Source organism: Colius striatus, chromosome 2 (genome assembly GCF_028858725.1).
Source record: "Colius striatus isolate bColStr4 chromosome 2, bColStr4.1.hap1, whole genome shotgun sequence".
NCBI lineage: Eukaryota > Metazoa > Chordata > Aves > Coliiformes > Coliidae > Colius > Colius striatus.
In genome coordinates, this window is record NC_084760.1 from 72,255,583 (window position 1) to 72,399,761 (window position 144,179).

At 38.0% G+C, this 144,179-nt stretch overlaps 4 protein-coding genes across 4 annotated transcripts; 2 read left to right on the top strand and 2 right to left on the bottom strand.

The window, feature by feature from the left end:
* The first annotated feature begins 829 nt into the window (after positions 1 to 829).
* Positions 830 to 73,690, top strand: WDR64 (WD repeat domain 64). The gene is made up of 28 exons (XM_061989624.1): positions 830 to 980; positions 1,688 to 1,818; positions 9,899 to 10,001; positions 10,494 to 10,597; positions 13,286 to 13,315; positions 20,982 to 21,089; positions 22,653 to 22,867; positions 23,193 to 23,327; positions 26,018 to 26,097; positions 32,042 to 32,181; positions 48,234 to 48,360; positions 49,448 to 49,596; positions 51,320 to 51,443; positions 52,074 to 52,240; positions 52,768 to 52,944; positions 54,082 to 54,212; positions 55,829 to 55,921; positions 60,646 to 60,739; positions 62,153 to 62,195; positions 63,455 to 63,588; positions 64,926 to 65,031; positions 66,703 to 66,764; positions 67,163 to 67,272; positions 68,063 to 68,248; positions 69,850 to 69,949; positions 72,762 to 72,842; positions 73,023 to 73,056; positions 73,647 to 73,690. The coding sequence occupies exons 1-28, from the start codon at positions 830 to 832 to the stop codon at positions 73,688 to 73,690; spliced, it is 3,159 nt and encodes a 1,052-aa protein (XP_061845608.1).
* Positions 73,691 to 76,598: 2,908 nt separating this feature from the next.
* LOC133624889 (uncharacterized) lies at positions 76,599 to 80,272 on the bottom strand. The gene is made up of 2 exons (XM_061989924.1): positions 80,053 to 80,272; positions 76,599 to 77,853 (listed from the first exon to the last, which is right to left on the bottom strand). The coding sequence occupies exon 2, from the start codon at positions 77,811 to 77,813 to the stop codon at positions 76,854 to 76,856; it is 960 nt and encodes a 319-aa protein (XP_061845908.1). The 5' UTR covers positions 77,814 to 77,853; positions 80,053 to 80,272; the 3' UTR covers positions 76,599 to 76,853.
* Positions 80,273 to 91,141: 10,869 nt separating this feature from the next.
* On the top strand, positions 91,142 to 107,545 carry EXO1 (exonuclease 1). Its single transcript, XM_061990255.1, has 13 exons — positions 91,142 to 91,302; positions 93,423 to 93,542; positions 94,389 to 94,512; positions 95,230 to 95,367; positions 95,588 to 95,800; positions 97,021 to 97,208; positions 98,057 to 98,153; positions 98,732 to 98,948; positions 99,945 to 100,200; positions 101,433 to 101,889; positions 102,393 to 102,473; positions 105,446 to 105,639; positions 107,404 to 107,545. Exons 1-13 carry the CDS (start codon positions 91,142 to 91,144, stop codon positions 107,543 to 107,545), a joined length of 2,388 nt encoding a protein of 795 aa, XP_061846239.1.
* Positions 107,546 to 141,801: 34,256 nt separating this feature from the next.
* On the bottom strand, positions 141,802 to 143,445 carry MAP1LC3C (microtubule associated protein 1 light chain 3 gamma). The gene is made up of 4 exons (XM_061989625.1): positions 143,387 to 143,445; positions 143,248 to 143,303; positions 143,003 to 143,109; positions 141,802 to 142,012 (listed from the first exon to the last, which is right to left on the bottom strand). The coding sequence occupies exons 1-4, from the start codon at positions 143,442 to 143,444 to the stop codon at positions 141,802 to 141,804; spliced, it is 432 nt and encodes a 143-aa protein (XP_061845609.1). The 5' UTR covers position 143,445.
* Positions 143,446 to 144,179: the final 734 nt, after the last annotated feature.

Genomic DNA, 144,179 nt, shown 5'->3' on the forward strand with positions numbered 1-144,179 from the left:
ACTCCTACCATTCTATGATTCTGTGATCTCTGGTAAAATACTCTTATTCCTACCGTAAAACCAGGCATCCCAATCTAGATTCCTGGCCAAGCCTTTCAGCAGTTAGAGGTGCTAGAATATCATTAGTCCAGTCTAAGTTCTTCTGTCATAGAGCAAATGCAAACAGCAAATGGACTCTGTCATTCTTCACCAAGTGATGTGTGGATCCAAGGAAATCCACAACTACAGCTGTTCCTAACCGTGTTAGCCGGTTTACAGCCTTTGGCAGAAAACTTGAAAATTATTCAAAGCATAAGAAAGTAATATTAAATTTAGAGATAACTGCTATGATCTTCTCACTCAGTGCAAAAGCCTGAAAGATATGATAAACTTGTAAAAGCTAGTCTCAAAAGTGTATTCTTACTGGGGAATGTGATGTCACATTGCTGAAGTAGTGCCAGCTGTGGCAGAATTGAACCCTGATCGAATCCTTGCCTGGCTCTGGAAGTGAGAAACTTTATGTCTGTTTAGCCTCCAACTGCACCAGATACCATGAAATAATCCCACATGCCAGGTAATTAGTGATCCTAATTTGTCACCAGGATCAGCGAGTAAGATTCTGTGATGTAATGGAGGGTTATGACATCAACAGTTTACTACTATGTTTGCCAGCTTGAGATGCTAAGTTGGAGTCACTTCTTTTTTTGTTATGTAGTGCTTGTTATACCTTTCTTACAGCTGCATCTCATATGAATTCATGTGGGAATTTAAGATTTAAGGACCAAAACAAGGCTTGGACCAGGCTGTAACAAGAGCTCTCCCTCTGAACTTATCCTCTGTTAAAAAAAGGATGTCTGAAAAGAGAGATTGTGATATGGAGAGTTGCTCTGGACTTGAATTGCTGAATTTCAAGAATGCTTTGAAGCAGTTCCAGAAACTAACTGAAAAAACTGTAATCCAGAAGAGAAAGGAAAGATTAAGCTTGTCTATTAAAGATGATGGTAAGAGATACTCTTTCTGATGGAAAAGTATAATTTTTGTATGAAGAGATGTCATCTAAACAAGACTACAAAAAAGACCTCAAATTATTATTCAAACTGTGATATCTTGATTTTCACAGGAAATAGGCAGATTGCACAATGAGGGTGCTTTTCTTTTGTTAGGACTTCTGGTCAAGTTATAATGTCATGATGATTGCTTAGAAAGCATGATTGATGGAGTTGCCACATATACAAGTTAGCACAATGCAATGTTTCTAGTGATCTGTAAAAGGATAAATCAAATTAATTCTGGAAATCCAGTTGCTTAATTGTAAATAATGAGGGCAAAGTTTTACTTTTCTCAATGCAAGTGGCTATTGTTACATGAATGGATAATCTTAATCCCAGACACCATTCAGGTTCAAATCAACAAGCTAGAATCATGGTATGAAAGTAATGGGAGAAAAGGTGAGAATTCTTCACCTATTATTTTATCTGTCTGTTTCCTTTCATGCATTGTAAATCAGGTAGTTTTGAAAAGATTGAACTTTAAACCTGAACTTTTTCCTTTTTTTTTTTTCCCAAAATATGTTTGTGAATATAGTGTGAGGAGCTATAACTTGCATGCAATTGATACTGAAGGAGAAACAAAACAGGAGATAAGGGGGATAAGGAAGGAAGCTGTAGCTTGCTGGTTTAACTCTCTGGTTACTGTTCCTCCCATGCAGATGAGATAGACTATGACAAGTTCTATGCAACCACAAAGACACTTTTTGGTCCAGAAGTTAAGGATCATAATGTTAAGGCCTTTTTCAGAAAGATTAGCAACAACCTTGATGCAAGAACAGAATGGTGTGAGGTAAGGATTTCTAAAACTTTATAAAATATATGCAACTAATTAGAGTATTTAGCTGTTGGTTGTGTGTTGTTCATGAGTCCGTTGTTCATGGAGCTCCATGGTATAACAAGGCATTCTCATTTATCTTTGCTGCCATTCATTTTCTAAAAAAATAAAAATAAAAATAAAAATTTGGAAAACAGATATGCCTTTGAAGCTAGAAAATGAAATATATTGTTTTGGTTGACCTGGACAAAAACAAAATTGAAGAACTGGTTTAGAGTAACTTACAAGAAATGACATTTAATTTTAACAAGCTGAGAAAGAAAGAAAATCCATGTTTATTTTGATAGTGAGCAATTTAGAAACTTGCATGTTTCCATTTTTTCATTAAATTCAAGTTTCCAGGGAAGACGTTTGAAGATGGGAGGATAAAGTCTGTCTTTGGAATTTGTCTTGGGAAATTTGAGTGATGATATGTATTCTGGTAGGTGCCTTGAGAGCTGAAGAAGTGTGTAACATTGTAAAAATTTAACTCTTTCTAGCTTGTGTTACTCTGTGCCCTATGCTACTATGATTTTTGTTTAAGTAAGAAAAATCCTATGATCCTAGTACCAAAATCTGGAATGTGAAGCTTGAGCATCAGAAGATGAATATTCAGTGTAGGTGGAAATTGTGAATATGAACATAATCCCTAGAGACATCCCTAGCCTATCTTACTAGGGTAAGGACGGATTCTTTCAGGCCATCTTTTCAGGCCAAGTATGGAAGACCTTTTCTGAGTCCTGCTTCTCCCTCTTTTTCATGTGAGTAAACGGGTGAGTGTTTTGCAAATGACAGTGTTGTCTCTACAAGCTTTTTTCTGAGAGTTGTTGAGCTGGATTTTCTGCTGACTATCTCTGGATAATTTCAGGCATATAAATATAACACACAAAACAGTTTAACACATGTTGCTAATTCTATTTGATTCTTAAGAGCAAGGTTTTTTCATATCGTCCTCCTTACAAAATCAGTCCAGTGGTTTCAGCAAGCATGACTTTTTTATTATTCTAAATATGTATGATTTTTCTTATTCCATTCTTTTCAACTTTGTACTTATATAGACATGCTATTGGACATCTGATAAGAAAGGTTACTTAGAATGAATTAAATAGAGCCTGAGTAGGATGCATTTTTAATTTTAAGGCAACTTCTTTTTTTCTACCCCTATCCAATTGGTATATCAACTGAACTTGCAAATCAAAATTCATATTAAAACCTTAATTATGCTCTGCTAGTTTACATGAGTTAGAGAAATTGGCTTCTCTCCTCTCTCTGCCAAGCTCCTTGAGGCTATTATGAGGATATCCATGAGTATATGTTGAAGCATGACCTAACTAAATAAAAACATTTTCTCTACTTGTTTTGTGAAAGACCACTGAGTTGTCTACCAGAACTCCTTATCCTCAAACAAAATTTCATATGCTAGATTCCTGACAAGGTAGCAGGATCTGGAGCATGGAGTCTGAGTATGTCCAGGTCTTCTCATGAACTACTTCACTGATACACACTGGCCTCAGGCTTCTCTATAAAATGCAAATCTCATATGACTACAGTATGCAGTTTGTGCTCTGAGGATAAGTCTATCTTTAGTTAAACCATCAGAAATGCTTCCTCTCTTCCTTCTCTTTCCTTTCTTTTCTCTCTTTACCTCCTCTTCTTCCTCTTTCCCTTTTCACAGGGGTAATTCTGGCCTTTACTTTAAACATGAAACATTAGAAGTATGGTAGCATTTTAGTAGAGAATTTTTTAACCAGAGATTTCTGTATGTATTATTTGAGTCTGTAGATGGATGATATTCCTGTAATCTATTTTTATATCTCAAATACTGGTAAACAGCAAATCTTTGTAAAATCCATATAAGAATGAGGTAACTGAAACAGTAGATCTTGTTTACCCCTCTTAGCTTCTGTCTACACATAGCTTAAGGATTTCCTGTGCCAGAGTTGTAACTGTTCTTTATGTTTAGTATCCCTTGATGGGATACTAAAATTGTAAATTTCTTCTGGACCCACATAAAAAGGATACTTGCATAGCATCCATAGTTTTACATATTTTGTGGAAAAGAACCTTATGTGGTTTCTTTTTTTTTTTGGTAGGTCTTTTTTTGGCATATATTATAATTATGAATACTTTTTCTTGAAAAGTATCATTTAATAAGGTGTTTCCTATGGACAGTGTTTAAAGTAACTTTTCTATTAAAAGTACTGATTTTGCATTGTTAAAGCCAATCTGTATCAAGAGCATCCAACATCATATGTTACTACAAGATTTTGTGTTTGTTTTTCACCTGAAGACAGAGTTATACAGATGGGACATAACTCCCAGCACATGGTAAATTTCCACAGGTCTTTTTTAAGTCTTTTCTGGACTTAAAACTGTAAGGCAAAGTATTAACAAGTGGCATGAACTATAAATTCATTCACATATTTTCATTTTTTATTACACTGGAACTTCACATTATTATTTGAACCTTAAAGATAAACAGCATCTTGTTCTTTACATGTTATCAATTGCTATCAAGTAGTTCCTTAATACCATGCTCCAAATAGTGTGTTCAGTCCTTTCAATTTAATGAGGTTCCCTATAGGAACATTTCTGCTTAATACCTCTCTTAACATTGTTTTTACTTACAAGGTCACATTACTCAGAAATTTTGCTTATGTCACACATTAAAGATTTTCTTCAAGAAGGGCCTGGGGGAAATCTGTGAAATAGTTGTTGTATAGGACATCAAATGTCATGGACATGTTCGTATGCAACCTGATCTAGGTGAACCTGCTTCTGCAGGGCGGTTGGACTAGATGATCTCTAAAGGGCCCTTCCAACTCCTACCATTCTATGATTCTATGTAAATGCCTTCTAGTGAATTTGCTTGTTAAAGCCTACTTTAACAGATAGAGCTTTAGGCTGTATTTAATTCCTCTGTTATTAAATTCACCTTGTGAGAAGTAAATTTAAAATCTCTTATCTTTGCACATCTCTTACTTGCATATCTTCCTTCCTTCCTTCCTTCCTTCCTTCCTTCCTTCCTTCCTTCCTTCCTTCCTTCCTTCCTTCCTTCCTTCCTTCCTATCTCTTTCAACTTGAGGATACTTAAATATCCTGACTTTGTTGAGCGTTTATTTGAAACTCTCTAAAAATAGGGGAAAGTAAGACGTTTCTGGATTTGCTGGTACATGGTATAGAAGCTAAGATCTTGAAATGGCTAGCTGCCATCAGACATGAAGTACTGCATGATTACTGTACTAGTCAAATTCTTGTACTACCTAAAATTCTCTACCTCATTTCAAACTTGTTACTGCTTTTTGTATGGGACTGGGGAGAAGTGACATAATATCTTCTGTAGATGTGGCATGCAAGACACATATTCTATATAGAGTAAGATATGCCCTATGGGTATGAAGCAGTAACCAGGAAAGTACTTCTGAATTCATGGTGACTGTCAGACTGACAGCCTTTTGTTTCAGGAAGCAAAACTGCAGCAAATCATGTTCAGGCTTGTTAGTTCATAAGAGAAATTTACCGGAGTGAGTATTTTTTACTCCAAAACATTTCTTGAGTTTCCAGTGCAATCAGACTAATTACCTTGGTTACATAATCACACAAGCAAGCACAGTATGGGGTATAATAAAAGACATTAAGCCCATTTAGTTCCTTTATGAAATGTGTGTGGGATTTGCCTGGGATAAAATTCCCCAAAATCTTTTCTATGAGCATTCCTCAAATTTTACCAAGTGTGAGCTGACTGATGACAGTCTTTTAAAATGGCCTTTGTATTAACCTTTCTTGAAAACAGAAGAGTGTGATATTCAATGAATCTACAGCATCTCATAGCATGCATTTCACGTAGGAGATGGATATCAGTGTGACTATATTGAGTGCTGTAGGGAGTGAAATATAAATATTTGTTATTTCTTTGTTTCAAAATGGTTCAAGTAGTCCAGGAGAGTTACTAATGTCAGGGATGCAGCCAGTGTTTTTAATTCTTCTAAAAATGCCACAAAATTATAAATGTAGCTGTACTACATCTCTAAAGGCTCCTGCTGACTTTTTTACCTCATCACATTCAAAGATGTACACATTTTCATACAGGTTAGGATCATAAATGCTTTTGTTCCTCCACTTGTATCCTTAACTCCTTCTTTTCTTTTTTCTTTTTTTTTAATACTCTATTTTACTCTTGATCAGCCTGAATTTCACCTTTTTTTCTCATCTCCCTTAGTGTTTTCATTCCTTTTAAGTGAAACTTTTCAAAAAACGAAAAACAAACACATAAAAAAACCCACCAAGCCCTGAGTCAATTCTACTCCTTTACATGCTTGAAAATTGTACCGAAATGGTAATTTACCTTTTAAGACTGGAAAGTATTCTTTGTATGCTGGTTGAGACCAGATGTTGTGTGAGAGATGGTGAGACAGATGTGTCTCTTACCTGATACATTCCTTCTTATAATTAATGTTCATTAACCTACTAGTTGTATTTAATGAATCACATTTATAAACTGCAACTTGGACATATCATTAATAACCCTCTGTGAACAATGTAAGTAGCCGTGATCTTGCTACAGCTTCCTATTTGACAGTTATTTTTTAAAGTGTGTCATTGATAACAGTTACTTTCTGCAACACCTGAAATAGTCATCATGATTTCTGCTGTCTGTGCTCCAGTTTTCTAATAATTTTTTTCAAAAAAAGACTGGATTTCATCCCTATTCTTCCAAGTTCCTCTGCTGCATTTGGAACTGCTGAACATGCCCTCAGTCTTTACTGTTCCTTTCATATTTCTCTTTTATCGTCTCTTTCTCTCTCTCCTCCTGCCCTCGTTTTCCAGAACTCTGTTGCCGACCCTTTCTTTGTTCTTCTCTTCTTACTCTCAACAGATCCAGTTTTTTCAAGTTTACCTCTCCATATCTGGCCTCTCTTTAGCTTGACAAAATCTTCCAAATGTATTTCTGTGACCTAAAAGATATTGGCCTTGTCTGTGTGTTCCTATTATTTTATCTTCCTTATGTTTCTCTTTTTCAGCTTCCTCCATGTTCCAAGGTTTCCCAGGTTTCCAACAATCTCCACAACAGTATACCCAAATTTAAAGGACATTTTTAATTAAAAAAACACATTAAATTACTGTAAAATCTGATCTTTATTTAAATTAGGATCTGCCTTTAGTCTTTTACTGAATTCAAAATTTAAAAGATCTATCCAGAACAGTCTAACAGCTACCATTTATAAACGACTTAGGAAGTTGACCTCTACATCTCTTTGTAGATGCCACTTTGAAAGCTCTATTTTTTTAGTGGCAAACAAGTGAAATATGTGTAAGTTGCGTTTTGCTCCCTCTTCTATGCTCTGTTAGACTGTGTCGTGGGGCTTGCTTGTCTCCATGTTGAAGTCAGCAGAAGCTATTAATAGAGCTGTAAGGGATTTTTAAGATGCACTTTCTTTGGGCAGTGTTCTGCCTGCTGGGCAGAAGCAAAAGATCAGATGTGGTACCACCTCATGTCTACATGACAGGACACATCCAAGTGTCTCATTGAGAATTACACCTCTGTTGGCTTTAGGGCAGCCACTGTGTCTGGTATCCTGTTGGGATACCTGATATTAAGTCAGTCTACCATCAAAGAAAAGGTCCTCCCACCAAACCTTTAGTCCTCAGAAAGGTGAAATGCCTGTTCTCAACTGCCTGGAAAATAAGAGAGCAAAATGTCACAACTGTCCTCAATGAGAGTGAGAGGACTTATGGAAGTACAGGACAACTAGTCTTGCCTTAATTCTTGTTGAAGATGGTGAAGCAACTGATTATGGAAACCATTTTCAAAGTATATGTAGGACAAGAAGGTGATCAAGAGTAGTCAGCGTGGATTTACAAAGGGACAATGAAAAAAACTATAGAATCGTTACAGTTGGAAAACACCTTCAAGTTCATTCAGTCCAACCAGTCACCTCACACTGCCTAGCCCATCACTAAACCCTATCCCTCAGTACTTCATCTATGCATCTCTTGAATATCTTTAGGGATGGTAACTCCACCACCTCCCTGGACAGCCAATGCATAATAATCCTCTCAGTGAATAGGTTCCTCCTGATGTCCAATCTAAACCTCCTCTGGCATAACTTAAATCCATTTCCTTGTGTTTTAGTATTTGTTACTGGAGAGAAGAGACTGACACCCACCTTCATGTAGTTGTAGAGAGTGATCATGTCTCCTCTCAGCCTCCTCTTCTCTAGACTAAACATTCCTAGCTCCCTTCACCAGCTTTGTTGCTCATCTCTGGACATCCTCCAGCAGCTCCATGTCATTCTTGTAGTGAGGGACCCAGAACCAAACACAGTATTTGAGGTGTGGCTTCACCAGCACCAAGTACAAAGGGTCAATCACCTCCTTGGTCCTCCTGTTCCTGATACAAGCCAGGATGCCATTGGCCCTCTTGGCCAGATGGGCACACTGCTGGCTCATGTTCAGCTCCCGTTCAACTGGCTGTCAATTAACACTCGTGGGTTAATTAACACTCTTTTTCCACACTGAGCCATGGGGAACACCACTGGTGACCTCTTTGAACAGGGAAATTGAACTAAATAATCCCAAGAACTCCTTTTCAAACTTATGACTTTGTGGTTCTGTAACATTGCCTTTATATGTGTTATAGGTGGAAACCAGCTACAAGAATGTTAATTGATGATAGTAGAAAAAACATATGCTTGATTTTTGGGGGAAACACTCCATTATAATCTTCTAGCCACACTAATTCTTTCAGAACACTTCCGTTTACTACTAACCAATTGTGGGATTCAGATGGTACTTAAAACAGTGAGAATCAACTATGAAAATGCTATAACATGGAAAACAGTCTGTATGTATGAATTGCTAGTATTACTTCCTTTTGATTGAGGCAGGGTATTGTGAAGATTATGGTATTATGACTTTGCAGAAGAAACATACATCTGGAATTTAGGATCCTAAATCCCGTATCTTGTTTGGATGCAGGGTGGCGAGACAAGGTGATATTACAAGAAACTAGAAAAAAGAATGTGAAAGGCTATAATACAGAGATGATATATTGACTGATGATGTGTGATAGATAATAATTGCGTGCATGGTAAGGAGGGGGCTGTGAAGTGAAAGATGAAGAGTAATGTTTTGTAAGATTGAGGTTTTTTGCAAGATGTACATCTGAATCTCTCAAGAAAAATATGAGTTCTGTTGTATAACATGAAAAATATTGAACTAGTAAAATCCAAGTTTTGACTTGCATCCAAAGGGCCATTGCTTTTAGAACTTGCGAGAGAAAGTGAGTATATATATTATGTCCATAATATGAGAAAGGAGATTAAAAAATCTGTACAGATGAGTGGGTCTGAACACATTTCCTGAGAAAAAACTAACTTACTCTTGGGTACAGAGCTTGAGGTTTGAAGAACATTTCAAATGAAGTATTGTCACACCCTGGAACAGAAATGAGCTACTTACCTGAATATCTGGCATGGGGATCTCCATCATGATAAATACAAGCAGAACATTACCAGGGTTAGGGGGATGGCTGAAAAAGATTTTTTAAAAATGTACTCTATATTCAAATATTTTCATGCAAAAATATTTTTGGGAAGCTACATATTTTTATGGAAGAGCTCTTCTCTGTAGACTAAATCATTATGCTACTTTGAATATCTTTGAAAAGATTTTTGTCTGCCTTTTACTGTTTTTTCTTCTAGCTGAGCTAACACAAGTAGGTAAAAGGGGAAAAAGAAAATTGAAGATGGTTATTTGCAAACAATTATTGCAAGGTAATGCTGTACTAATAGCTTTATCAATTAGATATTTTTTAGTCTATGCCTATGCTAGTTTCTTTCAAAGCACTGAAGAAAGATGTTACCTGAGTAGCAGATCTCAGCAATCTAAAGTCATACTGACAGCTAATGATTACGGCAAAGAACACTGGGAAACTTATTCAAGAGATTAAATTATTAAAATGTGAGATAATTATTTGACTTTGTACTTATAAACTTGTATTCTAGAAGTAGATTTGTTATATATTGCTTGGTTGGTTCTATTTTGTTTTGTTTAGATTTTTGGCTGTTTCATAGGAGAAAATGATGCCATGTCTTCCCAGCTGAAAGAAGAAAACATGATTTTCCTTGTATCTGAGAAAGAGCAGATCACTCATGCAGGTGACTCTCCAAAGCTAATTTTTTTTAATGTCATCTGTTGCACACTTTATTGAAACTACAGTGATGTGATCGTAGGTCTTTGCTCATTGTGTACTGCTTCTTCATATATGTTCCAGAATATACAATTTTTAAATAAACTCTTTGCATCTGAAAAGTCCTCTGCTGCCTTGCCCAATTCTCCAGTTTCCTAATATTTTTTTAAGTTATGAGTTTATCTTCTTGGGCTATTTATTTTTGAAGATATTATTTGCCTTTCTGTGTTTTTTAAGTAATGTAGAATGAACCAGTATGCCCATAATGCATTAATGATATTAAAAAATGCAACAATATTATTTAAATCAAGCATAGAATTATCTATTATATAATATATTACTGCCCTGGAGTTGGTGCCAATATGCATTTCAGGAAGAGGAAATATTCTTGATATTATGGTCCTGTTTATTTAGATTTTCTGTGTCTGTAAGATGAAGAGTAATATTTTCTCATTGACAGTTGCCAAGAAACAAGATGTGATTACGGGTATAGTAAAGGTGCCCGATTTGGATTTCACAGTAACATCTTCTCAGAAAGGAGTGCTAACAATTTTTAACAAACAGGTAATTCCGACTCAAACTTTTTTATTATTCCATTAAGCAGTATATGTGGGAACTGAGTGAACTGTGATCTAGCATGCAAACTTACCCATCAAAAGAAGCCAGATATTTTTTTTAATTAAAGTTAACTTTTTTCTTCATTTTTTAAAATGCAGTAGGATTGTTATTTTCAATTAGAAACCCACTGAACAGTCCATGGAAGTTGATAGAAAGTAGAGATGATTCATAAAAGACATTATTAAAAGGAGTTAGTTTAATAGAAAATAACCTGCATTTCTTTCTAGAAAAAGCTTTCCTTAGAACAAAATATGCTATTGGACTTAACTTTTGCACATACAGTGGAAACCAGAGAATTTCATAGAAATAACTATTATCTACATCTACTAAGAATATCTAGAATGGACAGAAACATTTATCAGTTTTTTCCAAAGAAGAGTTATTCAGTACAGCAACATCTAGGAACTTGAGAGTCATGAGTTTTCTGACTGCATGACACCGCTTCACAGTTACTCCCCTTACCAGCAAACTTAAGGAGATCCATGCCACTTTAAGTACAAGTTCAGGCTGAAAAATTAGAATTTGCGAATGAGTCACCCAGAGTATTGTACTACAATTTAGAGGTGTGCACTTCCAGATGCTATGAGATACATCAGACAGCTATGCTTGTTGGCAGTTCACGTTTGCATGATTTTAAATCAACCAGTTTAATAATTTTTTTTCAAACAATATGTTAAAGCTTTCCAGGGATTTTAGGTAATTAATGCATAATGGTTATGACAGGAGTATGTAAAGCAAGAAAGGACTCCTGTGGATGATTAGACAGTGATAAAGCAGTGCTGCAGTTTTGGTAAATACTGAAATAATTTATTTGAAAACTGTTTCTCTCTCCTCCATAGCATTATACCTCTTATGTACCTATGAAAAATAATTCCACAAAGTGTACTGTTAAAAATAGTGTTTTTCCCCCCCCTCACCTCCCCATGAGATTTTCAGCTTGAATTGCTGCCTTCTCATAGGCTGGACTGATGTCACTCTGACATCAGTGACTGCTGTGTAGATGATTTTACACCCAGCTACATAACACAGTGAATTAGAGACCTCAAATCCCACTTACAAAACCGTGTCTTCTGAAAATAGCTAAGGCATTATGACGGTAGACATTTACTCATATGATTTCTGATCTCAATTGATCTGAACAAATGACTTTTGACTTCCTAAGAATTGCTCTGATATATCTTGATGCAAGCAAGAGAAATCTCTAGTTCATTAGCACTGCATTTATTTGAGTCCTGTTGCTAGAAGATGACTTCACATCGCAAAGGCAAATACAGAGTTGTCAAATTTGCATTATTCTTCTTCTCTCAAAGACTTAAAGAGATCTGGCCTTAAAATCTCAGCTAGTGAGTTGTTTTGTGTAGTTTGGCTTTGCAGTGTATTGGTGAGGCAATATGAAGACGCTTGTTCATGAACAGCATCACTCTTCATGAGCAGTGCATTGACAATTAGACAGAAAAGCTAGTTTTCGTACAATTGTTCCATTTTAAATTTATTAAACAGATGATGTTCACACAGCAGTCAGTGTGTTCCATGTACATGAATGAATAATATTTGGTCAGATACAGTTATTAAATCTAATATACAGATTTTAACTGTGCCGCTTCTGAGGCATTTGACTAGTGAGAAAAATACATGTAGAGGAAGAGACAGGGCCATATTCTATTCATTCAACCCCGTGTAAATTGATGTTCCATGAAACCAAGCTTTCCACAAGGTCGGCTTAGTATTATTCTCTTAGCTCTTTGGAAAGCAAATCTAACTTTAATCACAGAATCATATAATCATAGAATTGTAGGGGTTGGAAGGGACCACTAGAGAGAGTCCAACCCCCCTGCAGAAGCAGGGCCACCTAGATCAGGTTGCATAGGAACGTGTCCAGGCGGGTCTTGAAGACCTCCAAGGAAGGAGACTCCACAACCCCCCTGGGCAGCCTGTTCCACTGCTCTGCCACTCTCACGGTGAAATAGTTTTTTCTTATGTTTAAGTGGAACTTTTTGTGTTCCAGCTTCATCCCATTACCACTTGTCCTGTTACTATCTACTATAGAAAAGAGGGATGTCCCAACCTCCTGACACTCACCCTTTAGATATGTATAAATGTTAATATGATCATGTTAATAAGATCAATTTAATGGTTGTGTTATCTCCTTGGAGTCAGGTTAAATTTAGATGAGGAGTTTTTATTAGATATTGTTCTGGCACTAGTTGACATATCATTGAGGCCAACATTAGCTTGGTATGGCACATCCTACCTGCTGCAGGAGTTGAAGCTGTTCTAGGAACATTAGAAGGAACATTAGAAGCATGATTCCATCAGAAGAACATCTGATCTGTCCTCCACTGTAAAAAAATGGGTATTTTTTTTACTGATTTTTCTCCCTCCAACATCTCAATTCAGAAAAACAAGCCAATAAACAAAATATGAAACAACTATGAAAGAAATATATGTATCATCATATATAGGAGAACAAACAGTAAATAGCTTAAAGTTTGTTCTCAGAAGACCTTAACCACAAACTCTTTCTGTTGATTATTATTGTTCTGTTCTTCCTCTGTACAGGACACCTGATTGTGTTCAGACTTTTAATTTATTTGCTAACTTGTTAATATGACAACATATTTTTGTTTTTTGCAGATGAGGGTTCTGGCGACAACCAGTGTTGAAGTAAGTTCATTTTTCTCCTTTTGTTAAACAATTTTAATTAAAAATCAGCAGGTACTAAAGTGAAATAATTAGAAACTGAACATATATTCCTTTCAGTTAAAGAAACAATTTAATAACTTAATTTCTTTCCCCTGATAAAAAGAAACCTCACATAAATGCTGCTTTTTCTACCAAAGTGTCCTTTACCCATTACCTTTCCAGATTTTTTTTCTTCTAAGATCCAACACTTCAATTATTCGTGTAAAATTTAAATAAGAAAAATTACAGGTTTGTTAGTGAAAACCAGTTCTGTTTCTTGCTAGGTAGACTGGTTGACTACACAGTATATACTTTAAAAGCACATTTTTACCCTGGAGTATCATTGTAGATTTTAAGTAGTGAACTTCCTTTAGATGACCTGCAGATAAGAGAACTGCCATCAGTCTTAACAAAGAGACATGACCCCTTGCCTTCAAAGTCCATATAGGTATTTTGTGCCAGGGAGCAATACGTTTTGTTGATTATCTTTCACATATGGTAGATGTTCTAAAATGCAATAGAACTACTCCAGAGCACAGGCCCTACTACTCAAACACTGAAAACATTTCTAGGCCTGGGTTGCCTTTAATTTACTGCAACCTAATCTGATAAACTGCAAGAAACATTATTGGGACATATCAACTTTTGGACACTTTGACTAGAATCAGCTTAGAACTTCTCCTACAGCTGGTTACAGAAGTGGATTTTAGTAGTTTGTTCCTACTTTGCTTGTAGGAATAACTTCCCTAGTCCAAATATGCAAAGGTAAGATCAGAACAATGTTTGGTGCTTGCCTCTGGAGATGTCAAGGAGAAGCAGCTTGAAGAACCCAGAGCACCAGCTTGATGCTACATTGGCCAGCATGTGATTGCAGGGTCCTTTTCCCCTCTGAGCACCAAATAATACTGTTAGAATAATTCCTCAGTGGATGTGGAAGTCTTTCTGCTGTTGTCCGTAAGGCAATACTTGGCAGCCATGGCAGACTGTTGAAGGACACCTCTGAGATAAGAAGTACAAAACAAGGATATATTTAATGTAATGCTAACTGTCAATATTATGGTATAACACCATCATTGGTAGGATTGTGAGTCCAGACAAATCAAATATCAAACCTGTTAATTTTAGTATCTATCTATAACTCTGTTGAGTATCTGTGAGCACGCACTTCTGTTGAGCTCTGGACTGTGTGGCCTAGCCTGATCTGTTGTTACATGCCAGTCTCCCATCCTTTCCCAGCTGCGAGGTTTCCACTTTTTCAGCCTTCTGTAGGGAAAGGAAGGTTAGAAATGGTTTTAATTCCTCTTTGAGATGAGGGATAACTGGAGATACTGCTGCTGGGTTGGAATCCCTACTGCTAAGTATGGCAGTTTGTAGCATAGAGTGTTTTCTTTCAGGAGGGAAATCTTTGGCTTTCCAGGGATATTGAATTGACTAGGAAGCTGAAGGTTAGTGCAGAGAAAAAGAAACCCATGACCACAACCCTATGGAATGCCTCTGGGTTATGTCTGACAGATTTAATGGTATTTGGTGATGTCTTTTTACTTTTATTGTTGTTATATTAACTTTTTTGTTATCAGAGTTATGACATTTTCAGGTGGTCTAGTTAAAAATGGCCCTCTTCTTCATGTTCTGCCTTGTCTTAGAGAGTAGGTGATCTATCTAAAATTATTATTCTATATAATTCTATATCTTTACCCTAAATTGCAGTGAAATAAAATTCTGGTTTGTTTTTTTTTAAATAATAAATTCTGCTTTCCCAACAATTGAAATGTCTGATGCTATTAAATTTATTTACTTAGGGATTCTTTGAGAGATATGTCTCTAGAATTGAGTCAGAGTTTTTTCTATATTAAAGCATGCTTATTAAAACTGAATCTTTGTGTTTTAAAAGCTTTTATCTAAACACTTATTAAAAATCAAAGGTCAATTTTGAAAGATGTGTAAAACATCACTCACCATTTGCTTATTAGAGATCAAATGAACTGTACTAGTTGAAGACTGCAGCACTAAATGATTATACTGTACAACTATGAATAATACCTTATGATTAAAAAACACTACATTGCATGGATTAACAATTGTTAAGCTGACATGTCCCAAATATAGTAGTCAGCATAGAATCATCTTTGAATGATGATGGGAATACTGGTAGTGAACAACTCACTTCTCTTGGAGAATGGAAATGAAATGTTTGTTAAATATTGCATAGGAAAGTATACAAACCCAGTAGATAAGCCAGACTAGATGAAAAAGAAACTGTATTGTAGTGAAGATAGAGCCCTTGAGTGACAGGATGGAAAAAAAAAATGAAAAGATTGATATGATGCAGATGCCTGATTTGTCAAGTATGACTGTGCTAAGAAGACAAATTCTTACAGCTTTTGCTCTAGAGCTGGATCTGGGCAACATGTTTTGCTTATAGTCCCCAGCAGAATGTTCTCTTCTAATCAGTTGCTTTTCAGTGTATCAAATGAATTACTAATTTGTTCAGTGCTGTCTTCAACACTTTCATACAATTAGTTTCTAAGTAGTCTTAAGCCACACTAGTAGCCTATTTTAGTCAAGAACTTTCATTTTGGCTCTTAAGGGTAGAGAAGCATACTCTGCTGCATACATAGCCTGTTTATTCCAGATGCTTAGGTTCTTGAACACGAATTGGCATTGAATGCATGCTAACTAACTTCAACAATCTCTGTTAGGTTCTGAACTTCTCAGTGGATGTTTTCTAGAGCGCACTATGCAGAAAGTGAAACTTGGTTATTATAGTGGTCTTTCCAGGCCTTAATATCCACTGGTCTTTGGTGTAGTTTATGTAGTTTTGCTGTAATTATTAAAGACAAAAGTAGTACCTTCTGTCTTAGGGTGAGAGTGATTCATTTATATAAATGAAAACAATTCTATTGCTGCCTGTGCCAGGAAACTTTGGTTTCTCTGTGCTGAATCTTTCCCTGACTGACAACTCCTACAAAACTGGTGCAATAAACACACTTTTTTCTACTTTGCTGTTATACTATCAAATATGACTGTAACTATAAATAACAAAAAAGGAAAGAAGAAGGTAAATCTGGCATACATTTTACTATTTCTTGTTTTCATCTGGCATATACAATTTGCATGTCGTGTGTCGAAACTTGATTTTTTCAGACATATTTTTAGACTGCCAATCACTAATTAGAAATATTTATGTTTTATAGAGAGGACAACCTTACAAGAGAAATTCTGTATTGGGCAACATTTTCCTGGGGAGTGTTCATCGCTTCTCTACCTATGTGTTTACTGCTTTTACTCAAAGTTCATTGTAGTTCAGATGCTTTAAGGAAAATTTGAATGTGTATAACAAATAGTTTTATTTGGATGTGTATTAGACGTAATGTATGTAGCCTTTGTACAGATATTGTAAACAATTTTTCACATGAACACTTACTCTTTTTCATTCTTCAAAACACAAATGGGTTTAATACTTCTTAAGCTGCAATTTCTGACAGTTTTTCTTTCCTGTTTAGTGAAATAGTATCTACAATACAATAGCTTGGATGCTTCACTGTGAAAGAAAGATCAAGCTGAATTATACTTGACTGGTTTTTAAATGTTTAGTTAACTGCAAGCAGACCTTTCTCTCAATGAATTAGAGGATAGAGCTGTTCCTATTTGGAGAAAAAAACAAAGGAGAAGGCAGCTATTATTCCAATATTTGTTTCCCTTGTACTGCTATTTCTTTAGGTGATTAATCCTGTGAAAGAATGATGTTCCCTAAAAACATGGTAAGCATTAAGCTGCTTTTACATAGCAATGCATGGGGATGTGTTTGTTGTTCCATTTGCCTAGGGACTAACTGTTGCAAAGTTCTCCTTTGACAGTCTGATTTCTAGTCACAGAAACTGAGAGAGAGAGAAGCTGAAGCTCGTGCTTATGTACTGTTTGGTGGCTCAGCATCCTTAGCTACATGGGCAGAATAGCGACTGAGAAACTGATACCTAGAATTGCCCAATAAAATTAGAACCAAAGTTATTTTGTAAATTTCTGGGAAGCAGAGACTATTCATGCTCTGTAAAGTGTAAGTATATGGACTAACTTAGACTCCAGTTGTCATGGTTTGACATGACAGCCTTTTCTGGTAAGGGGGAAGGACTGTAAAGATGGCTTCTGTAAGAAGTTGCTCACAACTCTCCCCAGCTCTGAGCTAGACCCACTTCTGGGGCTGAGCCAATTAGACACCTCCACAATCACTTTTTAAGAAGCCAGAAAGGAGGTTTCTTCCTCCATCTTCCCCCATCTTTTTTCCTTCTTCTGCCCCTTTTTTTTCTTCTGGCTGGTGGTGGTGCAAGGAGTAGGAACAGTGAGAGAAACAACCATGCAGACTCCAAGGTCAGTGATGAAAGAGAGGAGGAGGTGTGCTGGAGCAGAGACTCCCCTGCATTCTACAGAGAGAACTGGTGAAGCCAAGATTTATTTTCATTTCTTTAAAGACCCTGCATTGGCGGTAGAGACTCATTTTGATAATGACCCCATATTAGGGACAGCGATTCACTTCATTAAAGGCCCCGAGCCAGGGACAGTGACTATGGCTGGAGGAGGCTGTGTCCTGTGGGGGGAACCCAACCACTTCACTGCAGACCCCGGGCCAGGGGCAGTGATTTTCTTCTTTAAAACTATGGCCAGAAGAGGCCGTGTCCGGAAGGAGGGACCCTGTATCACTATGGCCAGAGCAGGCCATGTCCCAAGGAAGGGAACCGATATCCACAGCTGTAACTGTGGGGAGGAACCCACGACAAAGCAGCTCATTAAACTTATGCCCAGAAGAGGCCTTGTCCCGAGAGAGGGACCCTGTAACTGCAGAAACTGCAACCGCGGTGAAGAATCCATGCCAGAGATATTCACCAGGGACTGCATCCCGTGTGAGGGACCCTGTATCGGCAGAAGCCACAGCTGTTGGGAACAACCCACTCCAGAGAAGTTCATTAAGGACTGTGTCCTGGGGGAGGAACCTCGTGTTGGAGCAGGGGAAGAATGCCGGGAGTTGTCTTCATCTGAGAAGACAGAAGCGGCAGAGCCCATCTGTGAGAGACTGACCACATCCCCCACTCCCTGCCCCCCTGAGCCGTTGAGGGGGGAGGAGGTAGAGATATCGGGAGCAGTGAGCTGGGCCCGGGAAGAAAGGAGGGATGGGGGAGGGAGATCTTAAAGTGCTGACTGTAATTTTCTCATCATCCTAAACCCTTTTTGCTTTCTATTCCATTTTTGCTTTTCTATTCCATTCTGTTTCTTGTAGAATAAACTTTCCTACTTTCCTCTCTGAGTACTCGAGTCTGTTTTGCCCAGAACCATAATTGGCAGTGAGTCCTCCCTGCCCTTATCTCAATCCACAACAACCTTGCTTATCTTTTTACTCCCATTTCGCTGGGGCTTCTGCCATCCTAATGAGGGTGGGGGTGAATGGGGGCACTGAGCGAGAGACTGTCATGGTGCTGCTGTGCTACCTCAGCCAAACCACAACACCAATGTAATTAAGAAGCTAACTAAACTTTTTAAAGTTTAGTTACTTAGTTGTGGAAAGTTAAATGTTTCTCATTTTTCCTGGGTGTGAATGGTTGAATGTCATTTCTCTGTGCACATGAAAATCTAAAATAAATTCATTGTGACTATATCAGATTTTCAAAAGAGCAAAGTATCCCTGGCACCTGTTTCTGTCATCAGTGAGAGAGAGTCTAGCTTTCTCTTTTCAGTTATTCTGACCTATGGAAAGGGCTCTGATCTCAGCTGGAAGAAAAACTTAAAAGTCTCAGTGCCAGATACCAGTACCTAGTAAATATTCAGTGATTTTTTAACTGCAGGTAGACATGGGGTAAGAAGAAAAAGACAACACTTCACAGAATGTCATAGGTGACCTGTAACTCCTTTAGAAGAAAGCTGCTGGATAGACTTTGATAGCAGGCCTTGAGGCAGAGGTTAAATGAAAATAGAATATCCCCTGCCAGGCTAAATGACAACAGATGTTTTCACTGTCATACGTTCTTGTAGTCAAATTTGACCTTCAGTATGGGAAAAAATAGTAGCCTTGAGCTAACATGCCTAAAAGCCATTTAAGTATGATGATTGAGTTGACAAGCTAACATCTAGACTTTCCCTTGAGTTGCCAAGATAACATCTAGACTTTCCCACTCATTCTTCCTTAACTGCTATCAGACATCTGAGTTTCTTCTGTCTTCCAAGGTTATCCACACAGGTTAACTGAGTTATTTCTCTCAAATAGGTGAGAAATACTTTGTGTTCAACTGGGATAAAGCTGCTCTCAAACCACATACTGACTGTTACCAGGATGGCATATATAGGGGCATTGGATCTGTAAATAAGGACTAGTCATGCCTTCTCAGATCACTGTCCTGTAATGTGATTTGTTTGATTGTTTCAAAGTAATAACAGAGATTCTTGGTTGTATTTCTAAGCAAGTAAATGAAATATAGTTTTTGGTATCAATATTTGAGGTCCTTTTGTTAGAGCTTGCTTTACTGCCTACAACACCAAAAAAAACGAAAGTGAAGGGACATCTGACCCTTAGACTTTCTCTGTAAGCAGTCTAGTGCAAAGATTTTCTTCACTGCTTGTTTTTTATCTTCTTTTTGCCTCTGTACCGTTGCACTGTGTGTGATAGCCTGCAAAAGCTTTCCAAGTTGTAGTTCTGTTACTTTGACTACATTATCACAGGCCAGCACTACAAAATAATAGCTTAGTTACAAATCTAGAATCAGCTTTTCCGCATCACTTAGTCACTGTAAATCTGCAATAGAGATATTAACATCACTCTATTAGGATTTTGGACCCTTTACAGCAAAATCAATATTGTGTACAGCAGTGGAAGTAAAAGCAGGAGTATCAGGAGCTGATTTCAGTTCACAGTAGGTTAAGTATTATGCTTTTTGCTTCCTAACACACTTTGTGGATCTAAACTGTTACCTTTAGCCACATAGTTCCCTGTTTTAGTTATCAAGTCTTCCAATGGAATTAGTGTTTTGGAGGATGCAGGTAGCTATAGCTTGCTTAAAGGACTGCAATAACAGTGTTGTTTAAATCTGTGTCAAACATTTCTTTTATCACTTTAGAAGAGAAAGTAAGATGATTCTGTCAATGTTATTTTATAGATATTCTGAGTTATTTTAAAGTAATGGATAATTGTGCCATTGCAGATGTAGCAAAAGGAGCATATTCCTTTTTAATCTCACTTTCATTTAGGAGGGTCTATTGCAAATCTGCTGGGGAAGAAAAGCTTTTCTACACAAAAGTTAGATAAGCAGAGATGTCCTTTATTTGATGCACCAGGGACATAGGATCATTACCAAAGAATGTCCAACAAAGCATCAAAATTAACAGATAATTATACTCATATATGTACTGTGTCCTCTTATGTGCAACATATGTATATCTGAGGTGAGTAGCTGGTAAAAAAGGTTGCGCCTGATGCCTCTGTAACTTCATTTATTACCTATTCCTGCTTAGAACTCAGTTCTGTTTACTGGGGCTAGATGTAGCATCTGCCAGAACAGAGTATATAGAATTTATGTGGAGATGGTTTAAAATATTTACTTAAATGTCAGAGAAGTTTACAAATTTACAGAGAAAATGCTTATTTAGCTGCCCTTTTTATTTTCACCAGGATACTACTTGGATCACTGGATGTGATTTCCTGCCTTACCTGAAATGTGTCGTGGCTGTAACTGAAAGGACAGTCATCATATGGGACTATAAATCAAAAGGGAGTCAGGTATTGTGTTGGATCAGGCAGATGTTGAAGAAGCCTGAAAAAGATTAGTCTTTGTTTTCAATATATATTCTCATTATTTTTTTTTCTTGTGAGATGAAGGTATTACATTTTGTATTTGTAGTAACACAGTGAAACAGCGGAATTTATACTAAAGACAGAATACTCTTTCCACATCAAATGGGATTATTAGTATGTCTTAAAAACTTAGAAGAAAGTGGAAAAAAATTGCACTATATTACAATTTTCTTTGTCTGTCTATTGCATATCTGTGAAGATGTATATATATAATGTATATGCACGTGCATTTGTATATCTCAGAATCTATTAAGAATCAGGGGACAAGTTTTCCATGGAATTTAATGTAGAATCCTGTGATGTAACTTCCTGATTTAGAGAAAGTGTTTCTTCATATCCTACATTTTTTTCAGGACATCTATCCTGATCTTGACAGAGTATGCCGAAACTGTTAAAAGTTTTCTAGAATGCCTTATGACAAAATACAACTTTTGCAAGGATTTCTGACCCATACCTTAGCTTTTTCCTCCTGTTCCTGGGACTTCTCATTAATTCTGAGTTGTCTGAGAAGATGAGAACAACATAAAAAAAAAATAGTAAATATTTTTAAGGAATGATAAAGTCTTCAGATTATGGTGTTTTTTTTGTTGTTCTCAATATTAGAAGACTGCTCCTCAGACTCAATATGCTCAATGGAAATCTTTCTGTCAATCCATTTGGACTCCTGGGAAGGAAGGCTCAAAAATTTATTCTCCACTCATGATCCTCCATATTTCCTCCAGTTATTAGAACAGAGAGAATTTTAAGTGCCCTGTGGCTGCATAGGAACCATTCTCTTTTGAGACCATAGAAAGAATATATAGGCAATTCTGTATCTCTGTTATGTCTCTTTAGTGTTTCTGTGCTACATGGGTAACATTGTAGCAGTTAATTCCTATGGCAATAGATGCCAGTTTACATTGGCAAGGATGTTTTAATCAAATAACAGATGGGGGGAGGGGTCAAGGAGCAGAATCAATAAAGAGTGTAATGCAGATGACCCAAAATCCTATTCCCAGGCATTCTTAGTCTATCAAAGTGCCACAGTGGCTTACAGCTGTATCTGTTCTCACTATCTCAATTCCTGAAAATTGAAACACCTGCCCATGTAAGTACACTTGGTACTCACAGACCGTATTAATAATTAGGACTCTGATATAATTTCTGCCTGTGTGTTACTGCTACATTTTTTTCATTTGAATAATTCTTTAATTTGGCAATTTCCCTTTTTCTTCTGGACAGCATTTAATTTTTGAACAGGAAAATATACCACCCAACTTAACATGGTTAGAGTATCCCTAAAATTTGTAATTAATATTTCTTCACTGAAAGGAAAAAGACTACCTATGAAATAAAGCCTCACTGAAATCCTTAAAGTTGACATTTAACTTTACTTGCTGATCATCTTCTATGAGTTTCTAATGCCTGATAAGTAGATAAGCATGATATGTTCAGTCAACTTAAGGGCTCGTGTGAGTTATCTAATAAACTATCTGCCCTATTTCACAGAATAATTACTTTGTCGTCAAACCAATGGAAAATTGTTTGCTCTGTGTTTGCACGGTGACTATGTCAGATCACCTGGCTATGGATAATATCCTAATGGGAGATGACAAGGGTTATGTTCACCTACTTAATGTGACCAGTGACCACTTTAGATTGAAACAACATAAAGGCAAAAAAAAATCAAAACTTCAGGTCTTGGACTCCAAAACTTTTAACATGTAAGTTGTTTATGATAGCATCTATCAGTCTGGCTTTTTAATTTATTTATTTGGCTTTTCTCTGTCAGGATTAAGATTTTTACATAGATAACCCCACCTGACAAAGAAAATAGGCAGAGTTTTGTTGTGCCTGGTTAGAAAGAAGCATAGTGAAGTGCATGATTCAACCCTAACTCTAGCTCAGTTTGCTTTTGAGCTGGAAAAGTGGTTCTGCATCTGCCCTGAATATTAAATGTTGTGTATAATCACACTGACAAAATCCACCTACTGGCATGTCATGGTAGATGCTAGCATATCCTAACAACGTCTCAATTTATATCCCTAGTGTTAAACGCAAGCTACATGATGACTGGGTTGTGAAAGTTAAGTATATTTCTGACCTAAATTGTTTTGGATCCTGCTCCTCAGACAGCATTCACTCATTTGTTTTGGATAACATAAAGCGACTAGAGGACAACTTGTAAGTATATGACAACTTGTGAAGAAATAGACCTTTAAGTGCTTTAGAACTCTGCATGAAATCAGTGCCTTACAAGATGCTATCCTGCTGTATTGAAGCTATCTTTTCTATAAGCATTTTTAATGCAAACAAAAATACAACTACTTATATACTTAAACATTTTTGTTTGTTAGCTTTTGATGTAGAACTGTCCATTTACGTTCACTGCTTATAACTCTTAAAAATAAATTATGTTGGCAGTGTTATCTGCTCCAATGTCTTCTAAAATGGCAAATTTTAGTTAGAAAATTGTTTTGTTACATAGATACCATGTATCCATTTGTTTAACATTTATATCCAAACAAAAATCTGTTTAATTAAGTTTCATTTACAGTTTCCATTTCACAAGTTTTGATTACATGGGCTTAAAACAAGAAAGTAATCTATTCTGAGGCCTATGAAATGGATTTACTATGCTGCAGGAAAGATGCTGTGGGCTTCTTGTTTGTGCCATATCCTTACTCATATGGTCTGTTGGTACTATAGCTGATTCCAAGGCTTATTAGTCTGTGATTTTAGAAGAATTTATAATCTAATTAAATAACACAAACACAGTTTAATGTAAAAAAGGAACTACAAATAACATACAGACAAAATTTTTCATTAAACTATCTCAAAGCATTATAAACTAGATCAGATCACAGTTCCTCTATGAGGTATACAGAGAGATTGATTTTTAAGGCAACAATTATGAGAATCTGTTTTATCTCTTGTATAACATAGGCCATAAATGTTCACCTAGTAATTCTAGGAAAACCGAGTAAAACTTTAGGTTTTATGAGTATTGCATGACTGTTGTGGATGGGGAAAGTGAAATATGAAGTAATTATAGCTTGTGAAAAGTCACATACTGAATGAGAATGAAAGATAGCAGTCCTGTTCAATTTTGTTGAGAGTTTTGAAAAAATGGAATTAATTGGAGGAGAAAGAAAATAAAGACAACAGAGCCAAAAGTATAGTCGAAAGAGTACATGTTACCACCATGTACTGTTCATAATACAGAAGATTAACTGCAAATACCTTAGTTATTCTTTTACATTTAACACTGACTATAATTGTGTCTCAAATTACATTAAATACATTTCTCTAGGGAGTTTCATGCAGCAGATGAGTGAAATTGTATTTAGATAACTAAAAAATTACACAGCTGTTAAAATTAGTAGTGCTAAAAATAGCTATGGATCAAATCTTTTCAAAATGCCCATTCCATGAATAATTATGATTGAAATATATGATTTACTAATGCTAAAAAAAAAATAATTTTCCCCAATCAGCTTTGCAGCAAGCAGTTTTCATTGTGCTTGAAGAGGAATGCATTGTATCATGTCTCCTATGTAACTGTTTAGTTTCGTCGGGGATAATGGCTGATGAACACTTGTAATTTTTTCTTGTGTCTAAAAAAGTGTCTAAAGAAAGGGGAAATGTGTCTGGGATTACAAGGTGCTTCTTTTGCAAGGCCATGACTTGGGTAGGACCTCACACTGCCAGAGCCCCTTATTCACACTAACATTGAGAGAGTATCAGGACTGTTCATTAAAGAGTCAATAGTTCTATAGAAGTATTAAGTTTAAGAATGAAAGGAAAAAGATGACAAATCCTGAGGAAGTCTGTTAATCACACATTTGAATCAATGAATCACTGTTTTGTACCTTAAGAGAATTAAGACTCCTCTGTTAGAGCTCTGGAAAGAAAGTTTTGCTCCCTCTGATAATGAGTGATCAGCTTTTTATTTATACTTGCCTAGAAAGAGCAAGCTCTTTCATTAGTCCTCTAAGTTTCCAGAATCTTTTGCCAAATTTACTGTCATCATCAGTTATGGTTTCTAGATAAATGAACCACCTAGTTTTCTGGATTTCAAAGAAAAAGTTTAAATGTATACTCATTTAATTCTGTACAGCTTATTTACACTGAGAGTCAATTTCCTAGGACAGGCAGGTGTTAGCCATGTTTTTACTGAATCCCAAAACCAACAAAATATTCACTTATTAGTAGCAATGTAGGAAACATAGAGAAACAAGCAGAAGTTGCTCAAAGGATGAATTTGGAAAGGACACTGAGTCAGTCTCAGTCTGAGTTGGCTGTTTGAATTCCTTTGCTTTAGCAGTAAATACATCAGAATAATTCAATTGAGCATTAGAAACTTGTGGTCTCTTCAAGTTTTCATCCAACACAAAATAGATAAAACAGAGATTATGCATTATGTGATAAATCTATCACATGTAAGCAGCATAAGAATAACTGCACTTATTTTATGCAAAATAGAGGCCACAATAGACCTCCATGTCCAAGACAGGCAAAGGCAGTTGATTTTATACTTTTTGTCAATGATGCAGATATGTATGAAGGCTTACTTTGGCAACGGTCACTCTTTTAGGTTTTTATTTGGAGTATAAATGATAAAGGATTCAGATGGTTAAATCAGATGTATTACTTTAATGGAAAGTGCACCCTGTTTCTGTTTTATTGATGCTGGTAGCATTGTAAGTCTATATGACTGTACACCATTGTTATAAATCAATTTGCTTTTAACAAAAAGACTGTACTTATGCAAACAGTTATTCTATATACTACAGAAAGGGAAAGTGGAATGACTGTAGACTGTATTTTCCTAATGTTTCTTACCAGTTTAACTGTTTTATTAATGATTACAGACCTGTAAAGGAATTTTCTATTCCTAGAGGAGTCAATGCCTTCACATATTGTGGAAAAGCAAAAGTAATTGTCACTGGAGGTAAGTATTGGTGTTTTTTTCAAGAGATTGTTATGTTGTGATATTTGTTTTCCTCCCACAATTAAATATGATCAAACAAAGCTGAGGTAGTCTCTTAAGAATTTAAAGAATTGCTTCGGTCTCAAATAATATGAAACAGAGGTCTTGCTTTTAATTGCTGGGAGCTTCACTCTGAAAAGTTATACTTCCTAAGAGGAATCTATCAAGATCTTAGTCTGGAATCAAGTATCATGCTATTTATATAATAAAATAAGAGAAGCAGTATGTTGAACAAGACAATTTTCCAAGTCAGTGGTGATTGTCTTGGCCAAGTTGTACACACTGCTCCTTGCAGTATCACTGGGGCTCCCATCCCTTCCCATTAATCTTTAGCTACCCTTTCCTGTCTTATGCAATCACATTGGTTCATGCTTTCCATTGCTCTTCCCTCTGATCACATTTTGCCAAAGCTTTACTGTTTGTCCATTCTCCCAAAGCAGACTACAGAAATAGCACTCTTACATCCATTTCTTCTGTGTTACACAGTAATTTTATGAGCTTTTATTGCAGTGGTTGTATTTTGTGCTGCAGAAATGTGGCTGGAGTATGGCAGCAGCTTTGTTTCTGTATTCTCTCTGACAGGGTGGTGCCCTGGAATAACATTGATGCTGCCTATATCCAAGTCTTCAGTATGAGAGTCTTGCTTAAAACTTTGATAAAAATTGCAATAGCAAACACAGCAATTCTTATGTCAATAATTAACAAGAAGAAAAAAATGGCCAGGGCCCTGCTTTCCAGCCTTGTTTATATGCCATGCAGTAAAATAAATTTGGAAAAAGAAAAAAGACCTAGACATGGGAAATAATTGAAATTGAATCCTAGCAGTTTACCAAAGAGAAAACTGTGACAGATACCAAAATAACTATCAGACAGTTGTGTTGATTTTCTAGAAAAAAGATGTAAAGGGAAAGCAATAAGACTATAGAAGAGTTATTAGTGAAAATTCTGAAGTTCAGCCTTGGAAGAGATCTTATTTACATTGATTACCCTGTCACAAAATGTAGTCTGGACAGATTTACTGATGACATAAAGTAGGGAGGCCCTATAAAACAAAATGTGGTTAGTATTTCCTACAGATAGAACTGGAGAATTTTACTGTAGTAATAAAACCAGAGTGAAATGTTTGAATAGGACACAAGGTCAGTTATAGAGGAGCTAGCAAAAGTTTCTGTTACACACTGAGAATTCTTGTTACAGAAATAGCAGGAGAAGAGAAAAATCTAGATAAACTTCCTAAGAAAATAAGAATAGCTATGGTAAGCCTGACCAAACAGCTGCCTAACCCACTACTGCCTCATTGACAGTGACCAACAATAAAAACTTAGAGCAGAGCATAGGAATAAGGGCAATCATGAAGTAATGTGCAATCATGCAGTAGGTACTTGTGTTAGTTGAGCTCTCTGTTCTGCAAGCAACAAAGCATTAACTTCTCTGAATTTGACACCCTGAATTTGACACTAGTAAAACCTCTTTTAATAGAATACACTATATGGTTGATATGAGCTGTATTTATGAAAGATTAGTTGAATATGAAAAAAGAGTGTGGGAAACCTTTCACATAGACATTATACCTGTTACACAGTGACTAAAGTGTATTTTCTATAACGTAGAAAAATTACAATTAACAAGGAACGGCATTGCTATCTAGAAAAATATCAGAATAACAAATACTAGAGAAAAAAATAGAGCAGTGGTGTTCTAGAAAAGTGTTCTCAATAGTGGCAGTTGCAGAAAGAAATATCATCCTTATTTTAAAATGAAGCTTGAAATTTTTGAAAAGGATAGATTTACATATGTATCTGTGATTGCTGGAGTCTAGGCTTGGAATGCAGAACGATTTTCTAAAATACACCTAATCAGTATATTTTAGAAAGGGAAGAGCTTTTTTAGCACTGCATTTTAGTTTGTCTTGACTTTCACTGCATAAAGTTCCAGATGGACAACATGTCAAAGTTTAATAATACTATATCCAAGGACTCTGTAATGATGATTTTATAAAAGCAAGAATTGTACTTGGTCCTAACAATCTTCTAATCTACTCCCTTGAGTTGGAATCCTGTCTTGCTTCTTAATTCACTAGCCTTCCTCTTGATATTGCCTCTCACCCTCATTTCCAGTGCTTGGTCCTGCTGCTTTCCATGAAAACAAAAGGAAATTATTCCTAGAACTGGATTACTAAGAGTCACAGAATACACTGTGAATGCACGGCCAAAGGCAAGGACAGGGCAGGGTCATCTCTTTCAATTTAATGATGTTTAAAATGAAAATAGGCTAATTTTGTTGATTAGGAAGCCTGCAATTCCACATGTAATATACCCTAAAATCAAAGAACACAGTAGGTAAATAACTTAGGAATCATAAAATATAAATTTCTTGGTGACGTGCAAATGTTTGTAAAAGCTGTTTATATGTCCCATTCAGCAATTAAAGAAACGAAAAATCCAACCTTTGATTGCAAGATAGCTTCTAAAGTATTCAGCAGGGGTAAATCTACTAACCACTTTACTAAACCCCAACAGCACAAACAGTAGACAAAATACTACAATATATTCTTACACTGGAAGTGACTTTAATAAGTCATGTTTTAACACCTTTGCTCTTCCGCTATTTAGTTAGCTATACTGAAACATGCTCATGAGTCATGTCAGTAACTGTGACACGATCTGATTTTGTTTTCCGGATGTTTGATGTTTATGATGATAAGAAAGATAGAAGCACACCTGGTACAGAGTTCAATTTCCACGTTAAGAACATACAAAGGCAGATAAGGCAGCATAAAAATGATAATAATGATAAACATTTGGACTTGTGTTAGTTTTCTATATGTCTAACTGTTCTGAAGAACTTTCGCAGATATTGTAACCTAAGGTTATTTTAAAGTGAGCTTGAAGGAATAACAAGGTATTTTAAAGAATAAAGGGTCCTTCTGTGTGAGAAGAGCAACATAGAAAGAAACCAGGATTTCTATTTTTCATATCTAGTTTATCAGAAGATCCCAAGCTAAGCATAGGAGTTTTCCATTCAAATAAGGGATTTTCCATCTCAAGGGCTTTCCTCACCACGGAAATGCAGAAATCTCAGCAGAAATCTCACACAAATTGCAAATCTCCGTAAGCAAGGGAGAAAATTTGACAAAGCATCATGTGTTCAAAGAAGGTATTGGAATACATAACATCTAGCTAGAATAGAAGCTGATGTTAAAAAAAAATCCTAACCATATGCTTTCATAGTTATTTCTGTTGGATGAGAGAACACTGAGCTGAGTCCATTATGATCCAAATCTTGATTTCACAGAATCTTAGAAATTTGCTGTCAGATATGTAGACAAATAATTTATCTTCTTCAAGCTTTTCTTGAAAGTGCTTGGTACCCATTGCCTTCTGTGTCAGAATTCTGAATCCCAGGGGCATATTTGGAGCATACAGAGAATAAATGTTCCAGCAAATGTTCCAGTGAAGCAGTGAATCAGTGAATATTAGGGCCAATATGGCATTAGTTCAAAAAGAAGGAAGAGAACATGTCTACTGCAACTAAATCCACCGTTATCTCTGCATCAGTAAAAGGAAGTAAAACGAATACACTATTTCACATGAGAAGCAAACAGGATTTTTAATGTAGGGAAAGAGGGGTTTTTTCCTACAGATACTTCCTAATGAAACATGTACTTATAGTTCCATTCTCAATAGAAACTTTCTGTGACACAAATAAAGGCAGCTATTCTCCCTTTCATTCATCTGCTATCACCTCAGGAATATAAAGAACAGACCAATTAGGAAGACTAAGAAAGATCCTGTTCCTCAAAAGTGTGGCAAGTACATAGCTGAGCTAGTCAAATACTGTCATCAGCTTTTACCTACTTCACCATCATTTTAAGGCCCCACAGTTTCCATAAAGGACATCTTATTGAGCATTATCTATTCCCTCTAACATTATAACGGATCTTGCTAGTCTCACTGGAGGCTTCTGTCTACCATTTTTTGTTGACTTCATGGAAGATCTGCAAGCTGAGTTTTACTTCCATAGTCTTGTTTCTCAGTAATGTGTACTGGCCTGGTCACAAGGATTCTGCTAACTTGCAGGACATGTCTATGATGGCCTAAAACAACATCTGGGGAAGTGAGCAGAGGTACACCATTTTCTGCAGTTTCCTCATCCAAAAGGGTTTCAGAAACCCACTACTAACACCAAGCTACATCCTTCATTCCTTACAGCATAGACAGCTAATCTAGAATAGTTTTGCTTGAAACTACCCCCAAAAAGATACTGGTTCCCACTGAAGTTACTGCCAGACAGCTACTTATCTATGGTTCCCCTTTCCTATGCAGAAATTATACCTCCTTTGTGCCAGTACAGCTGTTTGTATGGTTACACTCTCAGTCACACTTATGAAGTGAGCTGGCGTTAACCAAAAATTACTTTCTGTTGTAGCTGTTTTAAGAGTAGCCTTTCTCATTTAGAGAGAAGCTACGTAAACAGTGGAATCAATTTAACTAAGAGGACAATAATGCTTAATGGAGGAAAAGGGAGATGTGGTACTCCTAGATGAATCACGTATTGCTGTATTAAGAAGGAAAGGAATACATGTCTGGGGAGAGAGAGAGAGAGAGAGACAGAGGGAAGGAATAACCAATAGCAGTAGGTTGAATAAGCTTAAGAAAGATTCCTGGAGAGCAGAGTACAAGAGCTCTTTGTTAAGAAAACTGAGCTGTGCATTGTAGTCTTGAGGTTGAGTGAATGTTCTGTTGAGGCATGTACTTCCTAGACTGGAAGTCCTAGACTGGAAGCCTAGTCCTATGCTGGAGTGGATACTCTCTAAAGGTCCTTTCCAACCAGTACCATACTATGATTCTGTGATTCTATTTTTGTAATAGTTACCATAAATATTTCAAGACACAAAGATGTTAAAAATGCATTAGTAAACTCCTGTTTTTTCATACTGCTGTAAACAAAACTGTACCTAGTGCACTGAGATATTTCATATTTTTCACAAGGTTTTTAAGAGAACATGAGCCCAGTTTAAATCTCACATTATTTAATTTGTACTTTAACTTTGTATTCCTGGCAAATGTTGCAATTGCATGAATTGTATGCAATTACTTGAACATTTGATTTTGACACTTCAGTTTGAGTTTTAGTTTTTCTTGTCTTCAAGTGAAGTTCAAAAAGCAAAAAAAATAGTCTAGTATGTATATGCTCCAAGAGAACATTTACCCAACCTCAAGACTACAATGCACAGCTCAGTTTTGTTAACAAAGAGCTCTTGAACTCTGCTCTCCAGAAATCTTTGTTAAGCTTGTTCAACCTACTGCCATTGGTCATTCCTTCCCTCTTTCTCTCTCCCCAGACATGTATTCCTTTCCTTCTTAATACAGCAATACGTGATTCATTTAGGTGCACCCCATCTCCCTTTTCCTCCATTAAGCATTATTGTCCTTTCAGTTAAATTGATTCCACGGTTTATGTAGCTTCTGTCTAAATGAGAAAGGCTACTCTTAAAATAGTATTTAAATAATACCTAATACTTAACAGTACTTTAAAAAGTACTTAAAATAGTACTAAAAAATTAATCTATAATGTTTTTTCCCAAAATTCTAGGTAAATTCAGTGTTTGAACACATGAATAAATATGAAATATGAAAGACGTAATTCTCATTTGCTTCAAGATACAAAATCACTTGTCAGCAGTTATTGTTTCTTATCTGCCTCCAACTATCATAAACAATGAAAACACAACCTGGAATCCAGCCTTTAGAATGAATATTTCACATCCTTATGTGGGAGTTCTTTGCATAATGATAACAGAGATTTACCAACACTAACCTCTCCATTACAAAGTTTGTTTGTAATACCAGTGACTATTCATTCAGTCTTCCCGAGTGTTTTATTTGTTTGTTTTTTCTTTCAGGTCATGACAAACTCCTTCGTTTGTGGCATCCTGCTATTAATAGTAGGCCTACAGGAAAGCTATCAGGACACCAACATAGTGTTGTGGAAATTGTGACAAATGAAAAAGATCAGCATATCATCAGCCTTTCCTCTGCAAAGGTAAACTACTATTTTTAACTTCATGGAAATCAGTCCTATAAATGCAAGTAGGAATCTGGTTTTGAGTACATACTTCTGAGAATATCTAGTCCTAATCTCATTGCTTATCCATTAATTTATTTTCATAAAAAAGATGGAGTTTCAGCTTAAAATTTCCAAATTATTTTATATTGAGGAGCAAGACTAGAATGGAACTAATTGACATATTTTCTTTGAGTAGGATAAAATAATACTTAATGAGAGTAGATATTAGCACTCTGGTAATTTCCATATTACTTTGGCAACTGCCAGAGTTATAATCTGTACCTGAATGCTTCATTAGTAGTGATCACCTGCAAAAACTTACTGTAGCTTTGCTTACCCTTTTCTCTGACTGTCAGCCTAATGAATCCATAGGTGAAGTTTTTCTTATACTGATGACTCTATGTCGTGTTCAGCTATTGACCTCTTTCTGATCAATGTGTTACACAAAGCTTACTGATCCAAAGCGTTGTCCATGAACAGGAATACTAATAAAATCAATAATGAAACTTCTTCAACCAAATATTGCATGTTTCTGTGAGAAATGGATGAGTTTCCTTTAGGTCATTCATGGAATCATGGCATCAGTGGTTTATCTCATTTGTCAGACTGTTCAGGAAGTGAACAGGAAGTGTCTCCTGAAGTGTCAGGAGAGAATAAAAACTTCTTAAAATATGTGCAAAAATAAATGAGAAGCCCCTGAAGGAGTAGTTAGGGATGGCTATGGGGCTTTTTCAAGAGTGGTTCTATGCAATATTTTCAGTATTAAGCAGTATTTCATTTTTTCATTAACATCTACAATGATGGAATAGTGAGCATATATGCTAAATTAACCACTTGCCCCAAACTTGTTAAGACTGCAAGCCTTGAGCAGAAGTATTAGAGCTTAGAATAGTCAATGAAATGGAAGGTATGATCTGTGAAAAAAACCTCCTAGAAAGCAATAGAGACCTAATATAGTTAGTCTGCTGAGATATCCAGCTATCTCAAAGGTTTCCAGCTTTTTGGTGGGTTATGTAGGAAACATTACTGAGCCTGTGCCACTGCTCTGCCATAATTGCTTACCACCGCTTATTGAGATGCCAGTAAATACCACCTTTTCATGCATTTAATCCTATTCTTAAAATAACCCACAGCCTTCTAAAAGTAGTACTAGCTGAAAATAGGTCATCAGAAATCTCCCATCTTCACATAACCCTGGAACCATAGTCATTCTCCTTTCCTCCCTCCTGTAAATCTTTACCTGTCTCTTCTATAGGTAACTGTACATTTGCTACACACATACATTACTGCAGAATTAGGGAGTTTTGGCAGATAGTCTGCAAGCTATACATGTAGGGGAAAATGTAATAAGACATAAAATATGACTTAAAGGGAATGTATGTACTTGAGGATATTTATAGAAAAGCAACTAAAAATGAAGCCCCTGTGGCAGCAAATAAGGAGAAGCTCTCTTGAGATCCCTTCTGGGCCTTTCTGTGATTCAATATGATGACTCAGAGGGAAGCAAAATCTATTTTACAAGTCTTCAAGTACATAGACATCTGATCGTAAATGTACCCGAGTTGTGACAATAATATCAGTAAGATCACTTGTATATGAAAACAAATGTGAAAGTATATTCTCATTAAAAGCTATGTATCTTTAAACAGCACTGTGAGTTATAAGGCAGAAATTACAGTTCTTGAAGAATAAAATAGAGAGAAACTCCTAGACTTTGAAAAGTCAGGCAAATCTTGCAGTCATAGTTGAATATTATATAAAAAAGTAGAGATCCCTCACAAAGGAATCTAAAGTACTTTACAAATAGAAAGATAATCACTCTCTGTCTCAAAGAATTTTCAATCTGTAGATGATATATGGTATATACAATAGTGAAGGAAGTCCAGCTGTAGTAGGATTGCCTCCTACTCAGTTAAAGCACAGATATTATACAAAAATGTGCAGGGAACTTTTTTAACGTTACATTAAACACACAATTTGTTTCCCCCTAAAAAGACAAAGACCAAATGCTTTGCACAAGTCCAGGTAGATGACATCAGTAATGTCCTCTTATCCACCAATGCTATAACCCCATCTTAGACAGACACCAAATTTGTCAGGCATGATTTGCCCTTAGCAAAGCTGTGTTGACTGTCACCATTCACATCCTTATTTTCCATATGTAAATTAAAAAGCTTCAAAACACCATAATAAATGTAAACCTACATCTAAAACACTAGAGAAATATTTTTCTCTGATGGCAGAACCTGAAAGAAAATTGTAGTATTTCTCTCATCATTGTCAGATAAACACTATGTTCTTTAGCCATGTGTGTTCACAGACTGGGCTATTCTTTATATTATCAAGGCCTCTATCAGAACTGCAGTAAATTTCTATATATTCTGTATATTGTTTGTTTCCATTTCCTTCAGGAAGTGACATGTGAATGACAACACCATTGTCTTCACAGTCACGTTTAGTTTCTTAATTCTCACCATGCATAGTTTTATTTTCTAACATAAATGGCTGTAGTGAGAAAGTCTAGTTTCACAGGTGGACAATCATAGCTTCTGTCAGAGAACATGGGGAAGTTAAATTCAGATGGGAATTTTTTATTCATTGTACAATAAGATAGCAAAAAAATTATGTGCTACAGTAGATAAACTTCTCACTGCTTTGAGCTGTTATTTAAAGGACTTGATAAACATACAAATTATTTATTAAACTTTCACCACATTTGCATTTTATACTCATGAGACCTTGCCTTGGCATGAGCCACTACTATGTTTTTTGGAACAATATGCATGTTACAATTAAGAAACTATTTTTTATCTATCCCACTCTACGTCCATCACTTCTCTTGTAAGCAGACACGTGTTGGTGATGGTCAGTACTGTGGGCTCAGTGGATCCTGTGAGCATTCCATAGCTTTGGTGCTGCAAGCAGAGTCCTTAATTCCTAAAGAGATAGATTATATCTGTTAAAATAAATCCTTAAAATGCTTGGAGATTAGGTTAATATGTTAAATGTCCTTGCCTTTGCTATTGATCCATGGGTCAGACAATAAGAAGAGCTGGACAGCAGGAATGGGAGATCTTTGTGTGAAATATATTTAGGAAGATCTTAGAGAAAAAATGTCCCAAATCATTCTTGTTTAAGTTAGAATGCATAATTGCACTTAACTTCTGACTGTCTCTCCCTAGAATTTTAACACATAATTTCCCAAGATCTATTACAAATTACTTCATGGAGAACAAGAGTTAATGTTGGATAGATGGCTTTTAAGATATTGTGTGAGCTTCATTTCTGAAGCTTCATGAATATTCACGGAATTAGAAAGCTAGAAAGCATATTCTTCAAGACTGTATTTAAGGAAATAAATGTAGACAGTCCTTTGGTAGTTTTATTTGGTATGTTTGTACATTGTTAATATACAAAGTTGATACTAAATGTAAAAATGTTTTAATATAAGGACTCAAACAAGGAGTTTTACTACCTTGCTCTGCCTTCATTTGACCTCAAAGGACTTTTAAGACTGAAAAGCCATACAGAAAGGTACTCATAAGAATAAATCCATAATTCATATGTAATTGATTTATCCTACAGGGTTCTAAATTAAAGGATCACATTGGCTTTTTGTTTCAGACTTCTGCTGCAGCAAAGGTTTGCAGTCTGAAAAACTAATGTCTGAGTTATAGGTGTTAAAACACTCCAGTGAATGGTTTTAAAGATATCACAAATGTTACAAATCTTTTACAAGAATACTAGGAACTAGTACTAGTTCCAAACTGTATTCATATATGCCACAGTTTATACAGAAATTTAAAATTGAACCAATCCTACAGCATGGTTTCACAGTTACAGTGAAAAAGAAAATCCCCAAAAAACACCAAAGAGAAGTTATTTATAACTTCTTATATTGCAATGGAAGAACTAGTTTACAAGAGTATTAACTCTAAAAGTCTTGATATCCCAGAGCATGGAAAAGAAAGAGTCCAGGAGAAGAGCAGGGAGGCATCATTGCGTTAAGGAAGTATCAAAAAAACCCATCTCATGCAACACAATAGTCAAGATGCAAAACAAATGTCTCTGTGAAGAGAATAGTATGATTGTGCAGACCTGAATTAAAAGATTAAAACTCCACGAAGTTAATGAGTTGTCTTTGTTTCTGAAGTGCAGGTGCTTCAGAACCAGTAAGTTACTTGTACCTGCATGGAGAAGCAATATTGAAATTATCCAAGACGTTTAGCAGACATAAATAAACTATTTTATATTGTGATCACTTTTAAAACCTTTTTAACCATGTATCAAAAAATGTAAATAGAAATAAGTGAAGGATTTTTAAGACATCAGCCAGTATTATGCACTGAGGAGATTGTCCCAGCACCATAATTCATATGAGGAAGTACATTGTTACCTTTTTGGTTTAAAGCCCTTTAGCATATGTTTTATTGGCACTGTGTGCAAGCAATTGGTTTGATCACTGCAAGTATTTCAGGCATTTTCTGCAGCTGCAGTTTTTCCTTCTGAAGTCTGCTTTTAATTTCAGTTTCATGAGTCTTTTTATTATAATATATGACTACACAATAGTTTAATATTTTTGACCTGTGATGACTTGCAATATTTAAAACAAAAAAAAAATCCTCAAAAATCAAAAACAATCAAATTTTCCTTACGGCCAGTTGTTGAGTACACCAAGGATCAATTAGACCTACATATTTGTTTTATTTAAGTTAATTTTAAGTTGCAATTCCTTGTTTTAGAGGACTGTTCTGCTTGGTTTTCATCTGTTGCCAGATGACCTGACTGGATTTCAGCTGACCTCTTCTGACACTACCCAAGTCTATCCACATGACTTAATTTTGTGAGTTAGACAGATGATTCCAAAGGTACAGATTTCCCACCTGTTTGCTTCTAGCTACAGAGAAGTCCCGTGTGTACATGGTAGTGGAATGAGTGAGAGAGGAAAACTTAGAAAGGATTAGTTGTTATAGGTTTAGGCTACCCCTAGTAAATGCAGATCCCTTGTACAAAGAAGCTTACTGTCATGAACAGTCTACTTAAAACCCCCACTTTTCTAAGTAGAAGACTAATCTCTATTTTCAGTGAACCTGTGCTCAATCCCACTAAATGATACACAAACTGAAAGTCTATAATTCTGTAAATTAGTAGTCACATAAACAAAGATTAAAAATACTGCAGAAACTGCATGAATTATTTTATCTCATCAGAGTACAATTTAGCCTTTATTTATTATGATAAATGTGCAATCCACCTCTTGAACGAACTGGAGAATTTGACTGGCATTTTAATATAGGCCTTGCTACACTATTTGTTGACATGATGTTGCTGAGAAGTAAAATGGGAGTAAAAAGCAGATTATTTTCTTTAAATCAGATTCTTAAGCACCACAGTCTTCATTATGATAGCTAATAATTTAAGGCTGTATCTAAACCATGAATTTCAATAATTTGATTCAGTTGTCTCATCCTGGTTCAAAACTTGGCTCCATGCACACTCAGTGTTTAAACTTACGCTTCGACTGATGTACACACCATTCTCTTGCATCCTACATCCCAGCACAGTTGTCTCCACTGAAATGAGCCTAGGCATGAACAAAACAGAGATTTGTGGAGGTTCTCATCCAGATTATCAGGGAGCAAGAACTCTGGGATGAGCTGCAGCACATTATTGTTTCAGTGTACTGTGAAGTGCGGATATAAGGGTAAGATCCACAGGTTGTGGCATTTGACCTGAGTACTCTGGTTGAGGTTAACTGCAGATGTACTCTCAGCACTGCTCGTGATAAAATTAAAAAACCCAAAACTCTTGAGGTTCACACATTTTAAATTAATTTGTCTTGTTTCTGTCAATCCCCCTGTGTATAAGGTAACTTTTAAGAACTAGCGCTGTGAAATAAGAATCAGAAGTACAGCTCTATTGTAATAAAATTAATCTGGATGATCTTGATAGATATTCTTCAAGAAACATTCTTAAACAGTCAAAGGAGTGCTATACAATCTAATATGTAGGCAGCTAGAGTTAAGTCTTGATCTTGTAAAAAGAGAACCTGTGCCAAAATCTGAAGTGTATATGCATGGCTTCTTGCTTTGCAAGGAGGAAAATAGGCATTGACAGTACTCAATTAGTCACTGTCTCTCACATCTTTCTGGATTCATGAGATGTGTAAAATGGCCATTAGTCAAATGCATCCAGTGAAAGAAAAGTAATATCAGAGGTTTTCCTTATTCTTCTCTAGATCAGTCCTGCTTGTCAGCATGGAAAACATCTACTGTCTGAGCAGTGCTGTCTCCTTGCAGCACTATGGGTGGTTTTTTGTGGTAGACATTTTACAAAATGGCTGCAACAGCCTATTTTCTTGATTTATACCAGTAATTTTATTCATACATATCATGTGGGAATTAAAGAAGAGTAACAAGTGATGTATTTCTCATTTTTACAACATTACACCCTACAACATTTTTACACTCTTTCCTCTTAGGTCTGAGGGAGTACAAAGTACGATAATATGGTTTATTCAAGCACTGAAGCAATATGGTTTTTTTATTGAAGTAAAATGCTGGTAGAATATGTAAGTCCTTTAAAAAGTACTGTCTTTGGACTTGGAATTACAGCTAAGCAGCACCTTCAGATGCTTCAGGATACATTAGACAAACAATGCACCATGACATGAGTTGGATGTTTCAAGCCAGGCAAGACAAGACTGTCCTGTATAAAGGTACTTGGTGTGCCTGGTTACTACATTGACACTACAATATATATATACCAATACTGTAATTTAATAGAACTTGCTAGTCTATGTGTAAAGTGGGCCCAATCAGATGAAGAATTAGTTCTATGGAGTGTCTGATAAGAGCAATCTGTGGGGTAGAGAAACAATGGAAAAATGACCTGACACTGCAGTCTAGATAGAAGAATGCTGCACAGGATATCTCTGCTGTGTTTATTTTTTTTCCTCTTCTTTATGCTACTGAGCACTTTAGTGCTCTTTCCTCACTATAGTTAGTTTTCCCATTCTTATAATCCTGCAGCCTGTAGAATTTATACTTAATTTTTTCATATTACATAACTCCTTGAATGCATTCAGGAAGCACCGAGGGAAAAAAAAAAACAACAAAAAACACTTATAAGGACAGAGACTATTAAACTTGGAGATGTGGCATGAAGCAGATCGTTATCTGAAATGTTATCTTACACTCGTAACACTCCGTGGAAACAAGATAAAGGCCAATGGCAGAGACCAGACCAGACTGCATAGCCGTTGTACTGAAAGGCTATGAAGAAGTAGCAATTATTCTCTCACTTAATGTGGAGTGGAAGTTCACAACTAGAGCAGTGAAGGCTATAACTTCATCTCACCTACTTGAGTTGGAAGTCAGTATGCCAAAATTTGCTACACCAGTTGTTCCATTGGTTTTACTAGAACACCTCCAGTGGAGGATTGGTGGAATTAGAGCACTTAAGTGAGTCAGGTGGGTAAGATTTGAGCTAACAGGCTTCAGTGCATAAAAATAACATCAGTTTTGCTTGATGATTAGTAAGGCTGGAGTAAGGAGTATTCCCAATCTTTATACCACTGTGAAGTATCATTTGTACACAACACGAAACTTTTAAACTAGTGAAGAAAATGATCTTTGGTCTTTTTAAAAGTAATTTCATTTTTGGCAGCTAATAACAAGAGAGCAATGCACACATTTACACATGACAGGAGAGTAGTGCAATAAACAGGGTGCCTCCTTACATTTCCATTCTGGAGCATGGTAGAGTTTTGTTCCATGGGTAGCTTTTTCAAAATTTGATGCAGCCAACTTGACAGAGGCAGACAAACACTTCCTTGCTCAAATCTGCTCACACTAAACTAACTCTGTTGAATGTACAGTACCCAAAGGCAGATTTTTAGTGTTTCAGGAAGGATAAAGGCAGTTATGTTATTAATTTTTGTATTTCTGACTTTTGCAAATTTACTCAAACCTTAATGTTATCAGCCTCCTGTCCTCTCTCTCCAGATCTGCTTAGTAGCAAACTGGCTATACGATACCCAAGTAGGAAGTCATAAATGTCTTTTACCTATCTGGAACTGAACAGGTGATTATATTAATGACTGTGTAGGTTAGTGTGGTTATTTATCTAACCTGTTTTGAAAGTACATGGTATTGTTTTAAGGACATGTTTATAATACAGTCATTTGTCTTCCTGAAAAACAAGAGCAGCTGAGCTGGAAGCACAATGTTTCATTTATGTCAAACCATTGCTAATCATGGCTGTTACTGGAAAGTATTGCATATCAACAACATTAAATTTAATCTAGATAATTTCAAAGAGAGGCATTTGGGAAATCTACTTCAGTCATCCTTCAAAGAAATGATGTGGCCACTTCTGTATCAGATACATTGTTTTGTATACTACTTTGAAAGTCAAAGTTAATCCTTCCCTTGTTGCTGTGCTTTTGTTCTCTTTGTTTTATTTGCTCATCTCAGATATTAAGAATTTTATTCTCCTCTTACATAGTATAATCTTTGAAGAACATTGAATATTTTTTTTAGGACTCATCATGTAATTTACTGAATCTTATGCTATTTCCTATCTCATTTTCCATTAAACAAATTACTTTGCATCTTGGGTAATCTGCAAAAAAAATCCTGCAAAATTAGCCTACAGAAGAGAAGTCTCAAGACAGATATCATCACTGTATATAAATTTTGGAAGGGAGAGTGTAATAAGATGGTGACAGACTCTTTTCAGTGATGCCCAGTGGCAGGACCAGATGCAATGAAAACTGAAACACAGGACTTCTGTCTGAACATCTTCCTTTTACTGTGAGGGAGACAGCACTGGCACAAGTTGCTCAGAATGGTTGTGGAGTTTTCATCCTTGGAGACATTCCAAATCTATCTGGACACAGTCCAGAGCAGTCAATACTAGGCAGCCCAACTTGAACAAGGGATTTAGACAACATGACCTCCGAGGTCCCTTCCAACCTCAACCCTTCTGTGAAAAAGTAAAAGTGATTAGAACTAATTTTAAATTTACTTTTTTAGCTCATGCCTACATTTTCCACTCTACTTCTTAGGCTTGTATAATATACATGTATGCTTAGAATCAGCATGCAGCTGGACTGTTTGATGAAATTATCTATTGTGTGGAGTCTTCTTCTCTGGAGGTCTTCAAGACCCAGCTGGACATGTTCCTGTGCGACCTGATGTAGGTGGACCTCCTTCAGCAGGGGGTTTGGACTAGATTATCTCTAGAAGTCCCTTCCAACCCCTACCACTCTGTGATTCTATGGTTGTATCATTGTAAAAATGATGTTTTGTTTCTCAGTATATCTAAGAATGCACAAATTTCTTTCATGAATGTCTTGTCCTCATATATTCTCAGCGTACCAGAAAGGAAATGAGACATTGGATGTTCTGTTTCTGGGTAAGTATTCCATGGTTAAAGAACTAAATAATCTGTATTTACTGCAAATGGAAACAGGGTGGAATCTGTATTCAGTCTGTGCTGATTTCTATAGTTCTTCTACCAGAAAACTGAGATCTAGGGTTTAGGCTGCAGAAATAATAAATTTCTAGACATTTAGTTTTCTGGTTGCTTTTTTTTTTCTGTGGGGGAATGAAGAAAAAGATCTTCAAAATGTAAGTGAAGTGTTATATACCTGAAAATTGCTTCAAAAACTATGTCTGAAGTAAGAGCATCATTCTAAGGTTGGCTGAAGATTTACATAAGGAACCTGACTGGTTTTTGAGTGCTTCTGATCCAGATATTCATGAGCTGTCGTCTCTGTCCTCTACCTCTAGCTACCTGTTTTTGACCCATATACCATCTAAATGTCTACTGAAACCATTCTTCAGAAGTGTTGAGGATTATTTTATCTTTTCATTAATAGTCAGGTAGATCTATTGTCAGCACACCTAGCAGACAGTAAAGACAAAAATACAGTCATTGTATGGCACCCAGCAAATATCCTACAGGCTCATTACTATATAGTTAGACTCACTATTGCATATAACCCAGTTTGATTTATTTCCGGCACCTTTCCTCCATGTTTGGGAAAAGTAACTTTATATATAACCAGGTTAAACATGCTGTCTTGAGGAAGTGAGTTGAAATGTTAATGATTTTGAACTTTGACAAATTACAGACTTAATAAGGCACTAGTTATTGTACCATCTGCTGCACCACATTGCATTAATATGCTTAGGGGTAAATCCTACTTGCCTTAGCCTCTCAAGTAATCCCATTGACATCAATTTGTTCCTAAGTCTTCTAATAACTACAGGGAGTTGTAGTACTTTGCAGGATCACCTTCAGGGATCACAAGACACACAATGGCACACTCTGCAGATAATTTACTGTATTAAATAGCACAGCAAGCAGAACTGCAGTTCGACTTCTGCTACATGCCTGGTGACTTTTGATTTTGAGGACTCAGGTGTTCTGTACGAATTTGTAATTTTTTTCACTTAGACCATGGTGCTTTCAATGACCTCCTGAAACAATTGAAAAGTGGAGCAAATAGGGGCAGATAAACTGAACACTTCAACAGAAAATCAGCTTTAATGGTTGCTTACTCTTCCTGTCTGTGCCTATGGTGAATGCTGTGGTTAGTGTAACTTCTTTCTGCCCCAAGAGTGGTTGGATTTTCCTGCACAAGTGGTTTTTTTCCAAAGCTGTTTTAAAGACTTGCAGTATCACCATTCTGTAAAACTGAGGAAAGTTGTTTGTCTTTAAACAAAAAAAATCAATAAATTGTTGACTTATAAAAAGTATCAGGAGGATGTGAGAACTGGGAAGAACTGAAGTTGCTGTTTACTCTTGTCGAGATCACATTCTTAATTAGCAATAACTTGATGGGATTATCTTTTGGTATGGGGGAGGGTGTGTCTTCTTTAGTCCTTTTCTATCTCAGTTAATTACAGATAGAAAGTGGCAGAAGAAGATTCAGTTCTTCCAAAGTCAAAGCATATTTCCACAGTGGCCTCCTCATAATAACCCGGCAGGAGATAAGTGTGGCCAAGCCTAAACTTTGTTGTCCTGAGAGCATGTAAAATATTGATTTACCAATTTTGTCTTGCCCTGTTTCCCATCTTTGTTATGTCTCTTCCTGTTGTTCTCATTTTAGTTGGTGAAGTGAATCTTTTGCTCTTTGTCAGTCTCTCTGTGTATTCAGAAAAATAGAAGAGTGGAGTATTGTTTTTACATGCTCATAAAACAGAGTTTAGATGGAAACCATAGATCAGACTTATTTCCATGTTCCGAGTTTTAGGGCTTGAAGGAATGTGGTGCTTGAGAGAAAAATGTTTATGTATGGAAATATAAACATCTAGATTTGTTGAGGTATCTTGGGAGGCATCGGAAAGAATCCCCACTGAATTCTGCAAGGATTCTGTTCTAGTGTCTGTGGAAATTCCATCTGTAACTATGTGGTTTTGCCATTGGATTGAAAAATGAGAAACACAAAATGAGTACCTAAGAACAGAGGGAATTGATCCAGACTGTGGCCCTGGAGAGGATAACCAAGTAGTTTGCTGAAGCTGTTGCAGCTGAGATAGGAGCTGCAGTGTGTTCCCCTCTGTGCCTGTTGAAGGAGGTTGTCCACAATGTGGGAGCACAGGCAAGGATCCTCTTGCTAACTCTATCTGTGGGTCAAGGCCATTTCTGCAAGCACCCAAATTGAACCAGGTTTTTCATTCATGTAAGCCAGTGTTGTACCTATCATGTGGCTAGAAGTATAGCTCAGCTTTTCCTGTAATGTGGAAACAGTGGGAAGAGGGAAATAAGTTGTTTCCAAAAGCACTTGAAACTCCTTCTCTTCACACTCCTTCTCCTCCCTAACGTATTTCATTTGCTTGCAAATAGTCTATATTCTGTGATTTCCGAAGACACAATCTAGAAGCCATTTTCTATAAAGAATATGTTTTCAGAGGGCTTCAGGGATTCCAGCATGTGTCAGGTTGCTGAGTTCTTCAGTAAATCAGTAGAACAGTAAAGTTACTATTAACAAAATATTCCTGAGGCAACTCCCCCTAGTCACCTCCTAATTTCTGAATAAATATGCCTTTTACTGCCAATCTTTGTGCATGAATTCATGCACAGTCTTCTGTGCTGATGTAGATGAACAGCAGTGACATTGTATCTCACAGCCACATTGGTCATGCCTTTTGTGGGAGTTACTCATGTGGTTTATGTAATCTACCCATCCCTGCCCACAGGCTAGGAAAGGAAGAAGGCCAGGAGGAAGGGGAGAGATTTATGAATGCTGTGATGTGTCTAGGTTTTTACTGTTACTTTAGATGACTGAATTTTCTTAATGTGGTACTGGCATTAATAGCTGAACAAACTGCAAGAAACAGTGCAACAGGCTCTTATTTACATTCATTTGTGCTGTAAAGTAATCTTCTTTTCTTATTGCTTTGATAAAATGTCAAATTTGTTTCAGTTGTTGACCGATTTAACTTTTATAGTCCATGAGATTATTAGAAATATGTCATCAGTTTTGTTGTATAATTTCACTAACTTTTGTAATAGATCCAGGTGATGTTTATGGAAAGATCATTATACCTGTTTAGTGACTTATTCTTTTTGTCTGACTAGAGTATCTCCATAGATACCTGTTTCAAATTATCTTCAGCCCTTATAGCTGTTTTTACATGCTCTGATTTGACTGTGCCAGAACTGACCTTGGAGATCTGTCTGCAACATTCACCTAACTTTCCCAACTTTCATAATTCTTTCTATCTAGCTGGTCTGCTACCAGATGGATTAATAGTTTCATCATTTTTTCTGCTCAACTTTACTTCTTTTTCAAGCCTTCTCGCTGCTTATTTCTCTGTTGGTATGCTTTAGAAATTGCATGTATGAGTAAACTCCTGAAATATAATAAGTCTATCAGAGGAATATGATGGACATCATTCCCTTGACTCAGTACTATCTCAGAGAAAAATTAATCTCAATTAGAAGTTCTTTAGGGACTTTTCCTTTTGAGTTTTCCTGATAACAAACAGCATATTCAGGAAAAATTTTATTGCACTTAAAATTCAGAAACACTCATGTATAAACTACTCTCTGGTGCCAAAGGTGGTCTGTTTAATCACTGATTTATCTATCAATTTTTTTTCTTCTTTTTCAAAATTTTACTGGATCCACTGTAACTTCCTTTAAAGTCAGGTTACTGATGAAAATTCCAGTAGTCTCAAAAGTCTGTGTATACCCCTGAATTCATTACCGTGTCCATTATTTTTAATCTGTGTACAGTGAACAGCTTTCTATTTGCTTTTTTTGGTTTTTTTCAAAATGGTATTCTCTCTATGCTGAGATCCTCTTTCAAGTGGAAAAAAAAAGATAGATCCTTTCACATTTTATAACATCTAGAGTAACAAACATTCATTCTCAATTGTATACTGTGCATCTTGGAAGAAATCATTCCTGGCAATTGCAATCAACTTTTCATAATATGAACATATGCACAAGTGAAGTCTTCCTCATTATCAAAGCATTTTTAAGGACACAACATACTGCCTGTGAATTATAATGGCATATGCTCTGTTGAACAGAAAAATAAAGAGATTTCAAAATGGAAAAGGGAATAGGCTATGGTGATGAAAGATGAAATAGTCAAAACTTTTGGGTTGGGTTTCATACTAAGATTTGCTGTGTGTCCTTTAGGAAACTTACCTTCTCTCTTTATCAACACAAAATGAATTTTTTTCCTGAAGTAATTATATTTAAAAAGAAAAAAAAGTTAAGGTTTTATGTGATCAAATGGATAGATAGAAATTGTAGTCTGCAGATGTCAAATTATCTCATCCTGAATTTGCAGAGGAAGTATTTGTCAGGATTGTTTTAGTTTTTCAAAGATCTTCACGTGAAAAGATGTGTAACATTATGGAACTGAATTTTCTGAGTTTTCAGCAGTGAATTTGGTTGCAGCTGTTATCTTTATGAGGTTGACAGATTTTTTCCTCAGAGTTCTTCTGCTCAGATTTCTGGCTTGGTGTTAGGCAAGATGAGCTAAAAGCAATTACTTTGCAAATTGAATTATTTTAATGACAATTTAATCTATCTTTTTTCTTCTGGTCACCAGCATTACTAGGTCAATAGCACCCTGACTGTGCTGAATTTGAGTTACATGTCACATACTAGTTTCTAACACTTCTGATGTAAGACTGTGTGTAAGTCATTTCCTGGGGCATAACACGTTAATGGCTTTAGCAAGTAGCTTATGTCATGAAAACTTCTATAAATTGATATGACAGTGCCAAACAGAGCTCTACATTCTTTATTCTGGCTAATCTCTTTTATGTTTTTCTAAGATGCCAGTCATAATGCTAATATATCAGTCAGACAGAAAACAACAGTGATTTCAAAATGAACTTCCAGCCCCCCTGTCCAAACTCTACTTGCTTCTTTTCCTTTTACAATGCCCACCTGTTACGGATACACACTCTGTCAGGTTTCAAGAGGCTGAACTGAATGTTCTTTCCACAATGGAAAAGTCAACATACTAACACAGCTGCTTTTACCTGTGAGTGAATTAAGTAGGTTTTCAGGAATATGATGCAAGAATCTGCACCCAAGCTGTCTGGTACAGACAACTTTGGACTTGGACCTAGCTTTACCATAATGTTTCTCACTGTACAGGAGATCCTGGGATGAATCACAGAAATAGCAATGTATTTCCCTAGGATTTTTCTTAGGTTTTTGTATTTTTTTTTTCCTCATCAGATCTCAAAAAATTAATGTTAATTGAGAAACAAAGGGCAGGCTGGCTGCTTCCTGCTTCCTGGCCAAGACTATGAAATTAGAATTTGAGAGTAACTGCCTCAAGATCACCTAGGAAAAGCCACTGAGATCTCACCTAAGAGATAAAGTTAAGAATAAGGAACAGGTTAGAGAGGAAGAGCTCAAGGGACTGTACAGGAAGCAGAATTATTCATGTGAAATTTCTGTCCGAGATGCAGCACGGCTGTCAAATTCAGTTGAATATTTCTTCGTTTATCCTGATATGTTTTATGGACTTCTATTGTACAGAGCATTTAATCCAAAGATTCAATGACTTTTTAATGTCTACAACACTCCCTGTATTGATGGAAGCATTGTACCACGTGTCTTTGTATTAAAATCACAATTAAAAATGCAGCTCCACCTTTTAATAAGACAATGGAATGAATACAAACAACTTGCACAAATGCTTATATAAAACTCATTGTGATTTTGGCAGCTGAATGAGAATTGCAGGCAGATTATCTTGCAGGGAAGTGCACCGCACTAAAAGCCATTGGATTTGAGAAATTAAATATGATTTCTTGCAGGTTTGAGAGCAGTTTGCATGGGATAGCAGGAAGTTCAACACAATTTTTGATCAGGCAGGATGAATAAGTGCTGCTAACATACAATTATTTATGAGTAAATAGAGTTGAAAGCAAGTGTTTTGGTTTACAATGAAACTGAAAGTAAGAACAAATATAATATATGTAGTGCTTATTACTGGGTAGTAATCTGACTGTGATTAGGAGCATTTGATATCAAGAGCACAATAACTACATGTGCATAAAAATGATCCTTTTGCAGTGTGTCCTGATCCTGAATTGCTCCAACATCTGCACTCAGTCAAAGATTTCAGGAACTCTTTTATCCACAAATGTGTGAAATTCGTCTTTGTACTGCTGCACACCTTTTGATAGTCCAGCTCAAATATAAGCTTTTAAACTATTGGCATTTATCTGCACATGACTGAAAAGTGTGACACAAGGGAGTCATCTTGTCACTAAGGACTAGAACCAGTTCTCAGGATATCTGGTTCCACTGTGATTTTCTCAGGTCAAGATTACAAAACTCAATTTTTCTCTGCCTTTTATCCTTCATAAAATGGGGATAAAGATACCTTTGGCATTTTTCTTACTTATTTTGGGATATACCGTGCTTAACATTGTGATTTTCATTGGAAGCTATAATATTTCTGTCTTGGAAACAAAATATTTGAAAATCCAATCATAATACATAATTTTCTCCCCTCTCTCTCCCTCTAGATTTTTAGAGTGTGGGATATACAGAACCTTTCACTACTGCAGGTCTTCCATGATAATCAAGGGAGTCCTGGAGATATGGTGACCTTTAACATGGTGTTTGACAACAGTCATGGCACACTTATGACTGGTATGTTACTGTAGTAGCTGTATGAGATCATGTATGAGATCATATCCCTTCTCCTGGAATGCCATTTCCTTTATGATTACATACAACTGAAGTTCAGTACAGGAATAAGGTATATGAGATGCAGAGACGACTGGGAAGTAAGGATATTATTGTTATCTGTGGTGTTAATTTCAATGTAGAAATATACATGAAAATGTGCAGCATTTGAATTAACATCAGAGAGCTCCACAATCTCTAGTGTCAACAGGTGCACTGTCTAATTGATCAGGAATAAAATATTGTAGGAACTCATCCTGAGGTTTCTGGGCTCTGTTTCTTGACTCTCTATCTGGGAGGCTGGAACCTCCAAGAGACTTAACAGGTGTCACTAAGGATGGTAGACTTCTGTATCTAAGACAGAGATTTTGGAAACCAGCAGGGTTTTCTGCCCCAGAGACATAATCACTGAAAAAAACAATCTTTGAACCTGTTCTGAGACATACCAGGCAAATAAGGTCATTGTCTTTGGAGATAGCTTTTTCTGTCTGTGGATTAGGAACAAGGCACAAAGCATGCAAAACTTGTTGTATTTCAGAAGATGGATGTGAAACATTTTATTTTCAGTGACCTGGTAGTTTCTGGTGAAACTTTGTGCCAATAAACTCATTTTAGAAGCCTAAACGTATACATTGTCTAGAGTCCAAAAATTGTTATTCACATTTAGGCATTTGGTAAACACTACAAAGCTTAAGAAATGTCAACTTCTAGGTCTTATTTTAAAAATGCCCAGAATATTAATTACTCAAGTTTTTAAACACTTTTAATCACTAATATGATCTTCAATTCAAATTTAAGTTAGTGAGATTTTCAAAGCTTAGTAATGAAGGGATTTTACATGGAAAAGTCCTTGACAAAGTGAGGTAATTTTGTCCTTATAAACAATTATTGAAACAATGTTTAAATATCTGTAAAAATCTGGTCCTGGGCTCTGTTACTGATTCCATTGAAAGACTAAGTAAATGTCTCCTTGCTCCTGTATATATCCAGAGAGAGTAACTGGTACTATATACAAAATTTATATAATTCTCACTCGTCTCACCCTGTGCAGGTTCAACTGTCATTGATATTTATCCCCTAAGTCAGATGATACAAGATACGAGACAGTTGCCACAGACACATGACAAAAGCATCAATGTTCTGATTTACAACAGGGCTTTTCACCAGGTTCTCACCATCTGCTCTGAGTCAATACTGAAGGTGTGTGGAAGCTGTCACCATTTAAACTGAAAAAGTCTCATCTATGTTTTTTATTACAGATAAGTTATTGGGCAATTACATAAATGATTACTGTTTATTATTCAAAGTGTTGGGTTTATGGCTGTTCCTGTGCTGAAATTCTCCAGGGAAGTGATAGCCATGATGAATAAACTATTTGGGTTCAACAACATTACTTTTCTCAGACAACTACTTCCCTGACCTGCACTGAAATAATTGTAGTGCAAGCACCAGGCAGATTGAGCAGAGCTTCAGAGCTTTAGTCATAACTTTTCTTCCTTTGGCTGAACAGGTACACTTTTTACCTGTTCCTGCAATAGATTTTTGCAAGTATAGCAATAGTAGGGAAGGTCCAAATCATTCTATAATTCTGTGATTCCTTCACTAATATTGTAAAATTTAATCGGCACATACAGTGTGCCTAAACTATAAAACCTGACTTTTTATCCTCCTGTTTTGCTTCTTTTTCTTTTGTCTGATCTACTTCTATTTGACTAGCAGTTCTGAAGCTGATTTACTGACCTGTAGATCTTTTTCTCAATACAGTATTTTCCTAGAACATGTTATTCTGAGCCTTAAGAATTTCAAATCACACACCTATGGAGAAATCTTGAGTAGAATAGCCAATTAACAAGACAAAGTGATGGAGATCACTTTTGTCACATTTTATTGCAGCTGTTTATGTTGAAACATTAATGGAAGTATTAAACCTGCCTATGAACTTTACTATTTGCATTTGAACCACTAAAATACTGTTGCCATGCAAGTTTATTAAATCCCACAGATGAATAAAATGAATCATTACTGGTGCAGCTAACAGTGTGACAATTATCATCCAAGGTGCTGAGGACCCGCAGTTTGGATCAACTATTGATGGGGTTAGATTTGTAGGGAGAAGTAGCATCTTTTTATTTGGCCAGCTGGGGAGGCATGTCATTCCTGTGGAGAAAGGCTTGTTTGTGTAAAAATTTGTTTGTTTTACACACTCAGTAAAGTTGTTATTATTTCTTACTAGAAACCTGCCTTCCTTAGACCTCAATGGCTACAACACCATTACAATTACAAGATAGTTAGGAGCACTTGGTGCCTCAGAAAATCAGATCAAGAAAGTTCATATAACATATGTGGCTACCTCATAAATCAAGTTGAATCTGAGCTATCTGGCTACAACAACCAAAGCTAGTACTTCATTATAAGGCATTGCTTAAATTCCCAAAGGGACTAGATAATGATCAGGTTCCTACATTTTTGGACCAAGTGTTTATGAAAAACATTATTTTTCTATTAATTTCTAAAATTAATTTCTAAAATTAATTAATTAATTAATTTTCTATTAATTTCTAAAATTAATTTTCTATTAATTTCTAAAAATTATAGCTCAAATTCTTTCCACATAGATTTCTTTGCCTATACACTGTAAAAACTCATTTAACAGTCCATCTGACTTAACAAAAGTCTTTCTCATAGTGTACTAAATAGAGCCTTTCCTTGCCAGAATGGCTTCTCTGAGGAGGCAGACATTTTCAGGGAAAATACATGAGTGTTTCAGTAAAAGAACATAGTAGTGTGCTTTTGTAATAGAGAACTTATCTCACAGGATGTGAAAATTTGCTCTTAAAAAATTTGCTCCAATTGCACTAGAACATGGCCTGTGATGACAGATTTAGAGGATGTAGTACAAATATTTACCGTCTTATTTTTTCAGGTCTGGGACCTAGAAACAGGATATCAAATATATCAGATTGAAGATGCACATGGGCTGAATACTGAAGTGACTTGTGCAGCTATTGAAATAAATGGAGTTTATCTTGCTACTGGGGCATGTAATGGTAAAGCAATTAAACAATTATCACATTTTTATTACATTTGTTTAAAATGATATATTATGTGAGCAGAAAGAACTTCTTGCCTTGACTGTCTAAGTGACAGAAGATGGAATTTTGGTTTTCTTCCAAAGTGGAAATGTGCACAGAAAGGTGGAGGAGTAGGTCTTGATTTTGTTTCATTTGATAGATGATTCATAGAAAGGTGATTTTTGGATGCTTTGGCTCAGGTATTTTGCTAGCCTATTGCTCTCTGGAAGACTATCTTCAAAGCTCTTGGTCTGAAAAGATGTTTTCTGATAGGACTTAGAGCCTAGATCTGTAACTAAATGCAGACACTAAGCACTAGAATATATATATCTACATGTTTCCTGAATTTCTCATGTGCGCTATTTAGGGTACATCAGTTTCAGGTAAGGTGAGAAGACCTCTCCAATACACAAGTGCTACACTGAATTCTGCAGAAAAGTTTTATAATTTTGTAATCTTTTAACATGACTGAATAATTCTTCTCATATTCAAATGGTCAAGAGTACACACATGAAGTATTAAAATATGTTAAATATGTGACAGTCTACACTTTGCTATTGCTGAAAGTTCGTTCTTTTTTTGTATGTCTTTCTCATCTATGTGTAGGAACAGTGAAAATTTGGGAGTTTGAATATGGGCGGGAAGTGAAAGCCTTGCCTGTGGCCCAGCACAGTAAAGATGAGTGTCATCTGCTGAAGATAGTTTATCTGGAGGCTGAGAGTCAACACACACTTCTTGTTTTGGATCAATGTGGGAAAATGAAAATCATTCAGGTTTTTCAATTATGCTATTTTCTTTCTTTCACTTGATAGCTCCTAATTCTTCAGGAAAAATAGGACATTTTCATTAACTAGTGGATAAAATTTTAGAAACTGTCATGGAAAAATCCACTTTTTGTGTGACATCAAATTAGCTTTATGATTTTCTGCATAAGTGTTAATATGTTCATTATTCCATTGCTGGTTTTCAGCATTCTGATACTTTCTTTCCTTGCATTTGGTCTATTTGTGGTTTAGGTTCCAGTAGTTATGGTTTTGTAGTTCACCAGCAGCTGAGGCTGGTTAGACTGTTCCTGCAAACCCTGTTTATGTATTTAGCTCCACTGCACTGGTCAGAAAGCTGCTTTTTAACAGCACCTCAGGCCCAGCATCATGTTCTCGTGAGGCAGCTGTACCTTTTCCTCCACCACTGCTGACTTTCATCCACAGGCAAAAAACTTTTGACACACACTTGCTGATAACTTTCATAGGGACAGAGAAATCCTTTCCTTCCTCCTTCATTAAGTTGATTATTTTAACAGGGTAACCCAGTTGAAAGATATCTGCATGTCACGTGGGTGCTTCCTCAGGCAGTATCATTTCCACGAAGGAATCCAGTTGTGTCTCTGTCACTGAAGCCTGACATGTTACAAACACATGATATTTTTCCAGATATTCTGGTGCTGTCTGACACCAGTTCTATGAGGAATGATGCAGAGGTGAGAAACACTTCAAAGTTGCGCTTAAGGAAATGGTCTAGTGGTTGACAAGGCTTAAAGGTCTCTTTCAGCTGAAATAATTCTATGATTCAATGATAATTTACAGAATATTAAAAAGTAAAATGTTTACTGTGCCCTCAAGGATTTTGTGTGTTAGCAACCAGATATGTATTCCAAACTTTTCAGCACACTGAAGGTCCAATATAAGTCATTTTTAAAAGTGATTGTTTCTAAGGGCTATATCTGCTTAGTAATCCATTGCATAGTTAATTAATATAATCCATAATTAAGCAGCAACTCTTAACATACATTTCATATTCTTGTTTTGAATAGTAAGTTGAGGATCTTGTAAAAATTTTCCTGCAATCTAGTACAGTTAGACTGACCTTCAGTAATAGTGGCACATAAGAGTCAAGCGAGCTGTTAAAGTGATTTCTCATTATTATGGCAAAATAAGATGTCAAACTTATGTTTCAATTGTTGACCAGTTTAACTTGAATAGTCTGTGAGATTTAAGTTTTGCATGAGGGTGATGGAGCCTTGGCACAGGCTGCCCACTGAGGTTGTGGAGTCCTTCCTTGGAGGCCTTCAAGACCCACCTGGACACATTCCTATGCAACCTGATCTAGATTGACCTGCTTCTACAGGGGGGTTGGACTAGGTGATCTCTAAAGGTCCCTTCCAACCCCTACCATTCTATGGTTCTACGATTTTGTGTAGTTTCACCAACTCTGTAACAGATCTCAATAGTATTTATGGAAAGGCCATTTTATCTCTGTTCATTGACTTATTCATTTAACCTAGAGTATCTACATAGATACCTGATTCTGATTAATCTTCAGTTTTGACGGCTGTTTTTACATGCTCTAATTGCAGCTGTGCCATAGATAGCAAGCCAAGTTGACATATGGAGTCTCCTGTTCTCTGCAGCTGGGAGTCTCCCAATACTATCACTCCCTCCTTCCTCTAGTGCTTCTGTGTAGCTCAAATACAATAGTATTAAAATAGCATTCAATATGCAGTTGTTGTAGACACTGTCAATTTGGGCATCTTGTTAAATTAACAGTTAAACATTTCACTCTCTAGTGTTCACAATTTTCTACTAAATATTTTGGATTTTTTTAATGTTCCTTGTAGAATTTTGTCCCTTCTGTGGAAATGAAGTGTTTTGATGTTTTAAAAGTGGAAGGATTCAGTTTGATAGCTACAGGAAGTGCAAACGGTGCAATAATTTTGTGGGATTTTGAATCTGCCTTGGTGAGATGCCTGTAAGTATTGCTTTCATGGAGACTTTTCAATCTCCAGTGTTTTCTGTGAAAAGTGATGGATAAGTAGCAATTTACATGGGCCGTCCTCCCTTCCACTTCAAATATACTAGCTAGTTCTGCCATCACAGGTAGAAGAAGTGATCAAGAGAGAGAGTCATTTGGGGAAGGGATGATATAATTAGGAATAGTGTTTTAACATAACTCAGCACTGCATCTGAAGGAAACTCTCACTATGTAAGTCACTCTGTCACTGAATGGAGGCTGCTACTGAGCTGTAGAAATATCCTTACTTTGGAAGTTTCATGTTTGGGAGTACATTTGGAAATAATATTAATCCAGATGATAATGGCAGATGTTGTACATTATCAATATCATTGTTTATACCTAGAAGACTAGAAGATTCATTCAACAAGGAGAAAACAAAAGTTATTTTTGAGTTTTGCGAGTAAAAATATTTCACATAAATTGATAAAAAGCAAGCATTAGGATGGTTCTAGATATTCTCATGGGGATTAAGCTGCTACATCAGGAAAATGAATAATGACAACATCTCTGATTAGACTGAGTGGAGCAGTACAACAGTATTTCTGTGTTGGTGATGGAATGCATGCCTTTTAAGACCCTACAAAGTCAATATTTAGCTATCCTACCCAATAGTTTCACGGCATCCTTAATATGTAAAATTGACATATTTGTGGGAAAGAGCTGAGGCCCTGAGGTACCAAGGGAAATAATCAAAACCTAACTGCAGTTCTGACTCTGCCTCTGCTTTTGCCTCCTCATATATGAGGCAGGCAATTCAAGTTAATGCATGGAAGACAGGAAGGTCAATGCTTTGTAAGTTGAGATGGGGCTATTTAGTCTAGAAAAGAGGAGACTGAGGGGAGATCTTATTAACATTTACAAATATCTACATTGTGGGTGTCAGGAGGTTGGGACATCCCTTTTTTCTGTAGTATCTAGCAACAGGACAAGAGGTAATGGGATGAAGCTGGAACACAAAAAGTTCCACTTAAACATAAAAAAAATCTATTTTACTGTGAGGGTGATGGAGCCCTGGCACAGGCTGCCCAGAGGAGTTGTGGAGTCTCCTTCCTTGGAGACTTCCAAGACCCACCTGGACATGTTCCTATGTGACCTGATCTAGGTGAACCTGCTTCTGCAGGGGGGCTGGACTAGATGATTTCTAAAGTTCCTTTCCAACCCCTACCATTCTATGATTCTATGATTTTACCCTGGGTTCACATGACTGGTTTGAATGCAAGGAACAAGGTACTTTTCTAACCAGCTTAGCTAGCTAGCTGACTTCAACATAAGCTACTTTACGTTTCTCTGAAATACTAATTCACACGAAAATACTTGGCTGAAGGAAATGTTCATCATTCCATCAGATTCCCATTTTTCCTGGCATGGGCACATTCTGTACCTACTCGTTGCTGACATTAGTCCGTAGTGACCAATTAACTGGATTCTGAAAAATTTGTCTAAAACTTTTAGGTGACATGCATTCTAGGAAATTAAATGCTTTTTTTTTTTAGATTACAAATAAATTCCACAACTTCTTCTGGGAACAATAAGCTATCTGACATATCCTGTACAAACATCTTCATTTTCAGGTGTAAAATTAATGAAGATAGCCAGGCTTCAGGTCATCAAGCATCTGGAGTCAATGCCATGTTATTCCTTATACATAGTGCTTTCACTTCCAGGTAACTGCATGCTTTCTATCTTCCCCCAGGACAGATGCAGTCATTTGAAATTGTGTTGCAGTAAACTGATGGAACTTTTGTCCAAGATAGCTGTAAATAAATACAAGATTTTATTTACATTTAACCAATTTAAGTTCAAACAATTAGTTTTCTTAAACATTTGTAATGCTTATCAAGACTTATTACATGGTTTTTTACATTTTTTTACTACTCCACTAAGCTATCCTTCTGTCTTCTAAAAAACTTCATAAGTCTCAATTTTGTTGAAGAATTCAATAGAAATCAGCTTTTTTCAGGTGTCAGTTTTCCTGTGTACTGTACCTTCTTTGATTCTAACCTCTGTGAGATAACTCTGTGAGGCAGCAGGCCTTTTTTATATTTAAATCTGATGCAGTTCTCATGCTATTAGATTCTGTCAGCAGAGACAAACTCAGTGAGGTGTGCAGACTCAAGTTTCATCTTGAAAAAAACTAGAAGCTGGTATAAGTTGGTAGTGTTGGATGGAGACTAGAAATTTAGCTAAATATCATCAATTTGAGAAAAAAGCATTTCACTTGTATATAACTTCAGAAGTGCTTGTCTTCCAATGGATATACAAAGGCAATGGTAGCCAAAAGGGGTCATTATGGTTCAAACACTTATGCAGCTTTAAGGTCTTAAGCAGTTAGGCAGCTTTTTTTCCCTCCTGAATCATAAGGTTGGTTTATCATTTTATGCTGCTTTGAAAATATCAAGTGGCTTATGCATTTACATCCCTAAATGTACCAGTGCCACTTAACATATATTTGCTTTTTGACATTACAGCTTAATGATTAGTTTAAGAAATCCTAGCTAAATTAAATATGTGATGACTACAATTCACAAATAGAATTTTTTATAAATCAAGAAAACTTCTGCTTATGCTTAAGCAGGAGGATCCAACAATGTCTTTGAATCATATAGGCTTAGGATGTTTTGTATGTACTGGAAAGGTACTTGGACGAATTTGACTGTAATCAAATACACATATGCAAAGTTCAAGAGTACTAACAAGTTTGTAAAATCAAACACTGAAAAATTTCAGAGTCATGCCCATCTGTTCAAATTTAAGTGGGTTACCTCAGCTGCATACTTTCTTCGTGAGTTTTACATTATTCCATTGTTTCAGATGTTCTTGTCAAAACCAGAGCAGCTGTGACATTGCTGTAAGTTATGTGGCAAGAACCTCTCATTAGTGCAGTAAGAACGTTTCTTGACTGAGAAACACAAACATTGAAGACCATATCCAATTTTTTTCATTAGTTTCTTCCACTGAATCCTGTTTCTGCAGGGCTTTAGGGTGTTTAGGTACATCTCCTGCCAAGATAAATATGTATGATAGGTGCCATCAAGTCCAAGAGGTGAATTTCAGATTCTGAAATGTTAAACTGAAGGATGGGGAGGGCAGGGTGCAAACTGGCCATCCCATCCAAGAGGGAAATGGGTCAGAGCAGGAAATGAAATGATGAGTGCTGCTCAACCCCACACCAAGATGAGGAACAGAATGCTGACCACCCAGAAGGAGTGTCAAATGAGGGAGGATCCTCTTGTACCCATCCAGGGAAACCTGTGTGTTCGAGTAAGCCCCTGCATTGCCTCTTCACCAACACACACAGTCTGGGGAATAAGCAGGAGGAATTAGAGATGTGGGTGAGGATGCAGGACCTCATTGCAATTACAGAGACATGGTGGGACAGCTCACATGACTGTGGAGCACAGCCATGAATGGCCATGTGCTATTTAGGAAAGACAGGCAAACGAGGCAAGGAGGTGGAGTTGCTCTCTATGTGAAAGAGCAATTAGAGTGCATTGAGCTCTGCCTCTGTGGGGATGAGAGGTGGGTTGAATGTTTATGGGTGGGAATTAAGGGGCAGGGTAGTGTGGTTGATACTACCATGGGAGTTTACTACAGGCAGAGGTTTACTATCCTGGAAACTATCAGGAGGAGGAAGTGGATGAGGCCTTCTACGAACAGCTGAGAGCTGTCTCACAGTCACAATCCGTGGTCCTCATGGGGGACTTCAGCCTCCCTGATGTTTGCTGGGAAAGCCACACAGACAATCAAACAAAGTCCAGGTGGTTCCTACAGAATGTTGATGACAACTTCCTGTCACAAGTGGTCAAGGAGCCAAGAAGGAGAGTTGTGCTGCTGGACCTTGTGCTGGCAAATAAAGAAGGTCTGGTTGGGGATGTGAGGGTTGGAGGCAACCTTGTCTGCAGTGGCCATGAGATTGTGTCATTCAAGATCCTCTGTGGAAGAAACAAGACACCAAGTTGGTTTGCAACTCTGGACTTCAGGCAGCTAACTTTGGCCTCTTCAATGATCTGCTAGGAAGAATCTCACAGGATAGGATTCTAGCTGGCAGAAGAGCCTAAGAAAGCTGGTCTTCAAGTGCCACGTCCTCCAAGCCCAAGACTGGTATGTCCCCACAAGTAAAAAACCAGGAAAAGGATGCAAGAGGCCTACTTTGGTGAAAAAAATAACTACTGGAACTACTCAAGGAGAAGAAAGAAATCGATGTAAGGTGGAAAAAGGGTCTGATTGCTTGGGAAGAGTACAGGAGCATCTCCAGAGTATGCAGGGATGAAGCAAGGAAGGCCAAAGCCATTTTGAAATTAAACTTGGCAAAGAAAGTAAAGAAAACAAGATGAGATTTTTCAAATGCATCAGCAGCAAAAGGAAAAGTACAGAGAATGTGAATCCATGCTGAACAAAGAGGGTGCCCTGTTGACAGAGGACGCAGAGAAGGCAGAACTACTGAATGCCTTCTTTGCCTCAGTCTTCTCTGCCAAGGCTGGCACTCAGGAAGCCCAGTCCCTGGAGGATACTAGGATAGTCTGGAGAATTAAACACTTTCCCTTGGTGGATGAGGATGAAGTTAGAGACCTATGGAGCAAGCTTAATACCCATAAATCTATGGGACTTGATGGGATGGATCCACGAGTGCTAAGGGAACTGTTGTTTCCCTTTTTGAAAAGGGAAAGAAAGAGGACTTGGGAAGCTATAGGCTGGTCAGCCCCAGCACTGTCCCTGGAAAGACGACAACTCATCCTGGATGCCAACTCTAAACACATGAAGGAAAAGATGGTTAGCAGGGGGACTGAACGCAGATTAACTAAGGGGAAATCCTGTTTAACCAACTTCTATGAGTGCATAACCAGCTGGCTAGATGAAGGGAGAGCAGCGGATGTCATCTACCTTGACTTCAGCAAGGCTTTTGACACTGTCTCCCATGACATCCTCATCAGAAAGCTCAAGCAGTGTGGCTTGGATGAGTGGATGGTGAGGTGGATTAAGAGCTGGCTGAATGAGGGGAACCCAGAGGGCACAGAATCGAGTTGGAAGTCTGTGGCCAGTGGTGTTCCACAGGGATGGGTTCTGGGGCCAGTCTTGTTCAATATCTTCATCAACAACCTGGATGAGTGTACCCTCAGCAAGTTCACTGATGACACCAAACTTGGAGGACTGTCTCATTCACCAGAAGGCTGTGCTGCCATTCAGTGAGATTTCAGCTAACTTGAGAGTTGGGCAGAGAGGAACCTCCTGAGTCCTGCACCTTGAGAGGAACAACCCCACACACGACTACAGTCTGGGAGTGACTTTCTAGACAGCAACTTTGGAGAGAGGAACCTGGGACTCTTGGCTGATAATAAACTAAACATGAGCCAGTAATGTGCCCTCGTGGCCAAGAAGGCCAATGGCATCCTGGGATGCATCAAGAAGAGTGTGGCCAGCATGTCGAGGGAGGTTCTCCTCCCCTTCTGCTCTTCCCTGATGAGGCCCCATCTGGAGTACTGTGTCCAGTTCTGGGCTCCCCAGTTCAAGAGGCACAGGGAACTTCTGAAGAGAGGCCAGTGCAGGGCCACCAAGATGATCAGAGGACTGGAACATCTTTCTTATGAGGAAAGGCTGTGGGGATATGGGACTGTTCAGCCTGGAGGAGACTGAGGGGAGACCTCATTAATACTTATAAGTATTTGAAAGGTGTATGTCAAGGGGATGGGGCAACACTTATTCCTGTTGTGTCCAGTGATGGCCCAAGAGGTAATGAACAAAAGCTGAAACACAAAAAGTTCCACTTTAGCTTAAGGAAAAAATTCATTTCTGTGAGAGTGACAGAGTACCTGCACAGGCTGCCCATGAAGGGTGTGGAGTTTTCTTCTCCAGAGGTTTTCAAACCTGCCTGAATGTGTTCCCGAGTGACCTGATCCAGGTGGACCTGCTTTACCAGGAGACTTGGACTAGATGATCTCTAGAGGTCCCTTCTATCCTCTACTATTCTGTGAAGCTGTGATTTCTGAGAATTTTCTTTATTTGTTTTGTTAGTATATTTTTGTAACATGTTAAATAAATGTCAATAATTCATTGAAAGCTATTTGCAGAGCAAAGCCCTGTGTAAAATGAAAGGGAACAAGCCATTGGCAGGCATGAACTTTTCCCCTTCACTTCTTGAGGATAAATACCAGTGTTAATTTTGGTTTACATGAATTTAAATTGCTCTAAACTCCTGACAGGAGAAGTTGGCTATTTAATATGCAAGCATTGCCTAGTTACCTGGAAAAACTTCTAAACTACTAGCAACCCTTAATGTAATCAATTCAGGTACTATTTTATTACGTGATATTACACTAGATGATGTTGATTGTCTGATTGTAAACAGTGTCTTCAAGAATGTCAGTGATGTCTAATGATTTCTTTCACATAGGAAAATTAATTCCCCACCCTCTACTTCTGTTACTGTGAGGCGTGGCATCAGTGCCATTACAGAGCACAAGAGCAGTTCTTTAAACCTACAAAAGGTATGTATAGTGGCTTCGTGGCTTCAGTAGCATTCAAAACTTTGGTTTTTGTTTTAACATTCCGTAGCTTACTAGAATACCTCCATACTGCCAGGCACAAAACTGAATATCAAGTATTACAGAGTAATGGACTTTCTTCCCCTAAACTGAATAAGAATACATTCTGTTAGGCAGCTGGCTCTGCGATACAGGGAACAGCTGACTATTCCGAATGTTTGTCAGATACTTATCATTATAAATTCTGGCTCAATGGGGAAAGTAAAATAGACAAATCATGAAGTACTTCAATAAAACTGCAACAACATCTACATTGTAGCCACTCTTACTTGGATATATTCTTTTAAATTACTGTGATTTTTCTTAAATTTACCATCAAGATGCCAGTGTCTCAATCTGTGGGTTTTTGCTAAGCATAGCATTATTATTTTTTTGACACTTTTTGTTGTTTAATGCCAGAAGAATGTGCCATATCTGCAGAGCAACAAATGGCAAGTAGTTAAAGAGGAAAATGCTACTACCCCTCATTCTTCCCAGCACATTGTTTAAGCAGATCACAGCACTTTCATAGATTCCAACGTACACAAAGGGTATAATTGTCACTCGCAAACTGAAATATACAGTATCTTGTGCTATGAAGTCATTAGAATAACAAAATGGACATCCATTTGGAGTTCTTAAAAAGATTTCCAAAAGCCAAACACATCAAGCCTTATAGATCACAGAAACATAGAATTGTTTAGGTTGGAAAAGACCTTTAAGATCAGATTGAGTCCAACCATTAACTGTACTTCCATGTCCAATAGGTGGGGCAAGATTGTAGTGGCTTATCCTTTTCTAAGATACCTCAAACACTTGTGGCTGCATAGTTTTTCCTGCATTACTTGACTTGACAATTTTTGACGCCAATGTGCAGATTACTGTCAGCTTGGGGATCCTCAGAAGTCTATATAGTAAGGCATAAATGAAGGATTGTCACAATTCTCATACTGAAGATGCAGATATGAGTAAATATTATTGGTATTTATACACTCTGTTCATCTTTGCTCAAGGCAGTAACAGGACTATATGCATCTTCTGAACTCTCTAAGAACTATAGGTTACATTCATATAAGTGATTGACTTGCTTGTCCAAAGAAACTGATACCATTTAGCCAAATTTACCTTTAGCATGCTCCTAAATTCCAATTAATTTAATTTGTGATTTTTCCATCTGTGATTTTGATTCTCTTCAGATTAAATGTTTCTTGTTTTCACTTAGTGCTGTCCTAGACTGAATGGAAATGGATGAATGTTTTAATCCTTAAATTAAAAAAAAAACCAAACAACATTTGAAAAAAAATTTCAACTAGAGAACTGTTCTGTAGTTACATCCAAGTTCTGTTTTCTAATTCTGTTATGTTTTCTTGCTTTTAGGAAAATATGAAAAGTGATGAAATTAATAGTCAAATAATAACAGGTATGGAAAGATGTTTTTCATTCTCTTTGTTGTTGATCCATGAGTTCTGCCCAGATTACCATAGAAACTGAGTTTGTCTGGCAAAGCATACTTAGAATAATTGAAATATCTTTGTTAGAGGGATGACACATGTCAATATGTTCTGCTCCCTCATGATTTGCAATTATTTTCCAAAAGCCAGGCCAGGATACAGGATATGCAAGGGTTTAATTGCTGGGTTTTTTTCTAAATAGACATGATGCTGAAAACCTTGCAGAATTTGTAAATGTCAGCTACATATACTTCTCTTCCACATATTCAAGCAAAGAGTTATTAAAATGGTATAGCAAGAACCAACTTGAGTCAACTGTGAGTGAATGGCATCACAGACAAAATTTTCAATAGCAGATGAAATTTTAGAAGGAAAAATCTTCCATATAATATAAAACCTTTAAACAAAAAGAGACAGCAAAGTGCTTAACTGTTAAGGCTGTGCAAATGGAGTCAGTGATTTTGAAACTGTCTAGGTTCTTCTGAATCCTTTAGACATCCTCTGCTGGAAAGCAGACTTTCCCAATAACAAGAAATTTGGATTTAAGATTTATTTTGTAAAGAAAATATACCCTGAAATCTGAATATCCCTAAGCCCTGAAGCTGCCTAACAAAACAGACCCTCATGTTAGGTCCTGCATCCACAGAATATCTGTTTCACTGAGGACCTTCATAGGACCATCCATCAGCACATCCAGGTCTGGGAAAGTCATAGCAAGAACTCAAAAATGTTCCCTGTGACTAGCATCATGCATTTAGCAAAAGTTTTGAACTGGAGAAATAAGTGTAGAAATCTATGATTCCATAATTGTTATGGGTAATTTAGTTACTAAACTTCTCTTCATTGATGATTTTATAGTAATCTCTAGAAACCTCATCCATAGTCTGCCGAATGGCCTCTCACCTCTCCTGATGATGACTGTCTTGCACTCCTTCATTCTCAGTGGTACATGCAGATCCTGTAATATCTGTTGCTGTGCTCTAAATTAGTTTCCCCAGCATTGTAGAATAATAGTTCTGGCTGATTTAGGTAAGACCATGATGATTGGTTTAATTTCTTTTCAGCTGTCTTTTATCCATATCTGTAATCAATTCAGAGTAATGCCATCTTGATGATGGTATCTATTTTCAAATGGACCTCTTTTTTTGCTAGCATTTTGTAATTTCTGTGTATTCAAAAGCAGTACTAAAAATTATTGAGACAATACATGGTCATTTGTGTTACAAAGGAGAAAGCACAACTAGGTACAGGAACATCCAAAACTTGAAGATGAATGTGCAGTTACCCAAAGCTGTAGCAGGATACTCACCAGTGCTGGCATCTGCTCATGAAAATGGCTGTATCTACCTGTGGAGCATTCAGGTAGCTGTCTGAATGTCTTTGGGATGGGACTGCACCTTTGAGAAGATAACTTTACCAATCTTTAGAAGCATGTTTATTAACTAGCAATTGCAGTAGCAGATATTTTATTGCATTTTTTTGGTTGATAGTTTCTTCCATGAACACAAATTAATTCTGCTTTAAGTAACTGTAGCAGGGTTTCATGACATTCAGAAAATGAAGAAACATGATTCAAAATAATTATGACAAAAACTGACTGTAAATTTATGTGAAAGTCTAGAAGTTGATTTTTCCACCTGATCGGCAAGGCAGAGTTTCTCCTTAGAAGAGGAGAAATGTGTCTGGAACATTGCACAAGCCAGCTAGCATTGTTAGGGTTACAATTCGAGAGAATCAGGGCTAAAAATCAGGAGAGACATAGTGGCTACAGCTGTAATTAGCTTGTAAAGCCAGTCATGCAAGAGAATGCCAACAGCTTAGTTGTCACACCACCTCAGATCTGTAAGACTGTATTCGTGAAAACATATTAGTCTAAACAAGAGATACAAAGTAAATACAGTAAGAAAGGGGAGTACCATGATGTGATCAGGTAATATTGGTTGTTACACACATAATGTTGACAATACACCAGCTATATAAAGCTTTAATGAGGATCGCAGCAAAGGCAAGTCATAGGGAGAAATTTTCAGAAAGATAATGAGGTAGCTTTGCAGACATTTTATGCAAAAACAGATGATGTCTGTCCTCAAGTAAAGTAGGTGAGGGATTTGTTGGGCTTTATTGTTTTCATAGTTGATATAGATTCCTAGAAGAATCTCCAAGTTCAGATGACAATGATATCACCACTGATGTGATTGTCATTACCTGGATAACAGAGTCATGAATCTCCTTATCAGCAAGACATTCTGCTTCACCTCTTCCTAAACCTGAAAAGGCAGTAAGGGTTAGCAAGTCTACTGGTGCTCACTTGAAAAACAGAACAAGTTGGTGAGGGAGCTATCATGGATCCTTTTGCAGTAACAAACAAGATTTCAGTAGCAAATGAAGTACATACTCATGATATTCCATAACAAATGATAAGTGGGGAAGCAGTGGTAGGTACAGCTAGACTGAATTGCCTGAGTGAAATAGCTTGTCCTTTTGATGTAGAAGAGACAACAATCCAGAAGACTACACCCCAGCTATCTTGGTTATTGAGTAGATTAGGAAACTAATTTTTTTTGCAGCTTTCTGAATACATATGAGCTGAGTAATGCTGAATAGATCAAATCAATGGCACTCAACTTCTGATGCATTGATTGTTTTTTAAAGTAGATATTATAAAGAGAAATATGTGGGGTTTTGTTTATTTATTTTAGGGAAATTTAATGAAAGAAATTTTGCCATTTTCAAAACATCCTTCAGTTGCTCTGACAGCACTACGTACAGACATCTCTGCTAAAACACTTTTGGCAGGCAGTAAGGGTGAGTAAACGTGTTAGTCATTCTGTTTAAAACAGTATGTAGGACCACAAAATATTATGCTCTAAATGTGTGAGAAATGTGGAAATTAAAGCCCACATGTTACCAGACTTTCTCCATCAAAGCTATAATTAAATAACAGAAAAAAAGTGGTTTCTAGTATGAAAGGGTGGTATATTAAAGCTCAGCATTAGCAGCATTATTAGTAGAATTGTCTCTGTAAAAGACATTATCATTTTCTTCATTCAGAAGTCTTTCATATGCTTTCCGTCTGAATTACTGTATTAATACCAAGGGCAAAGTTTAGTGCTAAGAATAACAAAAAAAAAAACCAAAAAACCCACATCAATGGTAATTAAACTACATTAAAAACTGCAGCTGTGGCTACACCAAGAACCATAAGACAGATGCTGATACGGCGTGCACAGGAATAGTTACCACAGTGCACTGCTATGTAAGGAAAGAAAATACTTGTGAGCTACTAGCTCATTGTTAGGCTTTTAATTTCACACCAAATCTGCCTTTCATTTGGCAGAAAATCTGCTGTCTGATTCTCCTCCAGACCTTTAGAATAACCTTGGCAATTTTCCTCTCTGCATCTGTCATATGAGGTTTTTGTCCTTTAATGTGTCACTTTTATTCAGAAATACCCATTGAACTGTTTCCCTGCCAGCTTCCTGCTCTTATGCTGTCAGAAGTTAAATGGAGTAAGTTGTTTTTTTCCCCATGTGTTTCAAAATTGAGCAGTAGCTTGATGTTGATGCAGAAAAGAGGGAGAGTTTCCTCCCCCCATTGATAAAAAAATGAGATCAGGAAGCCAGCATGCACTGAATAGGATTTTAGTTAGTTGTGGAAAAGTATCCACCCTATTACCTGTTATTCTGCTACTCTCTCTTTGTGCTTTTGTATTTGTGCCACTGTATATGCTTTTCATGCTTTCTGCCTCCTTCTTTTTTATCTGAAGGGCTTCTGCCAATTTCTTATTCCCATTACATATTTTTTCCTTGGTAGGAAAAGGTCAACTTCTCTGTCAGCCTCCTTGCTTGCTTGCAAATGTACAGTCCTAGAAACCAGATGTGATCAGTATGAAATGGAATTACACAAAAAGATTCCTCTGTCTAGTAGTAGAAATGAGAGACAAATTCATCAGGAAAAAGAGAGCCTATACATGAAACTGAGCAGTTGTGAGTCATAGAGAAAATGTTTCTTTTGACTCTAGCTTCACATGAGAGCATTAAGGTGTTGTAAAACATTGAGTTTTAAATGTGTATGCAATTAATCAAACATTGTCCATTTTATCGGGATCGAAAAACAGTTGAATCCCCAGGATGCTCTCATACCTAGTTTTTGAAGCAAGTAACTGTCATGACCAGATGACTCTTATTTTACACTCATATCATTTAAAGAAAAAAACCCACATTCTTTCAATTTCAAACCTATCCATTTAATGACACATGGCTCATAGAGAGTATATTTATTTATTTGCATGTTAATGAACGGTCTATTATTTTCTACTCTGTGCTTGACAATGAGACAGGGACATTCACCTTAAACTAACTTTAACTGACCTGTAATTTCTGCTTCATTCTGCCCAATATTTACCTAGCACATATGGTAGCGGTGACTAAATGTAATGAAATTTATTGATGTTTTGCTTTTTCCTTTCTTAAACAGAGGGACATATTATGTGCTGGAGCATTGCCTCATTCTTAGAAGATCCACAAAATAGTAAAAACGTAAGGAAAAATCTGACAGATTTTCTTAACTTGAACAGTTAAGATAAAAGAAACAATGAAAAATGGACTCAGAACTCTGCAGGGATTAAAAATGTTTCCTGCACATAAAGGTCATGTCATTTGCTTGAAGTAATAAGTTGCTGCTGTGAAACACAAAAAACTCATGAGTAAAATGCTGTTAGCATTATTCCATTGTGTTCAAAGAGGCTATGTTAGGAACGAATTTATCCATGTCCCCTGAGCAGAGATTCTACCATACGCCATTTGCAGACTTTTCATGGAAGAATATTTTTCACCTCTTCATTTTCAGAAAGCCATGCTGGTAAATCCACTAAGTTTACAACCATGGTTGCATTCAGAACTGCCTGACATGAGGTTGTGTTGCTTTTTTCCCTCAGCAAATAAAGGAGGAGCTGTGCTGGAGAGCACACTCTACTGAAGTGATTGACTTATTTCATGAAGAGGAGAAAAATGTGATAGTGACAGCATCTGTTGATGGTTCAGTCAGGTACAAAAATGACTAATATTTATTACTGCAATGCCAATCAGTTGACCTATCTCCAAAGTTCCTCCTCTTGCTGGTCTTGATTAGAGGCTAGAACTGAGATATAATAAAGCATTGGGTGCATTTTCTGTTCTGCACCTGAAAGAACTGATTTTTTGATGTAACACTTCGAGTTTTCTCAGGAAGTCAGACCTTTTGCAGACTGTGATTTTGTTTCATTGAGGTGACCTTGAATGTGTAGGTAACAGCTCCATCATTTTAGAAATTATCTCCTGTTCTAATCCTATTTTAACTTTGAATACTTGTTAAATTGACATGGGTCATAAGCATTACATCTTACCAATGCTTATACAATTATAAACCAATGCACTCTGAAAATGCTTTATAGACAACTGCAATTTCTTCTTGGCTAACAAGTACACTTGAAGAGGTTTCTTTTGGGGTTTTGGGAGAATGTTCTGTGTAGGTTCTGCTCTGGTGGCAGCACCTTAGGTGGAAGCAATTCAGGATATTGGTGCCTTTACTCCTAAGTTTCATAATTGTAAAGATGAACTGTTTCTTTGGTTTATCATTTTTACAACATCCTTCAGAGATTATTTTTTTTCTCTCGGGTTACTTCTTACATTATAAAAAGTGAACTTCAATCTCTTTGTTTGTTTGTTTGTTTATGACTAGCATGCTGAACTCTAGAACAGTGCTACAGAACTTGATAATGTAGATTGATATTTTTTCACTTCTAAAAGTATCCATTTTCCCTCTCTGTCCTTTGACACTTCTTCTACTATGTCTGCAGGCTTTGGCATGCCATGAACGGATACTATCTTGGTTACTTTGGACAACCCAGGAAGTTTGATTTGTCAGATATCAGTCGGTTGATTTTGCCTTGTGACATTAATACCTTCCCTACTATAATTAAAGAGGAAAGCAAGTATATGGAAAAGAAGAAGCTTGAATATCCTCTCATGCTGGACAAGGAGAAGTAAGAGTTCTCAAGGGATGTGGGTTAGTTACAAGCCAAGCCAGAGAGCTTTGGCCCTCTAGCTTAAGTCATATTTCTAGTGCTGATGCTTCTTGATTCATTAATTGGTGAGTTGCCACTAAACAAACACTGCAGCACGAATCTTCAGAGGCAATATGCACAATGCCTTTAGTAACAAAGCAGTCCAAATCTGGGAAAAAATTACTTCAGGGTTTAAAAAGTCATGCATGCTTTCGTGGTAAGTTTTCATTTACCATGTGCATTCTTAGCTGCCTTTTAATGAAAGCACTCTGGGACTACAGGAAATCTCTAAGACGGTTTACTGTTGCCCCATTTAGGTAGGTATCCTGCTATAACTTATTCCATTGAGTTCTTACTAATGTGAGTAGCCCCTCTGAAGTCAGAATAGTAGCTCATCAATATAGAGAAGTGCTTGGCTGTGTGAAGGACTAACCCCTGTAGTCCTTTTCAATAGGCAGCAGCTAGTTTGAAACCTCTGCAATCAAAGATACTATAATTAAGCCAGATAACCTTAAAGCAATTTTCCATGAATGACATGTCTGTGTCAAACTGTGACTACTTTTTGAGTACTCTTCAAATACTTCAGTAAATGAAAATGGCCATCACATATTTTAAAATATATTAACTAGACTCAAAGCAAATGAGATGCCTGTTTAACTGTGCAGAGAACTGAAAAAAAAAATGGCCACATGCTGTGCAATAGAAAATTTCTGTCTTATTCTATATACTCTGTGTGCTGTCACCTCCAGAGTAACTCAGTTCCTCTGGATTACTTATACGAAATAGTGTAATGGATAGCTAGCCACCCATCACCCTGTGTTACTATAGATGCTAGGCTTTGTTCTTTACAAGATATGGAAGCTTCTCTTGTGGTCAAGTCAGTAATCTTCCTTTTACTACTACAATTCACTTATTGGATATAAATCACTACTAAAATATTTTAGAATTGCAACAAACAAATCAAGTAATAATTGCTATTATCAGATATTCCTCAAATATCTGTACCTGAAATGTATAAACCCAATTGAATAGCATAAGTGCTTATAGTTAAACAAGTGTCTCAGGTGATCTGTTGAAAAATGTCAGCAGGTTGATAGACCCATGTAGAAGAACAGTCTCAGTTTCCCTCTGTAGTTTATCATTCCTTAGCTTGTGTGGTCTGTCTTAATTTTTCAGATTACAGATGAAACTCTTAATCTATGCTAATAGACACTCTAGATCATTTCTTCTTGTGATTAAATTTGGAAACCAAACACATTAGCAGAGGAAACCTTTTTTGTTATGAAAGTGGCATATACTGAAAAGCCATTATCAGTGAGTTAGCACCCAACTGTGGTAAATAATGGTTTTATATTAACATTTCCAACCTTCTAAAGATGACAAGCCAGTATCTAGACTGATAAAATGTTAGTGAAGCACTTCATGACATCTATGAAGACTCTCAAATAAACTGTAATTTGAAGATATATGGAATAATTTATACTTCAAAATTATTTTCTTTTGGAGCCAGTTAATAATATTGCATTCAAATTTACCATTTTAATAGGAGCATCTGATTTTTTTCTGTCTTGTGTATCCAGGTGGAAGTCACTGACCAGATCACCTTCAGTTTTAAGAAAGTCTAAACATGTGGACATGATTCAAGAATTTAAGTTTTTCAAAGCTCTGGCTTCTCCAAAGGTAGCTGATATATATGAAAAATTTGTTTCTGTTCTATGCAACACGTAAGAAATGCAATTGTATTTCTCATTTAGAAATACAATTAGTCATAAATAACTCTATAAATCCTTCTAATTCAATGCACAAGCTAGAACAAAAAAGCATAAAGAGAAGGATCAAAGAAGCAACTCTGGTTTTCATCCTCATTGTTCCAAATTCCAATTTAGAAGGTAGTACACACTCATTCACTTGTCTGGTTTAACGGTATTAAAAAATCCAAGAAGTTTCACGAGCTCCAACAAAAATCCTAAATATCTTAAGTTTACTTAAAGAAAGTGTGAAAACATGAGAATAGGAAATTACAGAATTACAGAATCTCAAGGGCTGGAAGGGACCTCGAAAGATCATCCAGTCCAACCCCCCAGCCAGAGCAGGACCAGCTAGAGTAGGTCACCCAGGAACTTGTTCAGGTGGGTTTTGAATGTCTCCAGAGAAGGCAACTCAATAACCCATATGGGCAGCCTGTGCCAGTACTCCCTCACCTTCACAGTGAAGAAATTCTTCCTTGCATTTCTTTAGAACCTCTTGTGTTCCAGATTATACCCACTGCCCCTTGCCCTGTCATTGGACTTCTAGAAGAGAATGGCTCCATCCTCCTGACACCTGCCCTTTACATATTTATAAACATTAATGAGGTCACCCCTCAGTCTCCTCTTCTGAGAGCCCCAGTTCTCTCAGCCATTCGTCATAAGGGAGATGCTCCACTCCCTTCATCATCTTGATGGCCCTGCACTGAACTCTCTCCAGCAGCTCCCTGTCCTTCTTGAACTGTGGGGCCCAGAACTGGACACAATATTCCAAGTGTGGTCTCATGAGAGCAGAGTAGATGTGGAGGAGAACCTCTCTTGACGTACTGCCCATAGTCCTTCTAATACACCTCAGGATACCATTGGCCACCTTAGCCACTAGGGCACATTGCTAGCTCATGGTCATCCTACAGAATCCCCAGTTATACACAGCAGTTCTTTCAGGCTTCACATGAAATCAAACCAGGAGTGTTCCGAATTAATTTAGATATCGTTATGAATAATTTCTACAATTTTGTTGGAGCTCCTCCGTCTTTGCTGACTGGTATCACCAAGGATACAAGATGTGCTCTCACATCATCTGGGTGCTTGACTATCTGAAGCTAGTGGTTTACTTGCTGCTAAGCAAAGGTAGTCAAGCATATAGTTTTGAGGTAATCTGTCATTTCACCCCAAGGCAAGCAACAGGCTGGTGAACTCCCGTAGGTCACAGTTTTACCAGTCACAGTTGCTGCAGAGTATCCAGAGCAGCCTATGTTTAAATCACAGGGAAACTGATGTAGCTGCATTTGTGCCATAAGAGTATGGTTCCCTGCTGTTCAACAGCTGTAGATACAGCACTGTGTATACAGAACAGTGTTAGTGGAAAAAATATGTTAATGATGATTACAAAACATGATATTTGCTGTAGTAGAGCCAGTGTATGAGTACGTTATGGTACACGTTAGCTCTGCTTTGGATTTTACCTAGTCATTTGAAAAGAGGGCTCACTGGAGGTCTCATAGCAGAGGATAATTGATACGTGTTTGCACTGAGGTCCCCTTCTGATTGAGCTTTTAATGAGAAAAAGGTTTGGCTTTCTACCATTTGCCTTACTGCAGAATAAACCAGTGGGCTCCAGTTTGCACTTCAGACTAGAGTTATGGTATTCAGTGGTTCTGCAAATATGTAGTATATATGATTAGCTCAACGTAATTCAGTTGTCCTGTCTTTCAGAAATGAGTAATGCCTAGTAATTAATGCACATGTATAACACTTAGAATTGACAGACACTGCAAGAGATTTATTTAGGAATGTTTTACATTGTTGAAAGTGTGGCATCTCTTAAACTGTTACTAATGTAGCACAATCAGTGATGTACTGGATAATGTATTCAAGACCATGAAAAAATATAAGTAGAAAATCTCATTTCAAATTAAACTCATATTGTTAAATTTGATGGGAACAGAGTTCTTTGCAGTATTTCGACCTGTAGGTGCGTTTTTTTTTTCCTTTTTAGAGAACCATAAATTGTCTTTCAGAGGTGAAATCACAGCTATATCATGTAGAGAGTTTCATTTACTGCTGTGTCTATAAGTACAATACCTAGGGAAGTCTCAGGATTCATATGAGTGTGGATGAATCATCAGGGTACCCGAAGTATTTTCACAAACTCAAAGCTTTCAACAGTTAGCAGCAAAAATGTCTTGTTCATCTGCATCTTTCTCAACTGGCTGCTGAACTGTTTGTTTTTTGCAAAGCTCAATAGAAGGACAGCCAGACTGACAGCCCTGTGATGAAGCTGTCATCTTGAACGGGGATCTTACTCCATTATCCCTTGGCTAGACTTTTGCAGTCCTCTGATAGCATGCATCCACCAAATCTTGACGAGAAGCCTGAAATTGATTCCTTTATTGAGCTTATCCAAGGTGTTAATAGGTGAGAGAACTAAGTGTTTAAAACTAGCTTTAACTTGGGTGATAAAAAACATTTTGCTGTTAACAGTCTTGATTTTGTGTCCTTTGGAAAGTTGGTATTTTGTTGGAATTTTCTATAGCAGATTCCATCCTAATTTTAAAAAAAGCTTAAGGCAGCCTTCCCACGGTACAAAGAAAACCTGGACATAATCCATAATCTCTCTAGATAGTAATGATATACATTTCTTCAGTTAACATGAATGTTATCATGCAATTCAATAACAGAAGTAATGTCTCCATTACCTTTTGTCATCAGCTAGTAATGCACTGACTTTGGCTTCCCTTGGTCAGATCTACAGACAACCTTTGGAAACTTTTGAGTCTGGAAACAGAGAGGCTGGTGCAGTATTTGGGTTTCTTCCTTTATATGAGGTAAGCACAAGAGTTTTCTGCTTTTTGGGGCAGCAGTCATACAGCAGAAGCCATTAGCACTAGTAAGATATTACAACTATGTATTGTGACATTCTGTTATTAACTATCTGCTTCTCAATTTGTTTTTCTAATGTGCTTTGCTTTACTACCTCTCTGATTCCATTCTCCATTTGATGGAAGCTTGGGAAGACAGTAGAAGAGAGTGTGCTGCAAAGTGAGTATTCTAGATGTTCGTTTTTCCTGTTCAACCTTCTGTAATTAACTTTTTGCTCAGACTCTACTTTTAGCCAGCCCCAAAACTATTGATTTTTATCTGCACAAAGCTTTGGCTATTGTAAGTTAATACAGTTTTATGGGTACTATTGATTTGATTTATTGCAAGCTGTCCAGCAAAGCTTTCTAGGTTTCTAAGGAGAAAGAGCAGAATGTCCACAGCCTTGTACATCCCACCTATCATAGGATGGAAAGAATCTTCCCTAGCAGAAAACAGGAAACTTGGGAGCACAGTGTTCAAATGGTTGTCACATATGCTGTTCTTCTGACTATTAATGTGCCTTGGAAATCTGTTTGGTTTTCTTCCAGAAGACGACAAAATACAGGCTGTCTTGTCCCTTGGCAAGTTGGGAGCTGAAGCCAAAGGCACTGCAATGGATTTACAATAAAACAAGATCAGACATTTCCTGTGAGCTACATGCACAACAGATACTTTTTTTTGTCTGTGCTATTACAAAACACTATGAAAGTGATCTGTTCATCTGAATATATTAATTAGTTCTTGAAATTTTGTGATTTATTTCTTTAAAGATCTTCATTGTAACAAAGTTGAGACATCCAGTCCCATTGGATAGACAAGAGAGACAGGTTTCAGTGGAGAATAAGGTCAATACAAATAAACACAGAATCCATCTCCAAGAAAGTGAATTAGCAGGTTCCTTATTTTATTTTTTTCCTCTGTTGTTGTCCTGTTATATTTAAATCCATTTCATTATTAAGTAGAACACATAGAGTTAAAATCTTTATTTCTATTCCAGTCCTTCATGCAGAGAAAAAATTCTAATACAGCCAGTGTATGATTATAACAAGATACACATTGAAAATCCTATCTCATTCCACTTTTTGATAGTTAAAAAGGAGAAGCACTTTACTATGATTAAGTGGTTAAAAATTGAGAGCCATAGATCTACAAAAATTCTTCTTTTGCTAGTGGTACAGACTGAAGCTCAAGAAATGTTTTTCCATAGGTACTGTTCTAACCATTCTTCTGTTTTGGGAGCTTTGGAGTCCTTAGGTAGGCAGAGACTTGATGAGGTGTTCCATAGGTAGTGCACATATGCCACAGTACCCTAGTCAAAATGTCTTCTTCCAGAAACATTTAGATTTATTTGTTAATCATGTGGAGATAAGACAGAAGGAAGATTGAGAACTAGGTTAAAATAATGAGAAATGGCCATATTTAAAGATTCCTGGCATCATGGTATTAGCCCAGATGGGAACAAAGAACCACAATCAGCCACCCACTCACTCCTCCTCCTTCCCAACAAGACAGGAAAGAGAGAAGTACTTTGGGACAGGGAGGGCTCAATTGCTACTTATAGTCCCAGGCAAAACAGACAAGACTACTCATCTTGTGGAAGAAAAGGAAACTGAATATGCCACCAATCAAAACCATAAATAGAAAACACCTCAGAGTGGCACGATGATGAAAAGCACAGCCAGCCCTTTAATTCCACCTTTCCCCCACCCTTCCCCTCTTCCCAGCTCATCTACCTGATCCTGGTGTCTTGTACCAGGATGTCCTGTACCTCCTCCCACTGAACAGCTCAGGGGGGCTGGGAATAGATGATGCAGCCAGTCCTGTTGCAGTCAGTCCGGATGGCTTCTGCCATTTACTCTCTCCTCAGGGCAGGAGGACTCTTCACCAGTCCTCCCTGCTCCAGTGCAGGGTCCCTCACAGGCTGGGGAGCCCTGCACAGGCCACTCCAACCTGCATTCATCTGGAGGGCTGCAGCTCCCTGCAGGCTCTCCAGCATGGCCTACACCACGGCCACCTCCTCACACAGTCTCTTGCCTGTCCAAGTGCAATCACATCTCTGGGACGAGGTCCTTGCGGAGCTGTGGAAGTCCTGCCATTGCCCTCCGTGGGTCATAGGGGCACAGCAGGTCTCTCACCGCAGGCTGCAAGGGAGTCTCTGGTCTGGTGCTCCTCCTCTTTTCCTCCTTCTCTGACTATGGAGTTCACATGGTCACTTCCATCTTGTCCTACCCTTCCATCTCCTCCTATGCATTACAGATTTCCCTTCTTACATAATGATGGCAGAGACACTGGATTGGCCCATCCAGGCCAGAGGTAGGTCCAACTCAGAGCCAGGGGTGGGAGAAGTGCTTGTTTTGAGAAGTGCTTATGGAGCCACCACTGCAGCCCCCTCTACTTGTTAGCTAGCCAAAGAAGCCTCACACAAACCCGTCACACTGTGAGTGATTTTGCAGGCAGAAACAAAACAGTCTTCTCCTTTATCCAGGTTCTATCAGCCTCTCAATTACCCTTGGTAGCAAAGTTAACTCTATTTTGAGGTTTGGGACTCTCTCACAATAGGGCTGATTTCTATCACCCTTTTATCTCTTTCCATCACAGTGGTTAACTTTTTTTTAAGCATTTGCCTCAGAACTCAAAATCTTGTAAGCTTGTCTTTTATACTCACAGTCTTATAAGCATCATACACATAACAAAGAGTTAATATGCCCAGCTGTTTCTGCTTGTTAGTTCCTTGCTTGTGCTTTCAAAGAGCATCTTCATCCTCTAAGCCATAAGAGTGCAAACTGAACTCATGTTCAATTAATTTCCTGTAATGACTCCCTGAATCCTTTCTGGTATTTCAGGACAGTGTCACAACATGACAGAGGTCACAGAATACATATTCTGTCATCCTTTGTCTAGCTAAAGGTGCCTTGCCAAATGTCTCACCATAGTGAGTATTTAGGACTACCCGTGTAACTGGTGCTATTATTACCTACTATTTTGAGGAAAGTAGCAAGTTTTCTGTATTACTGGTAGTGAACAGAGCTTTGTCTGCTAGCCTTATTGGAAAGACTGTCTTCTGATAAAGAGAATATACAATGACTGGCAATGATTTGCCTCTCTTCAACTTGTTATGGGGCTATGTTATGATTCGGGCATAATACTGCAGGGATTTTTTAGCAAAATATCTTGTGGGTGTATATTTTTAAATATTATGATCAACTGTACTGGATCTGTCTGACATGAATGTAATTTTCTTCATTGCAGCCTGTACAGTGCTATGTTCTGGTTTTGTGACTAGAAGTGTTGATAATATGTGAACAGACCAGATATTCCATACCATACAGGGTCCTGTTCAGCAATAAGAGTTGAATTAATTCAATGGACCAGCTCTTAGGAAGGAATTATGCTGTAAGGAAAGCTATAAAAAATTGCATGACATGCATGCACTACCTTTAGCAGGCTTCTATGTAGTTACTACCTTACCATTGTGCTCTTTAAATTGTGACAAAATTACAGTGCTCTTAGACTTTTTTCATATTAACAAATCCTCAAGTTTTTCAGACTGCATGTCATTGCTCAGCATTGCTGTTTACTTGAAGAGTTCAAAATCCTAGGGCTTTATAAACACCAGACGGAAACTGGTCCTACTCCTAAACATTTTACATGATGGTATTATCCAGTTGTCACAAGCAAAGCAGTGAGATTTCATTCACATTAAGACACTGCACTGCACAGAATTCTTTAGAGGAAGAATAGTTGTTTATTGTATGCTAGAGAACAGAGGATGCTTCTGGAAAGAAATTAAGCATGGAAAAGCATACCAGGCAAGTGATGCTTCCAAACACACACACTGATCTTCAGGCAGTCTTTTCAATAGTACAAAGCTTGTATTTATGGACTTCTTGGTACTGGCTGTGGATTTTCTCTATGTTGATGTCTTTGCATGGCAAAGCAGCAGCAGCAGCATGGCAAAGCAGCAGCAGCATCTTCTCTCAGCATGGCAGGAATTCATGGTTGAGCTGGCTGCAGTAGTTAGTTTTCCAGAATTTCATTACAGCCCTTGCTAGTGCTTTACAAAACTTGGGACGTTCTTCAGCTGCCCTCACCCACTGGGGCAGCTCAAGCTGAATGGCATCAACGGTGCCAGAACTACCGGAACCAAAAGTCTTTGTTATGTATCCACCACTATAATAGCTCCCATTATTTGGGCTAGGATTGGATGGAGAAGGCACACAAACATAACTGTTATTTTGTTCTTCTATATATTTACCCAAACTTCTGTTACCTGCAACCAAAGTCTCAGAAGACACATTGACTAGCTGACTGGCCAGATGGCTGACTGAGGAACATGATGCAGAAAAGACACCTGAATTAAGAGATTTTTTTGAAAGTGTGTAACCTAGTTCTATCCATCGTTCAGGATGTGCTTGTCCATGGATATCCAGAATCAGGCCCCCTGTCATCTGTGACTTTGCAGTGGTCAAAAATCCCATATACTCCTCCCAGGCCTGTTCTGCTTGGGGAATTCCAAAGCAAGCTTCTTCCTTTTCCCTATTAGCATCCATCTTGAATCTCTGCAGGTTGTTTATAATGATATGTGGGAAGAAGCCACCAGTAATTTCGTTGATTTCTTCTGCAAGAGCCTGAGCCACCTCTATAGTATACCTGTCTTGGCTGGTAGACACTTTGCATTTCTTGTAATTTTGAATACTTCCAGCAGGACACTCGTGAGAGAAAATGCAAGAGGATGTCTTTGCATCCCAACAGGCAGCTTCTCGATCAGGTATGTCTTTGGGTTCCATTGACCCACCATGAGGGACAGAGAGAATCAGGTTCATGTTGCCCACCTCATACTCAATGAAATGCTTATGACCAAATATAACCTCTTTGGTGCCAATGGTTTTCAAAAGCAAATATAAAATGGAAAGGAGGAAGAGATACATGTTCTTCATTTGTTGCTGGAAGACTCAGCAATATGAAATATATCAGCACCTACATAAAAGCAAAAGACAGATTTTTTTATTATTACAGTTGGGAATGCATGAGAGACTATTCAGCTGCTGCTGGAACAATTGGTTACTGATTAACCTGGCTTAATTTTATTCCATGTAGCACAAAGAAGAAAAGTACTTATATGAGCAGCAAAAATGAACAGGGCACTTAGTGTGGCTGGATGTGACTGATGCAGTGTTTCCAAAAGAGAGGATTCTCTCAGAATAACAAGACAAGGGAAATGGTAGGTTACTGGACCTCCTTCATTTCCCCAGAAAGCCCAAACACTATTTGATTATCTCATTTGGTCCCAGAAAAATCACTAAATTCCAGCAAAATATTGGATATTTTTTTTCACTACTAAAGCCTCCCTTTTTTTACATCTGAAATGTGAGAAAATTCTAACAAAATTTGATAGAACATCTGTATCTCATTGGCCTGCATGAAATAAATTTCCATTATCCACATGTTTATGGAAACTAGAGGTTACATCAGCTCAGAACTGCACTGGGCTAGTCTAAAATAAGCAGACTGATAAAAATTGAGTACAACCAAGCTCTATCTCTAGCGGTGCTCCAGGCTGAGTTGATTTATAATATTATGGATAGGTACCATTGAGTACATTGAGGAGTGACGCTATTCTTTTAGTTTTCAAGTCTCCATTCCCTTTAAAGGAGTGAAGATATTTTTAAGCCCTTGCTAACTCTGCCGCCATTTTTTTGAAAGCTGTAGTTCAGCAAGATGCTGACAGTGTTTTCTGGTTTGAAGGCATTACATCTCTATAAAGATCAGAGTCTTGAGTGTAATTGTATTAGACATATGTAAAATAAGTGAGTAAAGTCAGCAAAAAGCAGAATGAAAAAGAGTATTTTTCACTTCCATGAATAAAAACCCCCTCAGTGTAGGCCAGATGAGAAGTATGTAAACAGATGCATCTGCAGATGAGGCAAGCTGCCCTGTGATCTGTCCTTCCCCTGTCATTATGTCACCAGCAGAAATGTGGAGGATAATAGGCACAAAGGAGAGATTAAGAAAGCAGATTTGCAAGAATACATCCACAATGTCTCGCCCGAGAGCATGTACGACAGCAACCAGTATATACTGAGAGAGCACGGTGCAGTCTGCCCCAGGGCCCATCAGCCACCTACTCCAAGAAAAGGAGAGGGCAATTTCACCCAAATAATGCAGTGAAATCTTCTTTCCCCAGTACGAGGAAATCCTGATGGCTATTTAGAGACAACCTCCACTTCCCCCTGAGCTGGTTCACACTGATGAGCCTGAACAAAAAAAGTAAATGTTTATCTTCCTCTCTTCTTTCTGGGATGGAAGTCCCATAAAAGTCTGTGAGCTGGAGTCAGATCCCTAATAATCTAACCTACAGTTTTTCTGGAAAACATGATTAGCAGCTGTTTTAGTTTCTTTTTAACCATTCAGTTAAAAGTTCCCTTTCCTTGAGCTACTGGCTTAAAACACGCTTTTATCCAAGTCCTTGTAGAGTTCATACTTCCCTAGATTCCTCTAAGACATGGACTTACACCTACAAGTTCACTGTTTGCATTACCAGAAATGTTGGGGAAAGGAATATTTTCAAGTATTATTCAAAATCTTTTTTCTCAGAAAACAAAAAAACAACCCAGACTGCTCATGCAGAGTGTGCTAAGTCTCAGAATAGCTTACCTCAGGTGCAGTGGGACCCAGAACCAAGTTAAATAAATCAACAGCAAGAACACCCAGGTGCTGCTCACCTGCCTCAGAAGGGCTTAGGTTTCCTTTCAGACTCTCACCTTTAATATGATGACACAGTTATTCCTTTCTTCCTGCCTGCCAAACTGTTTGCTGTTAACTGCAGCACTTTGCTTGTCTTTTTACAATTTCTTGTTAATGATTAAATCAAGCTCATAGCACTACAAGATCATGCCTTAAAGATACATGGAGAGAGAGCTCTGTATAATAACCTAACTGTGAGAAAGCCACCTTTGCACAGGTGAGACTCTGGACAGATTTTGGGTTCTCAGGGAACCCAACGAGCCCAGACTGGTTTAAAGAGTTTTTCTGGACAGGGGATGCAGAGGAAAAATCTTAAGTCATAGTAATACAGGCTAGAACTGCTATTCTGGACTTCACCATAGCAAAACACACATCTTTCCAAAGGATGGTGCTCAGCACCTGCAACTAGGAGGCATATGCTAGAAAATGTACCTGTTTGTCTTCTTCAGCACAAGGGTGAGGTCTATGTGCGTAGAAACGAACTGTATAACAGGCTCCAAGTTCTCTGTTGATCATCGATAAATTTACATTACTATGAGATGAAAAAAAAAAAAAGAAATCCACAATATTTTTAATTGGTAGTAATCACTGTGGGACTAGTTTGAAGATTTACCTAAAAAGAAAGGGAGAGATTTTCCTGCTCCCCCCACACCTTTCAAAAGTGAAACTGAAAGAACTGTGGCAGTTGGCTTCACTGGGGCTTCCTCCTTCCCAGAAGTCTCTAGAGGCCAGGATGAGCCATGCAGCTACATGGCAGAGAGGCTTCAACTGCACCTGGATTTATTATTTCACAATAAAGGATCTCAGAAAGGAGGAAAAAAAATATGCACTGGTAAACTAGAAGCTTAGCGTGTTTTTGTTCTCTGTACTGAGATATGTTTCTAGACATCAAAAAAACTTGCCACAAGAAGCACAGTGTCCTGGTTTGGGCTAGGATAGGGTTAATTTCAATGAGGAAGTAGGAAGGGGTACAGCATGGGCAGCTGACCCAGGCTGGCCAACAGGTATTCGATACCATACTGACATCAAGCCCAGTACATATAGGCAGGGAGCTGGGCGGGGGCGGCACTGTGGAAACGTGGGTTCGACTGCCAGGACCAGTCGTGTCGGGTCCTGGGTAGTGAGCAGCAATGGCACGCACCATTCCTTTTGTATATCCCCTCATTTACTGTTATAACTGTTTTTTCCTAAACTTGTTTCTTATTATTGTTGTTCTATTAAACTGTTCTTATTTCAACCTACGCGGGTTTTCCCCCTTTTTCTCTGGTTCCCCTCCTGTTCCGCTGGGAGGGGGAGGAGTGAGCACCCTCATGGCTCTTTGTCCCTGGCTGGACAAAACCACGGCATACAGCCACACCAAAGGCAAACTCAGAATAGTTAATATGGTCAGTAAAGGTGGCAAAACTGGTAATGCAGTGGGTTTTGAGGTTTAATGGCAAAAAATGGATGCCCTAATTCTGGTTTTGATTTTTGGGTCTTGTGGGGGGAATCTAGGTATTTTTCAGAGGAAAAATAATAAGGATATATCTAGTTGCATGAATACTCATCTATGCTTTGGAAGTCATCCGTTATCTCTTTCTGGCTGAGAAAATACATTCTCTCCACTCAGAGTTATTCCAAGGTATGCCTGGCAGAGAAAAGACCTGGAAATGGTGAACTGAAAAGACTTCTGAGTTGAACAATAAAGACAAAAGGACAGATCGGTAAGGTGGGAGTGTAGAGCCTCCTTCTCTGGAGGTTTTCATAACCCACCTGGACACATTCCTGTGTGACCTGATCAAGGTGGACCTGCCTTACCAGGGAGTTGGACTAGATGATCTCTAAAGGTACCTTCCAACCCCGACCATTCTGTGATTCTGTGAAAATTGTTGGGTGCTTACGTGTAAACACAGGGGTTAACATTCTAGTACTTCTAGGAACATACTGAACCTTCAGGATTTTATGAGTGTTACAGGTACTATTCCTACATGTATGTACCTACTTGTCAACAGCCAGTTGCCATGTCTGCAAACAGTTGCTGCAAATCCATATATCTACATTTTTGCATATGAACTCAGGAAATACTTTTTGATGATATATGTGGGGTGAATTTTGAAAAAAAGAGGCAAAAATTACTACTAAGCCCTAAGCTACTTGGTCTTCCTTTGACAAAAGTCTCACAAACTTCAGTGAGGCTTTGCTTGGATTTGAGATTGTGCTACAAATAACACACTCCTTGTCTTATTCTCCTATACATCCCTACCTTAACACTGGCAAACCTCTGATGAGTAACAGGACTGTCAAGGGAGATTTCAATGCATTAGTGCATTACAGAAATGTTGTGTCCATACACTCTTAACCACACAAAGACATCATTTCTTATGGGTACTCAAAACAAATGCAGTCAGTGCTAAGTGCTTAGAGAAATATTCAAAGTTGCAGAGAGTGATTGGGTGCTACATCTGAGGCTCAGACATTCTTGTATTAATAATGTGTAGAAGTGTTTTCTATGAAGGTAAATAGCTATTTGAGATATAACTTCTGTGCTTCTTATCAACTGTAAAGACCAAGGAAAACTGCATTTTACTTTGTTTTCAGAGCACAAGCTATTGAGACATGGCACCACAGTGGGCTTGTGTGAGGATCTGAGGCTGCTAACAAACACAGGAGTAGGTTAGACTGAGAAGGCTAAAGCAGTCTTTCTGCAATGACTTTCAATAACTGACAGCAATTAACTCTGCTAGCTGATATCATTCTTACGCATCAGAGTGAATGTTGCTCAGTGTATTTCTAGTGGAATCTCTTATGACTCCATTAAATACAAATCTTTTGCCCAGCCTACATCCTGTCTCTAGTATCTTGGTTTATAAATGGGTAGGACTAGTCTCTAAGCAGAAAATCTGTGAATTTTGTGGAGCCTGTGCAAAAGCAGCAAACTGCTAAACATAGCAGGATAAATGGTAACTGCAGGGCACATGCTCAGACCTGTAGCTCAAATGCCTCTTTGTAGCCCTAGAGGAGGAGAATAAATGTGTTAGCAGTAACATCTGAAAATAGTCTTTCTGATTATCGAAAAGAAACTCAACAGGTGCAAGATAGAAGTGTGTGATTACTCCACAATCTCTTTTCTTGCCTCCATTTACACTTTATTTTCATTAGGTAAAGTGTAACTAGTCATAGTATTATTAGAATCATAGAATCATAGAATGGTAGGGGTTGGAAGGGACCTTTAGAGATCATTTAGTCCAACTCCCCTACTAAAGCAGGATCACCTAGATTAGATCACACAGGAACACGTCCAGGTGGGTTTTGAAAACCTCCGCAGGTTTTCACACTCCACACACTCCCTGGGCAGCCTGTGCCAGGGCTCCCTCACAGAGAAGCAGCTTTTCCTTATGTTTAAGTGGAACTTTTTGTCTTCCAGCTTTTGTCCATTACCTCTTGTCCTGTCACTAGACAATATAGAAAAAAGTACTTCCCCATCCTCTTGAGATACACCTTTTAAATACTTGTCTTAATGAAATCCTCCCTTAGTCTTCTCTTCTCTAGGCTAAACAGCCCCAGGTAAAAACAGTTATTCCACTTGGAATCTGCTCAGAAAGAGGTTGATTAGTGCTGGGGAAAAAAAATGTAAACACAAAGTGTGTTTATACACAAATGTGTTTACTTCCACAAAAAACGGATGCAGGGACTCTGTCCTTTGCACATCCCACTGTGTTGGAAGTCCGTGTGAACTCACTGGGATGAGAGAAGACCCTGTATTTTAGGATAGGGAGCACAGTTGGAGGAGTCAAGAGAGGAACCTCCTACCTGCTCCCTGCCTTCAGCCTTTACTAATTTGGAAGCAGAGGTTTTAATAAAATCAAACTCAGAGAGCTCATAGCAAAGGAGCAGATAACCACATCAAAATGCTGGCAACACTGTGATGACAGAGCAGGTTTCCACTGACAGTAGGAAGGAAGCAGATCACACAAATGCTGCTTCCACCTATTTACGAAAGATTACTCATGACCAGCTTGTTTTTGCTTTCACTGACAACATGTGGATTCATGGTACTTTGCCTTCAGTGGAAAAACCCAGGAAACAAAGAGGTCAGATGATCTTGGCACCTCCAGCCAAGCATGCTATTGACAGATACCTGGTTTAGATATTACTTAGCTGGAGTTGAGCCCAGTAAACTTCACAGGCATTATTTGGCAGAGCAGGGTTCCCTGCACTGCCACATTCTCACGCAGAAGCTGATAGGCACTGACCTTACCAAATCAGTAGGGTTTACACAGGAAGTGAATGCTGGTATCCAAAAGCTGTGTTCACCCATCAGGGAACAGATAGGAGCTATGACCACAGTGATGAGGTTAATTGGGATTCTGATGCAGGAAATCAATATGGCTTTTCTTCTTTTGCCTTCCATACCTGTCAGGGGCTGAAGTCTGTGAACAGCATTAACAGTTTCACAGAATCAGTTGATAACAGACATACTGTTGTAGGCACCCAGAAGATCTTGGGTTGTAACGCAAGAGGTGGAGAGTACAGAAGAGGTGGGCTCGGGGTGGAGTGAAAGGAGGTGCTTGTGCTAGCAGATAAAAGCGCATGGCACAAGCAATAAACTGGAATAAAGCATCATTCATACTGAGTATGCAGTGGTCTTGTCCCCTCAGTGGTTGGTGAGCTAAGTGATATATGCAGGCGGCCTGGTGATGTTGCTGGTAGCGGCAACAACATACTGCTCAGATAAACCATGCTCTGACTGAAGCAGATGGCATTTGCAATAGTAACTAGATAATCCGGGGTTTTAATGACTTCATTAACATTATTGATACAGTACTTCTTTGATAAATGAGCTTTTAAAAACATTTCCTCTGCTACTAACTATAGTTTGAAGGATGTCTTCCTTTAGATTTCTCTCAAGTGTGTATGAGTGTATGTGAGTTTGCTTGAGCTATTAATACCTGTCTTCTTAGCTAAGAAAAAAAAAAGTGTGAAAATCTGCTGTCCATAAATGGAAATTTCAATAAAAGACAGATAAATGGTGCAATAAAAGTAATACTGCTAGCTATCAGAGAGAAATCAAATTTATTTTCTAACAAATTAAATAGTCCAACTAACTGCCAGCCACACATTCTAAAATAAAAGTGATCAAATTCTTAGGCAATGAAGACAATACAGTAGCGATAATATGTAATTCACTGAAATTTTGGAAGTACTACCAGACATCTTTAGTCATGTCACTGTAGCTGACATTCTGATTATGAGCTTCAGTAAAGTACCAGTTTTCATTCCAAGTATTTTAATCTACCCCATGAAGACAATTCTATCAGTGCCAGACAACGCAGGGAAGGAGATTTACTAGAAATCTGTACGGTGTCCTAGCCCTTTGTGGTGCGTAGTGAGGACAAGAATAATTCTGCATTACCTTGGCTGTGTAAGGGTTAGTTGTCTGCATCAGACCTAGTGATCCCATTTCCTCTCTACAGTCAATTTAGAAAGAAGCAGTTCTAGACGTACTTCAGTGCACTTGGGCATCTATCTTAAATTTCTATTAGGAGTCAACAGGGCTGTACTCTGTATATGTCTTACTTTTTATTACACCATACAAAACAATTGTAAAGGAAACAAAATGTTTCTGCTACATTTTCTATTTCCCAGCCTATCTGAAATGTTTTCTGCCAGTTACTATTACCAAACTGCCCAAAAACATCCAACAGGCATCTGGCATAGTAATTCCTCGTCTTAGCAAATTGTCCAGACACACAACCTACTTTTGAATGGAAAGGATTGTATACGTATGTTGTAACTAACAACAATGTAGTGCTACTTCCCAGTTTAATCTGGTCTCTATCGAATAGACCAGTACCTTTAGCCAGGTTAAGTCAAGATAGCTCTACTGAAAACAACAAAGCCTTTGACTCACTGAATTAAACTTTTAGTCTTTTATAACAGTTAGGAGATATAACGAAGGTGGATCACAGACAATGAGGCTGAAGACTTTTGTAACAGACTGAATGTTAATGCATATCATGCTTACTCTTCAGCTCCAAGGTATCCACCCTTTCTGATTAAGGAATCGAAGAGGAAAATCTGAGCTGTACAATAATTCAGTAGCTCTGAATTCTGCCTTCTTTCAATGCAAGCTCCTTGGCTCTAGTGGTTCTGACTCTGAGGTTCACCTCATGACTATTTTTAATGCGCTCTACAGAAAATAGTCAAATGCAGATTTCTTGAATCGCACATGACATTTTGAATGATATGGCTCTACTATACTGTCAACCCTGACTGTTATTCTTCCCATGAACACAGTAGTTTGAGGGAAAAAGAAATGTCAGAATTGATACATGAACATATTTTTAAGAGAACTGAACCTAATCCAAACAAAATTCTAACTACAATTGAATCTAAAACTTTTGGAGCATGTCAAATATAACCAGCATCATGGAGTGAAACAAGATTCAGTAAAGTACAATTAAATCAATATTTTCAGCTTTAAAACATCTTATGCTATCAACATGACCAAATTATTTCTATGCATTTCTCAGTGCACATACAACATTCTTAAGGTGTAAGTCAGATGTGCTCTTTCCAAAACCTCAATGAACTTAAGCCTAGCTGTCCACTGTCTAGGAACATAGCTTTTCTGCCCTGTTGACTGAGTCATCCATATAACTTAAGTCTAAATATTTAAAGAACTATACAGACTTTAAAGTGGCAAGCAGAAAAATAAACTCTTGTCTACCTGGCAGATATCAGCCTAGGTATTTTTCTCACTACAAATTTTGTTTTAATTTAAGCAAGCCTATCCTTATGTTAACTAACAAGAAAAAGAAGCTTTCCTATGTATTTCACAATCACAATGGTAAAGGTTAGAAGGGACCTCCAGAGATCATCTAGTACAACCCCCCCACTAAAGCAGGTTCACCTGGATCAAGTCACACAGGAACACATCCAGGTGGGTTTGAAAACCTCCAGAGAAGAAAACTCCACACCCTCCATGGGCAGCCTGTGCCAAGGCTCCCTCACCCTCACAGGAAAGAAGCTTTCTCTTAAGTGGAACTTTTTGTGTTTTAGCTTTTGTCCATTACCCCTTGGGCCATCACTGGACACAACAGGAATAAGTGTTGCCCCATCCCCTTGACATACACCTTTCAAATACTTATAAGTATTAATGAGATCTCCCCTCAGTCTCCTCCAGGCTGAACAGTCCCATATCCCCACAGCCTTTCCTCATAAGAAAGATGTTCCAGTCCTCTGATCATCTTGGTGGCCCTGCACTGGGCTCTCTCCAGAAGTTCCCTGTGCCTCTTGAACTGGGGAGCCCAGAACTGGACACAGTACTCTAGATGAGGCCTCACCGGGGAAGAGCAGAGGGGGAGGAGAACCTCACTCAACCTGCTGACCACACTCTTCTTAATTCATCCCAGCATGCCATTGGCCTTCTTAGCCACAAGGACACATTACTGGCTCATGGTTAGTTTACTATCAACCAGGACTCCCAGGTTTCTCTCTTCAAAGAAGTCACTCCCAGCTTGTACTGGTGTGTGGGGTTGTTCCTCTCGAGGCACAAACTCTGCACTTGTCCTTGTTGAACCTCAGAAGGTTCCTCTCTGCCCAACTCTCAAGCCAGTCGAGATCTCACTGAATGGCAGCACAGCCTTCTGGTGAATCAGACAGTCCTCCCAGTTTGGTGTCATCTGCAAACCTGCTGAGGGTACACGCTGTTTTCTCATCTAAGTCGTTGATGAAAATATTGAACAAGACTGGCCCCAGAACCAATCCCGGTGGAACTCCACTGGCCACAGACTTCCAACTCGATTCTGTGCTGTTGATCACCACCCTCTGGGTTCTGTCATTCAGCCAGTTCTTAATCCACCTCACTATCCACCTCACCATCCACTCATCCAAACCACACTGCCTGAGTTTTCTGAAGAGAGTGTTATGCGAGACAGTGTCAAAAGCCTTGCTAAAGTCAAGGTAGATGACATCTGCTGCTCTCCCCTCATCTAGCCAGCCAGTTATGCACTCATAGAAGGCTATCAGGTTGGTCAACAGGATTTCCCCTTCGTGAATCCATACTGAGTACCCTGATAACCACCTTCATGTATTTAGAGATGGCATCCAGGATAAGTGGTTCCATCACCTTTCCAGGGATGGAGGTGAGGCCTATAGCTTCACAGGTTCTCCTTTCTTCCCTTTTTGCAGAGTAGAGTGACACCTGCCTTCCTCCAGTCCTCACGCACCTCAGCAGTCCTCCACGATCATTCAAAAATTACAAGAGTGGCTTAGCAATAACATCAGCAGCCTCCTCAGTACTCGTGGGTCCATCCCATCTGGTCTTATAGATTTATGAGTGTTAAGCTTGTCCAACAGGTCTCTATCCTATCTCATCCTCATCCACCAAGGGAAAGTGTTCCATTCTCCAGACTATCCTACTCTCTTCTGCAGACTGGGGCTCCCAAGGGCCAGCCTTGGCAGTGAAGACTGAAGACTGTGTTTCCTAAATAGCACATGGCCATTCATGGCTGTGATCCAGTCATGGGAGCTGTCCCACCATGTCTCAGTAACTGCAATGAGGTCATGGCCCTACATCCTCACCCACATCTCCAGTTCCTCCTGCTTATTCCCCAGACTGCGTGCATTGGTGTACAGGCCACACAGGGGCTTACTCCAATACACAGGTTTCCCTGGATGGATGCAAGGGGATCCTCCTTCATTTGACACTCCCTCTAGGCAGTCAGCGTCTGCTTCTTATCTTGGTGCAGGGCATTTCCTGCCCTGGCCTGTTTCCCTGTTAGATGGGATGGCACATACTTTGCCATTTTGTACCCCATCCCCAAAGTCCTTCAGTTTAACCTTTCAAACTCAAAACTCATCAATTTTTGATCATTTTACTCCAGACAATTTACTTTTAACTTGTAACTTGAAATCTTTGCAGTGGAATGGTAGTACCAACATCTCAGATGGCTTGTGTGGTGGCTAATGTGACTGGTACTGGCCCTGATGTGGCCACTGCTGATGGGCTGTTTTCTTCATTTTCACATCTGGCTGGGCCACGGTTTCCTCAGGACATATCAGACATGCCACACAAGGATAAGCCCATCTGATAGTTTCTAGGTGTGTAGGAAACAGAAGGGCAAAAACCCAAGAAAGCTCTTCAAAGTACTCTAAAATGAATTTATGCTATTGCATTTATACTAGTTATTGCATTTATGCAATATTCATTTATTTATGGTATTTATGGCATTTATGCTGTTCCATAAGGCTTGGAGGCACAAGTACAATCATGTTGCTCAGGAATGGAAAACTTAATACATAAAAATAAGTAATTTCCTGTTTGTAATTCCAAACATACCAGATACGCAAATACTGTGAAATTTCATGCAAAGTACATTTGATTTCTCTTCATTTATGCCTTCTCCTTCATTCCAAGACAGTATCATGATTTCTCAGACTCTCTTCATACAGACAGATGTGTCCCTTAATCAGAACTCAATCACCAGATCTACACTAGAAGTAGCTTAATAAAGCAGTTCAACATCACACTTTAATTTCGGAAAATCGGTAAATAAAAACACCTACTCCAGTGCAGGGGTAACTTTTATACTACAAAGCTGGCGAGACTTCTGGTCACACATTTCAGTGTATGATAAGCATGTTCAAGGCATTTTTAAATGACAGCAGTTGTAGTAGTATGGGAATATAAATTTAAACTTCGACCATCGATTCTTATTAATGTTTCCAATTTTCATATTCATTTCTGTTATCCATGTGCTGTCTTCAACTGCATGACACGGCTCCTTTGCTGTAATTGAACCAATCAGGAGCCATCACTGTGAAGAACATTGTCAGAAATGGAATGTTCAGTATGACTGTCATCTCAAAATGACTCATTCAGAGTCCAGGTTACAGCAATAGTAAAAACTGATGGCTGCTGTATTTAATGTTCCTTATTCATACTCTACGTAGACCAGTAACTTTTGATTACTGATGTTTAGCTTCTTTCCTTATATTGTAAGAAGGCAACAGACATAAATACATTCTTACTCCTATGGTGGTTTCTCTGCTGATTTTGTTGGATTTTGGTGCTTTCTTTAGCTGATAGGTACCTGAAAAAGTTTTCAATACACCCGGGTACCAATATGATCAGACAGCAATGATAAAAAGAACTGCAAATAAACACTAAATACTATGTTGACACAATCTTTCTGGGATGTCAAACATAATTTCCTCCACCAGCCACTTAGTGGTCAGAGAAAATTTGCATTCGGAAGTATTGCCAACGTCACTTTTTTCAAAACACAGGTGTTAGTCTCAATGTCAGCAGCGACCATCAGTCCCAATGTCAGCCGTATCCACAGTCCCCACGTCAGCAGCGGCCTTCCTCAGCCCCAGTGTCAGCAAAGGCCCCTGGCACTGCTGCAGTGCTTTCCCATTTGTGTACACTTCACCGGAGAAGCGGCAAGACGAGATCTGGCACAGGACGTACCGACTCAGTGCCACAGAACTGAATCTCTTTCTGTGTATTTTTAGCCTTTTCGCGGCCGCCTGGCTCAGCCGCGATTCCTTCGCTGGCAGCCAAGGAACCATTAACCCTTTGATGTCAGGCCCTCTCGGAACTGCTCTCCTCGGCGCTCATGGCTGTCCCATCGGAAGGCTCCCTGTGCCTAAGGCGACAGCGGTTCCGAGATGAGCAGGATCTCTATCATTTCGGCCGCGGAGCCAAACGGCCCGATTGCCGGAACCCTCGTCCCGCTGCAATAGCACCCCGCCGGAGGCCTGGCCCGAGCCTGGCCGCACCGCCTCCCGGGGTGGAGCTCGCGGGCTCACGGCCTCCCCACGCTTCCTGGCCCGCGCGGCGTACGGGAGCCGCAGTCTCTCGGCGGGGCGGGGCCAGTGTCCTGAGCGCGCGCTGCTTGAAAGCGCCGAGCGGCTGCTGAGTGCTACAGCTGAGCGGAGCGCAGCCCGGCCCGGGCCCTTCCTCCTCTTCCTGCCGCGGAGAGGTACTGGCTCGCGGCGGTTGTCGGGGAACGTGTGCCCCCCGCCCTGCCCCACACCTCACCCCCTGCCCCGGCAGCGGCTGCCCGCGCCGAAGGAGAGGCGGCGGGGGGCATGCCATGCGGGAGGGCGGCCCTGAGCCGAAACAGCGGCCCCGCATTGGGAGAGCGGCCTTAGAGCTTCTCGCCGCCGCACACGTACAGTTCCCGCTGCCGGTACGGGCGTGCTGCCCGGCTGGGGGGGGGCGTCAACGGGGCCTCGCCATCTCCTGGCTGAAGCGGCCCCGGGGCTGGTCCTTGGCTCCCTTCGTGCCCCGTCCCGATTCTGCTGCCCGGCGAGGCTCGGCCTGCCCCGGGGCAGCCCCGTCCCCGCTGGTGCACACACTGCCGGCTATGGGGTTCTGCATCCCTTCGGGCCGCGGCAGACAGCCTCGGGAACCGGCGGCAACTTCCCGCCTTTCTGCTCGGCATCGTGATCGGGCCCTCATTGTGCAAAGATCGAGTCTCAGCCTTGTATTCCCGCTTTTCATTTTCTTGACTGCAGTTTAAGCGGCATCATGGGGATTCAGGGCCTACTGCAATTTATCAAGGAGGCTGCTGAGCCTGCCCATGTGAAGAAATACAAAGGGCAGGCAGTGGCTGTGGACACGTACTGTTGGCTGCACAAGGGCGCTTATGCGTGTGCTGAAAAGCTGGCCCGAGGAGAGCCAACAGATTTGTAAGTATTTGTTACGTTTTGGTCTTGCCCCTCTTACAAATTTAAGCTTCAGGAGCTTGACGTTTCTTGAGCTAAAAGCTAAGTTAAAGCAGCTTCACTTCTTACTGTCGCTTCTCAGTTGTACTCTTTGGAAACGTTTGCTATAAGTATATGCCTTTCCAACTGTGAAAATTAAATATTGAAGTCTATAGTGGGGGAAAAAAACCTCAATCAAATATTTTCTATTAAAACACCAATAGGCACTTTTTTTTTTTCCAGTGTGTTGTGCTCTCAGTTATAAGCCAATCTTTGATGAGATTCTGTAGATGCAATTAATATGTCTCAAGTTTAGTGTTATTTCCAGGAACCTTTTTTGCACAAAGTGATAGTTTGTAAATACTGCTGGCACAAGTTGTAGCGATACTGAGGAATTCCAGTAGTGTTGTACTCTTAATAAGGTGTAAGTTTCTTTGCTTAACGTAGTATGCTTTAAGAGTGGCTTTTCTAATGTAACATTGATTTCTTACTTACACAATTATATTTCTAAGGAAAGAAACAAACAAAAACTGTGGTTATATTTAAAGTTCAGCTTTGGAGCTTCAACCAGACTTGCATGAGTTATTGTCCATTTCTGGAAAACTGGGTTGAACTCTTGGTTTAGATCAAGTATAGTTTTAAATAAAGATGAATTTTTATCTCTTCAGAAATAAAGCTACACTGATTAGTCTAGTCAAACTTCGCTTATGAAACTTGCATTGGAAGCAAGAGAGACTTGATGGTTTACAAATGGGCTGAAGTCTTTAACTCCCTCTTCTGTTAATATGGAGTTTCATCTAGTGCTGCTACCTGCCTCTGAAAGTAGTACAGATTCCTCAGAGTCCTGAGAATAGGATACACTTCAATTGAGAAAGAAATTGACTGATAGGAGAGACATTAATAGTCACAGGAACCCTTGGAATGTTTAAATTGAATTACGTGAAGATTTTATGACCAAATCTTGTTTCTGTCACATATCAGCGCTGATCTTAGACTGGCACATCGTAATGCAGAGAGCTCTGTCACCCTTTAAAATTCATCTACACTGAGTTATTATATCACTACAATCCTATTTGTTTCTATCTTTCAAAAAGCACAGTTATTTTTCAATTTATGTTTTGTAGCTCTAAATCCAGTACTCATATCCTTAGAACCTAAGTGCTCTGAAGTCCTGCTCTCCCTCCCCTCCCTACCCTTGCCAGAAGCACTTGCTATTTTGACCAGTGACTTTAAAATAAAAAACAAATTTGAATTGATTTTTTTTTTTGTCCCCTGATGAGCCTTAATCCAATGCACACAGTGTTTACAGTAGCTATTAGATTTTTAGTTCTGTGCTGCTAATGAAACGGACTTGTGCAGATCTGTAAAAATAACAAGTAAGGAGGTCAGAGATCCAAGGGAATACATAAAGTCTGGAATTCCCTACAAATATTTTACTAAGGGTTGATCTTGGAAAGCAGTGCAAGATTACCTCCTTGTCCACTACCATGTTCACTGTTAGTACAGTTTGGAGAACTCATGTCTTTTGGAATATTTTAACTACTGTGCATGTATTTTTGCTATGGGATGGTATATTTACATGTCCATAGCATGTATCCACCATCTGGAAAGGAGTGGATAGTTCCATAAAAGGTTGAGTACCCCTTCACTCCTCTAACTCTACAAAAGTGCATTTGTTCTGCCTTTCACAAGGCTTTGTGGAAAGATGATGTACTGTACTTGTCTGCCTCCTGTTTCCCTGGCCCTTATGAACTGAATTGCTGAAAGGAAAAAAAATTATGCATGTCTTAACAAAGTTTTTGGCAGTGTCGAATCCTAATGTAGCAAAAACAAAACAAATTATACTCAGATTTTAATTTCATCTTGTGTAGATATAGGGAGCACTCAGTCTGTTTTCGAGTTAGGAGGTGTAACATTTCTCTTGTGAAAAAAACAGCACTCAGAAGTGTTATTACTCTTTTTGTGATGCTGGGAAATACATGGCCCATGAAGATACTTGAAAAATAATTAGTCCTAAACTTACAGTTCTTCTTTCCTACAAATGGAAAATATGCAACAGACTTGTGCTTAACAATCTTTCTTTTCTTTTGTTATTGTTGATACAGTTATGTAGCTTTTTGTATGAAGCTTGTTGATATGCTCCTCTCATTTGGAATTAAACCAATTTTGGTATTTGATGGATGCACCCTACCTTCTAAGAAGGAAGTTGAAAAGGCCCGACGAGAGTAAGTATGGAACCATATTCATCTGCAAGCAGAGCAATGTATTTAACACTACAATTCATTTTAAAAGATAAAAAAACTCAAACATCATCTAATAGAAATATCTGCTAAACTTTCCTGCAATGTAGTGTTATTTCATTTAATTTACATTTTAAAATCATACAAACAAATCTTCTTAGAGGTTTTGTTCCAGAAATAGAAATGCACTTCCTCTACAAAAGTGCTTTCATTTATGAAGGAGGTGAACCTCTGAGCATTAGTTCCTGTAGTACAATTAAAGGCTCTTAGTTTATCTGCTTTTGTGATCTCTAGACAAAAATATTTCTTCCCAATATAATGTTATTTAAAAATACCATCTTATTCATGTATCTCTACAAATAAACAGATAAACTTTGGATTCATATCCCTATATAGTGAGACTTCTTAGTGAAGTGAGAATCTTTCACTAGTGTTCTACATTTCTAAATTCTCATGGGACTTAGACTTCCTTCAGTGGGGAAAGAACAATTTCCGGTATTTTCAATTAAGTAAATGATGCTTTCTGTCCTCTAAATCAGTAAGTATCTAATGTCAGATACTCCTAAAGTCCATTGACTTTATTTTACTGCAACCAGAAGATGGGTGCATCTCTTCTTTCACACTGCCGATTTCACTTCCTGAGTTGTCACTGTTTTCTGAGAAAACATAATAGATTTCAACATGCCAGTCTAACTGTTCTTGTGGATACAATGGTACAGATAGTCTTATGTTTTAAAAAGTTATGCAATAGAACAGATTTGAGAAGTGTTCATTACTTGCTCTTTTAAATGAAAAATAATGAATCGATGAGTATTTTTGTTTATCTTTCAGGAAGCGTCAAGCCAATCTCCTGAAGGGAAAGCAATTGTTGCAGGAAGGGAGACTGTCAGAAGCTAGAGAATGTTTTGGACGCAGTGTAAATATCACTCATGTTATGGCTCATGAAGTTATTAAAGTAAGTTGTCAGTGCTGTTGATACAGACTGTTTTACAAAAACCTCCTCAGTAGTTGGCATGTTTTACTGTCCTTTTGTATGACTACATCACCATTTCTGCGATTTCTTCTGAGCCTCCTAGTTGTTCTGCATGCATTGGATTACGTTAGGCAGAATTAACTAACTTTAACCTCACTATTATGCCTGGCTGTATAAATAATGATGATGTGTCTGTTGAGATACATCTCTTCTTGCTACTTTCAACTGACTTTGACAGCACCAGTGGTTTTACATTTGCCACGCAACAATTTTTTTTTCTTCTCCTTGGCTGATTCCTAGGAATAGACAACAGAGAAAAACATTGTGTGCTTAAAACCTTTCCAGTAGCTTTTTTTGTTCTTTCACTTCAGTCACAGGATCTTTATCAAAATAGCATTACGTTTGTTCTAGTGCAATTTTCCTTTGTCCAGAATAGAACTTGCACAAGTTTGAAGCTGGCATCTGTGGTCAAATATAACGAGCCTAGTGTGAGAGGTCAATGTAGGAAAGCTTGTTTTTGTGAACTAGTCTGTATACTTCTAAACTGTTTGACACTTGAGTTTTGAATATGAAGGGGAGTGTGTGATCAAAAGATTGTGGGTTCAGTTTTTTAGGGTGGGTTCTTGTGCTTTCAGATGTCTTAAAAGTAATCACTGAAAATCAATGCAAAGTACTTGTCTGCTTCATGTTTATGTACAGGCAGCAAGAGCCCGGGGAGTTGATTGTATTGTTGCTCCTTATGAAGCTGATGCTCAGTTGGCTTATCTTAATAAGACTGCCATGGTTCAAGCAATAATTACAGAAGACTCTGATCTTTTAGCTTTTGGATGTAAAAAGGTATGGAAGAAAATACTAATTGCCTTCAAGTTTCTCTGATGTCTTAAAAAGCAGAGTTTTACGTTTCCAAATGCGTTTCATGTATGGATTTGCTTTTCTACAGTAAATGGGGGAAACAGAAGAGGTGGAAATAGCACTGAGCCTCTGTAGTTTCCACCAAGTATAACAAAGTAGCTTATGTGGGTGAAAATGAATATTTTCACTTCCTCTTAATTTCTAGGTGTTTCTGAAAATCGACAAGTTTGGAAATGGACTAGAGATAGATCAAGCTCGACTAGGAAACTGCAAGCAGCTTGGAAATGTGTTTACAGAAGAGAAATTCCGCTACATGTGTATTCTTTCTGGTTGTGACTACCTCCCGTCAATCCATGGAATTGGGCTAGCCAAAGCCTGCAAGCTGCTAAAATTAGCCAACAATCCAGATATTATAAAGGTAAACTTTTTATTTGCTTTGTGTGTTGGCTGCTTCATTGGAAATATAAAAAATTTCTGTGCTTTCAGGAGAATGCTAAAAGGAGTACTTTTTTACTTCTGTTGTAGAAAGATGCCAAGCCAAACTTACCCGAATGTTGAAGTTGTTATACGTTTCATGAAACATACCAAAGTAAACTGAAATAAAGAATTGTTCTAATACTAATATTACTTAAATTAGCTTACTGTATTGTCTTAAGTTACTTGTTTGCTTTAGTGACTTTTTTCCTTTTTTTCCCTCTCACCGGCTGTACACAAAGAACTAAGATTTTTAGTTTTAAAGTATTTTTGTATTGTGTAAAGCAGACATCAAAGCAACTGGTTTGGTTGGCTTTTGTGGAAATAAAAAGGGAATGTTGAATGCAAATCACGATTTCCTTTAATGTATGTCTTTTTGAGCAAAATGTCAGGTTTTAGCAATTTGAAAAACTTCACTTAGTAATTTGTCATGTAATTCATCACTGCTCTTTTCCAACAGTTTTGAAACAATATGAGAGAGTTAAAAAGATATGAAGTAGTCCAACATTACATGTTCAAATTCTTCCTTTTAATGAGATGAATACATTTTCCTGCATTAAGATGCATGGCAAGAACACAGTTGGTGTTTTATTCGGAGAGGAGAAACTCTTCCTGTAGCAGATTGATAATGCAGGTTATGTTCCTTTGAAGATCTTTTATGTGAAGCTGGGAAATGTAGAGGTCAATGAATGATTAGGATTTTAGAGTAATGCAGTCACAATGTATAAAAGCAGCTATCAGATGACTATGTAGTCCTTTACAATGAATAATGGAGGAGGGGGGAAAATCTGATAAGTTTTATTTTTTAATGTCCTAAAATACCCACATATTGCTTGTGTGTTCCAGTTAAGATGACAATAAAATCAGATATGCATTAGTTTTAACAAATACTTCTTAGATGCTCTATTTCTATCCAGTTTTTTATTTGTTTGTTGGATAATAAGCATTTATAGGAGTTTAATTGTGTAATCTGTGTGACTGTAAACAACTTGAGTGGGAAAACAATACACAAAACTTCTTTTTTTTCCTTTGCCTGTTTAAAGTTGAATTTACATGTTGTAACAGGACACACATTCAACATGTAATTGCAAGCAAAGATGTTTAATTGAAGTGTATTTAACCTTTTGTGTAACCTATGAAATAAAAGTTAACTTTTTTTAACAGGTTATTAAGAAAATGGGGCAATATTTGAAGATGAATATAACAGTATCAGAAGAATACATACAGGGTTTTACTCGTGCCAATAATACATTCCTTTATCAATTGGTTTTTGATCCTGTCAGCAGAAAATTAGTTCCTCTGAATGCATATGAGGATGATATTGATCCAGAAACACTAATTTATGCAGGACGGTATCCTTTATGTTGAAACAGAGTGGGCGAATAAGGGTGAGCAGATGTAGCGTCTTATAAGATGATGTACTTATATTTCTTTTTTTGGGGGGAAGGGGGTGGGCGGGGAGTGCTTTTCCACTCCATCAATTAGCTGTTGACTAAAGCCTGGCTTTTTTTTGCAGTCTTAAAGTGGAGGGGGGTTTTGTTCTCTTTTGCTCTGATTTTAGTTGTCAGTTACCCCCTGCACTGTTTATCATTGACATGTCATTTTAGGCAGAAGTTACTGATTTTTGGTTTTCTTTTTTGAAAACAGCTTGTTAAATACAGATTATATTTAAACTCAGAGTCCCTTTTTGACTGTTTTTAATTTCTGCCTATTACCTCTGTCAGTTTAATTCTTGCAATCTGCATTCAACTAATTCCCTAATCTAAGCATTTCCTGTTTTAACAGTTAACTGTTCCAGTAAAACAAGTAGCATTTTTTCATATCTGTGCAGCATAAATTTCAGAATGAAAGATGAGAAAAATGAAGCAAGAGAGAGAATTCCTGAAGTAGTTACTAGCTTTGTATATTCTTCAAGCCACCTGATTTCTGGCATTTTGAGAAATTAGGAAGGAGAAAGATCTTTCCTGCTGATAATTGGAGGTTTTTGTTTTGACTTTTGCAGTTTGTAAAGCACTGCAGGTCTATTTCAACTGCTGTTGTATCAGACTGAGCCATGAGGAGTAGTATTAATGTGTTTGGTTAATATTCTAGCAATGCTTTTTGGCACAAAAATGGGAAAGAGAGCTAGTCTAACTTTCCTGCTATGGTCCTTGAAATTTGATGAAAATTCAGATATTTTCCCTTAATACAATGGGAACAGACACTTTGGTGATGGTACTGCTTTTCAAATTGCCATTGGCAACATTGATATCGACACAATGGAACAAATTGATAATTATAACCCTGACACTGCACAGGTAATGTCTTTGTTCTGAAAGTCTATATTAAGATTTTTATGTGGGTCTGAGCATTCATGGAAAAATATGATTGAATGTTATCTGCAACTACATTGGCAGTGAAAGGTACTCCCACAGACATATTTCTCATTCTTTGTAAAGGTAAAATCTCACTTTTTGTGGCATTTGACTTTAATGTTTATTTTGCTTTTAGACTTTTTTGGTAAGTCCTTAATACTATTGACAGAAGTAACTGATTTAAAGAAAATTCTCAAAAGAGATTGAAATTTTTCCCAAATATAAAAGTCTAAGGAAAGCATTTTCCCAAATTAGATTTTCTGAATAAAAATAAAATTTAAACTTTTAATTTTGCCTAAGCACCAAGTTGTTTGTGCCATAGCAGAATGAGCAAGTCATGTCACCACAGAAGATTAAGAATTTGCATGAAAAATGTGAGAAATGTAGGAATAAAGAGAAAACTGTTTATGTGGAGTATGTCAGTAATCGAGTGCAAATGTTGAAATGTTTTTATAGGCTAAATTGGGAAATCACAGTAGAAGGCAAAATTGTTAACCTATGCTGTGAATTTTTGTTTGTAGCCTGGGCAGAAGAGAAGTTGTGGCTGGAACGACAGACCTGATAATCATGTAAATAGCATTTGGAGCAGAGACTACAAGCCCATCCCTAATGCAGATACTGTTCCTCCTAAAATGCATTTACTAGAGAAACCGACAACCAAAGGCATGGAGAAGATAATTAATGTTAAAGGGCTAAAACTTCCAAGCAAAGAACTGTTGGCAAAACGGCCAAGGAGTGGTATGTTTTTATTACAATAAGTATACAAATAACAGTGGAAGGCCATAGAGAAAGCAAGGATTTTGTCTTGGGCTTGATGGCACAAGATTTGAGAGGCTTCACTTTTATTGTCTGTATTCCATTTTCAACAAGTTGCAAGACAAACCATGATCTAGATCATCTCCGAAGGTCCTTTCTAACCCCTTCCATTCTATAATTCTATGATATTAAAGCCTGCATAACAGTTTAGGGTGGCACCACTTTCAGCAGCACTTGATTTTGACTTGCTGTAATTTCTTTAATTTGCTAGAAAACTTAGCTGTTTTCAAGTTTGAGTTTTCATGTTTAATGCCATCTGTTCTATTTTTAGATATTTGTCTTTTATGTCCATCTTTTCATTTCTTAGCAACCATTATAGTAGTCTGTTTTCCCTGCAGATGATATTTGAATAAACAGAAAATTTAAAGAATGTTTTATATATTCTAACACCATGCTGCCCATGTCCCCTGCTATAGGTATTCTTTACTCCGGCTTTCCCCAGTAAATCTGTTCTATGTTGTCTTCAGTGGTGTCGATGTTATATGTGCTAAAGTAAACAGCCTGAGTCTGTGGGCTTTTAACAGAAGGGACACTTCTTTGTTTCAGTTGTGTTTTATCTGATATGTTAAGTGTTTTCTCATGCTCTGCTTCCTTTGCTTTCTGATTATGCTACTAGGGATCCTTTTTTGCTATTATTACTCCTGATATCTTCCTACTTCTTGATTTATCATAATTGGTTAGTTTAACAACCTGCCTTAAGTCAAATTTAATTTTGCTTAGAAAGTTAGAAAGCTATTTTTCAGGCTATGTACTAGAAAAAAACTGTGTTAAAGACTTTTAAACTGTAGTGTAAGTAATGTTCCTACTAGACCCTTCTAAATGTTTTTAAGCCTATGAGCATATTTAATGCAATGCTCTGTCCTCATAACTAGTTAATTCTATAACATGCTTCTACAGTGATGCTTAAACTGTCTTTAAATTTAGAAGAAATCTCTGATGGAGATCTGTTGAATCAATATGCATTTTCAAAAGCAAAAAAAATCAAGAAGGAAAGTGGTCATGATGGTCAAGCACAAAAGAGCGTCTCAGCAATACAAAGCCTTGATTCTTCAGGAAATTCCAACACTGAGGAAATCTCTAAATCCCTGCCTAAAGTTAGGAATAAATTTGCTTCTTTTCTACAAAGGAAAAATAAAGAGAATGATGCTGTAATTGTTCCAGGAACAAGAAGCAGGTATGCTTACATTGCATGTTTTAATAAGTATCAAAATAGTATTTGCCCTCCTGGTTATTGTGAGAACCTGAGCACTGAAAATGAGAAGGAGCTACCTTGGACTTTTCAGGGCAGATGTGTTAATGCAACTGAGCTGTGATCGAGAGAGATCCCTTTTTGCTAGGCTTGCAGTCTATGTGAGAGTTAAATATATGGATTATTTCTGCGGTGAAAAACTGACATTAAGACTGTGAGACTACTAAATACAGTCTAGCCTCTAGATATCAAAGCTAATTAGGAATTGGCTATATTTACTTTCTGGGTAAAGGTCACATGATGTATCAAAAAAAAAAAAACCAAAACCAATATCTACTTTGTGCCAAATATGTAAGCAGTTGGTGAATAATGTTGACAGGATTATTTGTTTCAGTAAAGCTAAACCTGGTCATACTGTATGACAAATACCTATTCTTATCCCATCCTGTTCATTTGATGCTCCTGATCTCTGCACTATTTGAGAAGAAGGATTTGGGTTTTGTTAGGTTTTCTAATTGGCTGCATGTTACAGGTTTGGGGTTTTTTTTTTAACATATTTGGCCACAGCTGTTTGAACTTGTCTTGCACAGAGTTATCACAATTGTCTCCCTTATTGTGAAAATTTTATCTTAACTTTAGTATTTTTGAGTAGTTTAATTTTGTAGAACAGTCTTAATACTGATCTTATCTTTAATACTCACCTGCCCAAACTGAAAGTTTTGGTAAGTTGCATAAAAAATTAAGAGTTGTCAGTGATTGTAGGTTCTTCTCTAAAGCAGTGCTCAGTTTCTTAAAAAGCTCTGACTTGTATTTACTCTTAGGAGATGCTGCTATAGCATGGAAAAAAGACTAGATAGCTTCTAGTGTCCTTGATAAGAGGTTCTAAACTGTTTCACTACTGTTTAGCTTTATGATAATTTATATATTCTTTAGTTTTGTAGGATTCCTAAGTGTTACTTTTTGTAGTGAAGAACCTTATTAGCATTTCAGTCTGTGAACATATTTACAGATGCTTTTCCCCCCTCCTTTTTTACTGTTATCTGCTAAATGCCTCTATGAGGGTCTAAGATTTTGCCTATTGTCAAAATAATTTGCATCTGCAAGTGTACTTCAAAAATAAAATTGATGGATAGAGACAGTTATTGAATTTTGGAGGTTATATATTCAATTACAGTAACTTTTTCCCTTACATTAACTTTTTTTAAAAATCTTTTTAGGTTTTTCTGCAAAGATGCAATTCTCTTTGATGCTGGCTCAAAGAAAGATGATGATGATCTGACTCAAGGTGCTGAGTGGGATTGCCAGAAAAAGGAAGTATATCATGTAGCAGAAGAAGTTTCTCAGTTTTCAGAAACTGAAAAATCAACGAGGACTCCCTTTACACCTCCTGGAGAAACACCAAAAAATTGCTTTCGGTGGTTTAGCAGCCTCATCAATGGTTCAGGAAATCCTGGTCCATCTCGTACTGTATTTTCACAACAGTTTCACCAGCAGGGAAACAACTGCATGATATCCCAGGAAGATCAGATTAATGGGGTACAAATAGAGAGTGGGACGGTGTGCAGTGAATTGGAGGAAGAATCCACCCCCTTAACAGAACTGGAACAGTCATCACAGTCTCAAAGGTCTTGTGAGCCGTCAGAATGCAGTTCGGAGTCTTCAGAAATACTGCAAGTGTCTAACGACAGCTCAGATGCCAAAGTAAGAAAGCTAGACATTTTTTTCAGCATTTGCTTTCATGTTAAATTATAAAAGAAATCAGGTAGCAAACTTTTCTCTTCAAAATGATACCCTGCAGATTAAGTAGCTTGTGCTTAGAAACTTGTCAGTAATTAACATAATTCTATAGAATGGATTCATGTACTATCTTAAATCAAGTATGTTCTCTGGTTTTATTTTGTCTTCAGTCTTGCTATTGCTATCACTACAGTGAGTAATAAAAAATACTTGGTAGGTTAGCTATTGCTTTCTGTTTTTGTTAGTCCTTGAAGTCCTTTCAGAAAGTATGTGTGTCAACATAGCGTTTCTTGCTGAAAATTAACCCAGGTTTTTGTATGTCCTTAGAATTGATGAAAATATTTTACTTTATAAAGTATATAGATCTAGATATACAAAACATACATTATGTAAGCAAAATACCCAACTTATTTTAAAACAAAATTCATTTTCTATTGAAGGAATCTGACTCCAATGCAAAATTGGCTACACTGTTTTCTCCCTTTCAAACTGACAGAAAAAATATGATCATAAAGACCAAGGTAAGATTTCCTTTATTATGAGCTCTGCTAAACTCAGCAAATCAATTTTTGCTCTCTACTAGTTCATTCTAGAACTCCTAATGAAAGAATTTTAAGCACTGCACACGTTGCCGTGAAAAAACTGTATTCTTGTTTGTATCTATCAAAGCTGAGATCAACTATAGCTGGGCCACCTATTGATAGCACAGTTACAACTTGTTTGGGGATTTTGAACACTTCAGTATTAAATAAGCCAAGCTAATACACAGGATTTACGATGCAAATTACAGTCACATTCATAATGCAGATACAGTCACAAGATGCAACGTTATTTCAGTGCTTGTCTTTAAGTCTGCTAGTTTAGCAGTCTCCTTCCTCTATGACTAGAAAAAGCATGCTTAAACTTCAAAATCTGGAAAGATTTAAGTCAACCCTTGGAAGGACAATCAATTTTTCTTCAGTTATTTTTCCTGTTGCTTAGTCACCTAAAATTTGACTTCTATGTGATTTCTTAGATGTCTAAGAATCAACTTATGTCACTTGTCTTTGTGATGTTTCTAAGAACTTTACCCATTTGTCCAGCTTACAAAGCCTTTATGACTCCAACAACAAAAGTGATCAGACTTCTCAGGCCTTGTCAGTAGAAATGGCCAAAAGATGCTTTTGTCCTTTCTTGTATGCCTCTAAATATGTCTTCCTGGTAGCTAGACTGAAAAGCTCAAACTTCTCTCTGCCAAACACAGATATTGCGTGTGTCTTGTATAATGGTGACATCATGTGGTCACTTTTAGTAGTGCCTGTCTTACATTTGAATTTACATCTATTCTGGAACACCAGATTACAAAAATTTATATTTTTTCATTAGATTAACATTTTTGCCCACCACTCCTTAAGAAGACTGAGAAATTAAATGAAATCATCTTGGGATTCAAAACTTTATTACTTGTTTTTTGAGAATGCTTTTGTCTGAAGAGCTCTAAGCTTCCTGAATTTTTTTAATGATACTTATCTCACCTCACAACTCCCATACTGTATATTCCCCAGTATTTAGAATATTCTTTTTCTCTATATAGTTCTAGGGTGAGCAGAAAAAAATCAAACAATCTGCTGAAGATGTGTGATGACAGTAGGATTGCTTCAGAGCAAGCAGCTAGTATGACTTCCCTCACTTATTTCCTTGAATAATAACAATTGAATCACAGAAGGAACCTTAGAGATCACAAAGTTCCAACCCCCTGCCATGAGCAGGGACACATTCCACTAGACCAGGTTGTCAAAGCCCCATCCTCCCTGGCCTTGAACAAGTCCAGGCTGGGGCACCCACAGCCTCTCTATTTAATTCTTAACGTTATCTAAATGGGGAAATATGAGTATTATGTACAACCTAAGGGTCCTAAACTAATCTTATGTAGCCAACTGTAACGTAAGAACTTCTTATAACTGTAACCATCTCTTCTGCAGTATTACTTGTTGATAATTATGTTTCGGTCCTTGGTGATGACAAAAACTAAAATAGCAGGCTAGAAGGGAGTGATCACTTTAAGAGCTGGTAGTTGTGAGTGATTCATATTCTACAACAAATTGTCAGAATAGCTCAAAAAGTAAAATGTTTTAGTGCTAAGTGGTTGCTTCCCCAAAAATTGGGGAAAACTGGAAGCATCTCTTAAGGCAGAAGAAAACAATGGAAAATATGAATAAGCCAACTGTGGTCTTTTGCCACTCAAACTTGTTTGCAAAAGAAGTTATGACTTAGTCTAAAAGTACATCACATGTTTTTAATTATTGTGCTATGATTATGCACCTAAAACACAAATGGTAGGAATGATCAAGTAGATAGCAATAGGTGTAACTTATAAAATGTGGCAAGCTACATGCAGAAAAAAAATCCTACAGATTGGACTTTAGTGTGTTTCTTCTGTTGTTAAAGTTATTCCTTGTGTGTGAATTTTTGCCTTCTCGAACTTATCAGCAATGTTTTATCAGTATTAGGAAGTATGATGGCAGCAGTCAGAGTAGCTGTCAACCAGTTAGCCTGATACTGACCTCAGAAAAATAGCAGAGATATGAGAGATTGGTTAGGGATGAGAATATGAAACGTAAAAATCACACTGACTGACATAACTGTGGGTTAGATCATGTCAAAATGAGTTTCACGTACTCATAAATATGAATAAAACCAAATTCACTAGTTGAAAACTGGTAAGTAAATTGAAAATGAGACACTTTTTTAAATGTTAAGTAGACTAATGATAGCTAGACTAAAGTATGTAGCAAATCCACATGTTTTTCTTCTAATTGATGTGTTCCAATGTAAGTTTATTGGATTTGAGAGATTCTGTCCAACCACAGGTGTTTTGAGCTCGAGGGTTGTGAAGTCTACTTCTCTGGAGGTTTTCAAAACCTGCCTTGATGTATGCCTGAGAGACCTGATCTAGGTGGACCTACTTGAACAAGGGAGTTGTATTAGATGGTCTTTACAGGTCCCTTCCAACCTCTACCATTCTGTGATCTGTGAAGTTGATTAAGGTCCAACTTGATCTAATGGTCCTTGAAGTCAACATACTGATATCTCTGCTCTGCTGAGGTTTCATGAAAAATGGAGTCATAGGTATCGCAAAGAGTGATTCTATAAAGTAGTTTCTCTTAAAATTCTGAAAGCTGACCTTGGAAAGATTTTGGTTATGCTACCATGTAAACAGATGAGAAAACAAGTACTCAATAGAGTGACCTGCATTCAAAAGAAATGTGTATTTGCAACCTCTCAGAATATGAAGACCTATGGAAATTGATTTGCTAGTTCTTACAGCTGCATTGTCTGATGTGTTTGAGATGTTTTTAGAAGATATCTAAATATACCTCCTCATGGCAATTCAGGCTGCATTATCTCAACACAATGTCAAGAACTTTATTTTTTTAATGATAAGCTTTGCAGCACAATATCTGTTGCTTACAGGTTGTCATTCTGTTTGTGGTGTAATGTTAAAATCTCACAGGTTCCTGGTTTACACAAACGCAGTTCTATAGGCTCACGCATTGTAACAAAGCTTAAGCCATTGATACCAGCTAAGGTAAGCGGATTAAGCAAGAAATTGTCACCTGTGCAGAAGAGAAATCGCTGTGATGCTGAAAATAAGCTGGGACTGCAAGATGCCATTAGTGAACTCCGGAAAAACTTCCAATTTAAAAGGTGAGTTGCTTTAGCCCTTTATATAGCACCCTGTATACATCTGTTTTCCCAAACAATTTTTAAAGCAAACTCTACACATCTCCCTCACACAAATCAATAAAGATAATGGCTTAAGACTGGTATTTCCTATATACAATTTTTTTCCCAAGCTTGGTAGAACTATGCATTATGATATATGTGTAAATATTCTTCTAATTATTCTTTCCTTTCTAGCCAGAAAAGCTCTCAGCTAAAATTCAGGTATTGAAGTAGTGCAATTAATTTTACATAATTGATATGTTTACCATTGTTTGACATCAAATACCAACAGACATTTCTTAGTATAAATGCAAAACCTGCATAAAAGCTACCAAACTTAATTTAATATAACATTGTTTCTTGATTTAACTTGATATACCTCACATTTTGAGATGGCTGACTGCCTGCTTTCAAGATGACGTTGAAGTGACGAACTGTTTTTGTTAGCTGAAGTCTCTTGTAAAGAGACATTTTTGCACATTATAAAATGATGCTGTTTTCCCTTGTGCAGATGACTTGGCGTTTCTACATGTATCTTCAAGGTTTGCACTTGAAGGATAAAGTTTATTTAAAAAAACTAATCAAGAAAAAGCCACAAAAAAACTCCAAACAAAAACTCCCACTAAAAATTCACAACAACAAAAAAAAAACCACCAAAATATTTTGTCAGTATTCTAACTTGTACTAGGCTCAGGTAAAAACTTTCAGTAACAAAGCTTTCTCAGCTCCAAGTAGCAATTTCAACTTTGAGTAAGCAAGTCTTATTATTTAAATAGAATTATTATTCTCATCATCCTGAGACCAAATGTAAGTAGGACAAAAGTATTCTCTTTGCATTGAGTAGTAAATGTGAAACTGGTGAGCACATGATTAAGTCAGATGAATATATTTTAATATAGCCTTATGGCTATTATGAACATACAACTTATTTTTGGTTGAAATACATTACTTGTGATACTAACATTTTTAGGGATCTTACTTTTTATTATCCTTTTGATGTGGGTTAAGAATTAGAATCTCAAAGAGAAAGTGGAAGTGTTTGTGTATGTACTGCTTGACCTCTGCTTGGGAATATCTGACCAGAGTTGTTCACAGGAGGAAAATTACATGTATTTTGATTTATCAGAATACAGGCAGATAGAAGAGTGAGCCTAGGTGGCACTCTGTGTTCCTTTTCTCTGTAGATGGTTCCAAGACTTGACTCCCAACGTCCATATATTATCCATCCAGTTTTCGTTGGTCTGTGACTTCTGGCTATACACTGGGGCTATGTGTTTTTGTAGATACTGCTTAGTTTTGTGTATATAGAGTCTGTGAGCTTTTAGGGGATACTTTCCTTGATTTACTTCACAAAGAGGTGATTTTCACTGCCTCTAGTATTTATTCTGTTTATTGTTTTCCAGGTTTTAAAATGGTTTTAGAGTTAGCTTTATGTCTTAAGAATTATGTTGTCTAATGACAAATAAATTGTGGGCCACTAATCTGCTCTGTCCAATCCCTAAGTCACAGGATATAAATGACACTTGTTATTCAGAAGACTTAAATGTTAAGGAAGGATGTGCAACCTAGAGTTGTTCAGTTGTATTGAAACTGAGATTAAAGCTTGCCATCACAGTGTTTTATTTTGGGCCTGTTTACAGAGGAGGGGGTAGTTAGGTGAGGGATCTTGCTATGTTTTGACCTGTATGTAGTCACAGGCATGCAGTTAGAGACATATAACACTTTTGTCTTTGTGGTTTTGTGCAGAGAGTATGAAAGACTTCCTTCTTGCAAAAAGTCAGATCCATTGTCTCCAATCAAAGATAATTTACAGCTCACTCCTGAAACAGAAGAAGAAATCTTCAATCATCTGGAACGTAGTCATGTTCAAAGAGCTATATTCCAGTGAACTGTATGCTGTACACAATAGGATGTCTTCTTAATCATTGTTAAAATTTAAATTCTGGACATTTCATCAATATAGTAAAGATGCTTTGAAAGCCAGCTATGTATTTTAGTCTGACTAGTGATTTGTCATCTTTTTTTATAGAAATGTGAATTGAAAGGTACAACTCTATACTGACTGGAATAAAATCCTTCAGGTGCCTGTGTTCTTTTATTCAAAATCTCATGCTAAACTTTTGTCCAAACCTTTATCAGCTACCCATGGGCATTTGAAGTAGCTCACAAGTGCAAAGACATAGCTGTTGTAGAAACTTGGATTGCGTAACAGCAACCGAACAAGTTTGTGTCTCAGTTTTTAATAGCTGATCACTTTTTTGCTTTTTTATCTTTCCTCTTGGAAAGACAGGAGTAAAACTGCTGTTCAGTGTTTATAATGGGGTTCATTATATTTCCAGCACTCTGAGATCTATTTCTTTTCTCTGTAAGGTAAGATCTACTTTCTCAGCTTGCTTTTAGATACAGTCACATTATTTATGGGAATATATTGAACTACAGAAAGGAATATCACAAATACTTGGTCCCCAAGTTCTCACATCAACAGGAGGAAAATACACTGTGTTCCTCTCTTACCTGTCCTTTCCATGTTTGCTGTCTTACCCAACAGCAGACACAAAATATCAGTCCTCAGAGCTAAGTGTTACAAAAGAGCACTGTCCTCCCAACAAACCAAGCTTCAGTCTTCAACATCTGATCAACTAAAGGAAAGGAATCCAGAAGACTAGGATCCTTGCTTTGTATGACTGAATTATGATATATCTTGATATTACAAGATTTCTGATTTCTACCTTTTAAAATCAGAATTTGAGTTAATGTAAAAATGTCTAACTTTTTTCCTTTTTTAGGAAATGATAGTATCTCTTTCTGCAGTAGATGAAGATCCAAAAGGACATCTTAACCTGTGAAACATATCCTTTCCTGAGAATACTTTCCCTCTACATTTGAGATGTTTGGGAAAATGTCAAGTTTGAAATTGACTCATGAGGCAGGTGTTGTGTTCTTCTTGTTCGTGATTTTTTTTATTGTAATTTTTTTTCTCTTGAAGATAATTTTCATTTCTGGATCTAAGGTGACCAGTTACACTAAATTACAAACAAGCTGCTTACAAAAGTAGGTTATGTGTATGTTTGTGGGAGCAGTCCTTATTTCTACATTTGTGTTGAAGGTGTAGGATATAAGGAATTGAAGCAACAACGCTCAAGGATGGGCTTCCTCTTGTATGTTCACCACTAGAAAACCCCCACTTCTCATTGAAGATCAATATTAGAAGTTCTGAAGAGCAGAGGTTTTTACCTTTAGTGTGATGTGACAAATAAAGGCATGGGATAACTGTTTCTGTCTTTCCAGTCATAGAACTATTGCCTAGAATGAATTGTTATGTGTTGCTACAAATATAAAAATAACTATGGATTTTTTGAAGGGAAAACAGCAGTGTGGGAGTTGCAAGGTTGGTTTGTACAGTCCATCCTTGCCTGTTGCTTGTCTCTTCAAAGTGCCACTTCTTCCTGCTTTAGTGGCTCATCAGAAGAGACAGACTACTTGTGTTTGTGATTTCAAGGACAGGTGATTTTAAAGGAGTGTAGGACATTTTACATGCAAGCTACATGTGTGAAAGCAGTACTGCCTCTCAATTCTGATGCCTGCATATAGCTCATTTATTGAAAATACCATCACCTGTTTTACTCTAGCTTCTTTGAAGGGAAAAATCAGAGGAAATCAAGCAAGTGTTACACATACATTCATATTGACACCACTTGTCACAAATGAGTGTCCTGATTTGTGTTTTTTCTGTGTACTCCTGTATGGACAGGAGAGTAAAAGTAGAACTGATGATACCTTAAAAGGCACAGCACATGTGACTTGCTGGGGCGCTATTTCAATAGCAGATATTGGCGAAATTACTCAAAAGTGCTTCTTGAGTGTATTGTATGATCTTAAAGATACTTTGCTTTCTTGAAAATACTGGTTGGAGGTCTTGGGTTCTGACATCACATTATGAGCATCTTTTTCAAAAAGCATCTGATAGAGGCCTCTTACATGTGAGTATATAATACATATAGGTTTTGTAGTTATGTGTGGAATTCTTAAGTTGGTGTTTGTTTTATGAGAGATATGGCAACTTATGTAAATGAACTTGTGTAAAGCTTTATTTCAGAGTCAAAATTGGCTCTGAGTAGGGTAATATTCCATAGCAAAATTGATTCAGAAGTTGTTACAGATCATGGATGGTGTGGAGGGGAAGAAGAAATAAAACATGCTAGTGAAAAGAAAGGAAAAAAAAAAACCACTTTGAGTGAAGGAGGGAGACTTTGGTTGTTTAAAAAAGTAGGCATTTCAAAGCTGGAGGATATGAGAGTGGCTGGAAAACAGGAAAGAGGAGAAAACGAACGTATTTGGCAACTCAAGGCATATGTCTATATATACTCTGTGCTTTTTAATCTAATATTCTTTTTACTTTTTCAGTGTCTAGAAGTAATAGTCTCTAGTTTTATCAGAAGGACTTCAAAGTAATCTTACCAAGTGGATAGCATTGCCATATCCTAATTAAGAGGGGGAGTATGTCCCAGAAAAATAAATTTTTTCATGATAGTCTAATCCAGCTTGATGTTGAAAATGCTGACTAGTCATTCCTTCAGCAGAGTGGTTTTATGAACTGCAAATATTAAGTATCATAGAGAAATAACATGAGAGTCTGTGATCATCCAAATCAAGAAATGGTTTTGAAACTGAAGGTGACTTCTTGAAATTCAACTGAGTCTTTTATGTTTTATCTTTTTGTTTCAACTACAACAATTGGTATAAAACACATGTTCCCTCACACCAATCAAAACAGGAGAGTAATTTTTATAGGACTGAAAAATATTGAAAGACAATAGGGCTTTGCAAACATTGTAAAAACAGTTGTTAAATTTAAATAATAGTATTTTAAGAGAATTTACAGTACTGCATTTTTCATCTATTATTGACATACTGTTACTTTATGAAGTACTAGAAGCTCGCGGTATTCTGATTTTATATATTGATTTTTGTGTTAATTTTTTTGGTAACACGAAAGGTTACAATTCTGAGGTGGTAAAGCTAAAAGATAATCCTTTGCTCTTATTACTTGCATCAAAGAAAATAACTACCAGCTGATTGTTTCAACATTGTCTTGTTCTATGAGTTATATGGTAACAAAGCTATCAACATAGGAGAGAAGAATAAAATTACCTCAACTGCTTAGAGCCCCCTCTTTCTGATAACAGGCCTGAATCTGGCTGCAGCAACCCACAATTTAGTTCTTACAGTCTAGAAATGAATATACTCGTTGCTGTTAAGGATTTTCCTGTATTATTATGTACATTGTCAGTGAAATGGCAGGGTGTCTGAATAGTTATGGCAGCTGGTAGGTAATGCAGGAACCAGGCAGTTTCAAGAGCAAAGTTAGGAGAGCTTTAAGCTAATAGCAAGAGGACAGGAGAAGAGATGTGGCGAGATGAAGGCAAGATTAAAAATTGTTCCTGAATTTGTTAGTTCAAAAGTGCTATACAGTTACAGGATGAGCTACTGTTGAATTACTCTTTCCCACTGGAGTACATGGGTTTAAGTCCCCTTAAAGAACAATCAGCACGAATACAGGCTTCAAGTCATTCTGTTGTAAAATACTGATGACTTATCTCCAGAATTATGGATGGCAAAACCAAAGCATATGAAGAATATAAGAAAGGGCTCTAGATGATGAGGCCTTTTTCTACTTTTCTGGTAGATGAGTCACAGCCCATATGGCATAGAGCCTTTTGAGTACATAAAGCAGTCAGTGAACACAGAACAGACTGACTCTGTAGACTGCACTGTGCCAGAAATAGAATGAATTTTGCACATGATGGAAAGTTGTACTGGATGATAAAAGCTTGAACGTGTCAGGGAAGAGGCAAGGAAAATCGATATTATTGAATGTAGCATAAAAAAAGGAAAAAAGCAGCAGGTGAGGGTTAATCGGCTGTTCTAGGAAACAGGATTGAGGGGATATTGGAATCAGAAGTGGAGAATACTTGCAGCAGGAGGTTACTAGAGAAAAGTACACATATATCTGCAAGTTTCTATAGACGTTTAAAACCTTTTCTCCTTCAAGTTCAGGTAGAATAGGAAATCTTCAGAAGTATTCAGAGCTTTAAGATTACTTTTTTTTTTGGCGGCTCTAACATTTGCTTTGTGTGAAAGACTTGAGAAAGGGTTGCCTCTCGTGATGTGTTTGTACAGCTAAGTATAGAGGGGGATTCCTCAGATACTACTTACTGCAGAAGAAGTACTAAGTGTAGTAGAAGTAATAATTTTTCTTAAGACTATCATAGAGGGTTTATATTCTCAGTTTCAGAATGTTATAATGGAGACTTGTTCCATGCTTAAAGGCATATATTTAAAACCGTTTACGTTCTCTTTGTTTTCTGAATGTGTGTTCTGGGCATGGAATGGATTTGTCAGATTTTACTAGAACATAAATTAATTTGAGGTATGATTAATGACTTCTGCAAGAAACCAATTGGGACATCTCTACTGTGCCCTGAATAGCTTATGTGATACAACAAAACATACCATCTGTTTAAAATTTGATACTTCATATATATGCTGTACCTAAATTACTGTTATGATATTTCGAGTCTTAAAACTAAATTTTCATCACAACTTCAGACTGAAGAATAATGTTCTGTGGTGAATTACATGAGTTACTGCCCTGTTTGGAGCAGGGCCTTCTTGTTTTTGTTGGTAAATTCAGCTGAGGCATCCAAAAACACACTATCTGAGAGTACTGTTGGTCTCCAGTTCTCTGGGAGACTACAGATTTCCTTTCATATGTGGGAAACTTTACGTCAGCAAGATAAAATGCTTGCCAGGCAGACTTACCTCGTGTGAAGGCTTAGTTTCTGTTCCAATAGCTCTCATTCTTCACAAGCTCCTGTGCTTCAGGCAAAATCTTAATTTTGACAGATGTAAAATCCTGGCTTTGAAACACTATATATATTGGTTTGAGGTCCTGTTTTGAGAAGGATTCTTTTAAGGGCTTTGAAGTCACATTAGTGTCACAAATGTACCTATGACCTGGAACAAGGCACTCGAAGTGTTTGAGAACCAGTAGGGACAGGTTAGTGTACCAGTAAGACAGACACGACTGAGTTCAGCAGGATTACAAATTTTACTCTTTGTATTACTTTAAAAGCAGTAGTAAATATGAACCACTCTAAAGCCTGCATCAAACAGGAATTCAGGATTTAATTTAGCTTGTTTCAAGTCCTATTTCAGGGAGCATTTGGAGTTTTGTAGAAAACATCCAGATTGAGTATTTGGAGTGAAGCAGAAATCATTGCAACGTTTGTAACAACACAAGCACTCAAAAGATGGATTTGCTTTATAGCTTTTTTTTTAAGTCTAATTTGTCTTTCATCCGTTAGTTTGTGTTATTTTTGTCTGCTATACTAAGGAGGTCAGTTCAACAATATTTATCTGTTATTTTAGAAAAACAAATCAAGGGAGTGACAATGTGTTTCTTTGAAGTGCATATCAATTGAATTTAATTACATTCTTGATTTTTTTTTTCCTGAAATTATTATTGTATTTTGTCATTAGTGATTTTTACTAGTACTCAGCAGAAATCAATATTAAACTGACAGAGCTTCCTGAATATAGTAGAGTTTACTACTTAGACAAACTAATTTTATTTTTGGTATTCCTTTACAACTAGATCAAACTTTTCCTGGCCCCTTCACTCACTGACAAAACCTCTGTAGTAGCAAGGGAAAGAATATGGCTTAACTCTTACTGGGAGGGGTGGGGAACTTATTTCTTTAACTTAATTGGCTATTTGCTAATTTAAAATAAACTACTTATGGTAGTAACAAAAAGAAAACCTGTACAGCTTACCTCTTGCTCCCACTGTAAACATGCCAATTCAGAACTGGTTACAATGAGATTAATGAATCAACTAATTTTACACAGACCATTGGCTGTCAACAGCAGAACAGTTTCATACTTTCTCTTCTTTAATCTAGACTTTTGAATTTTTTTAAAAAAACTGTTACCATATTCTCTCTAATTAACCCTGTCCAAATAACTTTAACTGTTTGCAAATTAGAAAAACGAAGAGAGCACACTTGGAGATGTGTGCAGTGTATTTTGTTTAACAGAGCATTTAAACTTAAGGCTAATAAGACTGTTTATCTTTAAAAAGACAGCTTGCAGTGCTTGCAGTTAACTGTCACAGCATTATGACAGTCTCTTTAAAAAAAACAGTTGTCCCTCCTGCTCCCTGTATTTAACAAACCTTGTTAATCTCGTTTTTAGAAAACGAGGTATGAAAAAGCTTTTTCTTATAGTCCAAAGAGAATTACAAGTAGTAAACAGAAAATAAATTACATCTTAACTTGATAAACTATGAAATATTTTTACCAAGAATAGCATTGTCTAGGGCATTTTTCAGATATTTACTGCTTCTCTTCAACTGGTTAAAGTGGACCAGTTTTGTATACCACCATATTTAACATGCCTCTTTTGTCTGTAGAAGTCCATTGGAACTCCTGCTTCACTGCTATCGCTGAAGTCTCCTTGGGCAAACTTCTGGTTTTCCCACACTTCATTTTGCAGTTTCTTTAATGAGAATAAGCAATGTTTGGTCCTACTTTTTAAGGATGTCTGCAGGGATTTGAAGAGAATGTGCATTTTTAGAGACTTGAGACAAGAGGATTTGAGGCATATCCCAAATCCAAGCCTGATTAGTTATTTCTTTGTAACTAAGCCTAAATTTGTTATCCAAAAGTGACCCAGTTTTGAACTGCAACAAAATGTTATTCTGGTAGGTGAGTTATCCCTACTTATAGTACAAGCCAACGAGTTGAAGGGATACAAATGGAATTGAAATTGTCCTTGTCCTTACATTTTTTTCTGATATATCTAGCTCAAAGAGAAGCTGCAAGGGTTATCATAAATACATATGAAGTTTACTAAAATACAGTCATGCAGCTGGGAGAGTACCAGTTCAAGAAAAATGCCAAGAAAAAGAATAAAAATATCGGCATGATGATGATCTAGGTGGACCTGCTTTGTTGGGGGGTTTGGACTAGAATGATCTCTAAAGGTCCCTTCCAACCCCTACTATTCTATGATTCTATGACATGCTTCTGTTATTTTAAGGTAAAGTATACTAAGAGTTAGTACATCTAAAATCATACAAGATACAAATCATATAAGTTAAAATGGAACACAGAAGGGAGCTCATTTTGGTCACTTATGGAAAGGTGCATGCTTCAGGAGGTCCTGTTATGGTTCACCACAAATCTCAGGACAAGGATGATTCACTTCTCTCCCTGTTCTTTCCTCCTTATCAGCTCATGAGTTTGGAGAGCCTGCTTGCAGTGAAGTGATTATTCTATTTTTTTTTTTCAAAAGGGAAAAGGCTGATATATGGAGCCTTTGGATACCGTTGTATTTTTATGATAGTTAAGGATTTGCTTAGATGCTTATTTAAACTAGTATTTTCTACATAACCAATTATGTTGGCACAAAGCCAAGTGGTAGACAGGGTAGGTTCTGCTCTGTTGTACTTGGATTGACACAATTCTCCTGTTCACTTCTGTGTGCAAGCACTCAAACATAAGGAATCTGAAAAACTTTCTTGGAAAGCCAAGAAGCAGCATTCTGGTGAGGTTCAGCATTGATTAGTATTAGTACTGATTCCCAACAACTCATTCAGGTGGAGATTGGATGTATAATCATTGTGTAATATATTTAATTAGTAATTGTGATTCTTTAGAGTCAAATAACGAAAGGATATTTATATCATTTATACCCATAAGATAAAGAAGGAACTTTTCTAAACCTAAAGAAATACTTTTTCTGGGTGTAGAGTTGTAGTACCTTGATTCTGGGAGTTAAGACTGCAGTACTGACTTACTAATTGTGTTAATTGGCATTGTCACACCTAGAGCTGTTGAAACAATTGTTTCTATAATGAGACTACTAATACTAGCTAAAATAATATTAAATATTAGTCCAAAAGGAAATGTTACTGAAAATCCAGATCATAGCTTTCTTGTAGTTTATTCTCTTGTTTAGAATTTATTACTAAACTGGGGAAAATGCCTGTCACAGAAACCAGTCATATGATACAAATAGAAATGGTTTAACCAGAGTAGTTGGCAGATACTCTTTCAGCAGATAATTCAAAGCATTCAGTGAGTGCATGTGAATATGGATATTTTGAGGACAATTAGCAGACATGTTTAAATTGTTAGCATAATTTTTTATTAATTAGCTGGTTTGACTAAACCAGGTACATTTTAATTGGCCAACCTCCCAACTTTTTTCTTCTATCAAGACCATTTAAAAATAGTTAATGCTAACTTTAGTTTATTAAAACTTTTTTATTAGCAAATACAATGACCTTCAATGTTCACCTGAATGACAATAGACATGTTTTTAAAGTTCTAGCTGAACTAAACAGAAATGCTGGTTTATAAATAATTTCTGGAGTAAATATAGAGAACCCTCATTTCTGAGATTATGGTTGCTAAGTATAAGAAACCATTACGCATTTTTGGGTTTTTTTCTTTTACAAGGTATTCAGTATTTTAAAACAAAACCTAATTTAAAATATTCCATGATTCTGTGAAAGCATCCAGTTCTCCTGATTTGGAATTGATAGGCAAAGTAGGACTGGCTAATGATCTAAGCAGCTGAACATAACTAAGCGGGATTGTCCTATGTCTAATATTATATGAAAGTTCAGAGGCTTCAAAGAGTAAGCTAATATTTCTATTGGCTTAAGTCTACTTCTTGGAGGTCGGTCACAGTGAGAACATCCATCTTCTTACTAAACTGTAAAAATGATACAATTTTGGAGGCTCCTGTGGTTTGCCTTATTTTTCTTGGTTTCCTGTGTCTGGCATGCACATCTTGCCAGTGCCAGAGTCCTGAAATGATATCACTCCTAACTTAGCACTGGAAGATGTGTCCTCACAAGAAGCTGAACTCTATCTTCTCTGTTACCACTTTGACAGACTTCTTGCAGATCTGGGAGCAGAACTTTGTGTTGGTGGGGTGACTGCAACTTCCCTTTTTAATATGCAGAGGCTCATATTAAACCGGAATGTAGAGTTGGAGACACTTTTGTTCTTTTTTTCAGAAATATGCCAGTCTGTGAATCTTTGGATTGCAGTTAAGTACACTTACATCCATGAGTCTGCATTTCAACTAAGTAACATTTACATTAATTTGAGTACAGTAACAGGTAAGAATATCCTATAGTTTGAAAAAAAAACCAAACCTCTGCTTTTCAGGGACTATTGGAGCTGCCTGCCACCAGGGTGTGTTGAGAGAAGTACAATTTGATTCTTACACCCTCATCTCCCCTCAATCCACTACACAATGACTGCACTGAGAAAACCTTTTTAAAAATGGCTTTATGTTCTCAGGTTGTAAGGTGGCTGATGATGACATGGATCTGGCTCCTCCACTGAGTGACTCATCCTCAGTCTTCTGATGAGGACACTGTATCACCAGCAGCTCAGTGGGTTTTTCTTTGAATTTTTAAACAGTCGACATGCAGAAAGGAAGAGGAGGCCAGGGGTAACTTCAGTGGATCAAACCATGCAACCCTTAAAATGGTATCATGATTCATTTTCTTCTGAGCTACTCTTATCTAGTCAAGGATGAGATAGGTGGGAAATAGATGTAATAAAAAATGAGCCACTGTGAAGATTCCTCTGTGATAGAAAATGGAAAGGTTCTATCTACTGTTTTAGAAAACCAGATCTTTGTGGATCTGAAGCTAGTTCTTATCCTGTGAATGAACAGGATTCTTCACAAAGATTGCACTGGACAGCACTCCAACCTTCTCCCTTTATATAATGTTCATTGCATTGAGTTTCTTGAGGTTTAGTCCCATTTTTGTGACTTCAATGAGAGTTTTAGTTTGCCTAAGAGTGCATTATTTTTTTTGCAGCAGCCCAATGTTGTCTTGTGGCTTGATGCACCTTCCTCCCACCCCCAACACCCCCCTCAGCCCCCAAAAACCCAAATATTGTTTAGTATAGCCAAGGAACATCTCTTGTCAAAGGCAGCAAGGGTTAAATGAATACAAAGCTATAAATAGAACAACTAGAGTTTCTATTTGTGAGAGAGAGTACTTTTTGACAGTAGGCCTAAGCAGTTTCCAGTTCAAAATGCAATTAATTGTATTTTGAGCAAACTGTATTTCAGAAGCTTTGTATTGGATGTTGGTTGCTAACTCAACTTACCCATTCCAGTGCTCAGGTAGTCTCTTCATTTGCTGTATTCTGGGATAAATGAGCTGCATTCTTTGATTTTTTTTTTCTATTTTTTATAAGTTTAATGTATAGCAATGTCAGGATGAGAAAAGAATTTGAATGGAACAGAGCATGTGTGACCTTTCTTCCATGGACAAGGTGGGTGCCCAGGAGACTGAATACATTTGTAGGCAAATGCTGCTGCTGGAATTGCAGGGAAAACAAATATGACTGCAGCAAGCCAGCAAACTTTGCAATTGTCCCTGTCAGTGCTGCATGCCTACATCAAGGCTTCCACTGGTAACTCCTTTCAACACATAATCTACCACAACCAGGGGTCTTCTAGGAAGAGATTTAAACAATATGCAAATTGAATTACACAAACTAGAGGTAACTAATTTGTGACACAGACACACCAGTGTTTACACACATGTGCTCAGGTTTGGGGAGAGGGTACAATCATGTTTGTCTGAGAGGTACAGAATCCGAATTAAGGAGTGACTAGAGCTGAGCTGTGGTGTAGTCTGCCTGGTTTATTCACAATTTTGATCTCTGTTATCTGATGCCGTAGTACGGCATGCTCACTATTACACATATAATTTCAAGTGGGTGTTATAGAACAGAAAATACTTGGAGTTAAATGAAAAAAAAAAACCAAAACAACCCAGAAACAAAACACAGAAGTCCACATTCAAGCTCCATGCTAACACGTCGATTTGTGGGGCCAGCTTCATGGCAAGCCTGCTGAGGACAAAGGCCCTTGTCTCGTCCTATTCAGGTGTATAAAGAATAGCAACAAAGGAGGGAATAAATTGTTACTTATGCCTGCTGGCATAAAATAAAAAGCAGTGGTTTTAAGCTGCCATAAGAGTTAGCATTAGACAACAGAAAAAGTTGTCTGAGCTTTCTTAGTGAGCATCCTCCAGAAACTGTTAGCAGATACAGTTCTGTATCTATGACATACTCTGAATGACTTCCTGTCATTGTCTCTAGCTCTGGTATTCAGTTGTGCAAATCTGAAGTTCTCAAATACAAATAAGGAAACATGTGAATAAAGGCTTCTGTTGTGAAGTCTTCTGTTCTTGACGTGTTGCATGTCACATTTAACTGTGAATAGTTAACAATACTTATTGCAGTTGCTCAAATACTATCCAGAGATAGGGCAAACATCAAGCAAATTCAGTATGTTGAGCTGCTGTTTTTTAACATGTTTTTTAACACGTAAATCAGTGAGTCTTGAGTAAAACTGAACTTTCTCAGACATCTAGTCTCACAGTCCCTTAGTGCTTGTTATGGCTATATGGTTTTGCACGACAAAATAAAAGTAGGGCTGCAGGTCAAATTTTGTTCTTGGCTACACCAGAGGAAGGCTAGAATGAGTATACTTGAAGTTATTATTCCAAGTTTATATCAGCACTACTAAGCAAGTCTACAACTTGAAAGAAAATGGAACTAAAAAAGAAATTGAGTTCAATAGGCAGTGTGTGTTTGCCTTGAAGACAAACAATGATGTCAGTGAATTAACTTCAAGATTGGGTAAACAAGATTAGAATGATAATCTATACCCTAGGAAATTAGAAAAGTCTTTAGTGAACTTTACTGATGTCCATCTCAAGATTCATTTCAAACGTAGTCTACTTCAAACACTCATTTCAGGGAAATTGCTAGTGCAAACTATCATAACTTTTACAAAAAATTCACAAAATTCCTCCTCTCCACTTGTTCCTGCTGACTTAAACAGCAGATAAGCAAAAGCTATGTCAATGTTTTAATGTATAACTAAATTGAAACAAGGACTAGGGCAAAGAAGAGAAGCCTTACATGTTATTTTTTGGTGAGGAAATACCAGAATGGCAGCCAAATCATAGTCTTAAGCTTTGACCACTGTAACTTGTCTGTAAGCCAAAGCTTTTACATGGTTTGAACCACTGTTTAACAAAAGAAACAGAACATGCAAAAGTTTTACCGGTACACATACAGTGGTATCTATCTGTGGTTTTCATTGATTCAGGTATGCACTGTCAGTTGAGTATGCTTCTGTTTGGTTGGGTTTTTTCTTCTTTAAAGCCACTTGAAATTTGGCCTCAAAATACTGACCAGAACATAGGAGCATATGATTACTGAACCCCTGAGGTTAATAATGTCTCAAAATCAAAGTAGGTATAATCCACTGTAATGTGAAATTCTCTGACAAGGTCTCTTAGTCTTTCTTTGTTGTTAGACAGAAATTTGTCCAACAATAGACAGAAAAGAATGTCTGCTTTGGAAGGAATATACAAATGTTTTTCTGAAATATCTCATGCAAGTCAAGGAGACCCATGACAGTGAAGTCAGTTGTTCACATCATGCACGTGGTTTGTTGAAAAAAATAGGAAGTGATCTATGATCAGAACATTTTTATTGCTGTTCTACATCTTTCCTGCCTTCTCTCACATCAGGAAATAATCCTTAAGTTTTGGTAGCAAATTCTATTAAGATCTGTTCCAAATCTTTTGTAAAGTATGATGCAATTTAAGGCAACATAATGAAGAAAGGAGAGAGGAGAATGTTGTCAGTATTGGAATAAATATTTACACTACATTAATCTCTATAGAGCATTAACTCAGGCTATTTAAGTAGACTAATTATAAATACTAAACAACAAATTACCACCTACAAAGTCTTAGAAGGCAAGTCAAAATCTGAATATTAACTCAGAATGCAAATGAATTTAATAAAAATTTAATAACATAAAAATACAACACTTTATAGTTTGTATCAGTGTGCACAGCAGAGAAGGTATCTGCCCTGATGTTCCTTGTAGGCTATGCTCGTCTCAAATTCAGCTCATGATTTGTGTCTAGAAAGTTAGGTCATTTTGTTGCTGTTTTAATAAAACACAAAATAGCATAGTTGCTGTCCATCTCTGAAAGCCATGTGTGCCTACTAGATAATCTGTATACTGAATCTGGTTTGTACAGTCAGTTAACACCTGCTTTACTGGCATGCCCTGTTATAAGGTAAAACAACTGTACAACTTTCTGGCCTTAAGACCCTGATCACAAAACAGTACCTGAACCCAGCTTTCACAAGGACAGATTCTCTCCAAACATACATTTTTGGTTTAATAAATATACTCCTTGCACTTACCAAACATTAGTAAATTTAAGCAAAATAAACTGATCTTGGAATAAAAATGTTTGGTGCAAGGTGTGTAAAGTAATTCTTCCACTTTGTTTCTGTTTTGGGCATCACACTTCAAGAAAAATGTAGATGCACTAGAGACAATCCAGAAAGGAGCAAAAAGAATGAGCAACAGTTTAGAGAGAGACTGAGGGAGAGTGGGAGGAATTGGCATTGTTTAGTCTAGAGAAGAGAAGACTAAGAAAAGACGAACATCAGCCCGTAACCATGAACAATGTTTCTGCAAAGAAGGAAATATATAGATGGGGGGAAAATGGTAATGAAAAAACTGCAGGAGGGAAGATTCAATACCATGACTCAAAGTAGCTTTGCTTGAATAGATTGGTTAAGGGTTTAGTGAAGTTTTTAGGCTAAGTCTTATTTTCAGTTTAAAAATTAAATACCAACATCTAGTAAAGATGTGAAGCACAAGTAAACTCTGTAGATAAGTTGTAACTTCTAGGCCCATTCTGAAAACTGAACAACAAACTTTCTAAGATCTCTTGAAGATTTTGTATTAAACAAAGTCTGCAGCAGGTCATGCCCACTTGCCAGTTGCTGAATGCAACTGAGTTGAGGCTGGACATAATTAGTCAATAATAAGTAGCAGCACTCTCCTTGTGGGTTTTCATTTCATTTTTCAGACTGGCAAGAAAATCTCATGAGGTGGTAATGGCTCAGTCTCAGCTTTTCACTGAATTTTGTCATTGTGTGGGCCACTGACCAGAAGCATGCATTTTGTTCAGAGTCATAGCTGTTATTGTTATGTAAGATCTGGGCCTTTTTCTGTTCCTAGTCTATTAATATTTCCACAAATGAAATGTGGCTTTAGAGACTTCCAAACCAGTTATTCTGAATCTCTTTATGCTTAAGGGGAAAACGGATTTTTGCTTATTATGTCTATCTTTAACTAATGGTGAATATTTTGAAGCAGTCCTATATTTCCCTTCCATTCCTATTCCTTTGTTGAGATCTAAATAACAAAGTCACTGAAAAGTACCCACTGTAACTGCAAACAAGCTATAAACAATTCAGGAGAGTATCTGTAGATATGCACATTAAAAGTGCAGAAAGATTTTAGACTTACACTTCTGAACTGAAACTTGGAACTTTACACTTCCTGTGTGGAGAGGAGTTCATATTCTTTGTATTACATTTACTTTGTCCTTCTAGAGACCTGATATCTAGGAAGAGATCATTTACCAGTGATTCACAAGTACATTTAGTCAGAGAAGATGATCAAGCTGAGCTTGCCTACTCAAAATGCTACAAGAAATCATCAGATGTGGCAGGTAGGTGAAGTTACCCCATCACAATCATATTTTACCTCATATATTATATTGTGCCATGTCTTCTTATCTCTTTTAATGGTGCAAGTTTTCTGGAGTATTTACCTGCCTCACAAAACACGGTGATTGTGGCACATACAGTTGTAGTCAGTGAAACTTCTAAGCTGCGGTCAATTCTAGCTTTTATATTTGTCAGTAGCAGATCTCTAAGTAACAGAGGTCAGTTGTACTGTCCTCATTTTTAGAAGAACAGAAACTGTAAGACTGGTATTTGGAGTATTAGCCCCTGTTCTTCTGTTAACTAGTGACAGAGTCAAAAATAGCATTTAGATACCTTGAATCGTAATCTTGCACTATAAGAAGGAGACAGTATTCCCGAAAGCACTCTTAAAAATCACATCAGCAACGTAACCTGGTTATAAGACTGTTAACAGGACCCTCTGTAAGGGTCACAGGTAGTCAGAAAGGAATGATATAGAAGCACGAAAAATTTTAGTTCATGAGGATGTGACTATAAACTTGTGATTACTTGCTTATTAGGAGGTCTAGGAATACCAATGCCTCTCAGTGTATTCTAGGTTCTGCACTATAAAAGTTAAAAAAGGGGGATGGAATATAAAGATGTGTAAAAAGAAAATGTCCAAGCAACAAGAACTCACTCCAGGCTTATTTCAGGGACAAACATCTGATTTCCCCTGTCTCCTGGCTTTGAAAGTTCTGTTTGCACATAACTTTGGGTAATGAAACAGTACTCTTAGAAAACAATTGCATTTCAGCAGGAGACCCAAGATGTATGATTATTCTCTACAATCCTTAATGACTGGTCAATGCACAAGAATGTATCCATCCAGTAAATTATATGCCTAAGCCTCCATTGTCTGGACTATAACTTACAAAACTGTTATGCTTGGGTCATGAACCTAATGCTGTCCTAATATGGCTGTGGTCTGTTTGACATTGTCTGAATGCTCCTCAGCTTGGCCTGCAGCAGAGTAACTGCAAAAATGTTACATCTCCTACATTTATTTCTGTTTTGAAATGCTGGTATGCTCTAGCATTAGCGTTAAGACTTGATTTGGTTTTGTGAGTTTCTTATTCAAATGCCACTAATTTAAGTTTGGGAAACTTTGATCTCATGTATTGTGGCTTTCAAATGTGACTGTGTACATGTCTCTGTGAGTGTTGGAGATGAAGAGATTGAAATAGCCTTAGGATTCTGCTATAATTCTTAAATACCTGTGGGTCAATCTCTAAGTATTGCGTATGTATACTTAACTTTTGCAGTGCTGCGTTCCTGGGTAACTATGTGGGTATATAGTTATAAAAGGAAGTTGATTTCCAGTGGTTTCTATAACACTACACAACTCACACATACTGAAGCTCAAACATCAAGAAACACTATAACTTAATTAAAAGGAAAACAAAGATGACTTCTGGAGTGATGTAATTCAGTGTATTTTCATGTATGTGATAAACTATTTCAAAGAAATTACTAGCCAGTGAGATCACTCAGTTGGCTTAATTTGTGCTATTCCAAAAATAGATGTGGTATTGTGCATTGAGACGTCTATTCCACTTGTGCTGCAGGAGAATCCATTACTTATTACAAATCTCTTCTGAAAAAGCACTTCTTTTTTTCATAACAGATTAAATATTTGGACTTTAAGACTGTGGGAATCCAGTTAGAGGGTTCATCTGTTCTTTATTCCAGGGATTGGCCTCTACCCTGACCAGTTGCAGCAGCTGGGGACTTTAGATGTCATTTATATCTACCTTACCTCTACCTGGCTTTACTGGACCAGAGATTCTAGCTCACAAAATGTCCATTGCAGCTAGTGTGAGGCAAAATAATTCCTGAAAAACACCATAAGAATGACAGATTCTTGGGGGAATCTTGTTTGTTTGCATGCATTTGGCCCACTGAGAGTGGACCATATTGCTGGAAAACTGTTTGGCAGATATATTTTCAATCAGAAATAGATTTTTTTTTTTCTTTTAATGACTACATTTTTTCAAACAAAACTTTAGTATTTTTAATTGTTCCATCTTTGAAATTCCAAAGAAATGTTGCTTTGAACAAGTAGCGTTAAACCTGGACATTTCAAAAACTTTGAGGAAAGGTATCATCTCTTGGATAACAAAGCAAGTAAATGCTCAAACTAATGCATTCTAGCAATGTTATCTAGCATTCATGATATATGAAGAGATTCAGAAAAGAATATTTTGCCCTCATCTTGATCAGGCTGTAAATGTCTGGTCTCATTAATGCAGAATGCTAGATTAGCTTTTGTTCTAAACTCTGCATACTGCATAAGAAGGTATCCTAGGCCATTGTTATGTGGTTACTTCCATCAAGCAGATGTCTTCATTGCTGCCAGGAAAGATTAATCTTGTCTTTTCTGCTTCTTTCCAGTAACCCACTGCCTTTTCCCTGCTGCTTTCTGTGTCCTGCCTGTAGTGTGCACATAGCAACCCCTTGAATCAGGCCAAAGAATGTTATCTGTCTGAAAATTAATATCAAGGAAATAAAACAAGTCAGTGTTCTTACAAGGCAGCAGAAATGTCCAAGGGTGCAAGGTGGATAGGACTGCCCTATTATTATGGAACATTGTGGATTTACTCTGAAGTGATCACATACCCATGCTATCAGGGATTCAGAACACCTAGAACTGAAGAGAGACCAGCTTTATCGGGAAATGAGAGGAGCTATCAGAAATCCCAAAATCTGTGTGAAGATCACTTGTGATCTCTCCTTCAGCATTTCACAGTTAAAGGCAGAGATGAATACCTATCATATATGGCACATCAGTAAGCAGAGTGCACAAAAAAAAAAAAAAGATCAGAAGACACATTGTCACTTTTGTTGAAAGTGCTTTTGCCATCAGCCCAGAGACTGTCCTGGAGTCGATGTAGGGAAGTCAGAATGGTAGCGGTTGGAAGGGACCTTTAGAGATCCTCTAGTCCAACCCCCCCTGCAGAAGCAGTCCTTCCATTGTGGCTGAAAGTGCAGTAATCCCATGAAGGAGGGCATTCCATATTGCCTGGGACAGACTTGAGTGTCAGAAGGAAATGATGCCTAGCTGATTTGGAAATTTACCTGGAAAGAGAGGCTGGACTTCTGCTCCAGTTTGCATGTTTCACAGTAAATAGCATGGGGTGAGAGTAAGAGTAAACTGTGGACATGAAGAAAATAGAAACTTATTTAAGTTTATACTGTCAAAGGACAAGTATGCATAAAAGCTTCCTTACTACAAACTGCACCTGAGATACCCTTTGTACAAAACATTTACACTCAATAAGGTATCTCAATGAAAACCAGACAGCCATCTTGAATGAGGGATTGAGATAAAGTTTTTATGATTATTCCCTTCAACATTAGCAAAATTGACATTGAAGCAGAAAGAGAAACAACTACAGGTCAAAATCTTGTAGATGTCAGAAGTTCAATCCAGACATGTTTGACGTTGCCCCTGTAAATAATATGCACAAAACCAGCCTAATTCTACTATAGTTTTAAGATATGTTTTCCCTGCCTCTTAAGCTACCTAGGGTGGAAAAGCTCCTTCTGCATCAGTTAGGATTTCTTTTAATTTAAGTCACTTTTTCTATCGCAGCAACACATATGACTTTATGCTATGTAACCAAGTTAATGTTCTTATTAGTCTGTGACATATTGCACGGCACCTTTGCAGGAGGGATGATTCCTCTCAACAGTCTGAGCTGGTGAAACTCTTTAAATAACTATATGTGAAACATATGGTTCAAGAGAAAAAACGTTTTGAAAGTGGAATAAGGCCAATAATAGCAGCTGTTGCTAATACAGTATAGTGAGATTTGATGTCTCAAAGAGGACAAACCAAAGAAAACTTTAATCTCCAAGAATCTTTGCATTTACAGATCAGTTAAAAAATACAGGGCTACAAAGCATGTGTCACTTTTAGGTTAAAACTGACTCATATTTTCTGCCGTGGCTCCATTAAAACACTTTTCTTTCTAAGTAGGGCAAAGTTTCTAGGAATTATCTAGAGGATTCAGAAAAAAGAAGTGTTGTCAGGGAAGAGCCGAGGTGTATGACAGCAGATCAGCTTCAAGACTCAAAGTGACGGGGGGATATTCTGCTGATTCATTGCTGGACCTTAGAGTGGAAGTCAGAGCACGAGACTTTTGTTCCGCTGGAGCTGGTTCAAGATTTTATGCCACTCACTCCACTTTGGGGAATCCAGTGCCATCAGGGAGGGCTATGTGTTAGAAAGTGGTAAGAATATTATAAAGAGAAACCTGTAGGAAGGAAGAAAATAGATGTTAAGGTGAGCATGTGAGGAATTATAGATGTACTTGAAGAAAGTTTGTATCTGAGAGCGATGGACAGGGAGAAGCAGTTTTAGAGGCCTTATTTTTTTTTCCTGGTTCCACTTGTTCAAGGTGAAAATTCTCCCTATGATATTCCATTTTGTATACCTTTTAAATGACAATGTCTGTGAGATAACCAGCCTAGTTGATTGGTGTGTTTTAGGGATGCAAGAGACAGTCCCTCATCATGAGCTTTAAAGCATAGGAACAGTCTTTTAATTCCTTCTTTCTGAGTTTAACACTTCTCTATTTCAGCTGATGGTCCTGTGGCTTGTGAGGACTTGGCACAATGCAGCTGTAAGACTGAAACTGTCAGAGAAAAAAGAATAGAGCAAGCGGTGGTGGCTATAATGTTTAAAAGGTGATAATGAGCATGACAGTGTTAAGACCATGGAGACAGGATTGTTATGAATAGAAAAAGACTATACCAGACAGTTTCTATTTACTGCTTTTGACTGAAAGAGAAATTATCTTACAAAAAAGTAACAAAGTTTGCTCTCTGTATGAAATCAACTCTTGTACCACCTTTCACATTTGAGTAGCCACAGGCTGTTAAGTAGGAAAAATGTAGAACATCTCCCATCAGTTTCTCTCTCCAAAATTTTTCCATGCCATGTCAATTTGAAAAGAGTAGTTTAGCTATCTATTATCCATGTCCTAGGTAAGGCAAATAAGCTGAGTTCCTGGAACCTCTCTTGTTATATTTTAGTTTCTTTGGTTTTTTTTCAGCACTTGAATCATTCTCTTGGCAATTCTTTGAACTTTCTTGGAGTTGCAACATCAGTCCTGAGTTGGACATATTAGACTGGATGTAGCAGCAGTTCTTACAGCACCAGGTGCAGAAGTAAGTTTGGCATTCTTTTCCCTGTACACACATCCAAGGATTTCATTAGCCTTTTCTGATGATTGGCAACACATGAGGGCTACCATAAATGATTCTTCTCATGTTCTTCTGCAAGACAAGGGCAAGAATAATTCCCTGTAATTATAGCTCTACTCAGACTTTACATGAGGCTGTTCCGTGTTCACCTTCACATCACCCAGTGGCAGTGACCTGCCCTTCACTTTTTATCACTGTTCTTTGAAACATCTGCAGGCTCACTCAGTTAAAGTGCTAAAAATAGCACAAGCTTAGAAGCATGGCTATACAGATGTGAACTTGAAATACAACTGCTTGATGATGATTTTCCAATTTTCAAGAGCTTTTTTGAGATCTGCTTATAGGAGAGTGCATTGTTTCAGCTCCTTTTGTCAAAATGCTGTGTAATAACAATCAGACTGAGATTAACTGTAAGTCTTAACATGTTAACACCAACACCTATTTAATCCTAATCATATTGAATACTTTGACAGACAAGATATCTTTTCAGTAAGCATATGTTAGAGCCAGTATTAATCTTCTTTTAGATTCTCAGTTAATCAAGTTCTTGATATGCCTTACCATCACTGACGTCAGGCTGAAAGGTGTGTGTTTACCTTTGCTAATTCATTTACTCTTTCAAAATACTGACAAAATATTAGCTTTCAGATAGTCCTCTCTAAATTTTCAATTGTCTTAAGTGATATCAACAATGACTCTTTTATGGTCCAGTGATTGTAATTGCCATTTGACTCTTGGAAAGTCAGAGCATAACTTCATCCTTCAGCTGTACTTCCTTATTAGAAATATAATACTTGCCTCAATCATAGAATTCACTTGTATGAGTGGACTAGTGATCAAAGATGTTTCTCCAATTGTTGTAGGGGCTCTGCTGATCATATGGGGACAGCTGAATCTTGAACCTGGGAGTTTGTCGGGTTAGTTTCAAGCACTAACACTTTCAGCAGCAGCACAGATTTAAATTGCCTCATGCTGTTTTGAAACCACACTTGCATCAGTATGAACTTTTTGAAAGAAGACCTAAAAAAGTAACTGCATAAAAGCTAGGTAGCCTGTACACCTTTTGTGTGTGGTAAGTAGGAGACGTGTAAAGAAAAACTGGTTTTGGTTAACCTGTGTGTTTTCAGCCTAGTGATTGTAGGATTTTAGGCATCAGAGAGATACACACACAGGCAAACACACGAGACAGTAACACTCACCACACCTTTATGAAAAGTAAGAAAATATTAAATTTCTCTTGGAAATAGAAAAACGGGGGGAAAATGTTATAATATGTAATGCAGCCAAGGTACTAGTCAGATATCAAGCCAGGAACCAGATAGAGACTTGTGGAAGTTGGAGGATCTGTGAAGGAGGTTGATTTTCTTTGGTGTAACTGCTGAAAACCATTTAGACAATCTGTACTGCTCATGAATTCACTCCGTGTCTACTACCCTGTAAAATATTAAGAATCTGGTACATTTCATCCATTTTCACCCTGTTTGCAGTTGTGGTGGTGTGTTTCTTTCTAAATATTTTTGGAATCCAGAGAGAAAGGTTCCACATTTCAGATAAAACATGGTATGGGAAGGTGGTCAGAGTCTAGAAAACTTCTTTCTTTCATAAGTAATCTGTGATATATAGGCACTGACATTCTGTTTTGAAGATGTTTTGTTAGTTTGGCAGAGAAGGGCTGGACAAGATAGTGGGTGTACAGTTCATGGTGTTACAAACCTTTTCTCAGGTACCACGTTCAAATTTGGCTCCACTCATACACATATACACAGAAGTGTTTGAGTGGAAACCTTGATTGGGCCACTGTTAAAATTAAAATATAGTATAAAATATAAAAATATAGTATAGCTGCACACAGTAGTCTCAGTGAAATAGAAAACATAACACAGAGGCAGGAAAGGAGAAGTATTGGGGCTAAAGAAACTAAGACCCTCTGTCCCAGTGCTGAAGTCTCAGCACGGTGGGACTTGGTTGAAGCTTTCCCGGAACAAATCTTCCCTCGTGCTACAATGATCTGAGGAGTTTATCTTTTCCCTCAGAGAAAAAAACAATACAAGAAGCTCCCATACGCCTTCCATAGTTCTGCATTCCCTTCACTGTGATTACACAAGCGTGTGTAGTTCAGCAGTACAATTGCAGAAGTTTAATTACTAAGAAAAATGTTTTCATGTTTAAGGAACAATGATATTTTAATAGAAAATAATTGAAAGAAACAAGGACTAGGAAAGGGCCTCCAGTATCCTTTCCCTTGCCTCACAATGGGATTAATTTAGACTGATCTTCCAGAGGTGCACACTGCACAACTGTGGTGACAAGTCAACACAGCATTTCACCACACTTCTCATTAGAAACCCTTCCTAGCTTATTCTTGCTGCAATGAAGCCTATTACCTCTTGTAAATTGCCAATGTAAACAAAAGAAAGATTATTCCTCCTGCTTTTCAAAGAGCCTTTTGTTTGTGAAGAACATCATGTCCCTTTTCCAGCCTTTTCTTCTTGAGGCTAAAGTACCTCAGTTCCCTCACCTTTACTCAGAGGACCCTGCCTAAATTTCTTCTCATTGATGTTACTCTCTGTATTCTCAGGTAGTTCACTCCTTCTGGAGTGCAATGCCTAAACTACAGGCAATATTTCAGCTAAAGCCTTACCGTTGTTGAGTACAGCAGAAGGCTTATTTCACACATCTTGCAGGTTCTACTCCTTTTTAGAAATCCCAGTGTCGTGTTTGCTTTTTTCACAACAGTATGATAGTATTGACTAATGCTTAGCTTCTGATTCCGTGTATTCCATGGAGTCTTTAAAGAAGAAATGCCACCAGCCACTTGTTTTCCATCTTGTATTTGTGCAGTTGATTATTCCTGCCCAAATGTAACATTCTGCATTTATCCCTCTTTAATGGTACTCAGTCAATGATGAGAGCCCTCTTCACTCTTCCTGTAAAATCTTTGCAAGATTTTTTATGTCTCTGATTGCAAAATCCTCAAGATATACAGGACTAGCTGTTGCAATGATTGTTTTTTGTCTTTGGATTTATGTCTTTATTTGTTTAGAAGGCATCAGAAATAAGGGTGCTAGATGAGCACTGACTCTACTAGCAAATATTTCATATGTGGACAAGGAGATAAGAGAAGAAACTTCTCAATTTGTGTGGTAAACTCTATAAATTCTTATTTGTTTAACCAGAGATTAAACCCAGCTGTGAAGCAAACAGTGTAAAGAAGAAAAAGGCAGGAGCTGACATTGATTAAACCTTTGTAAAGTTCCATGACGTCAAGTAGGTAACTAAAATTTTAGTCAGGAGAAAGATCTCCAGCACTTATAGATTTCCTTTGTGTTCTCTTGCAATGCAGTCATGAGTTCGGGTGCAAAGCAATCAAGGAGTGAGTTACAAAGAAAACATTTCTTTCAAATATGTTGCAAAAATAGGTCTATAAAGTGCTTAGTTCAGGCTTAATAACCAAAATTGAATAAACAAGTCTTCAGCAGTTTATTCTAGAGTCAAAACTGGTGATGAATACTCCTGAAAATAGGACAGAAATAAGAAAATGTGGATAAATAAAAGTATCATTAAGTGTAATTTTTTATATATCACTAATTATTTTACTAAGAGAAGCAGAAGAGAGGCTTATTAAACTTAGCATGTTTGCTCCAATTCCCACAAAGCATCAGGATTTTTCTGACCTCACTTCTACATTTTTGGAAATGCTGTTCAACTGTTCAAAAGTAGTAAACCAGAAACTGGGCCAGATTCATTAATTGGAAAGACACTTATATCTTGAGCACTGAGATCTGTCTGAGACTTGAATTTTGCCATGCTGTAGATGTTTTTTTTCTTAATCCTCTGATTACTTCCTCTAGCAGAACTGGGATTCTGTCTCTGCTATCTGTACTCCATATAGTATTAATCTCACTGTCATGGTTTGACATGACAGTCTTTTCTGTAAGGGAGAAGGGGCTGTAAAGATGACTCCTGTAAGAAGTTGCTCGCAACTCTCCCCAGCTCAGAGCCAGACCCACTTCTGGGGCTGAGCCAATTAGACGCCTACACGATCACTTTTTAAGACGAAACCAGAAGAGGAGGTTTCTTCCTCCATCTTCTTCCTTCTTCTGCCCCTTTTTTTTCTTCTGGCTGGTGGTGGTGCAAGGAGTAGGAACAGTGGGAGAAACAACCGTGTGGACTCCAAGGTCAGTGATGAAAGAGAGGAGGTGTGCTGGAGCAGAGACTCCCCTGCATTCTATGAAGAGAACTGGTGAAGCTGAGATTTAATTTCATTTCTTTAAAGACCCCGCATCAGCGGTAGAAACTCATTTTGATAATGAGCCCGCATCAGGGGCAGAGACTCATTTTGCTAAAGCTGGCCCCAGACCAGGGGCAGCAATTCACTTCATTAAAGGCCCCGAGCCAGGGACAGTGACTATGGCCGGAGGAGGCTGTGTCCCGTGGGGGGGACCCAACCACTTCACTGCAGACCCCGAGCCAGGGGCAGTGATTTTGTTCTGTAAAACTATGGCTGGAGCAGGCCGTGTCCCGAGGGAGGGACCCTGTATCACTATGGCTGGAGCAGGCCGTGTCCCGAGGAAGGGACCCAATATCCACAGCTGTAACTGTGGGGAAGAACCCACGATAAAGCAGCTCATTAAACTTATGCCCAGAAGAGGTCATGTCCTAAGAGAGGGACCCTGTAACTGCAGAAACTGCAACTGTGGCAAAGAATCCACGCCAGAGATATTCACCAAGGACTGCGTCCCGTGTGAAGGACCCTGTATCGGCAGAAGCCGATAGTTTGTTAAGGACTGTGTCCCAGGGGAGGAACCCCATGTTAGAGCAGGGGAAGAATGCCAGGAGTCATCCTCATCAGGGAAGACAGAAGTGGCAGAGCCCATCTGTGAGAGACTGACCACATCCCCCATTCCCTGCCCCCCTGAGCCATTGAGGGGGGAGGAGGTAGAGATATCGGGAACAGTGAGCTGGGCCCAGGAAGAAAGGAGGGCTGGGGGAGGGAGATCTTAAAGTGCTGGTTGTAATTCTCTCATCATCCTACTATCTTTTTGCTTTTATTCCATTCTGTTTCTTGTAGAATAAACTTTCCTGCTTTCCTCTCTAAGTCGAGTACTGGAATCTGTTTTGCCCAGAACCCCAACTGGCAGCAAGCCCTCCCTGCCCTTGTCTTAATCCACAACAACCTTGCTTATCTTTTTACTCCCATTTCACTGGGGCCTCCACCATCCTAACGAGGGTGGGGATGAATGGGGGCACCGAGCAAAAGATTGTGGTGGTGCTGCTGTGCTAGCTGGGCCAAACCACAACACTCACAAAACCCAAAGGCTTGTTATTAGATTTCCAGAAGGGTAGGCTCTACCTAAAAAAATGAGAAGATATATACATACTGCCTAAAAAATTCAGTTTGCAGCATGTCTATCTTAACTTCATTTTGACTGTAATGTCCTCCAAAGAGTTTACCAACAATTGCCTATTGAGCTTCACAGTCCATGCATTAGACAAGTTATATTATGTACTCTTGCTCCTCTGTTTATAAGCCTAGTGAAGGTAACTTGACGTAGAATTTTCTTACATCAGTACCAGTCTGCTGAGATTCATAGATAAATCTGCTGATGGGCATAGTTACTCTCAAAACCTTTTTTTTGGTGAATCTATAAATTGGCAAATTGCTTGGTGCTGGGGTTTTTCCTAGTTTGCGTTTGCCAAAGTGCTTTCAAATAAACTATTCAAACCTTCTCAAATACTACAATTTAAGTGGTGGCTCTAGTTACACAGAGCAGGACCAGTTTCTATATCTCTGTGTAAGTACAAGGAGAACTACAAGGTAATGACTTGTTAAAGAAGTATTTGATTTAGCTACCAAACAGTAGACTGCTACATCAAGAAAATAATGGGATGTGTGATTTTTACTGCATACCTCCACATTGGGATGAATTTTTCCTGTGTTTCAGCCATTCATCCTCATTCATCCTCACTCTACAGTGTTGGAGGGTACCCTGAAGCTCAGTCCAGTGGTAATTTCAATAATAAGAGCATCACTTCATTGTTATGTATCTCTTTTTTCCCTTTTCCTCTTTTTGTTATGGAAACTGTGTACTTTTGGCTATTCCAGTTCTCACTTGAGGCTGTGTTTCAGCAGTATAGTGTGTGTGTGTGTAGGTTTTGTGTGTTTCATAAATGAAGCACTCTAGAAAGCTGTGGAAGTAGAAGGGGAGCTTATGATTTGAATCTCCTTCCAAGGTTTTTCTGGAATCACCAAATGCGGTAGTCATCTAATCACTCAATAGACAAGTTAGACAGGAAATGCAGAAAGTCAAGACTCACTTTAAGACAGGCTTATTCCTCCAAATGAGAACCCAAACATATTTCTTCAGCTCTATGTGAATACTAAGCTATGATCCTAAAGTCACTGTTGTTTCAAGACATGATTTAAGGGCAGAAAAAGGCATCAGTCTCAGCCTGCAGGAGCTCCGATGACTTGTTTATGGCACTTTTCAAGAGACATTTTGATGAAGTATATATATTCTACACTAACTGTTCACCTTCTTCAGTTTCTCATTTCTTGTTTTTTGATGAAAACACATGCAGGGTGGCCACTCTGAAAATTACTGTCAGCCAGCTCTGGATGTCTCACATGCAAAACACTACCAAGTGTTATAGGTCCTCTGTGTGCTGGCAAACTGCTCCCTGCTGCACTTCCATGCTCTATTTCCTGTAATGAGACATACAAGTTCCTCACTACCTTGTTATGTAGTACTGCAGTTAGCAAATTGTTCACTAGTAAAAGATCATAAAACAGCCTCACCAGTGTGTAACCAAAATATATCCCTAAAAAAACCCTGAAAAATACAAAACACACTGAGAATTAGCAGAAGGCTCTATCCTCTAAAACAAGGAGACATATCTGGAATAGAATAACCCCTGTTTCAGCCTTTCTGTGCCTGTTCCCATATGTATAGCAAATTTTTATGGCAGACACACTTGTACCTGGACAGTTAACAAGTATCTTCTTTAATTCGTCTTTTCTGTCATATAAAAATAATTGTGATTTGGATTTTCCCTCCTGACAAACCAGCATAAGTAAAATTAATTTCAAAGGATAAAAAATGGAGCAGTTTCAATCAGGAAACAAGATACTTGGCAAAACCACATTTTGAAGAAAAACTTTCCAGAAAATTGAACATAAAACCATTTGTGTCTGCTACAGTGCTTGACCTTTCCTTCTCCTCATCCACAGGAGGTGGAAAGTGCTTCCTCTCATGAACTGTAACATGGTAGCTTTAGCTCCTCAGCTTTTATTGCCTTGGGCAGTAATTTCAGTGCATGCTCCAGGTTCTAACTGAAATTGCTTCTTTTACTTTACAGTGTTTTTTCCTACATTTTCCACTAGTAAAACTGAAAGTTCTCACAGATCTTGCAGTTGGATAGTTATTTTCAGAAAGGAAAGGTAGGTTGGGGGTCTCGTATGGGAGATGGGTTTAAGCCCCTTACTCATATACCTCCACTGTCACTCAGGACTTTACCTGCAAACACTCTAGCCTCCAGCTCCAGGAAATTAATATTCTGTGCTGGGTTGAGGGAGATGAGAACTCCTGGGAGTGCATAGTGTGGGCTGTTTGGCTCAGCCTCTTCAATGAGAAAAGAGGATCATAACAGGGTATCCCCCATGTGAAGTCTGTAAGGTCCTGCCATGGCCTAGCCTGAAGACCCATGTCATCATCAACATCAGCCTATACCAGTCACATTTTCACCATCAGTCTCTTGTAAAAACCACTCCCTGCACCAATCCCTTCCTGGAGACAGTCCCCTCTCACCAGCCTGCCACTAGATAAGCTCATGTGAAGCATCCTGCTCTTTCTGTGGCAAAAATCAGTCAGATAAACTGGAGTGCGAAATGAAGCTGCTACCTTAACCTATCTTGGTGTGCCTGTAGCAAAAATAGTTCACACTGTTGAGCAAGGCTGAACCACACAATTGTTCATCTGATTCAAGAAACAATGCAGCACCTTTTCGGCCTGAACCACACACGTTCACTGGAAGGGAGTAGCTACCCAAATACCAGTAATAGTCTCAGCTGTTCCATTTAAGATGCTGCTCCAGACCTGACAGAGGCTTAGAAGCCTGAGAGAGACTGAGACAGCCAAATTTTGTGGCTCCAACACAGGCTGAATTATAATAACAGAGCAGCTGTGAATTCTCATGTAATTTTGTTACATGGCAACTAAGGGCAGATTATTTATAGTTTTCAACAATCTTGGAATCTGTACCCAGGTTCTGCAAACACAGAAGGCCTGGACCCTTTCCAACAAAAAAAAGGGAAGAAAACTCAGTGAGCACGAGGATGGCTGGGAAGAGCTGAGGGTTAAGCCACATCCAGCTGTCTCCTAGGAAAATGCAGTATTTCTCCTGAGGCCTCTCTTGACAGTTTTGACAGGTTTATAACAGAGCCAATGGTTCTGAATAGCAAAATTATCTTTACAACCCCTGCAATGCATGGGTTACCCTGACAGTCTAGACAGTACAGATGTGTCTGCACTAAGCTAGTGATCCTGCCCTCACCTGCAGTACAGCAGCTGTTTTTCCTACTGATGGTTCTTTAATTTTATTGATGACTAATGCATCAAGCTGCTGGAAAATGAGTTACTATTCCTCAGTCAGTCAGCATTCAAATATGCCGCTCATATCGCTGACTTTTAATTTTTGACCACAGATGCAGCATTTTAGGAGAGGATGGTCAGACAGAGACCATATTTGTATCCAGCGTTTGACATTAAGTTTTTAGGTTCTCAGAATAAGGGCCAAATTGCTCTGTGAAGTAGTGCCAGCACCAAGAATAGAATTTCTTTACTTGCTGTGGCTCCCTTTCAGCACCCTTCTGTGTGTTTTTTTCCATTGACAAAGTTTGCTTTTTATTCAGGAGAAGGCCATATCCACTCTCCATCTGTGAGCATGTGTGTGTGTGTGTGTTTTCATTCTCATAACTTTTTGTGAGCTAATGGGTGTAATAGTTGCTTTAGTGAGGTCACACTGAGTCTCAGGCTTTCCAGGCAGTCACAGGCAGGCTTGCAAAGAAAATGTAGCTGCAGCTGCTTTGGGTGGAAGCACTGATACGTGTGCTTAACTCTCTGGCCCACTCTCTCCCCTCTCCTCACCCACTGGTTAGCTGACTAAAGATTTCCCTGCAAATCCACCTGGCAGGCTGAAAAGTCTTGACTCTGTTCTTGACAACAGGAAATAAGCTTTAGGTCTACTGCGGGTGTCTTGGTCAACAGCAGATGAACCTGGCTCCTTCTGCATCATCTCAAGGACAATGCAATTGACAGCCTTCTCACTTTTCTGACATATAACAGGTTTGGGCTGGAGGTCTGATTAAGATCCAGACCATTCTGTTAGAAAGTGAAGCCAGGATCTTGGAGTATTTGCAAAAGTAAACTCCATTGGCCAAGCCCACCCTGCAACAGATCATAAGAAGCCTCATAAAAGCCCTTTAGAGTCCCTGATGGACATGATGTAAGTGTTGAGTGGTCTGAGCAGCCCCTTGTCAGTCCCTGTCTGCTCTGGAAACTCCACATGCACCCACCTGGGCAGGCTTCCTCCTCCTGAAGGTCTGCCACTGGGGAAGGGGGCAGGGATAGTGCTGCTTTTCAAACTCTGGCGTCAATACTTGCTCTATATTCTTCAAAACCCTCTCGGGCTATGCTGCTACAGTTGTGTGCCATAGGAACATTATGGTCACAAGAGAGGCAGCAGGTGGAAAACCAGAGGCAAAGAGTGATATGATTATGACTTTATGGAGAGGAGCATTAAGGGCGTTAGCCACCTTCATTAAAATGACATAAACGTTCCTCTCTAGTCAGGTTGTTATCTCTTACAGGACTGAACTGCCTTTGCATGTTGTGGATTGTATGGGAACAAGTAGCAGAAAACCAATACATTTTTTCTTTCTATCTACAATGTGAACAGCTGATTCACAACTGTATTTACAGTACAAGATATTTTAAAATTCAAGACAGTTGTCCAGAAAGCTTTCTGGATAGTGATCCATGAGGGAATCGTGTGCCATTAGAAGCCTTGTGAGAAGGTTGAGCTGTAATATACATGAAATTGCATTTCTCAAATACCTTTCAGTGATCCCTTGGAAGTTTTCCACAGAAAACCTGACTCTCCCCACCTCCATTCAATAGCGCGTAAGTTAAAAATCAGTATTCTAAAAATAGTTTATCTCCTGGTGAGATCTCTTGGTTCTCTCCTCATAGTTTCTATAGGGGCTTTTTTGAGAAGGGAATGCAGCAATAAAAGATGATGCTGAAGGTGGTATTCTGGCCTCTTATTTCATGTGATCTTCTTAATTCACTGTATCTTACATAAACAAAACACCAGATTTGAAGAGGAGGATACAGGCTGTCACATTGTGTTTAACAGTGTATCTTTCAAAATATTTTTACCCTGAAGCTACCACCATCTGGAAGGAGTTAGCATGGGAAAACAATAAGAAGCCCATCTAAGCTCACAAGACTTATTGCCTGCAGTACTTGAACAAGAAGATTAGTATCTCCATTCATTCATTTATTTTTTCTACCCACATAACGATGTAAAGTCATTTTTAAATCCAAACAGTTTGGAAAGCTCCTGTTGTTGCTTAGGTGCTAAAGCCCAAGCTTAGGTTATCATGTTTGCTTTGCAGCAACAAATGTCAATTTGCACTCCATAAAGCACCGTACACTGTTGGTTACTGTGTTTGTAGATGGCTGCAGGACATCAGCTGTAGCAAGGAAAGTCCAGATGGATGAATAGCTAGTCTTAGCAGACAAAGGAAAAAAAACGATTTCTACTCACTTGAAATTCAATTACAGTGGCAAGACTTTTTTTTTTTTCCCCAAGCCCAAGAGCTTATGGGTGGTTTTTCTGAACTGCTACTGTGTTATTCTCCAGTTGCCTTTATGAGCGTTCAGAGTGCATGCAGTCCAAAGGATGCCCCTCAGGAGTGAAGTTTGCTCAGGTCTTGTAAACAAGAAAAGGATCCTGTTCCCAGAGCACTCACCATGCAGGCATCCATTAGACATGAATGGCATGTTTCAGTAAAATATCATTTTTGTGCAGCAAGGTTGCAGCTTCAGATTTTTTTTTTTTACAAAACAAATATTTCTCTTTCAATAACTCCAGCAGTGTTTCTGGTTATCAATATTATACCTTTAGTACCTTGGTGAAGTTACAAAATGCAGAACTTAATTTTATTTTCCTGTATGATTTCATCCAGTACTCTATTTTACACAATACAAAGAAAAAATCCAAAGGACCTCAAGGGCAATTTCAACCCTTATCCCACACTTTCAGTGTCTTTCCAGTTTGATTGAGTTTATATTTGAAGATGGAATCATAGAAACACAGAGACAATACATTTGGAAAAGACCTTTAAGATCATCAAGTCCAACCCCTAACTGCCAAGCCCATCACTAAACTAAACCATATCCCTCAGCACCTCATCTATGTGTCTCTCGAATATCTCCAGGGATGGTGACTCCACCACTCCCTGGGCAGCCCGTTCCAACACTTAACCCTCTCGGTGAAAACTGCAACACAGTTCCTGGTCTTACGAAGAGATAATGCTGTGCAGTCAATCTAAGAAGTTAATTCAGAGCATGTAGATATACAAGTGCTTTGAAACCAGAGCACTGAGCACCTTCCAGGATTTAGTTGGGAGTCTATGGCAGAACCAGAACTATCTTCAAAAGGTATTCTTTTCTCTGGTGGATATTTTTGACATCAAAGAATGCAAGTCCATATCATAACTCAGAAATTAAGATCTTTTTACAAACAAGTAACCTCCTCTTTTTACATTGGGGGGTATAATGGGAAGAACTATAACATTTACCACAGCATGGTGTCCTTCATTGCAAAATATACTCATCTGTCTGTAATCAATAGATATTCACTCAAGTAAATATTAAGCCTTCAAACAGCAGCTACATTGGAAGCAGTTCTCAGTTGCTTATGTCAGAAGAAAGGTTTTCAGTTTGCTTCTTTTCTAATTCTTGTTCCTTGCACTTCAAGAGTTAATAGGTTGAATCCAAAGCTACTAGTTGCACTAAAGCAACTCGATATTCATGATAACTGTCTTTGATTGCTAATCCTATCTGCTTTTAACACCTAGTTGAAAGGCAAGTCTATTACTAGTACCCAATGATGATGCTTTCCCAGTTCACAAGACTTCTTTCTAGGTTCAGCAGGCCAGTTTAAACAGGTTTATAATGATACTCTTTACCTGCAACTGACCTTCTCCTTTTGTAACTTTTTGGCTGGATCTGTGACTCAGCCTGTTTGACACCATGGCCTAACGTCAATGAATGCTGGCAGGATCAACACTTACACCTCAGCCACTATGTTACAAAACAAAGAAAGTTGGCTGTCAGACATAAAATTGCTCCAGCCAAGAATCTGTGGTGCTTTTTCTCTTCATGTACCATGGAAGGAAGACAGAGGAGCCAATGAAGCAAAACATTAGCCCAGCTCTCAAGACTGGCAAGAGCACTTGAACATAGCAAGACTTACCCTTTCTCCCCCCACCCCAAGGTTCCCACAGCTGTTCAACATTTCAGCATGGTGCTCGTGCCAAACAGGTGTCTGCTTCCCTGAGGGCCAGTAACAAATGACTATTTGAGTTCAGTTTGTGCAATGGAAACTCTTTCCATTACAAGCGTAAGTGAAATCTATCCAAGCAACTGATGCTGGGATCCCAAAGCCCGCATGTTTTCATAACCTATGCTGACATAGCCTTAGCCTTTCCACTGAGTCAGTAGGTCAAGGATTTCTTTGTTCCTCAGCTCAAGAAACATGAGTTTGCAAACACCACCTTCACTAAAGCAGGTATCCCTCTAAACCCCCTGAGAGGCTTGAATCCCAGGTTTGCTCAGAGCTTTAAGTTCAAGTGATTATTAGTGAAAGAGAAGCAATGCAAAAAGCTTACACACGCATTCCTTCCTTATGTGTCAACACTTCTTTCTTTGCTCTCCAGTAATTCCTACATTAATCATGCTGCAAATCAGTTTGGTACTGAACAGAATATTTGCATCATGTTATAACAATTTGCCCATTCTAAACTAAGGCTGCCAGAGGTTGCTTAATTAACCATGAGACAGATTTTTAAACAACTTGGTGTTTTAAGCTGATCATGCACCATCAGAACATTTTTCAACTTTCTAACACATTCTTCACACAGGAGAAGACCATGAAAGACTGTATGAGCTGTACTTCAGACTAAGCCTCATGTCACGTGTTCCTTTAATACTTGTTGAAGAAATCAAGTCTGTGTTAAGATAAGTCAGCATCTCACTACATGATAATTTTGACATTTTCTAGAGACACTCGTATACTTCTTAATCACAAAGCACATGAAACAGCTCTATCCCTCCTTGAACAAAGGCTCACTGAAGCCCTTTGGGGGACATGGCAAGCAGGTGTCTGTAAAGGATGGATATGACAGTCTATCTACAGAGTCTAGAGCAGCAGAATTTGCTAGCAAGAACAGACTCTTGAAGATTCAATTAAGCTACAGTTCAAGTCATGCTATCTGCATTTAGGTTATGCTGACTAGCAATGAGTTTTGCCTATTTAAAGAAGTAGTTACCTATAGTCAGTGTTTAACAGCTGACAGTAGCTTATTCAGGTGTTACACTCTATTTGAAGCCTGCTCTAGCACTACTAGAGTCTGCTTAATCCTGTAGCTCAGGTATCTATCTTAACAAACCATTTATAGGTATGGTTTTGCACCTGTGTGACCCAACTTCAGCTTTGTTATTCTGTTCAAAAAATCAGTGGCTGTGCAAGCAATGCTGCACTTCAGAGGCACTGAGTTCAAATTCCCAGATTTATTCTGGGACCTACTTCTAGATACATTTTTATAGTTTTTTCCCCAGATTAAAACTAACATTCAACTTAATACTTAAAAGCTTCTTTATTTTACTCTTAGTCTTCGAGAATACCTTAAAAATCGGTTACATAACAAAGACCAATATTGCAAAAATGTGGAGGTGCAGATCCAAAAAAACCCCATAGTGTCTTCAGATATAAAAATATATATTCAAATTATTATCTAAGAAAAGTGTACCACCATTTCTGCCTTAAGCTGGTCCCGCCAGCTTTTGGGTCATAACTCCCCACTACAGAGATAAACTCATATTGGAAGGAGCATCTCCAAGGTTCATGTCACCGGCATGATTTGTAGCAAACTGCTTCACTGCAGCACATGGACCCAATCTTAAATTCTTTGAAGGTATTCCATAGTTTTCACTTCGGCAGTGGGTAAAAAGCATCCAAACATCTCCTGGGACGCATATGTCATATACACAAAGCCATCTTCATCTTTGTAGTCCCTGTACACTTCAGCCATTGTCAAGGACATACTGGCTAGGCTTTTGTTGTTTACCAGCAGGTAGAATGCTTGCGTAGCAGTTAGAGCCATCCTGCTTCTAATTGAAGAAGGGAGGAGAAACAGGATTAAGCATTAGCAAATTTAAGAATGTTTCAACTTTAGTCTATGAAGTATATCAAACAGAGCAGTTGCATGAACCATGTACAAGAAGTGCTGTGTAAAATCATTATGTGGTTTAACGTCTTCATCAGCAGGAAGTTAACTGTATGTTTGGAGGATCAAAGGCTTGTGCTCTGAGGAAAGGTTTACATTGTTAGACCATGAATGCTTCTGAGCCTGGGCTTTGAGGTCCTAGTTACCAGGGAGAAGTACTGACTCAAAACCAAAAGCTTCTGCAGTAAAGCTACAATGACTCCAGCATGGTCTGTTACACTTTCTAGAAGTCTGCTTTCAAGAGTCCTTTTCAAAAGCATTACATATAAGGATGAGGACCTAAGCTATCAAAGAGCCAAACGCATCTTTTACAGAAGTTATGATCCACAAAGATCTCTTCCATACTTTAAAAAGTGGGCTGGAAAGCATGTAACTCCCACACAGTGTTAGAGAACACCCTTAAATACTTAAATACCTTAATACCTTAAATTCCCCATAGTGTTTTATTAAAAGTAATTTAGAAGCTCACTTCACACCTAAGAGTGACTTTGAACATGAGCAAACTCAGCAAGGTGCAATAAGAGAGCAAGGCAGTAACAGCTACAAGCAGAACAGAACCACAGAGCCCCTGCATCAAGTTCATCAAGCAAAAAGAAAGCGGAACAGGAGTCTGATATAGTGTTTGCTTACTACAGTTAGCGGGAAGAGAGAAGATGTTATTAATCCAAAAAGCACAGACCATTTTTTTTCCCCCCAAAATGCACCTGAGAAAACATCTGTTTATTTTCTTTAAACACTTGCAAGAGAGGGATGCCACTGCTAATACCTTCAACCTTCTCCCCACCAGACGAAGCAAGACATTCCAGCACAGTACGAAAAGACACCTGGTTGGAGAAGAGCAGCAAGCCCCGCTGCAGCACAGCCCCGCAGGTACCTGATGATGGTTATGAACTGTGTCATGGTCAGCTCCTCGGGAACAAGAAACTTGGTTTTGTCCAAGAGAGGAAGGTATTTCTCTCTGTGGTATCTCTCAACAATCACCTGTTTGAATCAAACTCATACTTAGCAAAACCTAAAACAGCCAGGTCCCTTTCCCCTCTCCTCCCGCGCTTTTGAGGGGTTCCCAACCTTTCCCTTTAAATAGAAACAACAACTTCTGAAAACAAAACGGAGATTTACCGGTATTTTTGTTGGGAACTTGGCCCGGATTCCTGCCACTTCTTCCAGCCGAGTGGCTGCGTGGGAGAGAGGAGAAGGTTACCTGCGCCCGCAGCTCCCCCGCTGCCCCCTGCGCCGCCGCGCTACCCCGCACCCCTACCGAAACTCTTCCTCAGCTTGAACGGGCGGGCGGCCTGCGCCCCGGGCACAGCCTGCATCTTCCCGGGCACAGCCTGCATCCTCCCGGGCACGGCCTGCATCCTCCCGAGCCACCGACCGACCAGCCGCCGCCGCCCACCCGCGCCGCTTATGAGGGCCGCGGCACGCCCCGCCCCGTCGGGCCCTGCGATGCCGAGCTCCGCCGCGCCGGGCGGGCAATGCCGTGCCGTGCCGTGCCGTGCCGTGCCGTGCCGTGCCGTGCCGTGCCGTGCCGTGCCGACCCGAGCCGAGCCGACCCGAGCCGACCCGAGCCGACCCGAGCCGACCCGAGCCGACCCGACCCGACCCCCGCCAGGCCGGGCCAGGCAGTGCCCTGCTTGGCAGCCGGTGCAGCCACCGCAGCACTCCAGGCTCGTCTCACCTCGCACGGTTTCCTCTTCCCCTCTGCAACGAGGCGCGAAGGGAACGAGAAAGTGCGGCTCTCCAGCCTGTCCCTGCAGCGTCTTTTCCATTCTTTCCACTCTTTGGTGCACGTTCTCCAAACTGCGAGATAAAGGTGATACGTTGTGAGAAGTCTTTGACCCCCATATAGGATGGTTGAAGGATGCAGCTCAAGGCTGGACTGTCTTCACCTGTCTTCCTTTTCCAGATGGCCAGTCCAGAAGATCAATTACTTTCTTGGTACTTACCAATTGCTTTCAAACTATTTCTTTCATTTTAGAAAGAAATTTCAACAAAACTCGAACTTAAATCCGGGATTTTTTTTCATCTCTTCAGTCTAGCAGATTACTAAT

Excerpts from the sequence above, each read along its gene's own strand:
- WDR64 (XM_061989624.1), top strand. The coding sequence starts at position 830 with ATGTCTGAAAAGAGAGATTGTGATATGGAGAGTTGCTCTGGACTTGAA. Across the intron at positions 49,597-51,319 it reads GCTCTGAGTCAATACTGAAG|GTCTGGGACCTAGAAACAGG; the intron begins GTGTGTGGAAGC and ends TTATTTTTTCAG. Across the intron at positions 69,950-72,761 it reads AAGCTCTGGCTTCTCCAAAG|ATCTACAGACAACCTTTGGA; the intron begins GTAGCTGATATA and ends TCCCTTGGTCAG.
- LOC133624889 (XM_061989924.1), bottom strand. The coding sequence starts at position 77,813 with ATGAAGAACATGTATCTCTTCCTCCTTTCCATTTTATATTTGCTTTTG.
- EXO1 (XM_061990255.1), top strand. The coding sequence starts at position 91,142 with ATGGGGATTCAGGGCCTACTGCAATTTATCAAGGAGGCTGCTGAGCCT. Across the intron at positions 94,513-95,229 it reads TGGCTCATGAAGTTATTAAA|GCAGCAAGAGCCCGGGGAGT; the intron begins GTAAGTTGTCAG and ends GTTTATGTACAG. Across the intron at positions 95,801-97,020 it reads ACAATCCAGATATTATAAAG|GTTATTAAGAAAATGGGGCA; the intron begins GTAAACTTTTTA and ends TTTTTTTAACAG.
- MAP1LC3C (XM_061989625.1), bottom strand. The coding sequence starts at position 143,444 with ATGCAGGCTGTGCCCGGGGCGCAGGCCGCCCGCCCGTTCAAGCTGAGG. Across the intron at positions 143,304-143,386 it reads CAAGCTGAGGAAGAGTTTCG|CCACTCGGCTGGAAGAAGTG; the intron begins GTAGGGGTGCGG and ends TCTCCCACGCAG. Across the intron at positions 142,013-143,002 it reads CAGTTCATAACCATCATCAG|AAGCAGGATGGCTCTAACTG; the intron begins GTACCTGCGGGG and ends TTCTTCAATTAG.